Source organism: Cryptomeria japonica, chromosome 10, assembly GCF_030272615.1.
Source record: "Cryptomeria japonica chromosome 10, Sugi_1.0, whole genome shotgun sequence".
NCBI classification, from domain to species: Eukaryota; Viridiplantae; Streptophyta; class Pinopsida; order Cupressales; family Cupressaceae; genus Cryptomeria; species Cryptomeria japonica.
In genome coordinates, this window is record NC_081414.1 from 597035756 (window position 1) to 597179934 (window position 144179).

The 144179-nt window shown below is 36.3% G+C and overlaps 1 protein-coding gene across 3 annotated transcripts; it reads right to left on the reverse strand.

Annotated features, from left to right (window-relative positions):
• Positions 1 to 21310: 21310 nt before the first annotated feature.
• On the reverse strand, positions 21311 to 98192 carry LOC131049281 (magnesium transporter MRS2-3). 3 transcript variants are annotated; one of them, XM_057983333.2, is made up of 6 exons: positions 97794 to 98192; positions 63682 to 63912; positions 55160 to 55288; positions 41358 to 41527; positions 41007 to 41175; positions 21311 to 21870 (listed from the first exon to the last, which is right to left on the reverse strand). In XM_057983333.2, exons 2-6 carry the CDS (start codon positions 63892 to 63894, stop codon positions 21595 to 21597), a joined length of 957 nt encoding a protein of 318 aa, XP_057839316.2. In that variant the 5' UTR covers positions 63895 to 63912; positions 97794 to 98192; the 3' UTR covers positions 21311 to 21594. The 3 variants fall into 3 exon arrangements, with proteins under 3 accessions (XP_057839316.2, XP_057839317.2, XP_057839318.2); XM_057983334.2 differs by having other exon boundaries at positions 97845 to 98186; XM_057983335.2 differs by lacking the exon at positions 55160 to 55288 and having other exon boundaries at positions 97794 to 98186.
• Between the last annotated feature and the right edge of the window lie 45987 nt (positions 98193 to 144179).

Genomic DNA, 144179 nt, shown 5'->3' on the forward strand with positions numbered 1-144179 from the left:
AAATTGATGTGATTATTACTCTTAGGGGGAGCAATATAGGGCGTGTGATTTCCTAGTTGTAGGAAAGTGGTTGCAAATGGAGTATTGTAGTGATCAGAGTTATTCGGGCTGAAGAGAGAAAGAGAATCAAGCTAAAAGGGAGAGAGTTAAGTAAAGTAGTTGTTTGCAGTAGTGTGCTCTTTGTCTTTGGTGTCAAAGGGGGAGAGAGTTCAGTTGAGAGTTCCATCGAGGAAAGTGTTGTTTGTTGTTGGTGGTACAAGTGTTGTCATCATTGGCAAAGGGAGAGAATATTGGAAACTTAAGTTATGATGAGTTGCATTGTCATTAATTTCAACCTATTTGGTGTTGCCATTGATGTCATTGTGTCTTGTAGATGGTCTGAAAGTGTGTTTAGACGTTGTGTGGTTTGGTGGTGATGTTGAGTAAGTATGAGATGTTTCTGGAAGGTTGGTGTAGTGAAAGTTTTAATATCCGAATTTTGAAGATTGTGGCTTGTGATTCTAGAAATAATGTTTATGATTTGTGTATATTATAGTATCAATTTTTCAATTGGTAGAGTTGGTGGTAGTTGTTTCTCATAGTGAGGTTGTCTATCAGAACTAGTTTGAAGAATGCTTGGTGGTTCTCACATATGTGGATTCAAGTGTTGCGACTTGCAAGACATGTTCATTTGGATTTTGTAGTGTTTTAGTTTAGTTTTATAGTGCTAATTTGATTAGCAAGTGAAGTTACGTTGCTACGTGTTTGACATGTTCAATTGTGTTGACTTTTGGCCGACCCAATTGGTTTATCTTATTTGGATCATGCTCTTTCAATCTAGATATGCATTGGAGGTGGAGTTTGGATGTTGATATGGGTCTCACTGTGGCATGTATAGATCCACATTTATGTATTTTGCATTGGACAATGTTTTTGGGTTGATTGATTTGTGTGCTTTATTGATCATTTACACATTTCATTTGATGTTGACTTTGGAGGATGTGTTAGTATGTGTGATTCATTGGAGCCTAAAGAGATGTATTGTGATATGTTACGGTCCCCTTTATCTCTTGAGTGGCCCACATTATGTGTTATTGGTTCAGGTGGCCTAGTTTATGTAATATTTGTTGTATATTCCATCATGTACTCTCATATGATTTGTTAGGTTTTTTATTTGTTTTTACAAACTAGGAATATTTGTTATTTTGTTATGAATTAGTTGAACCCGTAGTTACAAATCGTTACACGGGAATCATCATATTTGCATGTATCTAATACAAGAGATAATCAATTGAGCTAAGTGCTTCTAATATGGTATTAGAGCAACCCGAGCAATCCTGTTCCTACGGTGCGATTCTAAATGTATGGGATCTAGGCGTCTGCTCTTCACGAAAGACTGTGAATTGGCAGTGAATATCAAGCCGTGAGATTTTCTCAGATTCTTTGCAGCGGTGGTCACAATTTACAAACATTCCAATGTTTGTGAAAGGGTTAGAAGACTATTTTGTTGACGCCCACTAATCGCTCCTTTCGTTCACGCAGTTTCATTGCAGCGTTGGACCATTGGAAAGGAGAGCGTGTACATTGCGTTAAGTATTATTTGACTTGGTTGGCTAGTCATATGCATGTGGGCCCATGATTCATCGGCTATCACTAGCTTCAACATCTTTTCTCTACATCGACATCACCATTCTAAGATGTCCTTTCCTTCCAAATCTCCAATTCGTGTTATTAGGTAATAGTGATTTATCGCCTTGTTGGTTGTGATATAGTCCACAAAGACTGTTGTGACGGGTGAAGTCTGACTCGATTCCACGACTGAGTGCTCTCTGTTGAAGCTGATATGATCCTACAACGTCAGGAGGTTGAATTTAGATTGTCTGATGTACATTGAGTGGACCTTTGATGGTAGAGACATTCGACTGAGCTTAATTGACATATGAAAGAGGTCAATTGCCATGGTGTATACACATCATGTGCCTATTCATGACCGAGATTGGTATCTTCATGTGTAACAATTGATCTCCAAATTGAAGGATGGCCTCATCATGGCGGCTGAGTGAAGTATCTCTGGTGCATCATTTTTTGGTTCGAGCACTCAAGGCAACTGTGTGAATTGGCAACTCCTTGTTGGAGGTGGCTTCTTTGAACATTGTTGTTGTAGCATTGGTGCCCACTATGGGGCCCAAATTTGTTCTTGATGGCATTGTCTTAATCTGATAGAGGTAAGGGGAGCAATTCTTCAACAAAATTAGATAAGAGAGGCTTACAAATAATACTTAATTCTATTGAGGTTTTCTATTAAAAAAAATTGTTTTTCACATAAAAATACCTCATGTTTCATAGTTTCTATGAACAATTATAACCTTCATTTTGAAACAAATTATGTAATTTTGAAAGGGTGTTATTTTTCAATTCCTATATTCTCCTCTCCTATGCAGCATATTGTTGACATAAGTGATGAGAAATAAGGAAACATAGCATGTTATCTGGCTATTAAAATGATAGAAGGTTTTCTAAAATTTCTTCTTCCTGACTTCAACTACTACACAGTAATAATTATTTCGCGTCAAAGACCAAAATCAAAAGTCAACTCAAGTTTGAGGAAGTTTGGGATGTGGTCAGTGGCACCACAACACGACATAAGACAAATGTTGATGAGCAGAAGAAATTTTATCAAGCCAATAAAAAGGCAAAATTGATCATTTTGTTTAGTGTGTTCGATGATGTTTATCCATTTATCCGTGACTCATCCACAGCTAAAGACGAGTGGGAAAATCTCAAGACGGTGTATAAGGCGAAGAATCAGAATCATATCCTAAATTTGCAAAGTCAACTACACAGTCTAAAGATGAAGAACGGAGAATAGTTAGAATCCTTTCTCAAAAGGATTGCAAAGTTGAGAGCTTCCTTACAAGCATTGGGAGAAAAGAGTGGGGATGCATTTTTTGTACCTATTGTTCTACGGGCATTGCCTCCCAGATATAAAGTCTTTGTGATGACTTTGAATGTCAGTGAGACAACACTCACCTTTGAGAAGATGGTGAATCCTCTCTAGAAAGAAGAGTTTATAAGCCAAGAACATGATCCAGATGATCATGCAATGACCACACAACATAAAGGAAAGAAGCCTATGAAGCAATCTAGTGCGCCTCCCAAATCTGGTAATTCCTCCAAACCTCAAAAGAAGTGTCCAATCTGTGATAGAGTTGGACATGATGTGAAGAATTGCTGGTACAACTCCTTCAATAAAGGATCATTCAACAAAACACATCCAAAAAAACCCTTTCAAGGTGGCAAACCACAATGGGGGCAGAAGAAACAAAGCAATGTAGCAGAAGCAGAAGATTCTCCTGATGAGGAATACGTGTTGTCAGCCCACACTTCGGAAGATGGTTCACAATCAACCTCAATATGGTATGTGGACTCTTGTTCGACAAAGCACATGACTGGACAAAAGGAGTGGTTTCTCACATTGAAACCCCATCATGGTATAGTCACCCTTGGAGATGATATCATCCATGAAATCAAAGGAATTAGTGAAATCTCTTTGAAGTTTGGCATTAATCGTTGTAGGATTACCAATATCTTGTATGTGTCAGACTTACCAAAAATCTCCTTTTTGTTATTCAATTTCTTGACCACAATCTTAGGATGGAATTTGGTAGCCATCGAGATACAAAGATTTGTCTTATCAAAGATAAGTCTAAAACTGAAAAGATTGTTGCCAATACTACTGAGATTGGAAAAATGTTTAGGCTTGATGCAGTTGCCAATAGTCAAGCCTTAGTGACTAAGGATGATGATCTTTCTCTTCTTTGGCATCGTAGATTTGGTCCCTTTAGCACTAGTTATCTGTTAAAGCTTTGTAAGAATAGCATGGTTAGAGCGCTTCCGTCACTTGAGAAGTCAAGTCTTGTTTGTTCTAGTTGTCTTGTTGGAAAACAACATAGAGCACCGTTCTATCTAGGTAAGCATCGTGCAAGACAACCTTTGCAACTAGTGCATACTGATCTGTATGGGCCCATACCACCTATTCACAATGGATATAGGTACTTTCATCTTTTTGTTGATGATCATACAAAAAAAATGTGGGTATATTGATTGCAACATAAAGATGAGGCTCTTCCCTATTTCAAAGAGTTTCGCACTCAGGTAGAGAAAGATATGAATCACTATATTCATGCCCTCCACTCAAATTGGGGGGGGGGAATACATCGGTGCAAAATTCTCCACATATTCGAAGGAAAATGGGATGTGGCATGAATTGGCTGCATCATACACACCTCAACAAAATGGTGTTGCAGAACGAAGAAATCACATCATTGTGGAAATGGTTTGTAGTATGTTGAAAGATTCTCAACTAGAGCATGCATATTGGGCTGAATTTGTTCACACCACAGTTTATCTTTTGAATCATGTACCAACCAAGGCTCTTGATGGCATAAAATTAGAAGAAACATGGACAAGGGTAAAGCCTTCTATCTCTCATCTTCGTGTATTTGGATGCACTGCCTATGTGCATATTCCTAAACAAAAGAGGAAGAAGCTAGATGAAAAATCACTGCAATGTATTCTTCTAGGATTTATTAATGAATCTGAGGCATATTGCCTTATGGATCCCAATACAAAGAAGATTTACATTAGTAGAAATGTAATTTTTTATGAGAAAAATGATGCAAGGTCTCCTGCCACGTCATCACCTCATGCAAATAGAGCTCCTATGTTCATCATGGATAGTAAAAATGATGGGAACGTACAATCAATCAAAACCCACCAATGTCACAAAACCATTACCGAAGTGGTACACTAGTACAATTCAAGATGCAAAGCTAGATGGAGTTCCAAACACTTCCACTTCAGGTCCAAGGACTTGCAGCATGGCTCGCAATGTGGTAAACTCGGCTCTAATTACTATAGTTGTTGAAACTTTTAAGCCATGTAATGTTCAAGAATCCCTGGTAAGAAAGCAATTGGATGTAAATGGATATTCAAAACTAAGTACAAAACAGATGATAGTATAGACAAATATAAGGCTAGACTTGTAGCCAAGGCTTATGCTCAAAAAGAAGGGATAGACTATGAGAAAACATTTGCTCCTAGTGCAAAAATTAAAACAATTAGATGGAATATTTTTGGTGATAATAGAATTCTATCTTGACGATCTTAGATGTATAATTGTTTGATCTTACCTTTCTTATTATCTTTGATGTGATTATGTGGTTGTGATCATTGATTGAATAGCATTGTCTTCGATGGAAACATATGATGTAGTTTATGATGTGATTATAAGATGTTGCTCATATATGATATTTCATTATTGGATTAGTTGATCTATGAGTTTCTTTATATTTATCGATGTATACTAACTTAATGTGCATTGTTTCCATATTTGATGTGCTTGGGTGAGGGAGAAAAGCGTCGCACTGCTCTCTATAGGAAAGCTACGTCGCTTTCATTCCCTACTTGCGATATGATATTTTGTGGTTCATATATATATGTTTGTTTGACATTTTGTTTATGCAGCTGCAGGTATCGAGCATCAACGCCACCTGAATTTTCAGGTCTGACCGTGCTCTCCAACCCAATGAAAAACTGGACATGATCTATTTGACTGGATGCAGGAGTACTTACCCCAGATTGAGTCTAGAGAGCGATTCCCTGTGACACAATAGTTATGAACATATTTGACTGCCGAGGACCACGACATGATCAAGGCGATGGGATTGAGACACATTATGTATATGCCTGAGATTTGGGCAAACACAAGACTGTTAATTGTTTTGGTGAAAAGATGGTCTTGCAGGGTCTGCAAGAGGGGACAAATGAGATGATCTAGGTTGTATCAGTTTTTGTATGATGATGTAGACACCTTTGGGTGATTTTGTACCCCTATGAGATTTTGACATGATACAATGATTTTTTCTTTAGCTGCCCAATTTGGTTGGAAATTATAGCAAATGGATGTAAAAAGTGACTTTCTTAATGAAAACCTTAAGGAAGAGGTCTATATGATCCAACCAAAGGGACATGTTGCAGCTGGAAAAGAAAAAAAGGTATGCAAACTTGTTAAATCCCTATATGGTCTCGAATAGGCTCCTAGAGCATGCTATATCAAAATTGATGAGCATTTGTTAAAACATGGTTTCACAGGCATCCATATGATCCAAATATCTACCTCAAGGATCAAGGGGGCGATATTGTGATAATTAATGTATATGTTGATGACTTGGTTATCACAGGTAGCTCAAAGGAAAAGGTTGAAACAACCAAAAATGATCTCAAGAAAGCTTTTGATATGATAGGTTTTAGACTACTGCACTAGTGTCTTGGCTTAGAGGCATGGAAAAAAATCACCATATATTTGCATATCAAAGAAAATATGTCAAGACATTGGTTGAGAAATTCAAAATGATGCATTCCAAACCCATGTCTACACCTATGGAATTAGGTGTGCAGTTATATGCATCTGATACATGTTCTTAGGTGAATGCAACTCTCTATCGTCAGATAATTGGAGGTTTGATTTACCTGACTTATACTAGACCAGACATTAGTTTTGTTGTTAATTATCTATCAAGATTCATGGAAGAACCAAAAATGTCTCATTCGAATGCAGCAAAAACAGTCTTAAGGTATATTCATGGTACAATGGATCATAGTTTGGAATATAAAAAGAATGGTCAATTCTTCTTGACAGGAGACACAAATGCAGATTATGCAAGTTTAGTTCATGATACGAAATCCACTTCTGGATTTGTTTTCTTCTTGGGTTTTGGTCCTATTTCATGGGGAAGTAAGTTGCCCACAGTTGTTCATTCCTCAACGAACGCAGATTATCATGTAGCAAGTGCAACAGTTTGTGAAGTAGTTTGGTTGCATCGCATATTAGAAAGATTGGGGGTACCTCAAAACCAACCTACAATCCTCTATCATCATAATCAAGTGTTCACAAACTTGTTCATAATCCAGTGTCTCACGAACGGACCAAGCATATTGAAGTTGGTTATCACTTAATTCAACAACATGTTCAGCAAAACAACATCTAGCTCCAATTTTGCTCAACTCAAGAACAATGTGCTAATATCTTCACAAAACCTCTTGCACGTGTGAAGTTTGAAACATTTCAAGATTCTCTCATTAGTACTTTAAAACAATGATGTAATAAGGGGGGAATGTTGGATATTTCATCATGTACTCTCATATGGTTTGTTAGGTTGTTTATTTGTTTTTACAAGCTAGGCATATTTGTTATTTTGATATGAATTAGTTGAATAGTTACAACTTGTTACACGGGAATCATCGTATTTGCATGTATAAATGTATAGCATCTAATACAAGAGATAATCAATTGAGCTAAGCACTTACGATAATATTGTATATTTTGTCTGTGGTTGACCCAATTGAGGTCTTTAGTGAATGATCTTGTATATATAGATTTGTGGTTGTATGAGTTGGTGTATGTAATGTGGGTCAATTGATCTGAAGTAGATGTGAATGATATATAAACAGATTTGGTGTAACCGAAGTGTGAAAGTTAGTTTGTGAAGAACTTTGATGGTAATATCTTCAATGTAAAAATGTTTTCAGACAACAGTTTATGTCAAATGTGTTTGCCATGATATTGGTTGCTTGACACAGTGGTTCAAGGACAATTTCATGATCAAAAGATCTTGTTCATTTCACTTCATTTATTTTTTGTACTTACCAGAAGGTTGCATTCCTTTTGGCAACTTGTGTAGTTCCTTGTATCTTGCCCTAAAGTTATGTGTCTTAGTCCTTGCAAGTCAAATTAGGTGCAATGAGCTCATTGTCCTTGAGCCTAAAACATTGTAATCAATTATTCATATTGCAAGTGATTCTCACTATGGTTTTTTTTTGTTTAGTGTTTCCATGTAAATCTAATGTCCATGTGTTTATTGTGCTTTGTGCTTTCATGTTTCACAATTCCAGTAATAAGTTGATTGTGGTTTGAAGTTTAAAAGATCAGAAGCAGAGCATCTTGAGGTCCGGAGTGGTTCACAACCACACCCCCCTTTTAGTCATGTTGTGTGTTCAACAACAATACCATTCATCACATGTCAATAGGGATGAGTACTTTTGAAGCATTATATGGGTATGAGCTGACACCATTTGGAGATTTAATTCTTAACAAAAGTTGTGTTCCAAGAGCTAGAGACTTGGCACAACAAAGTATAGAAATTCTAAACGCAATTAAAGACAACTTGCATCATGCACAAAATCAACGAAAGTTTTGTGTCACCCATCAAAGACTTGAAAGAACAATTGAAGTGGGAGATTTAGTTTTCCTAAGGTTGCAACCCTATAAACAATTATCTATAAAGGGGAGAGGAGTTGAGAAACTCAACCTACAATTCTATGGCCCATATAAGATCATGTGAAGGATTAGCAAAGTTGCTTACAAATTGGAGTTACCAACGGACAATCAAATTCAACCATCTTCCATTGTATCTCGCCGCAAGAAGGTAATGGGGCAACATATTACACCATGTTCAAAGTTACCTCAACTCGATGACAAAGGAAAGTTAATTTTGGAAAGTTGATTAATATGCAAAAGAAGAAGTTAAGAAATAAGATTATTCCAAAGTATCTCATTAAATGGAAAAATTTTCCTGTGAAAGATGCTACTTAGGAAGGAATAGAATCCTTTGATGACCCCCATTTAAAATAGTTTGCAGACAAGCAATCATGGGAAGGGAAAATTGTCATGCCCGAAAATGAGATCACAACCTCCACACATATCAAACTAAGGCAATAATAGTTCAAAGGCAACTAACCCATTCAAAAACTTACTAAATTAAACTAAGGCAATAATAGTAAAATTGAGGCTGGCCACATTCAAGAAAATGGTAGCATGTGTCAAAGCCAACTAGTGGGAAAAAATATTTATTAACGATTAAGGCATTCAAAAGCAGAAACTAATAAGGAGGGTATTTACCCTTTGAAAAGGGCATGATATTAGTGAAAGAATGACTCTTCCCCTCAAAATGAAGATTTAAAGCAAAAATTGATTCATTGGTGAACACATGAAGGCAAATCTGAAAAACGAAAAAAGAAAGCTGAGATACAGGACAAAAATTATTATTATCAACAACAATAATGGATCAAGACAAGTTTATGAATAGAAATTATAAATATATAGATGCAATAGTTATATTTTCTAGACATTAAATAATTGATCAAAGTAAGTAATTTAATTGCATTTTGATAAGTATTTAATAGTCAATTCATATAGCAAATCAAATTTGAATTCATTAGAAATGGATTGCAAACAAGAAGGATATCCGACTTTTCGAGTTCACGAGAGAAGTCCCAATCTATCCTTCATCAAGCACACCATCCTAAGATGGAGTGCTCATGGGTCCGGAGGCATATGAGAGCTACTGGACTTGGTGGGGAAGGCAATCTTCATGTTCTGATCAAGTATGCCACCTTGAGACATAGCACTCATGGTTTGGGAGGTGCATGAGTGCTCTTAGGGTTGATTGAGGATGGAGCACCTCCAAGCTAGACTGAGGGATGGAGTGGACCAAAACCCAACCATATTCATGTGTTGGGAGTTGAATGAGTGCTCTTGGTCTTGAGAGACCTTCAAGCATGCAACCCCGAAATGTAGTTGTAGTCACATAAATCTGTCCACTTAATTAAATGAATACTTAGTATTTATTTGATTATTTAACCATCAATTAATAATTAATTAAATTAATATTTAATTAATTCATCTTAACCCTCTTCTCCTATTAATTAAATAAATTATTCAATTTATTTGATTTAATTCACTTAACCAAATTCAGACCATTAATTAAATAAATAAATCATATTTATTTAATTAAATATTCTCTCACATTTAAATAAATTAATATTTATTTAAATCCCCCAAAATCCCACCTCTCACATTTAAATAAATTAACATTTATTTAAATCACCTTTATCCTCCACCCACTTGCATTTTCCTACAAATGCAAGTTGCACAATTATTTTAAATAAATAATTTATTTAAATCACCTTTATCCTCCACCCACTTGTATTTTCCTACAAAAACAAGTTGCACAACTATTTTAAATAAATTATTTATTTAAAATCCTATTTATCCTCACCCACTTGAAACCTTTAATGGTTTCCCTTAAAGTAGTCAAACTTGATGGCTTTAAAGTCTTCAAACTTGATGGCTTCCTTCTATAGTCTTCTTAAGACTTTAATGGTTTTCCTTAAAGTCTTCAAGCCTTTAATGGTTTCCCTCAAAGTCTTCAAGCATTTTAATGCTTTATCTTCATTTTCTCATTTAAATAAATTAATATTTATTTAAATATTTATCCAAATTCAACTTACACCATTTAATTGAAATAAATGATTTTATTTTAATTAAAAATACCAAAATTTCTCCCACTTGCATTTTCCTACAAAATCCACTTGTATGCCTAAACCCCTTCTAGATTCTTCTAAACCCTTCCTAATTAGCCTAAATCCATCCCTTAAATATTGTCACATTCCTAAGCAAATTGGAGTCACTTCTCAAAGACTCCAAAGTCTTTGAAAAGCAATTAATGCTTTGTGTGTTCAACAAATTAACCCTCAAAGTCTTGGATAACCTTTAAAGGCTTTCAACCTTCAACCACTAAATGGCTCAAAGTCTTTGATAACCATTGAAGGCTTCCAACCTTCAACCACTTAATCCCCAAAGTCTCCAATAACCATTAATGGTTAATTCAACCCTCCCACATGGTTAAAACATTTGTTTTGACTCAACCTCTACCCAACCCAAAGGTCTCATCAGGCCATTAATGCTTTGACCATGATTATCTCTTAAACATTTGCACAAAGGTTTATCCTTGGATTAACTCTTAATCCAGTGGGTAATCTTAATTTAGACTTGACCCTTACCTTCTAGATAACCATGAGGTCTTCTCAGGCCTTTAATGCCTCCAACCTCTTCTCTCAACCCAATCCTATGTTGAAACTTGTCACCATTTTATTGGTGCCAATTGTGCACATGGATCCCCAACTTTCAATCCTAACCCTTGTTAAGATTGCTCAATCTTAACCCTTCATTTCCCTATTTCTTCTATAAATAGAACCCTTCTCCTCAAGCAAAAGGAGAAGCATTTTAGAGTATTGTTGTTATACTGGCATTAGCATAGAGCTTTTTCATAGCATCACTATCTACTCTTGCATAGTATTTGCTTATCATATTCAACCATCTTGAATCTCCATATGGCATCCATGGCTAGTGCTAAAAGCTGAGAGCTACACTCATTTGGGACTTGGAGAGGAGAGGAACAAGGGAGGAGCAACTATGAGCATCTTGATTAGCTATTTCATTCTATGTTTATATGCTTTCTATTTCATGCTTAATATCTCTCTTGATATGCCTGTTTAGGATAATCTTTTGTTGCTAACACTAATGTTTGTTTCTTGTGCTCTTGTGTGTGTTGTCATCAAACAGATTTTCTAATCCTTTTTGCAGAGCATCATTTGGTGAACCCGACGTGAAAACCTGGCAAACAGGCGCCACTCGTAAAGGAAATGGCTCCAGTATCTTTCAGGCTCATTGAGATCACATTCATACATACACACATCCATCCATCTAACCATGGCTTGTTATTTGATCTGTCATCCAAGAAAGTACTTCATGCGTCTAGCATCCGGCTTTTTCATAAATCATGTCCAACTTGGGGGCAATGCCCTTACAATCTAGATGATGGAAGTGGATTCTACATTACTGGTGATTCATTGGCAAAAACATTCAAAAATGTCTCGCAAAATACAAAAACATTCAAAAATGTCTCGCAAAATATCAAAAACATTCAAAAATGACTCACAAAATCCACAAACATTCAAAAACTATTACACAAAATCCAAAAACATCGAAAAACCATCGAAAATCACCCAAAAAAACATGACAACACCTTGTACATATTTATCCGATCAGATACAAAATAAACATTGACAAAATACTCACACAATGACCATTTACCAATCAAACCACACAATCGACATTAACAAATGCAAACCTGTCTTTAAACAAGGATGCATCCTTCCTTACCAAAACAAAGACAAGATGACATTTTCTTTGACAAGAAAATTATGTTAAGCTATCAAATACTTGGTTGATTTGTGAGTACAATCGTTCGTTTATCTGTATCGGGATCTTTCAGCATTGTTTTGTATCATTTGCGCATTATTTCCGATGAAGTTCTGGGGCATGTACTAATGGTGTCTACGTGGGAAGTTCACTAGGCTATGTGATCTTATGCCAAATACAGTCATAGATCATTACGGCTTGATGACTACAGCGTATACCTTGACCATATGAGCATGAACCATTACCAAGGATCCATATTCTTTATTCTTTATGTATATACTGTTTGTTTACAGGTACACTGCTCATTCTTTGGTTCCTCCTCATCCAATTTGGATAAAGGTTTTTATTTCTTAGTACAGTATGCACTTGTCTCAGGATATGATCAGCCTAAGATCAAGGAGGACGATCCAAGTCATGCATGAACGGAGATAATCCTTGTCTGTTCTGCAAGCAATACTCTGGTCAACTTGATCCATTATATCAAGTTGCTTGTATTAACTTGCTATATCAAAATCCATGTAAGAAATGCTCTGGTCATCTTGAATCTTTATGTCAAGTTGCTTGTATTTTCTTACAACATTTGAAAGCTCAATGATGAAAAATAAAGCACCATGGATCATCATTCCATCTCATATGTATATATTGCATTTCGTTGCATTCCACCCATCCATACATTCATAAATAGCTGCATATCATTCATACATAATAATGACAATGGATACTCTATTTTCCTCTTCTTCCATAGGAATGTAATAGGTTCTCCATTTCTTCTATCTAACATCGAACCCCCCCCCCCTCACCCTCCCTATCTTGATCATCAACATCATCCTAATCCCTTCATCGCTTCCCATCCTCACTCATCCACAAAATTAAGCCAGTTACTCTATCTACACAGATACATCGACTCCCACACACCTAGACTATCAACAGATACTCTGATCAAGTATCTTCGGGTCTCAACAGGTAATCGATTATGGTAATCCTAGACTACATCAGGCATTTATCATAATGACCTAGTCTCAACGGGGCTGCCATGATTCCCCACAACCATCCATCACACACACATTATCAATTGATCAAACCAATCAAACACAATCCAACGGACAATTACATCAATTGTCTACGTCTCAACGAGTATTTTGCTTCATATACCTTGACTTCATCGGGCAATTACATCAATTGTCTAAGTCACCATCAGGTCACTTTGATTCACTTACTCAGACTTTATCATGTCCAAGTGACCAACTGACATCAACTGTCACGCTTTGACTTGACCGGGGCAATTAAACCGATTGCACCAGATTGTCCAACCAATTTTGATCAATTGTATAGCATCAATCCAAACCCCACACTACATCTGCTATGTATCTCTTGCATGACCTCAGGGTACTCGTTGGCTTGTTGTTTCTTCATATTCACTCCATTTTCTCCCATTCTTTCATCATTAGTTCTAATTTCTTCTATTCTACCTCCCCTCCACTTTGCATTCTTTTTCGAGAGATCGCCCGATTTTTCAAAACAAAATTTGGCCCATCCCTCGAGGGGGCATACCACCCATTAAATTTACATTTTATGGGGCATTTCTTCACACCTATTTTTCTTTCTTTGAAACGACGCGATAAACCGCACCGTCTCAAAGAGGGGCAAATGTAGTCACATAAATCTGTCCACTTAATTAAATGAATACTTAGTATTTATTTGATTATTTAACCATCAATTAATAATTAATTAAATTAATATTTAATTAATTCATCTTAACCCTATTCTCCTATTAATTAAATAAATTATTCAATTTATTTGATTTAATTCACTTAACCAAATTCAGACCATTAATTAAATAAATAAATCATATTTATTTAATTAAATCTTCTCTCACATTTAAATAAATTAATATTTATTTAAATCCCCCAAAATCCCACCTCTCACATTTAAATAAATAAATAATTTATTTAAATCACCTTTATCCTCCACCCACTTGCATTTTCCTACAAATGCAAATTGCACAATTATTTTAAATAAATAATTTATTTAAATCACCTTTATCCTCCACCCACTTGTATTTTCCTACAAAAGCAAGTTGCACAATTATTTTAAATAAATCATTTATTTAAATCACCTTTATCCTCCACCCACTTGTATTTTCCTACAAAAGCAAGTTGCACAACTATTTTAAATAAATTATTTATTTAAAATCCTATTTATCCTCACCCACTTGAAACCTTTAATGGTTTCCCTTAAAGTAGTCAAACTTGATGGCTTTAAAGTCTTCAAACTTGATGGCTTCCTTCTATAGTCTTCTTAAGACTTTAATGGTTTTCCTTAAAGTCTTCAAGCCTTTAATGGTTTCCCTCAAAGTCTTCAAGCATTTTAAATGCTTTATCTTCATTTTCTCATTTAAATAAATTAATATTTATTTAAATATTTATCCAAATTCAACTTACACCATTTAATTGAAATAAATGATTTTATTTTAATTGAAAATACCAAAATTTCTCCCACTTGCATTTTCCTACAAAATCCACTTGCATGCCTAAACCCCTTCTAAATTCTTCTAAACCCTTCCTAATTAGCCTAATCCATCCCCTAAATATTGTCACATTCCTAAGCAAATTGGAGTCACTTCTCAAAGACTCCAAAGTCTTTGAAAAGCAATTAATGCTTTGTGTGTTCAACAAATTAACCTTCAAAGTCTTGGATAACCTTTGAAAGCTTCCAACCTTCAACCACTAAATGGCTCAAAGTCTTGGATAACCTTTGAAAGCTTTCAACCTTCAACCACTTAATCCCCAAAGTCTCCAATAACCATTAATGGTTAATTCAACCCTCCCACATGGTTAAAACATTTGTTTTGACTCAACCTCTACCCAACCCAAAGGTCTCATCAGGCCATTAATGCTTTGACCATGATTATCTCTTAAACATTTGCACAAAGGTTTATCCTTGGATTAACTCTTAATCCAATGGGTAATCTTAATTTAGACTTGACCCTTACCTTCTAGATAACCATGAAGTCTTCTCAGGCCTTTAATGCCTCCAACCTCCTCTCTCAACCCAATCCTATGTTGAAACTTGTCACCATTTTATTGGTGCCAATTGTGCACATGGATCCCCAACTTTCAAACTTGGCCCTTGATTAAACCATTCAATCTTAACCCTTCATTTCCCTATTTCTTCTATAAATAGAACCCTTCTCCTCAAGCAAAAGGAGAAGCATTTTAGAGTATTGTTGTTATACTGGCATTAGCATAGAGCTTTTTCATAGCATCACTATCTACTCTAGCATAGTATTTAGCTTTTCATTTCATATTTGAAGCTTAGTATTAAATCTCAATCCTCCATAAGCATCCATAGTGCAAAAAGCTGCTAAGAGCTACACTCATTTGGGACTTGGAGAGGAGAGGAACAAGGGAGGAGCAACTATGAGCATCTTGATTAGCTATTTCATTTTATGTTTATATGCTTTCTATTTCATGCTTAATATCTCTCTTGATATGCCTGTTTAGGATAATCTTTTGTTGCTAACACTAATGTTTGTTTCTTGTGCTCTTGTGTGTGTTGTCATCAAACAGATTTTCTAATCCTTTTTGCAGAGCATCAGTAGTGTTTGTAGGCCAAGAGGTGTACGAATACTTTTGGGCTTGAGTCTTCTCAAGTGCATCACCCCAAGTCTGTTGGTCAAGGATTCACCCATGCTCTTGCAATAAAAGGACAGCCATCCTTAAGATTGCAATTTGCAAACATTTCTAACAAATCTCTAATACAATTACTATAGGAATATGCTTTGGAATAATAATTAATACTATTTTGGATTTAAACATAAATGATTTGCATATAGATGTATATGCCATTATGAAATCTTGATATTTTTTGTTAATGCTTTGTAATGTTAGATTTTATCATATGAAATGATTGTGAATATTGTTGGACCTAAACCAAGATTATTTTAAAATAATGTATTACATTTGACAATATTTTATTAAAATTATGCTTGTAAATGAATTACCTTCTTAAACTTAGGTAAAAATTGTTATTCTAGGGAGAAAAATGAGAAAGATCCCAAGAAGGGACATTACACATTTTAGTACCAGTGAGCACTAGCATTATTCCAAGATACTTCAAACAAACCATAAATTTTAATAGTCTTCTTCATCATTGTACCCATGCAAAGTACTCTAGAAAATAGTAAATGCTTTTGTAAAACTTAGTTTGTTGCATTATTATGTCGATAATATCATTCAAGTTCCTACTTAACCTTTACTAATCTGCTATAGAAAATAGTAAATGCTTTTGGAAAAATTAGTTTGTTGGATTATTAAGTCCATAATAACATTCAAGTTCCTACTTAAAATTTACTTGATGGTTAGTATATAATGGGCTCTTCTCTTGTTACGTCCCCTTGTGCTAATGTATGAAAAAGTTACATTCCATTTAGCAAATGAAATAACCAGAGATCTATACTCAATAGTTGTAACCTAAGTCACCAGGTTCGACCGAATTTGAACCTTGAAGTTCGAAATTCGGCGAACTTGAAAAACTATGCAAAAAATTGATTAAATTCGAAAAAAAAATTAGGGTTTGTGATAAAGTGTTTTTTATTTTTTTTGGTTTGCGTTTTAAGGTTTTGTCGCGGATTTTATAAAAGGGCGGCCGCAGGAGTTGCAATCACACCCACGCGAGTTGCTAACGGAGCCCACTCTGCCCGACCGCCACACAAGTTGCCAAAGGAGCCTTGTCTGCCCAGCCGCAGGAGTTGCTCGGCCGCCACCAGTCGGCGATGCCACCACCACCAGTCCGCGACGCCACCAGTCTGCGACACCACCTACAGTCCGCGACGCCACTGGCAAGAATCAACACGTCCGCGACCTGCATAGGTAGGCCGCCATTTTTTTTAAGTTTATTATTTATTTTTTTTGTTTATAATGTTAATGTTTAAAAATTTATGATTTTATATTAATAGTTTGTAATATTATATTATATATTTTTATATTTTTTTAATTTTTTTTAGGTTTAATATTTTTATAAACAATTTAATAATGTTTATTATAAATTTTATTATTATTTATTTAATAATGTTGTTTATTTAATATTTTTTAGGTTTATTATTTATTTATAATGTTTATAATGTTGTTTATTAAATGTTTATAAATTTATAATGTTGTTTATTTAATATTTTTTTAGGTTTATTATTATTTAATAATGTTGTTTATTTAATACTTTTTTAGGTTAATTAATATTTTATACTTTATAATGTTTATTTTTTATAATGTTGTTTAATATTATTATTATATAATTTATAATTTTATATTAATGGTTTTTTATTATATTGTTTAATATTATATATTTTTATTATATATTTTTAAAATGTTGAAATAAAAGTAGTGTGTTTTTCAATTTTTCTTTCCAAACATGCAGATTTTCATTTAATGGCTCCTCCCAAATCAACTTCTGAGGCATGGAAGCATGTGACCCAAAATGGAACTCACATCAAATGTAATATATGTCAGGCAAATACTATTGGAACTTTAACAAGGCTTAGGGACCACTTCCTTGCTAATACAGGGGGTCCAGGTGGAGGTGTTCAAGCATGCATAGGTGCGACTCCAGAACTTAAAGCTATTCTAGAGAAAGAGTTGGTTGCTTCAATGGTAGACAAAATGAAGAAGGCACAAAAGAAACAGAAAATTGAAGGAGATATATCTAGATTCACATCTGCCATGTCTTCCTCTTCTGTGCAATCCGAAGCAACGAGTGTACCAAAACAGAGTGGAACACTGAAAAACTTTTGGAAACCAGTAGAGAAACAACAAGTGGATGATGCAATTGCTGATTTTTTTTACACAAATGCTATTCCATTCAATGTTGCGAGAAATCCTCATTTCCGTAATGCAGTTCAGAAAATTGCAGAGTTTGGCAAAAGGTACACACCCCCAGGTTCAGAGGCTATCAGGACAACTCTTTTGCAGAGGTCAAAAGATAGAGTGACTGAAAAACTAGCTGATGTCAAAGCCACTTGGAAGGAAACAGGTTGCACTATATTGAGTGATGGATGGTCAGATATGTGTCAAAGGCCATTGATTAATGTTTTGGTGTCTTGTCCTGAAGGTGTTGTGTTTTTGAAAGTCATTGACACCATGAACCACAAAAAAACTTCAGAGTATATTTTTCAAATATTAGAGGAAGTCATTCTTGAAGTAGGGATGGAAAATGTGGTTCAAGTGGTAACTGATAGTGCAGCAAAATGTGTGGGAGCTGAGAGGCTGATTGTAGAGAAGTACCCACAGATATATTGGAGCCCATGTGCAGCCCATTGTCTCGATTTGTTGCTTCATGACTTGGCTAAATTCCCATGGGTAAATGAAGCTATTCATAGAGGGAGAGCAATTGCAAATTTCATACGAAATCATCATCTCACATTGAGTATTTATAGGCAGCATGCATCAAAGGAATTGTTGAGGCCTTGTGAAACAAGATTTGCTTCATATTATATCACTTTGAAAAGAGTGGTTGAAGAAAAAACAGCTTTTAGGTCTGTTATATGTTCCAATCAGTGGGAAAGTTCAATGCTTTCTAAAGGCCCCAAGGGGAAGAACATAGAGCAAATCATCCTAAACAGCAATTTCTGGGAAAGTGTAGCAAAAGTTTTGCTTGTATGTGAACCAATTGTTGACGTGCTTCGTATGGTTGATGGTGACACTCCTTGCCTTGGCTGTAATGGACAGCCCGGAATGCCCAAAAACCATACCAATTGCTGCTAGGAATTTTATCAAACAGTTTGCATCCAACTCCTTATTTCTCCGTTTAATGTTTTAAATTCCCTTATAGCTCCGGAAATGAAATGTTGGTTTGTTTTACATGGAATTGAAATCACAGAATATGGACAAGAATGAAACTACAATAATATGCAAACTGAAAATTGAACTACTGCTGATAATGTGTTATTTTCAGATTTTAAGAAAATCAAATACATGGCAGATTATCAACTTACTAATTATTCCAGCATTATTGACATAATACTCCAGCAATCATTTTCAATCTTGCTGCTACAATGACATGAATAGTACCCGCGTGAATAGTAACTGCGTGAATAGTACCCGCGTGAATAGTAACCGCATGAATAGTACCCACGTGAATAGTATTGCAGCAATATTTATTTGTCTTCAACAGGTCCAATATCTTCATAAAATCATCTCCTCAAAATGACATAAGCATCGGACAAGTAGGGAAGAAGATATGAACAAACATTAAATCTGCCTGTAGCTAGAAATGCATCCAATCTGCCTGATAATGAAGCTGATAGCAATGGATTCCAAAGGCCAAACCCCAAGGGAATGACATCTAGAATGTCACAAGAGAGGATAGACGTCCTCTAATGCCAAGAACGGATCTGCAACTCACACATACCAATTCTTCTCATATTCAACATGTCTAATGAAGCCACAAACGCTTTCTTTTATTCTTTTTCCAAGGATCCACTCAACTCTCATGGACAATGTGGAATAAAAGATGAGCAATATAAAACATATATTAAAATATTCACTTATGTCTCCCTTGGGTACAGATCCCCATAAAATAAATATTAGAGTAACACTTTAATATTTTACAATTAAATTAAATGTTACTTTAATAAAACTTCAGGCATTAAAATGTATTAGCAATCGAACTCTGAATAATGCGAGTGATAGCTCGTCGGAAAGCTCTCACCAAAGAGTATCAAATCCAAACACCAAAACTGGCCTCCACTATGTCCTGCTGACTTACTAAAAATAATAAGCATGCCTGAAACTGAATAAATCAACTTCGTTTTGGCCCAAACTGGAAATAACTAGGCCAAAACACTCCAGGATCCCCTTAAACCCTTCGTTAGCCCTCGGGACCATGTAGAACAAGGCTAACGCACACACACTTGATCAACTGCTAAAGTGGGGACATTACATTGGCATGCTTTATGAAAGCATGGTCCGGTGTAAGGAATCTATTCAAAAAGCACTAAATAATGAAGAAGCAAAATATATGCAGATATGGGAGACAGTTGATTGCAGATGGAAAATGATGCACACACCTTTACATGCAGCAGCTTGCTTTTTGGAGCCTAAGTTGTTTTTTATTGATAGAAGGGGTGATAATGAAATCATGGCAGGGCTTTACCAAGCCATTAGCAGGTATGTACCAAATCCAGAAATTGCGGCACTAATCAAAGATCAAAGTTGGCAATACAAGAGAGGAGAAGGGATGTTTGGAGGGGCAGAAGCCAAATATGACTCGCCACGTATGCCTGGATATAGATGGTGGATCTCTTATGGATCACCAGCTCCTGAACTACAAGAGTTCGCTATTCGAATTTTGAGTCAGGGAGCAAGTTCATCAGCTTGTGAGAGGAACTGGAGTTGCTTTGACCACATCCATTCCAAAAAGAGGAACAAATTGCTGACTGGAAAGTTGGGAGATCTTGTCTATGTTCGCAGCAATTTGAAATTGTTGATGAACAAATCAGCAAAGAACACTTCTTTACAACAAACTCTTTAAGGCATAGCAATGCCAGATGCAGATGAGCCTGACTTTGCAGATGATGAACTGAGTAGTGATACAAATGATGATGATTTGGCATCCCAGCCAAGTGCTCTTGATGACTTAGAGTTATTTTAAAGTTCTAAAGTTTTTTACTGTTATTGTACCTTTTTGACAAAAGAACATCTTTGCAATAGTGAAAGCATATGTTTCCTACGGTTTATATTTTATAAATGTGTCATCTTTTTGTAATGATTTCAAATCTATTTATCAATGTTAAACTATTTATGCAAATTTATAGATATATTACATATATTTATTAAAAAAAAATTTTAAAATTACATATGACGAATTTAATTCGAATTTTATACATTTTGAATTTTTTCCGCATCGAACTTCATTCGAATTTCAAAGCTGTCGAACTTCGAATTCGAATTCGAACCTGGTGACTTAGGCTGTAACAACTTGTCCACATAAAACAAGCAATCATCATTCCCCAAAATTAAATGAGTTATATCATTTCAGCAAGTTGCAAAAATTTACTGAATTAAATTCAAGTTATAATCAGGACCAAGGAAAGTTTCTTAAGCCGCATTTGAACTAAATCCTTCAACCTATACAAGTAAACTTTGCTTGCAAACCATTCATTTATAAAGATTTCACTGTCTTAAACATAGCTTTACAATTCAATATAGATGTTGATCCCTCAACAAAACATCAACGGGTTTAAACTTTGCTTGCAAACCATTCATTTATAAAGATTTTACTGTCTTAAACATAGCTTTACAATTCAATATAGATGTTGATCCCTCAACAAAACATCAACGGGTTTGCTTGTTAACTTCTCACAATTTAAGAGAAAACTGAAATAACGACTGATGAACAAGTACAATGCATTAGACTTATATAAGTAGTAAACTCTGAGCTTTGAGTAGAAAAATTTTAAATAATAATAATTACATGACGTCCTTGGAATAACAAGTAATTACAACATAAGCAGCCGCTGTTTACACTAATCGTTTATGTTTAAACCATGCAATTGCTACAATGTCAAGGAATATACAACTTATTGTACTACCAATAACAATCTGCAACCATTGTGGAAAGCCAGTATTAAATAACGAAATCCTGACGTTCATGCCCATTACTCCTGCTACAACAACAAATAAGCTGATAATAAGAGTAGTTGTTGTCAACACGACACCCATTTGAAGAAGATGATTTTGCTTGCCATCCAGCATAATATTGATGTAATCCTCCGTATCATCAACATACCCTCTCAGCTTTAAATATCAAGTTTAAGCAACAAAACATGAAAAACATCAGCAAAGTAAAATATTTTCAAATATATGCGAGTAAAAGACAATCCGAAGAAACGAATAAATATAAAAGTCAGAAATTCATAGTGAATGCATTTCCCTAAACAGAATCTGGTCAAATATAACCGAGTCTGGTTAAATATATTAAAGATAAATAAAACTCTATCAAAATTACTATGACTGAGTGCCTCTGTTCAAAAACTAATCAAATATTGCAGTCTACTAAACAAGTATTTCATGACGATACTGTAGTCCTACAAAGAATTAGAAAACCAACCTATTCATTTCAAGAGGAAAGTGAATAATTAAAACATACTAGTCCTACAAAAAAGAAAGTAAACAACAAATCCACTCATTTCAAGAGCTAAGTGATTTAATTAAACCACACATAAGGGGCTGGAAATAAAATGGACCCTAATTGTGGTTTTCAATATCTCCTCAGTAAGGCAGTGTCTGGGTCCAAAGCATATGCACCAATCTCAGATGAATATAGTTCATCATGAAAAAACCCTCTCAGAGACAATTGAACTACGGCCACCAATCAAGAAATGATGAACCCTTAACAGACACGCTGAAGAAAGAAAAGAAACAGTAAACAAAGAAGAGTATCATCTAATGAATCACTAGCATTCATAAGTCACATGGAAAAATTTCTAAAGAATCAATCTAAGCATGTTATCTTTTGAAATTGGTGACATCAATTTGGTCCTATGTGGATTAAGATCCATAGTATGAGATGTGAGCACAATCTTGGCTGCTCGTACACCAACCTTGATCTTGGAGATCATTGCAATGTAGATTGGATTGGTTTTTCCAGATCAGTACCCAAAGACTGGCTCTCAAAAATTGGTACCAACCCAAATGGCAATTCCCAGGTAGGCACTCAATCAGAAGGTTCCCAGCACATCTCATGTTAAGCACTAACTGAAATTTGTGAGAACAATTTTGGCCCATGGATATTAAGAGGAAAAAAGTATGATCCAAGCACCTCAGCAGCTTGTACACTAAACTCTCTTCAAGATTAGTATGATGCAACCCAAATCAATGCCACCTAGAATGGTTCTTACAGACCGTCACCAGCATCATTTGCTCTACCCAAGTGGCACTTTATCATAAGGTTTCCAGCACATAACTCGATCGCTAATTCCAGCTCAACCAAAGAGTTCCATTCCACTTGACACCTTCCTAGTCAACAATGCCTCAAAGAAACTATGCAATGTGTAAACCATATTTAATGAAGCTATGTAACTAATCTTGATTGTAGCAGGGTCTTCCTTAGTTATAAATGTAATTGTATTTGATCTCTAGAAGGGAGAATTGAGCAGTTTCTTTCCAGCAAGGCAAATCAGTTAAAATTCTCATCCGTAATATAATCACAAGAATTTTTATGACTTCTGGCTCATTGTAGCCACACATAATATTCTTATCCATGATGAATAGGTGCATTATACCGATATCTCATTGCCTAGTTCGATGTGTAATGGTCTATCTTGCTATAGTTTGTACAATATGCATTATAACACAAAAGGTTACAGGATAATTTCTTGTGTTTTCCTCCTCACTAATGTCTTGGGCTTACCAGATGTGGATTATTGGTATCAGGATATTCTTTAGTCTCCACACCAAATCCTTACCAATCCAGGGAATTGATATAAAAGCATACTACTCTCCTTCCATTCTCTTTCTAGTTTAGAGAATCAGCATAAAAGAAAATTTTGTAAATGCGTGTCAACACTTATGTACTAGAGAAGTAAAATCTGATTCTCTGTCAAACTAACCAGACAAGTGCTGCTACAAGGTTGAGATGGATGAATCACAGACAAAGGCTTCTGACATATCTAACGATGTCTAGCAACCCGTCAAGGATGCTCAAAAAGACTAGTGCACTTCTTTTTTGGGCAATTCTTCGAGGTCATAATGCAAATAAATCCCCAAGCATCAACCCCCGCATGCATGCATATTGTTTCAAAATCAAGGTTCTCTCAAGGTACAAGTCAATCTCAATATCCTACTTTTCTAAGGCAAGATTGATGTTGAGACAGTACATGATTGAAATTAACATCTACAGGCGTACTTCTCTTTCAATCAATTCACTAATGTAAAGATGATCAGCTTTGCCTCATTGAAGATGCTCACAGCAGTCATGCATGGGTGAGCTACCTAGAATGAGTAGGCATAGAATGTTGAGAGCAGACAGGACTAAAATCTTGTTGAATCTTTGGAGAAGTTTTTCATTACTGGTCATGAAGAATACTATCCTTTGATGCATTACAAGGATGAGTACATGAAACTCCAACAACTCTGCCAAAGGAAAAATAGATCCTTGTGTATCCACGAACAAATCTGTAATATTCCTGTTGGTGTCTGTTTTATCATCTAACAAACATTAGAATAGGATACCCGAAGGTAATCTATCCTCTCCTGAAAAATCACTACTGATTCCAAGGTCTATATGTGCAAACAAGCGACTTTAATGAAATAACTTCTTGGGTAGTGTATGCTGAAAATCTCAAAGGGGGACTTGCGTTAACAGATGTCTTTGAAATGTTGGACTTAGACGGATTTAGCAATTTTAGGCTCTTTCTTTTTTGGAGATTTTCCAGGATTTAGACTTTCAAAAAAGGAGAAAAGAGATAGGTTTAAGAAGGCTGATCTAATCCTACGAACTCCGGAGACGGTATCAACTGGGTGCTCTCGAGAAACCAAACTTTGCTTCGCCACACTAGGGACAACTACACAAAGCTGGTGCAATCTTCAATGGATTGTGCTTATGATTAAGATGTTGGGATGCACAGAGGATGGGTTCAGACTAACTTTGCACGGCGAAATGGAAATCATCCATTCACCAAAAGTATGAGCGGAGATACACCATCGATTGACACTTACCAAATCCTTCATTCAAATTAACAACAATGAAAGCAAATCTAAATTAACTTTAACTAAGTGTTGAGGAAATCGCACATGCAATATATTATCTGGAAATGACCTTACGCAACAATATGTCAAAAACCTCACACTCTCCAAATGAGAGGAGGTAGCCTTATATAGTTTTTCAAAAATAAATGAACGGGCGAGATCAAAACAGTGATCAAGGGCCCAAATTGAAAGCTACAAACCCTAATTAGGGTTTCCCAAAGCACTATCAGCTTGAATGAATAAGAAAGTGACATGTGGCACAACTGCTAATCTCACTGAGGTGAGTGTCCAATTTCCTCTTTCGCAGATTTGATGTACCTGGACACGATAAGCCTAACCTCCTCCATGGTGACATTTGGCAAGCTGCTAATTTGGAAGTCGATGATGTCCACATCATCGGTACATGTGGCGAGGATGCTCTCCCACTCAACTGCTTGGGCAAGAAAGTTCTCATTGATGAAGAGAAAATTTGCAATCCTCAAAAGATCGCCCTTGTCAATCATCCCTGAGTCCTTGAAGAAGTTGGACTGAATCCTGGCTCTCAGGTTCTCTGCCTACAAGTGCTTCTCCCTTATACTCTCTTGATTTGGATCTCTAATGCTACATGAAACACCTTGCTCAAGATCTCCCTGACACTCTCCTTTGTCTCAAAGCACTTAGTCTCACATTTCTTCAAAACTTCAATCCGGGTGACCAAGGCATAATACCAGGTGTTGAAGTCATACCTATCCCCGGCCTGTATGACACCTGCATCCACCAAGCTTCTCTTCGACAAGCCTCGAATAACCTTCAGATGCGGAAGTATTTCATCTTGAATTTCCTCCATGTCTTCCCAATTGGCAGCTAGGTCCTGGATACGGCTGACCAACGAAGAGGTTGACTCATGTGCTGACACTAAATTTTGCACCAGTATATCAGCATGTGCTGAAGCATCTAAAATCCACTCCTTGGCCTGTGTGAATGTGCCCTTCATATCCTCGTAATCCTTCATCGATTCCTGCTGAAGAGGTTGTGGAGGGGTGACCGGGATCTCATGGTTAAGTGGCCTGGTAAGATGGAAAACATACTTCCTCCATTGTTGGTTTTCTTCCTCAACCTTCTTTCTCTTCTCTCTCTCCTGAGCTAAACTTGCCTTGAGGGCGTTACAAGAGTCATCAAAGTACTGGACCTCTTGGTCTTGGGTGGGCTTACCCAGCTCTATAGTGGTGATCTTATAGTCCTTTGGAGCAACACTATCCCGAGTTTTCCCTTCCTTCAGCACAGCTATTTGAATTGTCTTGGGCGGTTTGGCTATGACTGGCTCATTCACCTTCTCCAGAAATGCTGTTGTGATCTCTTCAGAACAGGCTTCCTTAGGGACCTTAGCCCTTATCCTTTCCCTTAGCCAATCAGGGATAGTTGATTGCTCTACGGTATTCTGATCAAACCCATCATTTGTCCTTCCTGGATCAGTAGCTATACCATCCAAGAAGACTACTGGAGATGCAAGTGTTTCAATTTGCTCTCTGTCCGGGCTTTGGACGACTCCTTTCATTATTTCCTTGATCGAAGGAGAAGGCACTCTCACTTCATTATTAACCATACATATGTCCATCTCCTGCTCCTCAACGACATTCTGATCAGGTACGGCAGATGCGACACTCAGGGTGGAATGACCTTCGCTGGATTCCCGTCTCTCCCCTACAATCTTCTTTCCTATGGCCTTTCTAAAGCTGCCAACTAACTCCTTCCTCTTGGAGGACAAAGAGTCATCTACTCCCATCAAGTCATAGGTCAAGGCCACACCTTTAGACTTCAATTGTTTTGTCCTTTCAGATGTCCACCACTTAGAATACTCGACCACCGACTTCATGAGGTCTGCCAAATCTGATTTCTCTCCCTCTACCCAATCTATCAAGGCTAGTTGTTCATTCTTCATCTTTTCGAAGCCCGGCTGCTAAAGCTCAAGGCTGTCCTCTACTTGGTCAGCAACTCTAAACACCTTCGTCGCTCTTACCAGGCTCAAGGGAATCCTTGACCAAAATCTCTCTCTGATTTCGAAACTATTGGCTGCGTTAGCCCAATAATCTTCTAAATCAGCTTTGTGTTCAAATGTCATCCCTTCAACCCTTTTTATTTTGTGGAACGGATCAAAATTCTTCCTCGCCTTGTACTGATAAAAGGGATACCAAGCCAAATCCTTTTCAGCAGTGGTAGCAGCTTGTGATGACAGACATGTTTCCAATCCATTCCCGATCGTGAGAGAGGAGGTTCCCGAATTCTTCTGCTTATCTCTTTGAATTGCCATATACCCCTCCAATTGCCTCACAACCTCCAGTAACACAACTCGGTTGGTAGGGTAAGCTGGAAGCTTATAGGGAGACCCGATAAACCCTTGAATTCTAAGGTAAGTGAACTTCGGGTATTGGATATACCAATATCCAAATCTACTGATGAAGTCCATAGACTCTTGAGAGAGTCTCTGATGCAGTCCACCTTGCAACGTCCGTGTGATGTACATGAGAAATGTATCATTCACCCTTTTAAAAAGGAACTTTTCTTCCATGTGGAGCTGGGGATAACAATCATAGACTGGAAACTGGTTTTCCTTGTTTCCCACTTCCCCTCTGCAAGTGAGACCTCTATATTTGTAGGTTCTAACCAAGGAATAAAACAAGTGCGAACTCATGAAGAAGGTCCTATTTGCTTCCAGGTTCTTTAGCTGGCTATCCAAGTTGTCACTTATCATCTGAGCCCAGTCTATCATCTTCACTCCATTCATTATTTCATTAATAAAATAATACATCCAGGGCTCGAACGGAGCACCTTGAGGATTCCCCATTATCCTGTTCAGCAGAACGATCATATCTCCGATATCTTCCTTGAAGTATGCTCTCACCAAGCTCTTCCTCTGAAGTTTGGAGGCACCTTTCCTTGGCTTATCCAGCTAGGAATGATTGACAATGGCGTCATATTCCTCCAAGTGATCCCGATACATGCGATCAGCTTCATCCTTGGTCACGTACACAACATTATGATACTTTGGGATTCTGAAGGCTTCTCTGATGGCCTCATCACTGATGTTCACCAATATTCTCCCATCGGGTGCAACAATATCTCTACTGGCATCCTTGGTCACGTACACAGCATTATGATACTCTGGGATTTTGAAGGCTTCTCTGATGGCCTCATCACTGATGTTCGCCAATATTCTCCCATCGAGTGCAACAATATCTCTACTGGCGGGGTTGTAATGCATAGCACATTCAGCTACTAATTCAGTACATTGCATGGTGGGGAGAAAACCAACAGCATGCACGATGCCACTCTTCATCATCTTTCGTGCGGTTGTGGTAGGCACGAGGTTGTCCAAACCAAACATTCGCTTCTTGAATTCCCTCAAATTGATGTGCCCGAGGTTAGTGTCGCTTACATTCTTTCACTTTGAAGTCATCCTTGACTCAGGAGGAGCGTCTTTGTCCACTTGAAATTTCATAGTGCCTAGAATCTGCAATTAGACAATGAAGCTTAAGTTAGAAATTAATTCGTGAATTGAAGAAAATAGGGACTGTGAATGGCTAAGTGTTTGAAGATTTGATTTCATTTTCATACTTAGCCAAAAAAATGGATTTTCGTATATAAATTCTTCAATCCTAAGGATGACTGTGATCACAATCCAACACCAAGTGTTATAACTTCAAAAACTCTCTTTTACTTAGTCAATAAAATGATTTTCCTTCACTAAGAATTCAAATAAATTCACTAAAATCATTTTCAATGACTCTGAAAAACTCAGAAAATGCATAAATCTGCATCGTAAATTCAACTTCACCTTCGAATAGATTGAAATAAGGCTGGAAGTTTCTCAGAAAACTCAGAAAGAATGAACAATTATTCCTTATACCAGCTGGCTTCACTCAAAAATCTGTGAATCCTTTGTCAAGAAGCTTGTCCAACTGCAAGCAATATCGAAATTTTCTCCAGATGAACTCCAATCTGCAAACACTTCTTTATGCTCTCCTTAGCTAAAGAATTTTGAACTTCTTGGTGTAAGAATGAAGTTACAAATGGTGCATTTGTAATGAAGTTGAATTCCTAATTAGAAACACGCTAAATCATCCAACTCATGTTTCTAAATCTAACTCAAATCTTGGGAAAGTGTTGTCATCTTCTTTAGTTTGAAAATCCTTTACTTGTGCAAGTTTCTAAATTGTTTTTAGTCCATAAATTCGAACTAGGCTTACAATTTAGCATCTTCCAAAAAGTTTCTAATCTGGAACTCAGTCTGAAAATCGTTTTGATTTGCAAATATCTTCTTTCCAATTTTAATTTTGAGTTTCCATTTTGACTTTTCAACTCGATGATCTTTGAAAATCTCTTTTTCCAACTTTCTAATTTGATTAGGAGTTCAATTTTTTGGGAAGATTTGATGACATCACTCACATTCTTGTTGACTTTATTTGACTTACAAGAGTAGGGTGGAGTTTTGAATGTTCAACTTCATACTTGGGCGGACTTTTGGAAGGACTCCAACATGTTTATTTGCCTTCAATACCAAGCTTGGGCGGACTTTTAGAGGCTCTCTCCATGGGCAGCCTTTCTCCTTCTCACCATGCATGGCGGACTTTTATGACTCCACCATCTTCTTTATCAAACTTGGGTGGACTTTTCATTACCTTTTTAAGGCATAGGGCGGACTTTTGAAGGTCTCCAACATGATTAGCACCTTGGGCGGACTTTTGATGCATCTCCTTGGGTGGACTTTTGTGACCACTTTCTAAGGCGGAGTTTAGGAAAGACACCGAGGAGGTATAGGGCGGAGTTTTATGCTTCCTCTTCTTAGCTTCTTTAACATGGCGAACTTTTATCATGACTACCAAGGCGAAGTTTGAACATTCCCCTAGGGCGGACTTTTGGCTACCTCTACATAGCGGACTTTGGACATTCCCCATGATAGGACGGACTTTTGGCTACCTCTACATGGCGGACTTTGGACATTCCCCATGATAGGGCTGACTTTTGGGCTTACTCTTCAAGGCTGAGTTTAGGAAGCACTCCCACATGGCGGACTTTTGGAGGTCTTCAACATTGTATCTTCTTCCTTGGGCGGAGTTTAGGAAGGACACTAAGGAGGGCGGAGTTTTGAGACATGGCTACCTGTTGATGTGTATTTTGTACACGACCAAACACAGAATAAAATACCTAGAGGTATCTTATCCTCTCTTGAATAAAGTTTCCGAATGCTGAAGATATCGCAAAAAGGATCAATCGGAGAAACTTCAAGGTTCTGTTATGTAGGTTCTCTACTCGTGGATAAGCTCTTCATGGTATGATGTGATTTGCCGAAATCACAAGGGGACTTACACTCGATGACCTGAACGTCTGATTTGCTGGAATCACAAGTCCTATTTACTAACTGGAAGACAAACAAATGGTAAAAGATGCAAGGTTCAGGAAGTCTACTCTACTACCTAGAGTGCGAGAAGATGGATGAACGACTAGGTGGAGTCCTACTGGGTTGGGTCTCACCATTAGGCTTGAACAATCCGACACCAACTCAGTGCGATCTTCTAAGGGATGCTTCCAATACGTTCAAATCGTACACCATCAGACACTGATCACCATTCAAGATAATGTATGAACAATAGACGTGTAACGACTTAAGATTAAGCTCATTTTATGCCAGTTGACCACGCAGGGCGCACTTACAATCAGTAAGAGGCTAGTGGTATGGACTAGAAGGATTCCACACAGGTGCATTCAACAACTTCTTTCATTCAATTTAATTATCTATCATCTAAAATGAAGATTCAACAAGAGACCATGCATATTGCAACGAAACAACACACTTCACCATAACTTCAATGAAAATAGAGTTTGTTTACAATCACTGGCAACAATTTCTTGTCTTGTCCTCCTAATTTACTCTAATTGCTATTCTATCAGCTGACTATTCACCCACTATCAACTATTGACTAACTATTCGCCTTTACAAATGAGTAGCTAGGGCTTATATAGTGCTCTCAATACAATTCAATGGCTCAGATCAATTTGAGATCAATGGCCGAGATTTTACAATGAAAACCCTAATAAGGGTTTGTTACAACAAACTCAATTCTAGCCAATGAAATAATTGCATTATTTGGACACATGTCTTCTCTGGAATATTCAACCAATGGATAACCGGGGTAGGTACATCGAAGTTTGTGTCATCTTTGATGAGTCGGGTACATTGAATCTGGACACACTGAGGTGGACCGATCCAACTAGAGGAATGACGACTAGGACGCCACCTTGTCTGACACTTGTAACTTGGTTGATGTTTCAATTTGATGATGCTGAGAAGATAACTTTAATTAACTCTTTTGAAACTATTGGCTCCTCCAACGAACCCTTGCTTTAACCTCCTTTGTCTTTGATGTGCAGGATGGATGGTGTACCTTTCCTTGAAATGCTGGACTGGAAGAGGTCGTCCCTAATGATGCTGGACTGGAGAAGGTCGTCCTTGATGATGCTGGACTGGAGGAGGTCGTCCTTGATCTGGCCTGGTCTTCTTTCATCTGCAAGACAAACCATAAGATGATTAAGGACACATAATATATTTATTCTAACATAGCATTTTATACCTTAAATCATCAACAAGAAGACATCAAAATGAAGTTTGCTCAAGATTCTTTCCAGGGACAGGCTCCATAGGAATTTCACCCTGGACCCTTTGGAAGGGTCAAGAGCGAAATTCAAGTTTTAGGTCTCACTCTTCATTTCCTTCACTTCAATTTATCTTGCAGGGCAAAGCAACATCATTTCAACCTCAATCACGCCTTAGGATCAAAGTCTCGACTTGACACAAGGAGGAAATAGGTAGATAGAAGAATTTCGCTCTGGACCCTTTGGAAGGGTCAGGAGCAAATTTCTCTCTATGCTTGTTTTCCCTCACTCAACTCCATTTCTTTCACTTTCTATACTTGGAATCTCGTCCCATATTGAATCCACTTCTCAACTTGGCAACGATGGTTCGATCTTCACAAGGCCCAAAAAGGAGAATTCGTTCAAAAAACTAGCCAAGGACAGGACCTATCCAGAATTTCGCTCTGGACCCTTTGGAAGGGTCAGGAGCGAAATTCCAATTTTAGCTCAAAATTTGCATCTTTGGTGGATAAAACATCTTTCCAAGGCATTCCAAATAGCTTCTCTCGCCCTAGTCTAGGCCTAACTTAGCACAAAATTTGGAGAAAAGGATGGTTTTAGTGTTTTTCACTCTAGACCCTTTGGAAGGGTCAAGAGCGAATTTCTTGTTTTGAGCTCATTTCTTCATATTTGATGACTCTTGACAACTCAAGGACATGCCTAAGGATACCTCTAATCTTGACCCACACTAGACTTGGCATAAATTTGAGGGAAAAGATAGGTTTTGCACAATTTCGCCCTGGACCCTTTGGAAGGGTCGGAGCGAATTTCATGATTTGCTTGTTTATCCTCATTCAATTCCAGTCTTTTCACTTTGCTTACTTGGACTCTTATCCTTGGATCCCTCTCCCATGCTTGCAACATTTTGCTTGACCTCGAAGTGACTAGAAAAGAGAATTTCGCTAGAAATCATGGCCAGGGACGACCTATAATGAATTTCGCCCTAGACCCTTTGGAAGGGTCAGGAGCGAAATTCTTCCTCTAGCCCAAAATCATCATTTTTTTGAGACAAAAATCCATTCAAGGGCAATCTCAAGGGCTTTTATCATCTTTGTCTAGGCCTGACTTGGCACAAATGTGAAAGGAATAGGTGGATTTTAGGATTTTCGCTCTGGACCCTTTGGAAGGGTCAAGAGCGAAAATCTTGTTTTAAGCTTACTTCCTTCAATTTCAATGATTCCTAGCAACTTGAAGTTACTCCTAAGGACCTCTTCCATCCCAATTCACTTTAGTTTGCAATTGTCTTGACACAAAATTGGAAAAAAGGTGGTTTTGGTGAAATTTCGCCCTGGACCCTTTGGAAGGCTCAGGAGCGAATTTCACATTCTAGGCTTAATATTTCATCTTTTATTACTTTCCATCATTCCTCAAGGCAAGAACATGTCTATCCTTCCTCCAACATGCCTTGGACACTAAGAACTTTGCCTAACAAGGAAGACAATGAGGTCCATGAAGATTTTCGCTCTGGACCCTTTGGAAGGGTCAGGAGCGATAATCATGATTTGAGCTTGATTTTTCATTTCTCCAACTCCAAACCACCTCAAGAGGCAAAGACATACTATCCCACTTCCATCTATGACACAAAGAACCAAGGACTTGACCTCCTCCAATGGAAAAATAGGTGTTTTTAGGAATTTCGCTCTAGACCCTTTGGAAGGGTCAGGAGCGAAATTCACTATTTGGCTCAAAATCCTTCACTTTTCAATGCTTTCAAACATTTCCAATGGCAAAAGATGTCCATCCTTCCTTTCAAGATGCCTTGCAAATCAAAATTTGGTCAAACTAGGGAGGAAATGAGCCTTAGGAGGATTCTCTCTCTGGACCATTTGGAAGGGTCAAGAGCGAAAATCTTAGTTTAGGCTTGATCACTCACTTTTCAAACTTCAAACCACCTCAAGAAGCAAACTTAGATCATTTTCCACCTAAGGAACAAGGATTGATGCCCAAATCAAGTAGCAAATGAGGTTTATAGTGAATTTCGCTCTGGACCCTTTGGAAGGGTCAAGAGCGAAAATCACTCTTAGGCTAAAATCTTGATCTTCAAAATCATCCAACTCCCTCTCAAGGCAAGAATATACCAATTCATCCCCCATCATGTCAACGCCTAGCCAAAACAAGGAAGGAAACAAGAGATATAAGGATTTTTGCTCTGGACCCTTTGGAAGGGTCAGGAGCGAAAATCATGTTTTGAGCTTGATTCTTGACCTTTTCAACTCCAATCCTCTTTGGGAGGCAAACATAGATCCTTCCTCTTGCATTTCCACCAAGATCCTGACTTTAGCCAAGGAAAAAATGAGTGTTTTCAAGAATTTCGCTCTGGACTCTTTGGAAGGGTCAAGAGCGAAATTCATCTTTTGGGCTAGAATCCTTCATCTTTACTCACTCCCTAAGGCTAGAACATTCAAAAATACCTCCAAACATGCCTTAGAAACTAGGAAATTAGTCTTGACAAGTGAGAATTTGAGGTTTATAAGGATTTTCGCTCTGGACCCTTTGGAAGGGTCAGGAGCGAAATTCCTAATCTTGGCCAAAATCCTTCACATTTTCGCATCTCATCACCTCAAAACTAGAACGTTGGTCTAAACAAGGGAGAAAATGAGGTTTTCAAGAATTTCGCTCTGGACCCTCTGGAAGGGTCAAGAGCGAAATTCGCTTTGGACCCTTTGGAAGGGTCAGGAGCGAAATTTGACATTTTGGTCTCTCCGTCAGGATCATTTTATGGAATATAACATTTAAGTATAAGAATTCTTATACTAGTTATATTCCATATTTACTGTCAGGATGTTTGAGAGTGGTTTCGGACCTCCAGGAGTTATATTGCAAAATCTAGTTTTTGGAGGATTCTTCAGTTTTCCAGACTTAGTCAAATTTCAAGATCAGGACATTCCAGACTTAGCCAAATTTCAGGGCATTTGAAGATCAGGATGACATTCCAGACTTCATCACTCACCAACTCGACCTAACTCAGACCTTCAAGGATGATACTCACTCACCAAGCAAGACACAATTAGCAACAAGAGCAAAACCAGGCCCTAAGGAAGACTCTCAAAGAAACCCTAATTCTGGGGCCCCGTGGACTCACCCTGGCTCAAGCAGAGCCTGCCATCCTAGCGATCCCTCTGGCAACACTCAGCATGCAAAGGCTAATAGACAAAACCCTAAAAAACCTAGAAAAACAAACCCCAGAAAACAAAAAGGAGGGGTCCCCATTTATAATGGGGCGATGTGTGAATACGTCACAACACTACCAAGGCAAACTTTTCAAGCATCTCCTAGGGTGGACTTTTGAGTACCTCTGCATGGGCGGACTTTAGGAAGGTCTCCAACATGGCGGAGTTTGAACATCTCTCCAACATGGCGGATCATGCTTAGGCGGACTTTTGAACACCTGCCATAACACTCAACATCATCCATTAGCCAGACTTAGAAAAATTTTAGAAAATTTCATAATTTAACCAAATTTAACCAGATTAACTTGAAATTTGAAATCCATACTTAGGCAAATCATCTGAAGCATTATGACCCTTGAAATGTAGGAAACTGGCTTTTTAGGTCAAAACTTGGAAATTTTGGATCCCGATCGAAGCAGGTCAGTGGTATCAGTGCAAACCGCAGGTCCCCATTCCGAAAAAGCAAAAAGCAGACATACCTAAAAAATAGGGAAAACTTTCTAAAAATAGCCATACCGAGGATTGGGCTAAAAATGCCAAAAAAGAAACTTGCTAAAAAATAGGAAAAAGCATAAAAGCAGACTTTCTAAAAATAGAAAGTTGTTCAAATTCATCCAAATCAATTGCGATCTTCGTCCTTTGGCCTTTCTAGGCACTTTGACAGTGTCCTGACTCTAGAATCACTTGGCCTTTCTAGGACTCGAATTGTTCAAAACTGAGCAAGGCTTGACAAAACTGAAGCAGAAGACCACGGGACACTAACAAAAACCCTAGAAAGCAGGAAAAGAGAGGGCCCCCATTTGCAATGGGGCGATGTGTGAAAAAGATCACAACAATTCCCTACCAAGATATTTTGATCAAAATTGCAATATATTCCAATTTTTAGCTTACTGGCATTTTGCAATGTTCCACGGGCGTCGAGGACGAGGGGACGAGGGGACATGGGGACGCGTCTCCGGGACGGGGGGACCAAGGGTCTAAATTTGGGGACGGCGGGGGGACGGCGGCGGGGGGGGTGGCAGGGTGGTGGTGCTCATATACTTATACATATACATATAGTACTTGAAAAACTAGTTTTGAAAAGATGTATAACAATATAAGAATTAGATTTCAAATGAAACTATAGGAAATACCAAGATTACTTAGATTAGTGATACGTAACTAATTGCTAAAAGTAAATAAAATTTGACAAATGAAATTGTCAAATTGGAGATTTCTCATTTCTATCATATGAATATCGAAAAAGGAAAATGAAAATACGAATATCTGATGCCATTGCAAAGTCTATAATAATAAAGATGATTACATGATTCATCATTACAATGAGTAGCCAAATACAAATACGTATAGCAATAGCATTACAAAATAGACTAGAGTCAAATACAAAATGACAAAACTGAAAACTCAAACTGTAGCTAATGGAGGCCTCTAATCATTTGCGAACTCCTCCTCACTGGAACTGCTGGACTCCTGAGGATCAAGGTCCCTCAAGCTCACACCAACTAGCCCTGCATCTGAAGTGGTAGGATCATCCTCATCAATCTGTGAAGGCTCCTCTGGCTCTACATCCCATCGTGCCGCTGGACTCTCCTTGTACATGAGTGTCTTGCAGTCAATGAGACGCAAAGCACTGTGTATAGCCACAAGCTTCTCTGCTCTCTTAGAGGTAAGTCTGTTCCTCTTAAGAGAGTGGATGAAGCTATATGTAGACCAGTTCCTCTCAGCAACTGAAGAACTGGAAATCTGGGATAGCAGACGGATGGCTAGAGTGATGCTCAAAGATTTCGGGCCATGACAATTCCACCATAAAAGTGGGTCCTCCTGTGCCATGTTGTCTATATCCATCTTCGCTGCATTTGAATAACCTCTAAGAGTGGCAAATCTTCCCCACTCAGTGCGCATTGTGCCGGCATCTTTGGAATCAAACATCTTCTCTATGCACCTAAAGAAACCCGCCTTCACCTCATCATCCTGAATCGGTGTCAGTCTACCCGGTCTAGCCTTGTACCACTTAGGATTCAAGGCAAAGGCAGCCATATGCAAAGGAGTGTTCAACTTGTCCCATCTACGCTGAATGATAGGCTGGATTTGCTCATTGTAGAATGCTAAAGAGGGGTCCTTCACTCGCACAGCAGCCTTCATCTGGTCAAGCATAGAGTCAATGCACTCATACACCTCTCCAAGGTTAGGTGCATCCCCATCCCCATATTTGATCACCTGGAATACTGGAGAAATGATAGAGACAATGTATTTCGCATCAGTCCAAAACACATCACTCTTCACTATCTCCTTCACCCTTCTCCCTTGCTCTTTCTTGGCCTCAGCCCACCTATTCCACTCATTAGTCATAACCATGAGTTGCAATGCCTCTTGCAACTCAATCATTCTCTCCAAGAGAATGAAATAGGATGCATATCTAGTCTCAACTGGTTTCAAGAACTCCTTCGCGAAGGTCCTGAAGAGTGCATGTGAAGTGTGGTGGTTGCAGATAAACATCTGCACATCTCTCGCATCGGTGACCACTCCTCTAATCCAGTCTATCTTCCCCATGTCCTTGAGTGCATTGTTCATGGCATGTACACAACATGGGGTCCAACAAATGTGTCTATAGGCTGCCTCAATGAGTCTCCCTGCTGCTCTACACACATGGGCTGCATCTGTCACTACTTGGACCACATTTTGTGGCCCAACCTCCTCAATAGCCTCCCTGAGGACCTGAAACTGGAAATCAACATCTTTACAATGCCCTGTACAATCAACTGCTCTAAGGAAGTATGGGCCCTCTGCACATGTGACCATGACGTTGATGAGTGGACGATGGCTAATGTTCATCCACCCATCCATAACTATGCTGCACCCCGATGCCACCCAACATGCCTTCATCTTCTCCATCAAAATATTGATCTTGGAATAGCTTTTATCCAAGATCGAGGTCCTCATTTTCGTCTCCCTTGGTGGCACATAAGATGGTCCTTCCTTGGCCACCATAGCCATCATCTCCCTATAATAAGGAGACTGTGTAACATGAAATGGAATGCCATTGGCAAAGAAGAACTTGCCAATGGATTCATCTATCTCATCTCTCGGCTGCACATTAAACATATCAGTAATGGGGTTGCTCTGTGCTGTCTGCAACTTACATTTCCCAGCCCTGGCGGCAGTAGAAGTGGAAGTGGATGGAGATCCAAACATCATTCCTCCCGTCTGCGAAGCATGAGAAGTATGAAGTGCTGCCCTAGCAGACAAAGTAGTAGGCATTGAAATATTTGTGTCATCTGGAACCCCCCAAATCCAGTTAAACTCAATTCTGTATTGTACATTTTTGGCTTCCTCCAAAAACTTACAATGTTTCACGCCTTTTCCTCTCCAAAACAGAAAGTGTGCATTCACCCTACTAATGCTACCGAACCATTCTGTGTCACAAATATTGCACTTCCACTTCTTTGTTCCCCCACTTGAATGTGATGCAGTGCCTTGTACTGATATTCGTGAAGCAAACTGTTTTAGAGGAGACGTAGGATCAAAATGACCCCTAGCATATGGTGCCAACAACTCTGACGGGCAACCTGTACTAGCTGGTGCACTTGCCATAGAGCTAGATTGGGCTCCAGGATCAGCCCCATGGTCAACCCCCCTCATTTTCAGGTTCATATTCTGAATCATTCTCACTATGAGAATGGATTTCCATGTTATCTTCACTCATGCCTTGGGAGCTCATTGTGAAATTGACACTGCATTTCACAAAATAAAAAACTAAAATAAAAATAAAATCAGCCTAGTTTAACAATATATTTTTAAATTTTTTTCCTATTCATCTCAAAATGAGATTTGATGTTGAATCTTGAGGGCTCAAGATTCAACATCAAATCTCATTTTGAGTCTTGAGATGAATAGGGAAAAAAAATCCAAAAATGACATAGAACAATGAAAATCAGAAAATATTCAAAAAAAAACAAGAAAAAGTTGAAAAACCCTACCTTGTGCTTGAAAAATCTCTCCAAAATGTAGAAGAATCTTCTTCTTCCTCTTCTTCTTGCTTCTTCTAGCTCCTATCACACTTGCAATCAGCTTTTCTCACCCCTTCAATCAGTCTTCTTCAAGTTTTTCCTCCTCTTTAGCTTGCTGGAAAAAAAAATCAGTTTACCAAAATGAGAGTTAAATCTAAAAAAAACATGCTTTTGTGTTGTTTTGGGGGGTTGGGTGGGGCCCACGTCCAATTAGGGTTACCCCTTAATCCCCCCAAAAGGAACATGTTTTTTAAAATGTGGCTTTTTTAGTTTGTTTAGGCGTGGGGACGCGGGAGACACCTGGGCGTCTCCCCGTCCCTCGAGAAACGCCTTACCCCTTAATCCCCCCAAAAGGCACATGTTTTTTAAAATGTGGCTTTTTTAGTTTGTTTAGGCGTGGGGACGCGGGAGACACCTGGGCATCTCCCCGTCCCTCGAGAAACGCTTTTTTAAAATGTGGGTTTTTTAGTTTGTTTAGGCGTGGGGATGCGGGAGACGCCTGGGCGTCTCCCCGTCCCTCGAGAGATGCCTGGGCGTTTCTCGAGGGACGGGGAGATGCCTAGGTGTCTCCCAAGGAGACGCCCAGACGTCTCCACGTCCCGGCGGCGATTGGGTGGCGGTGGCGGGACGGCGGGGGACATCGCGTCCCCGTCCCCCTGTCCCCGAGACGTCCCTGACGGGGGGACGCGCCCAAAAAGGGGGGGGACGCGTCCCCGTGGAACGCTGGCATTTTGTCAAACTGTCTGTATGCACAGGAATATGTAGACTTTCTGTTTGCTATTGCTGGGAATGTTTTATTGGAAGATTTGAAGCATAGTTTTATCACCCAAATTCATTAAATCATTCATTGATTATAAAAGCATTTCATAGAACAGTTTCCATACATTTTATACACATGGAACTGATGAAATAAAATTATTGCAAACTGCTGTTTGATTATCAGAACACAGACATAAGTTCATATTTCATTCCAACCTCTTATACAAGCCAATGAATATGCCTTGAGCTGCTGTTACTTAGATGTACAAGTATACAATTTAGTGAGTCTAAACTTCATCGCCTAATTCACCCAATCGCTTGAAATTCTACAAGGTTTGCACCAGCTGCGAGTCTACAAGTATACTTAGATGTGCAAGTATACAATGTAGTGAGTCTAAACTTCATCACCTAATTCACCCAATCGCTTGAAATTCTACAAGGTTTGCATCAGCTGCAAGTGTAGCTCCAGATTACCATGCCTCCAGCCCAATTTTACTATAAATGTCTTGAAATCCCACACCAAAACCAAACAGGATCAGCGATCAACAATAATGCCCTTTATTCACCTCAAATCTGTTCCATGTAACCAGGCCTGGTAAGTAATCTTTGACACCCAGCAAGTTCAACCTCCACACCTAGCAATGGAAGAATCATTCTCCCAATCAAGGGTAAATGCAATGCCTAGCAAAGTATATTATTCTAATAGCAAAGCCAATATTGGCATCCAACCTTGGATAATATCCATGCCCCAATAATGGTTATTACTGATGCCAACAATAGTGGAAAAGCCCATGCCTAGCTGATATGAGATTGAGCATGTGAATATAAGTTAGGCCATTTTTTTAGCCAATTGTAGCCTATAAACCTGTTGCAAGTCCTAGTTGGCACAGCATGTGATATTGAGCATGTGAATACAAGTTAGGTCATTTTTTCAGCCAATTCTAGCCTATAAGGGCAGTCATTTTGAATTAAAAATGTAGTTGTGTCAACTCTACCCTTAGAGGTTTCTGCATGGTGCATGCGATTGTGAGTACAATTGTAGGCTGTCAGATAGGGTGGTCTTTCATTGGACCCCTTGCCTATACTGCATCACATCTGCCACAAATTTTCTTTAGAAATGACAATTATAAAAGGTGTCATTCTTGTATATTATGTTGGTGGATGCACGTTTAACATCTGTCACATACAAATTTCAATATAAATGATACTTATAAAATGCATCATTCATCTTACCATTTACAAGTGCTTAACTTTAAGAGCCAAACTTCAATCATCATGTTTTTCACAGAACGTAGAGTATAACATGATAGTACATCTTTACTTAATTGTATAATATTAGTTACCTCAATTCAATTGAGAGGATTTGCAACAAAACTAGCAAGCAACGTTTACTACTCCAATTGATAGCTGAAACTGATGGTACTTTTACTAAGATTCAAACATAATGTAGAAAAAGAAAATATACAATGTGCAAACAGTACCATATCTACTTACAGGGTATATTAAACATGTAAAAAAAATTAAAAATAAATATGCAGATGACTGAAACGTATAAAAATGACAATAGATTTGTACAACATACTACTGATAGCTTATTAAGGGTTCCGTCAATCTGGACAAAGTAAGCCTCCAAAAGCATCTCCAACTCCTCCACGTCAAGACCCTTAGTACCACTGTGGACTCTACTACTTGTGCTGCTCTCCTTATCTCCACCTAATGAATTGAATGTGCCATTCAAAACTTCAACACCACTGACAGAAGAGTTCAACACATTTTGTGCTTCAGTGTCTCGCTTAAAAAGCAATCTTTAATAGGATACTTATAATAAATGGATAGACATAGAAGGAGAGAACAACATTTATTTAGATTTGCATCATATATTACAAAAAGGTCATTCAACTTTAAAAAAATCCCAAAGGGGAAAATATCTCACCTTTCGTCCTCTGCATCAGAATGAGCCAGCTCATGCTCCTCTCTACCTCTAGCACCAGGAAAAGAGGTGGGAGAACAGACCCCATCCAGTTTTTGCATCAACTTAGCTGTTAAATACATCTCAGCCATATCCCCATCATCATCAAGCAAGTGCTCTAATTCATCTCTAACCTGTAAAAGAAAATGATATTAGCTTTGCTTGATAACGTTTATAATAAATGTATCTGTGCACAGAACTTCCAACTTTGCAAAATAGTGTACAAAACATATTAGTGAAGAAAACGTTAAAAAGAAAATAATGCCATATACAAAGCTGCATAGGAAATATGATTGGACCAATAGACAAAAAACCAGAAACAAACACTGCATTCCCCATTCATTATACAGCCAACCATCACAAGTGTGTGAGGTCAACCCATAATATAATTATGCAAGAGTGATTTGTAGCACTACACAAGGTGTAACAAGAACAACCTGGAAAACGAGCATTAAGAACTGTAAGGAAGTTGCCCTTTAATGATTATGGGTAGCGTATTCTATTTATTTATTTCCAAAGTCTTTCTTCCCTAGAGCATACACATATTGATTATTTTATGTTACAACAAAAGGAAATTAGCGATGAATCATCTCCTGCTATGTCCCCACATGGAAGTATTCATTATGAAGGTATATAAAATTTATATCTAATACCCTCCAGATCTGCAAATCTTGTTTACAAATTTGTAACTTCCAACAGTCTACTTGAATTTATGTGTAGTTACTACTAAAAACCCATATTCGCACACTTTTGAATGGTGCCAATTCTTCCCTCCTTATTATCCATCCTCTTCTTCTCATTCTTAATGCATTCTTATAAATTCCAGATACTTTTTCTTAGCTATTATTTCTACAATTGAGAACACAGAAACTGCAATAGCATAGCTCCAATTTGGCAACTACGAACACGCAAAAGAACAATTGAAGCTACATTTGTTTACCCTCGCTAATCTTTTACACATGTTTGTATTATGAATGCCTGATTTTAATGCAATACTGTTATTGCATAAAAAGGGATTAAATCATGTGAAAAATCATCCAAGCTCAAGGAAGATATTTTCTGCAGACAATAGAAAGAAAGAAATTATATTGAATTCCACAAATGACAAAATATGTCTTTGTACCTAAGAGATTATAACCAATTATTGTTGATAAGGACTAGCATATGAAAACCATAGAATATAAAAGTAACTAAACACAATAGTAAAGCAAACAGAAGCAAATCAATCAAGTAGGCAAACTGAAATGTGTTACATGCTTCTAGACCACAACATTGAATGAAGCGAGGTAAGGTCCCTTCCATGAAGCAATGAAACCAGAGTTATGCAGATATGACTATTTTTCAAGTCCCCCTAATATGGATACAGCTGTTTGCAACATTCATGAAAAATTCATATATATAATAATCTAATTGTTACCAGGAGACTCCTTGACCCTTGGCATTGTCCCCGATACTAGAAATGTGTCCCCATCTTGGAGAATATGTGGACGTCTTCAGACATTAGCAGACTTTAGATGAGATTTCTTTGTATGTCTATACATATTCTAGAAGCATCTATTGAAAGTTGGGAAACTTTCTATAGATGTTTTCCAAACATATCATTTTAAATTTTTAACTACATTAGGTTTTCTTAGAGTGCTAATATATGGTTCATTGCAATGTCCTTGGCAAGAAAATTAACCAAATTTCAACCCAAAAAATATTAGAAAAATTAGCCAACTGTTATGTCCCCTTTTTAGCTCGTTCCTGTACTTGATGGTTTAGCCTATTATTTTAGCCCTCGTAGGCTAATGTAGATGGATAGAGGATCTATGTGGTAGAAACTTGTTAATGGTTTCATTATTCTCCAAAGTTCAATATGGGTCAGGCTTCGCCTTTGCAGAGGTTTCAGGGTTCAGTTGTACACACTTACTATTTATAGTAAGTAATCCAGCCATAGCTACTATTTATTGCAGAGCACCTGAATAGGGTTGTTATTGGTAGTGTCAATTCCAGTTTCAGTTGGCATGGAGAAATAAGGAGAAATGCCTAAGTTATAATGTTTAATTATTATTAAAGGTGACTTTAATAATAATTAATGTTTTAGGTCATAAAATAATGTTATATTTGCACTTTAAGTTGAGGGTCAAGTTATCATTAAACGGGGGCCATATAATTAATTAATTATGGGGCCAATTTCAAGGAAATATTAAAAGATTTCCTAAGAGCAAATGATATATATAACATTTAATATGTTTTAAATGTGTTTTTTGAGGGAAATCGTACCTCTTGAAAAGAATATTATAAATTTACCTCAAGGAGGTCGAATTAGGCATTCATTGAGCAATTGTTAATTCTTAATTCATGAACTGTGGAGAAGCCGTGGGTTTCTGCAGTCTACACTGAAGGTCTTTGGGAACAGAAACTCCCATTGATATGCATAACTGAGGAATGAAATATCTTCTGAAAGGTTGCAGCAAATCGGAGGAGATAATTCAGTCTCTTCATTGTTACAAATTTAGTGGCCAAGTGCCAATTTGTGGAAGAAATAATAAGCAGATTATTGGAGGCATTGGTGGCACAAAATATTCATATTCACTGGGGAGGAAATCGTGGGTTTGAGAAACACACTGATAGCCATCGATTCCCATATCAAACTTCATTTATTTGCAGATTGGGAGCATAATATTCATCGATTACTCTTGCTACCTTGGGCGCTGCCTTCCTAAGGGTTAGGCGATCATATTTGATGCAAAATAGAAGGCATAAAGGCTGCAAATAATTCATTGTATGAAGCTTCAGGTCTGAAACAGGGGCATCTACCTTTGTGCATTAATTTAGCATCAAGGAGTCCTCATTGCATGAGTTAAGGCTGCCAGCTCTTCATCGATTGAGGAGGCTTCATAAACAGGTTCTTTCATAGTCACTTCATGCATTGTAGTGTTATTTCCTGAGAAATGAATTGTTATATCAGACCTTAAGGGGGCTGCTGTAGATGATCATTTTATATCAGACTTATGTAGCATTGGGAAGTCATTGTAAGGCCAATAGTCTTGGCTGCTCATATCAATACCAGAATTGTGATTGAATTGCACCTCAATAATGGAGGGACAAGTTGCATAGTAACTGTTTGATGTAATGTTCATATTGATATGCTTCAAGTTGCATTCCAGTTTACACACCAAGTGTTTGTCATAATTCCCAGTTGCTGTAATTGCATGATGGTTAACCAAAGGGCATGGAAAGTGTTTGACAATATGCCAACTAGGTGTACAAGTTAATTTCAATCACTTATATGCATGTGAAAGGTCAAGAACAGTTAGCACATCATTTCTATTACATTAATAATCCATCTTGCATCATTAGAAGCATTCAAAAAACAAACATCATTTGCAGCATACAAACTCATAGCAAGGTAAACCAAATCCCTAATCAGCAAGATCAGACATTGTGTGCAAAGTGTTTGATGATATTCCTTGAGCCTCTAATCAGCAAATTTGAATTAGAATTGGCAAGGGATATCACAGTGGTCTCAGAGCGGTTTCCTGCCATCCTTTGGGTTTAAATCAGATTGTTAATGCAACCAAGTGACAGGGAAAGAAGATATTATCAAAGCGAATACCATAAAACATGGCAACCACCGCAGGTACCTGTAAGAAAAACAGTATCTGGATTGATTGGTACCCATTGGGAGTCATTTCTAGGTATATTGGACAGGTTGCAAGTATGAGTGACAGAAGGGAGAATAGTCCACCACGGGATAAAGCCAGAGAAGTGAGAGAAACCTTGAGAGGTTTATAGGAGGGACAGCAGCATGTAGTTGATACATTACAGTAGCTTACCGCAGCCATACAGCAGTTGGCTAATCCCAGAAGGCAAAATCATGAGCAAGATGACAATAGGAGTGTCAATGGGACTCCCAGGGCACAGAGAGCACCTACTCGTACCACCAATAAGCCTACACGGCCTACCTTCTTGAGAAATGAACCAGAAGAAGGTGGTGTTTGGGATGAGGAAGATGTTTCATTTGCTGATAATGTCATGACAGTGCATGACGAATGGAATTTACTTCCCCTGGATGTAAAGGAACATTTAAACTTTGTCCGATTTATGAGTCAAAGGAGGGAGCACCACAAGAAAAGGCAAGATAGAAGGTCAACGAATCAAAACAAGGACCTAGAATATGCTAATAGTAAACTCACCTTACCAATGTTTGAGGGCAGCGGAAAGGTCATAGCACAATCATGGATTCATAAGCTGGACAATCACTTTAATCTTCAACCTATGACAGAAGGACATGCAATTAAGTTTACAACATTGCACTTGGATGGGGTGGCTCATGACCGCTGGCACAACAGGATGGTTACCTTGCAGCACAACCTCATTACTTCATATCAAAAGTTCACCGACGGGTTCATTGAACGCTTCGATAAGAAGGTTCTGGAATCATGTTTTAGAGATCTAGCTCAGCTTAAGCAAGTTGGGAGTCTGGAGAATTACATTGGTGACTTTCAGAGGCTATCAGTTATGGTTCCCAACATATCTGAAAGGAGGTTGGTCATGTTGTTTACAGAGGGCTTATCTGAACCATTGAGAGGATTGATCAAAGCTTTTGATCCCCCTTCACTTCAGGAAGCTATGAAAAAGGCTAGAAGCATGGAGTTTACAACCCCGAAAAGCAAGCCTACTCCTAAAGATGTTACTTCTTCCAGCAATGAGAGTCCTCAACAATTTGCTGACAAGAAAAAGAAATCAGCAACCATGGTTGATGAGGAGACACGTGAGGAGTTAAGGAAAAAGAAATTGTTTTTTTGGTGCAAGGAGCCTTACAACAAAGAGCACGACTGTCCTTTGCGGCCCGAGGGCAAGGCAAATCGTATAATGTGGGCGTATTATGGGGATTATGATTCTGAAATTTCAGATCGACAAGTTGCTTCAAGGGATGATTAGAGTGGAAAAGCCTCTGCAGAGTTTGGGCCTGATGGGAATCTATCTCCTATGGCATTATTTGCTAATGAAAAGGATAAGATTTCATTTTGGTTCAAGGCAACAGTCAATGGACAGTGTTGCATTGCTATGCTTAACACTAGAGCAATACACAACTTTATAATGAGGGATTTGTGGCCAGATGCAGACTTCAGACAAAGGACTTCAATGGATTTAAAGTCAGAGTTGTAGATGGATATACCCTCACATGCACCAGGCAGATAGGTAATCTCACCTTATTGTTGAATGATTATGAGCTACAAGCCAACTTCTATGTGGTCAACATGGGTGCGGTGAACATAGATTTGGGCATGAAATGGCTCCAAGACATTGCAGATTTACCCTCAACATACCTAAATTGGAAATGAAATTCGAATTGAATAACAGGAATTATGTGTTGAGGGGGATTGCAGATGGGAGCCTGCATTCTATTTCTCTCTGTAGAGAGAAGAGCAGGAAGATAAAGCATGAGGTGATTCAAGAGGAGTTAGCGTTCGCTCATGACTCCAGGGGTTTAGAGTTGTACGACTTGGATTAGCATGGAGGTGTTGTTCAGTTTGTGAACAATCCCTTGTTTGAGGCAGACGATACATGGACATAATAATCCTCTGTTCAAGTTAGATGTTGATCACTCTCTTGACCCTAGACTTGAGATGAGCGTTGGTTGTAGTGTTTGGGATCCTATTAGTACATCGAGATTTTAGACAGGGCTCATAGAAGAGGTTTCTGGTGAGTACATGGTACGGAGTGCATACAGTTTCACATTTGATCCTCATGTACATGATCTGTTTCTGATGCACAGTCCAGTTGCGCACGTGTTAGACAATGTGTATGACAGCTTACCTTGCGCAATCGTGGGAAGCAAACACTATTGGTATGCAGGGTTGCTTCCTTCTGAGGTTGATACTCCTATGAGACCTAATGTTGGGATTGATTTGGTTCGGCAAGTATTGTCAGTGCTATTGGTGTTGGTGTTACAGGAGTTGGTCTTCATCATGAACATAAAACATAAGCTTAGATTAAGGTGGCCAATTTTGTTAATGTTTGCGTAAGCCACAGAAGATATTATTTTTCTTTCTCTACCGTTTTTTATTTTGTTTGTGATATGGCAGCGTCCTTATTGTGCTCTGTCATATGATATCAGTTTCCTTATTACCGACACCAACCTGCATACTTGCTGGCAGCATTTTGTTTTCTCTTCCTATTTCTTCCGATGATAAGTTCGGTGATTCATTGCTCATGTTATTTCTTGATAACGGTTTATGTATCAAGTTGGCTTGTAACAGCTGCTTAGCTCATTAAGTATGGGCTCTTCGATTACCTTTCTCTTGATGTTTTTATATATAATTTGTCTATTTCTATGCTGGAGTTAGTGGATGTTATTGTGCTGGAGGTGTGAAGTTCTGAAGAGAGATTCTACTTATTATTGCATTTGTATTCATTCGTTGCAAGAGATTTGTTTTGGTATTAGCTTTAGTGTTCCTGTATCTTCTTTTGATAAACAATTGGTGTATATTTATCTGCATATTTTAGTAGGAGTTTGTGCTAATCACAGAAGCCTTCAGATCTCTGAGATATCATCGGCTTCTTCTCCTTGTATTCATTTATTGGTACTTTCAATAAAGGTTGATTTTTGGTGTGGCTGGGTTTTTCACCCTCAGGTGGAGGGTTTTCCCAGGATAAAATTATGTGTATCTTGTACTTGTGAGATTTTTCTAAGTTTCAGATTTCTGTGTCTTACCTTTCTGGTTCTAACATTAATAAATTTAAATCTGTCATAGAGGTGGACAACTTCAATAAAGAGAACCGTTGATTATATGCAGCAATAAATTTATGATAAGACAAAACAGATTTGTATGATCAAGTTAATGACCAACAAATTAACGAGTTGTCAACGCTGATTCTCCAAGCTAATTTGCAGCAATGATATATTAATGAATGGTTGAAAATCATAGTAAATGCAGCAACGGATGCACTTAAGTATGGAAAAGATAGTAAATGTTTCAATCACCAATTTTGGTTTATGAAGTTGGTGCTTCCTAAAGGAGAGATTGACGTCTCAAGCTAAGTTAGTGCTTGGGTTGGTGCCTACAAACTGAGGGGATTGGTGCCTACAAACTGGGGGGATTGGTGACTCTTGTGGGTTGGTGCCTACAAAGTTGTAAGAGATTTCTATATAGAACACAATATTTTGCCATGGTTTTCTCCCGTAAGGGTTTCCACGTAAATCTTGTGTCATTGTGTTGCATAATTGTTACATTTTATGTTGTTGTTATTGTGCACTTAATATGCTTATGGTATTAAATTTGAAAAAGCATAAGATTGTTGTTATACTTATTCAGCACCCCACCCCCCAGTATAACCTTGTGCTCATCAATTGGTATCAGAGTTGGTTCCTTCAAATTAGCCTACCCGCTAGAAAGTAGATTTTGGAGCACACATGGGAAGGAGAAAACAAAATAAGGGAAAAGGAAATGACAAGAAGAGTGTTGATAAACAAGCATCAAATGCAAGTGATAAGGTGATAGAAACAAAAGATGATATCTTCAAAAGGGAAAACCATCTTGTGAGTAAAAGAAAGGAAGAGATGAACTCAGAAGAGGTGTCCAAAGAATGTGATGAGAATGTCAATATGAATAGTGAAGATGATTATGAAGAAAGTTTTGAGGAAGAAATATATCATCCATGAGATTGAGAGACTTAGGAAGAAGAATTCAAAGTACAAGCTGCTATTTCAAGAAGAGTGTGAATAAAAGGCCAAAATACAACAAGACTCTGAAAAGGTGGTCATTTATTTGAAAGATCAAATAACGGAAGCATAGCAAACAATTATCAATTTGTTTCAGACTTCTATCTCCTTGGTGCTGAATATGAAATGAAGGAATCTGTCCTGGTATGGAGAGAAAAGAAGTTATTATCTTTGCTGCTGTCTATAATCTCCGCATTCTGATCTAAAAGAGAATCACTCCAAATAAGGTGCATTATATCTATATTTTATGCAGCAAATGTATTGTCTTTGCTTGAATTTTATTAATAAATAAAGAGATCGCAAACCAGTTTTATTACTGAGATTCCTATTACAATTTGCTACCATCTGATTTATTTGAATGTGCTCTTAGAAAGTTTTATGTCCTGTCTGAAATGATATTGCATGGTTGGCCAATAGGTTTCATGCAAACTGTTTGTCAAAATTACTTATAAACATATTTCAACAAATTTGGTAAAACTCAGCAAGGTCTCTTACACCCAAGACCCCAGACCAGGTTCAAACCTGACCAAGTCCCGGGTCTTTTTGCAAGTAAATCGGTATCATAGTATTTTTGTTAAATAAGCTCGAATAAGCACCCAAGGGCCAGAAAAGGCAATAACGCCAAATGCTAGAAACAAAATGTTTACAAAATCCACAATGACAAGTTGTCAGCTAATCATTTTATAACCGAATTATGTGTAAGTAACCTGGAATTAAAAAAAAATTAAGAATCATGACATGAAGAGATATCTCTTGGTGTTTGGTGTTTTGTAGATGCGTGTATTTAAGATATTTTTTATTATTTGGACTTGTAAATAACTGCCAAACTTAAGCTAAAAGCTAAGAGATGCTCATGCCAGTACACTCCACCCCTTGCTGCCACTATAGAACACCTCTCGACATAAAAATCCCATATTATGAATAGAAGCAGCGGCAAGACTAGACTCTAGATGCAAAAAAGTGAGAATAGAACCATAAATGCATGCTTGATAGAAAATGAAAAGAGGCAGCAACAGTAGGGAAGCAGATAGAAGAACAGGACAGCAGACACATTAAAGATAAAAACAAAAGCAATATTACCCTACCTCTACTACACCTCTGTTGTCACTGTTCGTGCCAACACTTGTGACTCGGATTGAAAAATCAGGGTTTTTATTTTGAGCTTAATATTTTTTATATTTAGGACTTTATTAGGATAAGGGGCACCGATAACAAGTTTACCATCCATTCATATTGGCATGACTAAAAATTTTCAGTCATTTTGGGAACAGCCAGAGCCATAAACAGTCCATACCATATCCATATTTGGAAGAGCAGTACACCAACCCAGGATGTGCATAAGGTATATCATACAACACTGAATGAAACATGAAGATATACAAGATCAAAACTTGAGTAAATAATGTGTTTCAATAACAAGGATAAATAATATGCATTTCAAAGCTATATTTATATAGCAGATTTTATACATATTAGTGTTGCATAAACTGAAATTACCGTATATATTAAAGATAAACTATCCAACGTCCATGAGTGTATTCTGCTCTATTTCTTAGTGCACACAAGGATAGTAAATGATAATATATATAGATATCTATCATTAATTCATATACTAGCATGGGCAGTGCAGTTGCATGACTCGTTCGTTGACAAATTCCAGGAGGTTCCATTCACCCATGTTCCCAGAGAACACAATAAAGTAGCAGATGAGCTAGCCAATTGGGCTCTTGACAGCTACAGCCTTATTTGTTATTGTTTGCACCATCAGTGATTGTTGACCAACTTTCAACAGGATTTGAGAAAGATTCTAGATTTTGTTTGCCCAATGAATTCTAATATGTATCATTTTCTCTATATTGCCCAAGCTTGGACTAATAGATTTGAAGACTGGTGTAGTCAAATATGTAAACTTTGATTTGTATCTAATATAATGAGGTTCTTGTAAAAAATTATAATAATATTTGTGCTTCTGAGTTTATATTGCCTGCACCTCAGATCTCTTCTATGTATAAATGGCAAACATTTATTTCCAGGTAAGTTTTATGCATCAGCATTAGAAGTAGAATGATTGGATAGAACAACAAATACCTCACAAAAAACTAAAACATTTATAGCTAGTCATGCCTTTTGATGTATTAAGATGGTTTTGAGAAGTAATTAGTGACAATATTACCAAATTCAGAAATCAAAATTCGTATAGGAGGGAAAAGAATTCCAAAAATCAAAATTAGACTGGTCGTGTGTGTGTGTGAGTACTTGTAAAATTTTAATTGTTGTGCTGAGCATTGCAAATTGAGCGAAATCTCCAAGAGGTTGAGCTGAATTGGTTAAATTGTTGGGTTCAGATTGTGGAGACCCAAGTAAAAATCCAGAAAGGGGCACATAATGTGGAATTCTAAGTTGTGACTCTTGGTCTCCCATCGTTGGCTTCTAATGTAGATGTAATATCTAATGTAGGTTTGTAAGTTGTGACTCTTGGTCTTACATTGTTGGCTTCTAGTGTAGATGTAATATCTAATATAGGTTTCCAAGTTGTGACTCTTAGTATTCCATTGCTGACTTCTAGTATGGATATCTAAATTGTTATCTAATATTAAAACTCGGAAGGGGCTAAGTTGTAATATCCCCTACTCTAATTGACTCAAATTAAACCCTACAAACGGAAATTCAGGAGATTAGGGTTAAGGGAATTACTTGTAATAATTATCTTTCCAACAACTTCTTGACTTTTAAGCCCCGCAATCATCACATATAAAACACAAGTGCATATATATATACAAATTAAGCTGTTAAAGCTGTCAATTAGAACATGTAAATGAATATTCTGCTTAACTATAATCATATTAGACCTATTCTAGGTTTGGGATAGGACATGATAAGAGTGACCCAGCCAAACCTTACTAAGCCCAAGAGCGGAACATTGACCCTCTTGGCCTTGGTGGCAGATCTTAGGCCCCATCCAAGGTGGCCTACTTAGCAGGATGCTGATCTTACTTTCCTATCCATGCCTTATCTTGTGTGTTGCTACCAACTTATCAAGGTAGGTCAGGTAGGGGGGACTATAGTGGAATTCTCAGCTTAACCGAACTATGCCCAAGAGCGGAACATTGACCCTCTTGGTCTTGATGGCAGAACTTAAGCATCCAACAAGGTGACTTACTTAGTTAGCAGCATTAACCCTCTTCCTACATCCCTCATCGTTCCCGCCATGATGAGTTTGAATATGCAATATCCAGCCACTAATATTAAATCAGAATGGGCACTAGATTCTATTCATATGAAACTGATATCCACAATACATCGTAAGTGAGAAAATACATGAAAGGCCAATATAATATTTTCAATATATTTACATCAATGACTAATGCTGATCATATACAAATACACTGTTAGAATGCTGAAATTATAACAGATTGATCCTTTCTCTGTAACCTTATTATTTGTATTTATTCCTTCTTTACGGAAGACTATGGGTGTACTTGTGATTGATTCTAATTATTAAATTGTTTGAATGAGAGATTCGATATATTTCAGAGTCATAAAATATTGAGAGCAGATTAAATCATACCAGTCCCTAAATAACTTCATTGCCTTTTCTTGATTTCTGAGTGCCATGTTAATCTCCAGCCCATTCCTTTCTTTTTCTTAATCCACATGGATACCACCAAGAACAAGGATGTTACTGCCTGTAACTTAATCAGTTCTGATCTGATCTGATCTGATCAATGGTGCTATCACCAGATGCTTTTGATTCCTTTCCTATATATCTCTCAATGTGAGGGAAAGGACACATGGTGCAGGGCACCAAGGTGTTTGTGGGTAAAGCTGCTAAATGTTGGTATTTTGGTCTAGTTGAGTCATTTTGCATGTAATAAGGTCTTATTAGACCATTTCTTGTTAATAGACACCTAGGTTGGCTCATTTAGTCATGGGGATGCAATAATGTGCAAAATTGCCAAAGTTGCTAAAATTGTCAACTTGATGTAATTGAGGTCTAATGTTAGTATTTTCATGTTGAGTCATGTTTTTGGGTTGGGATAAGGTCTATGTAGACAATTTGTAATGTTTTAAGTCCTGTAGGGTCGGTTATGAGTCATGTTGTTAAGTTTTGCAAAAGTTGCAAAAGTTAAATGAGCAACTTTATAATTTTTGGTGCATATGGGAAGTTGAACGGTTCGGGATTCAAAAGGCAGTTAGCCAACGGTTGTTTTGGCTTGAAAATGTTTAAATATAACTGATTTTGGTCGAAGAAGGTGGTTGGCAGTGTTTGGAAGATCAATTAATAAAAAAATACTCTGTTTTCCTGTGTTTTTACTGGTTTCTTTGCTGTTGCAGCAATTTGTACAGATTTGTACGGGCTGGGAATGAAATAAAACTCATTGGGTTTGATGGTACTCTGAATCTACTTTCATTTGCTTCTGGTTTGGTCCATTTTCATTGAGATTTGTGAAAGTTAGAGCCATTTTACCAAAAACAGTCAGAAACCCTAGGTTTAAGGGTTTGAGAGGAGAAAATTTATGTTTGAAGCCCATTCCACCGTTGCAAAATTCTGAAACTCATTAGAATGACGGTATTTAAGGTGTAATTTAAGATTTTGAAGGTTACAGGAGCAGAGCAGAGTGTTTGGGGCGAGTTTGAGGCAGCCCTAGCCCAATATCCCTATGAATTAGGCTTAAATTGATAGGTAGGAGGGTTTTGTAATTTGATGGTTGGAAGATTGTTCCCATTGTTGAAAGTTGAATATATAGACCCTATGTGACATGTCTAAGACTCAGATAAAGTTGAGTGGTTTGGAAAAAGGATTTATTGGTGTTGCAATGTAAAAGTGGCCTAATTAGGCTTAATTTCGAGTGTAGCAGTCAAAATTGAGGTCTTTGTTCCAAAGTAACCCCATCTACAAATTAGATATGTTAAATAAGGGCCAAATGGGTGTTTGAATCAAATTTTCTTTCTTGGAGATCAGTTTTGGTTTGAAAGTTATGACCAAAATACACGAGTTGTTCTACTTCAAGGCCTCGAAAATAGGACAGTCAATTTTTGGCTTTGTTGTTCCAAAACAACCATACCTAAGTTTGGGATATGTTAAACAAGGCCGAAGTGGGTACTCAAAAATGCTTTTATATTCTGGGTATGAGGTCTGCACAGGAAGTTATGACAGAAAAACCAGTTAGGGAGTACTACTAGGAGATGGAGGCCTAATAAATAAAAACCCACCATTTGAATGTTTAGAGATTGAAAGTTTGCTTGTTTGAGGATTCTTTGGAGTTGTTCACCCCTGCTCTGCATCATCAGACCTCTTCATCATGTATGCCCTTTGGCAAGAGACACACCCATTCACCATTAGCACCCTTTGAAAGAGTGCAACTCTTCATTATTTCTACCCTTTGAAAGGGACACAGCCTTTCATAATCAGATCTGCACATCTTATTTAAATCATATCTGCATTTCTAATTTCCAAATTATCCCCCTCTCAAATGAGGTTCTCTTGTCCCTTTTATATCTCATTGTTGAGGGAGTCACAACTTTTCCTTTCATGTCTTTTGACTTTTCATTAACTTAATTAATTTTTAATTAATCATATTTAATTAGATTATTATATATTTTAATTTAATTTTTAATATTTTAATTTTATTATTATCATTTATTATTAAATTCTATTTCAAAGTGGGGACATTACATAAGTATCAGTCTTATCAGTGCTCGTACGGAGCTTAATGTTAGACCTATTATAATTCTTGGTCTCGTTTGTAATCAGTTACTCACATGAGCCATATTTGTAAACTTCAATAAATAAATAAATTAAAAACGACTGAAATGTAAATTTGTAGGCAATCAAAATGATAACACTTAAAAAGTGAAAAGAGAAAAATATCTCAATCAGATCAGACCAATTCAGCAAGTATAAAAAATTAAGATTCAGCAGGACTCAGGCAAGACCCAGCAATATTTGGACAGCCATTAAAGACAGTTCCTCAGCAATCATCTTCATCCTAGATTCTCATCACATTTCATATATTTCAAGAATCACAATATAGCATAAGAATGAACAAACCTTTTGAACACGACCAGATATTGCAACCAAACGGCTTTTGATCTGTCTGATTCTTTCAAGCTTGAGAGTACTGATTTTAGATGTCAACTCATCTAATGCTGGATATGCCTCTCCTTCTAGAGCTACAGTCTGAGAGATAAAAGTTAAAACTATAGACATAAGCATATGATAAATCCTAAAAGCATATTATAAACAATAATCTGGCAATTGAATGCAACAATAGGACACTTTTTTACATTTAATATGAAGTTGTCGAATTGGATACGGGGATGGGTACGGGGACATGGGTACGAAACACCAATACAACAGAAATTTTTTTTAGGGGTTGGCTACATTCATACAAAAATAAAATAATATATAATATATGTGTGTGTGTGTATACATACATACATACATATACAAACATAAGTATATATATATATATATATATATATACCCATGTCCTCGTACCCATCCCTATATCCGATTCAGCAACTTCATATTAGAAAATTTTATGTTGATTAATTAATTAATTTGTTTTTCAAGATTCTCTTTACAAATTTTCAGGTGTTATAAAAATTTACCATGGCAACTAGTTCTAATTCCATGTGCAGTCCTCCATTCATTGCATGTACATACATACATACATACAAACACACACACACACACAGTGAATGGAGAACTGCACATGGAATTAGAACTAGTTGCCATGGTAAATTTTTATAACACCTGAAAATTTGTAAAGAGAAGCTTGAAAAACAAATTAATTAATTAATGAACATAAAATTTGAACAAAAACTTCATATATTTAGTCTTGATATTTTGATATTTAAATATATTATTTAATAAATTTATTAAAATATTTTAATATAATTATAATATAATATATTTTTAAAAATTATCTATGCTGATATTCATATATAATTATATTTTAATAATCTAATTTATTATTTAATGATATTAATAATATTTATATAAATAAACTATTGATATTTAATATTTGAATTTAATAAGATTTATCACTATAATTACATTTAATAAATTATTAATATAAAATATAATATTTAAATTTTACTACAACAAAACAATGAAATAAATTAGTTTCAGATTTATCAGTTAAATTTAAAGTTTGAAATAATAGTTTCATTTATCATTTAATAATTTAAAATTCCTAATAAAAAGTATTTAATAAATTAATAACAATACCATAGTCATTTGAATGGAAAAAACAAAATGAAAATCTATAAACAAAATAAATTATTCAGGGTTCGTAGAATAAAAAGTAAACACTTCGCAGGCAAAGAAACTGTGAGAGATTATGCCACTGAATTCCAAAAACTTTCAATCATGGTACCAAAGGTTTCTCAACGTAGACTCACGTACCTATTTCTAGAAAGGTTAAAAGAATCAATTAGAGGCATGGTAAGTACCCTTAATCCTACCAGACTTGAAGATGCAATTCAAAGGCCAACAAGGTTGGAAATCACATCATCAAAAGACAAGCCCTACACTAAGAATCATACATCAAACACACATACCAAACACCCCTATAAGGAAAATTGGCATAAAAAGGAATTTCCTCCTAGAAATGGCCTAAAGAACATCAAAAAAGAAAACCATGTTTCCATTGTAAAGAAAAATGGGAGCATAGGCATATTTGTAATTGAGAAGACCTTAAAAGGCAACAAAAGAACTTAAAGAAAGAAAAATTTGTGCTTCAAATGTAAGGAAAAATGGGGGCCAAGACACATTTGTGCAATATGATGCCAAGCATGTGATATAGAGGCAATGTCTGATGAAGAATAAAATGAAAATCAAAGCAAGAAAATTAGGTACAATGAAGAAGAACAAGAAACCCTAGCAGCCATCTCTACAATCTCCAAGCATCACCCTTTCCGAATCAAAAGTATTATAAAAGGACAAAAATTAATTGCCCTTGTGGATAGTGGGGAAACCCACAACTTTATCGACAAAAATTTGGTTGCAAAAATGAAATTGGAGGTAAAAGATTTCAAGGGCTTTAAAGTAGCCTTGGCTGATGCATCCACTTCCCCATGTACTGGAAAAATTCCACAACTTAACATAACCTTGGGGAAGCATCCAATCAAAGAAGATATCTACATAGTAATTTTGGGGGATACTGATGTAACCTTGGCTACCCCATGGATACACTATTTGGGGCATTTTTTACCTAGACCTTCCAAAGTTGGAGCTTCTCTATAAACAAAATGGGCAAGAAGTCCTTTTATGAGGGCTATCCAATGGATAACCAAGAGCAATTTCATCGAAGAAGATGGAAAGAAAAGGGGAATGGTCTGCCCAATGATACTTGACAAATCATCTTCCCAAGGCAATTCTATACACATTGTTATCCAACCAATCTTAAGGAAACACAAGAAGGTGTTTGACAACATTCTTCGGGGTTTCCTCCAAAGAGAGGCTTCGAGCACACTATTGAATTCGAGGAAGGAGAAAAATTGGTTATTACCACACCTTATCATCATCCACAAAGATATAAAAAAGAAATTAAGAAATCCGAAAAGGAGCTGTTGGAAACAAGGCATATCCTACCTAGATCTAGTCCTTTTGCCTCCTCTATTGTACTAGAAAAAAAGAAAGATGGCACCATGAGAATGTGCATTGACTATAGGGCACTTAATAAATAGACCATCAAAAACTGATACCTCATCCCTAGGGTCGATGAACTAATTGACGAACTTCATGGAGTAGTATATTTCCCAAAATCGACCTATGTTCAAGGAATCATCAAATAAGGGTAAGAGAGGAAGATGTTCCTAAAACAGATTTTAGATGCCATTTTGGACACTTTGAAATTCTTGTCTTGCCTTTTCACCTAATAAAAATCCCTGCCACCTTCCATTTGTGCATGAACCACATCTTTAGAAAACAAATAAGGAGATTTCTCATAGTCTTCTTTGATGATATTCTAATCGATAGCCGAACTTGGGAGGAACATTTAAGACACATAGATGAAGTGTTGCAAATACTCGAACAGCAATCCTTATTTGCCAAGTTATCCAAATGTCAATTTGGATTAGAGGAAATTTTGTAGTTAGTACACAAAACCAGTGCTCAAGGTGTCAGTGTTAATGAAGAGAAGATTGAAGCCATAAGGAGTTGGCCAAAATAAAGGACCTTAACAGACCTAAGAGGATTTTTGGGACTTTGCAGCTACTACATGTTGATGTGTTTTTAGGACACCTCTAATACAATAAAATACTAAGTATTCAATCCTCTCTTGAACAAAGAATCCTCATATGCTAATGAATATGATCAAATGAGATGACTCTGAGGTTTATAATGCAAACAATCAACAATATGCTCGAGATAGACTCAATGAGTTAGATGTGATCTTGTTGGTAATCACAAAGGGACTTACGCTTTGAACACAACTGGATCGTGGAATCTTACTCAACATGGAAAAATAATAACAAAAGAGATGAAAGGGTTAGGAAATCTAATCTAATCCTAAGAATGTAGGAAATGATTGTTGACTCGATGCAACCAAACCAAGCTTTGCTTCACCATGAGGAAACAACTACACAAAGATGGTGCGATCTCCTAAGGATATGCAAATGATTTTCAAATCACCTATGCACGCCAACAATACGAACAATGATCATATAGCAATTGAAGTTAAGCTTTAATCAAGTTCAGGTGTAACCATGCACTGAATTTGCTATCAACAGACTCCAAGTTGTATGTACATTAGGCTTCACCATTCATCAACAGTAAGATATTCCTTCCAACTAACACATCTAAACTACAAGAAGTAGAGACCATGCAACATGTTGAAATAGCACACAAAATCCACAATCACTTCAATGAAAATAGTATGTTTATTACAACAAGCCTTGGCAACAATCTCTTTTACTCCTACTCTACTACTACTAACTATCATCTATTGATCAACTATTAACTATTAACCCTTACAAATGAGAAGGCAATGCCTTATATAGACATCCCAATTACAATTCAAAGGCAAGGATTGATTCAAGATCAACGCCCGAGATTACATGACAAAACCCTAATTAGGGTTAGTTACAACTAACTTCTTCTAGACAATGAAATAATTACATCTTGATGAACACATGTCCTTCCTTGAATGATGACCAATAAGAAAATACATTAGGTATGTGAAACAATATTTGATGAATCGCCATGTGTCACTCGCTCCCTTTATGAGATGAATCAAGTTCAATGAACTTGGACAAGTTGATGGGGAATATCTTGATTGGTTGATAATGAATAGGATGCCACCTTAGCATGCTTCTCTTGTAGATCAATACAAAGAAGTGTTTGTGATTGAGCAATATCTCTTGATTCTCAACATTATCCAATTGCCCTTAACGAATGTAATGAAGATGGGGCATATTCCCAAATTGTATCATCTTTGGGTGATCAAGTCTTCTAACTTTGCTTAACTATCCTGAAATTATCTGCCTCCTTGATCACATTCACTCTTCTTTCCTCATTAACTTGGGAAGTTTGACCTTGTGATGTATTCCACCTTGAACATCCTACCTCCTGGTAGTCCTTGGTCTCGATATGTCTACACATTGTTGATGCTTGATCCCAACCTTCCTTGCCTTTGACCTGAATGCCTTCACTTGTTGTAAGGGTATCTCCATGGCGTACCAATCTTGAATACTTTGATGTCGCTTGATCCACCTCCTTGTGTTGCATCTCCACCTTGGTGATTATTTGATGTAGACTTTGTGATACTGGCATTGAATCGAGATTAGCTCCATAGTTGACCCTAATTCTTGGATTTCCAAAGGAAATTCAATATATTTGCAACATATCCTCATCTCACCATCATGTCTTGAAGCCTTTGATTTTGTCAATCCTCATATAATGATCGAAATCCTTGTAATTATGATGCTTGAATCCTTCTGAGGTTTAAATGTCTTGAACCCTTGAGGTTGTGATAATCCTCGAGTACTTGAATACCTAATGTTGTCCCTCCATATTGCAATGTTGATCTCCTCCTTACATGTGTAAGTGTAATTTCTCTCTTTCATGCCTTGAGGTCTTTTCCATAATATTGACTTGCCTCCTTTTGCACTCTTGAATTTGCTGATGAAGTCCCTCTTATATCTTGAAAATCCTGATTATCATCCTTATCCTGGAGTTTTTTGACATTCATCTCATTAGTCTTGATGCTATGATGTTTCTCCATCATGCCTCCTTTTACATGAATATCCCGAATCTTGATGTTGATCTTTTCACAAAGTAAAGAGATCCCTCATGTCCTGAAAGCTCTACCACAGCTGAATTTCTTCACCTCCTCTTGAGCTCCTTGTATCAAAACCCGAAAAAATACACTATGAATCAAGAACATGGTGATAATAAAGGGAATTTTAATCCTATATATCCTTAACTCATGAATGAAGACATAATCAAATATCAAATCCCCTTTAAGTTTCTAAATAACCCTTCTAGGTCTGAAATGATAATAGTGCTGATCAAACTATAAACAATATTAACCCTAGCTCGAAGATTTGCCCTATTACATGTGCAATGTGATGGAGGATAATGAAATTCACATCTAAATAAACTTAATTAATTTTCCCTTAGGCTGTAAAATTTGACTCCTCCAAGGTGTGCTTCAAATCAGGTCTGATAAATGATGCAGATGTCCCTTAATTCACAGAAAATCAGGCCCTGAAAACTCACTTTAATGCTTGATCAGACCCCCACCTTGTGAGCTGATGAAATCCTCATGTGCTGATGAAGTTCACCTTTAATGTCTTGCTTCTTGTGTGAATCTGCTCATGAAGTCAACTCTAATCTGCTACTTGAATTTGTTCTGCTCCTCAATTCACACTTTTCTGCTCTGTATATTAAATCCACATTGAAGGATATAAAAAGAAACACTCCAGTGGAAGGAAAGCATCAACCAGGCAATCGAAGAAGAGCAGAAATACTCATACATTGAACAAGATCAAGGAAAGCAATCAGAACAGAAAACATTATATGTAATCTGCACTCATCTAAAAGGAAATAGTGAGATCAAATCCTCGACGATCATATACAGTAATCTGGCATCCTAATCAAATTTGTGGTATGCAGCATGATAATGTTTTTATGCATAATTCCTCACACATCAATATAGGCAATAATATGTAACCAACATGATAATATATTCGATACATAACCTCTCACATATTAGAGATAGGCAATAAAGTGTAATATCTAGATTCCTAGTCTATTGTTGTAATCAATCATGACAAGGTTAGTAAGGGAGTGTAAGGAGGGTGAGAAGAGACGGAACCTCCTTCTAAGTAGGCCACCCCATGTTGGATGTCCAAAGCGCCTGCCACTTGTGGCCAAGGGGTGTAAAGTCATGCTCTTGGGCTTTAGATGAGATGTTTTGGACACCCTGTTGCGGCTTCCTCTCCAACCTCTACGATGATTGATTGTGGGGACACACTTGATTGTGGCCAACACATTTTTGTATTGGTGTCTCCCTTTGTATTATCAAAAATATAATGAAACAAATAATTAGAATACTCTTGGCAAACTTCCTTATCGGCGCCCAAGTCAAGATATTTAAATCTGCTTTAATCCCTCAAGTCAATATAACATTCAGGAACACCAATTACTAATTAATAGTGATTCATAGAGAGCAGCGATTAACATACAATAATAATGAGCAGTGATTAAGGTGAGACAAAAGGCAGCGGTTGAGATTATGATTGCAGTGATCAAGCATTAAATAATCTTAACCAAAAGACATGCACGTTGGGAAGGAATGGCTCACTTCATAAAATCATACCCTTTCACCAAGTGGCATAAACATATAAAAGAAGAATAAGAAATTTGAAGAAAAGGAGTGTAGATTGTTGAAAATAAATCATATACACCAGCAAAGATGTGAGATTATACAGACAGATTTAAAATAAGTATATTCAGATCTACAGCAGTCTGGATTAGAATTTTTGTGGTGGAATAAAAGAATCTCTTTGAAACACAATTTAGAAGATAACATGAGAAATCAGTCCATGTGAGAGCAGAATTTGTCTTGGGTATAACAGCAAATCCAAGAAGAATATGAGCAGATTTGACAAAGGACTTTTATACAAATTTGAGAAGAAAAAGTGTATGAAAATGTCACAACAAATATACGAAGATTTAAGGCAGACTTATAAGCAAATGTCAGGCAGATTTAAGGTAGAATTATAAGGAGATGTGAGGGAGATTTACAAGTAGTTTTAAGGCTGAACTACATGCAGATTTGTGAAGAGAATATATGCAAATATGTGAAGGAAATATAATCATATTTGTGAAGAGAAATATGTTCATCATCCATTGAAAAAGCAATATGCCGAAGGTGATATTTTGTGGAAGAGATTGGTGTCTCTTGCTGAGTAGGTGCTCAGTTGTGGAGGAATTCATGTCTCTAGTGGGTTGGTTCCTACAAATTCTATAAGTGGGATTTGATGCCTCCAATAGGTTGGAGCCTACAAATTGTGGAAATTGGTGTCTCCAGTACGCTAGTGCCTACAAAATTTGGAAAAGAGTTTTATATAAGCACTATTTTGTTGTAGCTTTCTCCCAAAAGGATTCACACATAAATCTTGTTTTCTTCGTGTGTGCTTATGTGAATGATGATGTGCAATTGATATTATTGTGGTTGTTACTTCAAAAAAGTAAAAGTTTGTCTTAAACTGATTCAACCCCCTCCCCCCCTCCCCACTCTTAGTATAAGCGTGAGCTCAACATTTTTCAGTTTTGAGCAAATATTTAAAACCTAAAAAATCAATCTCAGACAGATTGATCCTGATCGCTAGCAACACTACTCTAGAATCTATCATATTTAAAGAGGGTGGGCATGTTGTAAACCTGATCAATCTTGATTAGTTATCAAGGGTTATGTTGTAATGCAACAATCTTCTGAATAGTCCATATGGTGCTAATGGTTAACATGCCCCACACATGCTTCTTTAATCATATATAGTCCTATTTGCCTATTCCTTCTTTCATGGTTCATAAATTTCAATATTCTAATTATTATTTATATTAAGTAAAAATTTGCTTTAACTCTTCTATATATTGGCTTTGTAATCGAAATAATCTCAATACTATTATAATTGGCTAATTTTATTATGCTTCTGATGATGTAATTTTATGTTATGAATATTCTCTACTTCCCTTACAAAACTTGAAAGTGTAACATAAAAAAAATGTTTAGATTGAATCATGATCACCTCGAGATGCAGGGTTAAGGGAATAAAGGTATGGCTATACTGTCTATAAATAAACATAGTCACCAAACATGTGGATAAAGGAATACAGGCAGGGTACTTGACCCAACACTGTAGTCATATGCTGACTATAACACTCTAAATCTATGTCTCTTGATGCTGCAAAGAGTTCTAATTAGCACTCAGACAGAATAGTTCATTTAAAACTCACTTACAATGGCATTACCTAAACCTGTACTACCAAGATAATAAAAGGTTCAAAATTATTCATAATTTAGTCTTACAGTAAAGGTTAAAAGAAACATAGAATACCTCAGACTCCAGGGAGCTACATGCAGCTTCAAGACAGGCTTCCAATGCTCTAAATTCAAATGGCAAAACTTTTGGACCATTGTTGAAGGCATTCATCTCAACCTTCAAATCATCAATTTTTGTATCAGGACATTCTGGAAAGGAGTTTTCATCTACAAATTGTCGAATTTCTCCATCATTAGCCCGGTCTAATTTTGAAAGCTCCATATCCATGTCGATATTTCCGCATTCCTTTATGCAGCAAAATGAATCCAGGCAAAAGTAAATTAATATCATAGGAAACAGAAGTAATCTGGCAAACCAGTAAAGTTCTTGCAGTCTATATCATAAGTTAAGGATTTTACACTAACAGTGCTTATGCTGTGCTTCCATTTCAAGGTCTTCAATAATATTTTTGTCTTTTAACAATTTATCAGAAGGTTCTAACCTCATTACCTTATAGTTTATACAATTAGATTAGTTTCTTAGTGGACAGTGTTGATTCATATACAGAAAGGTCAGGCTAAATGACAGAGAGAGGAGAACATAAATACTAGTATTTTCTAGCATTTGAGAAACATTCAACTATATTCCTTCAATTGTCAGTCACCGCCATCCTTCCTCTCATATTACCCTCTACTTGTGACAAGACTGGAGCAAGGAAGCATTTGATGATTCAAATAATAGAACACGAGTCCCTACAACATATTTCAGAAGCTTTTCCCTCCTTTAAGCAAATTGATAAGATAAAAGATTCCAAAATTAAGTTTTCTCTATCTCTATATCCAAAGCTTTTTAACAGCACAATTATTTTTGATACAATGTATATCTTAAAAATAACAATCTTATGTTCTTTTAGTCCCATTGAAACTTATTGAAAAAAAGACATAAGCATGTTCATAAGTTCTGTATTCATCTGACACTTCTCATCCAGGACCATTACCTGATATCATTTTGCTTTGATTGTCATCATATTCATTCCACAAATCATCTTTTCTGCCAGGTAAATTTTTTGTTTTACTGGCTATGAATTTATGTCTTTGATACAATGGTCATGTAAGAACGTTTCTTTTCTAGGAGAATTCAAGGTATTTTAATAGCAGCAAATAAAAATTGATATACAGTGTAATGTCCCCAAATTTTGATATAGTGACTTAATTAATTTGTCCAAAAACTAATCTTATTTCATAAGGGATGACTTAAATCGGTTAATTTAAATAGAAAATAAAATGAAAATAATAAAATAACAAAATGGTCACTTTATTAATTATAGTTCTCCAATTGTGACAAATATTAAATGAGTGTTCGATGACTGTTGAAGAACGAGAAAGACGAGGCTCTGCAACTTCCCCAAGAGAATCTCAAGGAGGGCAAACGTGGAAGCAAGTGGAGGAGGTCGTTGTAAGAACCCCTGCAAGGTTCTAACTCCACCCAAGTGCAAACTGATGTAGGTTTGGTTTTGGTTTGCAAATATATACTTCCTATGGCATTTTTCCCAATATATGAAATGCAAGGACAATGCATAAAATAAATTCTGAAGGTAACTAATTGTTTGCAACTTAAATCTAAATGCAAGAAGCTGGAAATTATTCGAAAGCAGCAACACATTAAACTTTATTGATTTTTACAAGTTACCACATTACAATATCATTTCTTGCAAACACTGGGAATAACCAGCAATTAAAAGAACCTGGTAGTGGAGGTTGCTGCTCCAATAGTGAAGACTACACTCAAAATGCTATGCAGGATGTCTATGCTTCCCAAGGTGCCCAGCATGGAAGAGAAACATGCATCAAATGGAAAGCAAAATGAGGACCACGTCCTTGGCTGGGTGATCCCTATTGACTGTAGCAGCAAATAAAGCTTGATTTCTGAGTGATAATGGCTGCCAAAGATGGAGCTACAGATCTGCAACTAATTATGCTTCAATAATCTTCAAACCCTAGATGAAATTCCTTCTCTTTGAGCACAATTAGAACTTCGGGATGAAGTCCTCCACAAGCAATGATTCAGCTGATCTCACACGACCTCAAAATTGCATAGACACTGAAGAGTTTTTGTTCTCCAATGCTGGAAATGACTGAAACCCTTGTGTATTTCTACACACAGCTCTCATATCAAAAAGCACAAGTTTATAATCTTCAAGAATGAAAAAGCATTTGCTTTTTGAGTGCTTTTATAACCTCAATCTCCTTAATAGCATTTAAATCCACTTTCAAATCCACTTTAGGGTTTGCATACTAACTTTATTTAATATCCTCATAAGTGAGCGCCCAAGACTTGAATTATTAGATGCACAGTAATATCATTTAAAATGATATTTTATATTTATCTTTTGACTTTATCAAATGCATCAATAAATAGGCCTCAAATATTAAAAATGATTAATTGCACTTTAAGTCACTTAATTAAGGGTCATGGCCCCATTGCACATAAAGTGATTTTTAATTATAATTATAATTGCACTTTATTAATAAAGTAATCACTTTATCAATAATTTAATAACATAACTCCACAGATAATCATTATTTCTCAATTCCGTTTGAACCTGGGAGTTAACCATTGTTTCCACTGTGCATCCAACTACCTTACTAAAAATAGTAAGGGTCCCTCTCTAACAACCAATGACTTACTATAAATAGTGAGTTCCTTAAAACCGAACCAAAGACCTCTGAATATCAATGCAACAGAACAAATGAAGGATCTGGAGAAATAAACACTTACAATTGCCACCTGAAGAGCTCCATAATGCCCAAACTAGACCTTCTAATCCACCACAGTAGACTACGAGGGTCAAATGATAGGCTAATCCTTCAAACTTTGATGCTCACGAAAATGGGGATATTATAGTCGAGCCTCTTCCACAAGGTAGGGTATACGTGGTTAAGTGTCCCCTCTAACCCATCAATCTTTCTCATCACTTTTTGCCTTTGTGTGCATTGGGTTTGGTTGTTTGGAAATCTTGGTTGGTTTTCTAGTTGCATTTATGCAATGGTACATTGACAATTGATGGCCATGAGCGAAAGTATGGACGAGGGTATGACCACCCCCATTGACTCTACAAACAAGCAAAATGGGGATAAGGTGGTTCAAAACACACCTAAGACATTCAAAGACGTGGTATCTGGCAAACATCTACAAATTTCTTTGACGGCAAGGTTTTGTGTCTACAACTCTAGCAAAAATATATAAAGAGAAGCGGATTGCAGAGGATAAGATAAGTGTCGCTCCGCTAACCTTTGAGTTCTCTCCATTTCACAAAATCAAGAAATGGAATTTGCTATTAAAAAAGAAACAGTTAACTTAAAGACTATTGTTGTATTCTTGGCAGTTGTAGACCCTAATAAATTACCCTCACGCAAATATATGGATGAATGGGTCATGAATGTCTAGACAAAACGTTTAGGCATTCGTGCCTCATTCTGCAAGATGGTGCAAAAAGGATTTTTTTTTTCTTTCAAAGTCATGAAATGCAAAAAACAGTAGTGGATAAGCAATACTGGGCGATTGGGAAATGCATTTTCAAAGACCTAACTTGGGTCTCTGAAAACCATTAACGATGAAACCCTTGCATTATCTAGCCCTAGATGGCTTACCGTTAAGAGTGTGCCTCCTTTTTTGTGGGCTTTTCTACCACAAATGCTTATTTTGGTCGACAATGTTATTAGAATTGATGAGGCAAGAACCTCGCTTCCACACATGGATGCAAGCATGTTGATGTCTCTTTCACCAAGCATCGAAATACCTGAGATATTAGAAATCAAACTTGGTAAATCCTCTCACCACTATAATATTGAGGTGTTGGATGGCATCAATGCATGTTATCTCTGTAGAAAAGAAGGCAACATTCGGAGAAACTACCCTCTAATTACCAGCAGAAAGACTACACACTTGGACAAGAAAGATAAGTTGACCTCTAGCACCAAAAGTCAGGAAAAAGATGATAGCTTGGAAACCCATAATGGTGTTGAGAGTCCTAATAGAGAAACTGATCATATCTCAGTCAACCCCTTCGATAATTAGGTATCTAATCATAACAGAAACCCTATGGATGTTACGCCCCCTGATGGTGGGTCGCAACATGTTACCCCTTTTAATGGCATACCTAAGTCCTCCTTCCTCTGCACCTAAATGTTGTCAATGAAGCCCTCATCTGGCTCCAATTCTGCACTCTCCCAAATGTGAAAACCTCTAACTCCTTTAGTATCCTATTTGATGTTAGCCCTTGCCCCAACCTGACTTCAGAAGCTAATGTAGCAAATACCACCCTAATTCCCCTGAACCCCTCTCTTCTCTCAAGTGTTGACATTGCTGCCCCCAATGCCACCCAGACCTCAGAAGGTGCTAAGAATGCTCAACAAATTGTTTTAGACAAAATCAGGAATAACATTGCCCAGAACAAGAACATGGATAAAAATGACAACTTTGACGATTATAATGAAGATGTGACAAATTACAATATTAAGGGTTTCAATAACAAAAACAAGGATAACAACATTGGATATGATAATGCAAAAGATCCTAGTCAATACAATAACAGCAAAAACCTATCTATTTTCAAAAATATTGTTTCTGTTTTTTAATCTAAAATGTTAAGTATCTCTAAAATTCATGACAGAAATAGGGTGGGTGATACTAAACCCTCTTGTGCAGTAGATGATCCTACCTCAATTACACTACCAGTGCCTCCTAGGCAATTTAAGAATGATAATATTAAACAGAATAGTGTTGATATCATAGATAAGGGCATACACTACAGACAAGATCCAAAAGGAGGAGTGGACAACCAATCTACTGCTGCCCTGAACTTCACTAATACCAGTTTTAGATATCATTAATTGCAGAGCTAGTCTATGCTTATACTCAACCCTGGTGACAGAAAGGAACAGGAGCTGAATGTAGGCATAGAAGGAGCAGAAACTCACACCCCTACTGCATGTATAACAGGGGTATCTCAAAAAGATATTAATCATAGAGTGGAAGAAGATAAAGTTAACAATCACACTAGGGATCGTACAGTAAGAACTACCTGAAGAGCACTCAAATAAATTGAGAGGGGCGGGGGAGAGAGAGGGGGGTGAATCAGTTTATTAAAGACTCTTTAATTCTTTTCAAAATGATATCAAACTATGCTGCTACTTAAATAATCATACACATTGCAAGCAACACAAGAAACACAATTTTTTCTCATGGAAACCCAAATAGGGAGAAAACCATGGTAGATGAATGTTTAAACAAATTTCTTTACAATATTTGTAGAGGCACCAACCCCTAGTTTTATTTGTAAGCACCAACTCCCCAAACGGATATGTGAGCACCAACCCACAGGAAGCACCAACTCCCTAACTTCGTAAGCACCAACTTACAAGAGGCACCAACACCTTCAAATGAAGCACCAACTTCAATTCAGAATCTGCTGAGAAACAACAATAATGCTGCCCCTATGACTGATACAACAATCACAGCATACTGGCACATATATCCCACATGAATTCTTCCTTATAACATATTTCTTTTCACAAGATCTGCCTCTTCATATACAGATCTTTTATCTCTGTGATAATTTTCTTTATAACCACATAATATACACAGTCAATCTGAAAATAATTTTAGAATTATAATCCACACCCTTATCCTCAACACTTACAAAAAGATTTTGATTTGCCTTATGTATCTTTCATATACATTCAAAGGACATACCTTTACAACTTAGACACCTTTAAGAGACATCTTCTATTTAATAGTCACCTCTTTACAAGAAAGACACATCTCTCCGAAATTGATTACTTTCCTACGTGAAGAGTCACACCTTTATGAAGAAGAGTTATGACTAATAATTTAGTCAAATTAACAATTCACTTACCAGCCATGTAATCCATCTCCATTTAGAAATACGACCACCTTCTTTATTACTGCCACTTTTTATTACCAAATAATTATCGGTTAGGCTAAAACTGATGTGTTAAACATAGTTTGAAGATTATGAGTATCGGTCCATTAATTATCTTCGATACTTGTAATAGTTATAAGTATTTGCAATATATTATCATTAGCTTGGTTTGTTTTCTTTGCAACTTAGCATAAACATTTGCCGTGTTTTATTTGACCCCGATTATCTGCCTGTGTCATGTGACTTGAAACAATACAGCATAAACATTATGATCATATCAATTTACAGTAGCAATATTAAAGTCTTCACCGCAGATGAGGATCTTCACTGAATATTGCATTACTTCATCGTTTGACCAAATACGTGGTCTCTTTAATGTCTTCTGTGTGATGATAAGAATGATAAAGGCGGTGTGCTATTTTTATTATCTCATTTTACTTCTTTATTCAGTCTCTATTGATGACAATAAGGATGTCTGCAACATCTATGCATTATGTCACATAAATCGGACTGGGTTGTATGATATGATCAGGTTGTAACCAAAGTACATATACCTGTTCAGATTTATATGATCATGCTGTGAGTTCTCTATCACCAACTACTAAAACTGGAACAAGAACCAGATTTGGCAACTTTCACTGAGCATATAGGATTAGACTGTGAACTTATATAATCAGACTGTGAGCTGTCATTAAATCTGGAACAGGAACATATAAGTGATCAGATTTAGGACAATATGAATCAACTAATTCAGTAAGCCTAATTCAATATGTTCATGAAGAACAAACTCTTTTGACATCAATGACAATTTTTCCATCACTACAACACTTGCTAAAGAGGTGAGCACAGATAGGTAGTTGTCTCCTAAGGTCTGCTCCCCTCCTGCCATTAAAACATCAAATGAAAGAAAAGGAAAAAGCATTCCCTCTAGCAAGTGAAAGTTTTATGGGCTGCGATAGTTATGTGAATGGAGGCTAAACATAATACAACTTCATTCCATATTCCCTTAAGTACTTTGTGGACGGTGTCAGTTTTGTATGTCTGGTGATTTTAATTTAAGTAATTTCATTTCTATCCTCCTTCTACAACGGCAAGAGCTTTAAATAGCAGATTTGTAACATTTTTTTTAAGAGACGTGACTTTATTCTGTCGTCTTTGTAATGTGTTTCTAACTTATGCACCAAATGCTGTTTTTATGTGTATATGTGGTATTGTGGACTGTGGTGCCCGCAGTTATCATCGTGTTTTTTAGTGTGATGGCTCCTGTCACATATGTGTGGGGTGGCTTAAGCCCAAAATTAAGAAAGGCTGATATATTATATGGATGAAGGAATTTAAATTCAATCTATGAGAATTAAAGTGTGAAGATTTGATGGAGACTTTTTTTCGAAGACTCTTCACTCGAAATCGCTGCAATTACAGAGGTAGTGTAATTGCGGGAGCTCCATTCAACAAAGCGGTTGCTGTGGGAAGACCATTCCATCTATGCGGGTTATCTTGAAGCTGTTCTAAGATGATTGCCAAGAGTATGACTACCTCCAACCGCAGCGTTACAGTTAGCACAAGAAGCTTATTGAGCTTGGTGCATTCAATCTTTATTTGTTCTGAGTATTATCCTGGAGTTGCTTGGAGTTGAGCAACATGGGAAGGATTGAATCTACATATATTATCAGCAGCAACCCTTGATTTCTTGTGTGAGTCGTATGGTGCAAATTCAGGTTTGTTGCGGCTGATTAAGGATGTGAATGATATTATAGGCAGATGCCAGATCGAAATCGAAGGCTTCACAGATAGTTACAATAAAACAAACACATTTTCATCTATTGCATCTTGGAGTTTATGCTTAGCATGCATGGAGGTGTTACTATGCAGCAGGTATGACATGGTTTTTATCGAAGACTCTGCTTTATCTGATATCTATTATAAAAAGCTAAACAAAGTTGGTGCTTCGAGGAGAGTTGGTGCTCTCAATGAGTTGATGCTCACTTATGTAATCAGAGTTGGTGCTCTCAATGAGTTGGTGCTCACTTTTGTATTTCTGAGTTGGTGCTAATTTAATAATTGAAAGCTATTGATGTGCTGTGGTTTTTTACCCAAAAGGGTTTTCCATGTAAAATTGTGTGTTTGCATCTTGATGTTTCCTCTCTCTATGTTTTTTGTGGTTTCTTGTTTTTAAAGTTCAAAATACTGATTCACCACCCCCTCTCAATATTTTTTGTGTGCTTTTCAATTGGTATCAAAAAAGGGTTATGTTGTCATTTTATGACACCCTTGGTCCATCAGTGAGAACCGATCAGAGATACGATCCATGCACCGGCGCTGCCACAGTTGATCAAGGAGAAAAGTAGTGGATTTATGAAGTTCCTTAGTCCTCAACCCCAGAACTCCGAAACCCCGAGGTTCCGAAGTTCCTTTCCTTAGCCTTCCCTTTCTTTTCTCCGGAACTCCAGAACCCCGAGGTTCCGAAGTTCCTTCCCTTGGTGGCCTTCTCTTCTCTTCTTCGGAACTCTAGAACCCCGAGGTTCCAGAGTTCCTTTCCTTAGTCTTCTCCTCTCTTCCCCAGAACTCCGAAACCTCGAGGTTCCAAAGTTCCTTTCCTTAGTCTTCTTCTCTCTTCCCCGGAACTCCGGAACCCCAAGGTTCCGAAGTTCCTTCCTTAGCCTCTCTTCTCTCTTCCCTGGAACTCCGAAACCCTGAAGTTCCAAAGTTCCTTTGCTAAGTCTCCTTCCCCTTCCTCGGAACTCCGAAACCCCAAGGTTCTGAAGTTCCTTTCCTTTGCCTCTTTTCCCCTTCCCCGGAACTCTGAAACCCCGAGGTTCCCAAGTTCCTTTCCTTAGCCTTCCCTTTCTTTTCTCCGGAACTCCGGAACCCTGAGGTTCTGAAGTTCCTTCCCTTGGTGGCCTTCTCTTCTCTTCTTCGGAACTGCAGAACCCCGAGGTTCCGAAGTCCTTTCCTTAGTCTTTTTTCTCTTCTCCGGAACCTCGAGGTCCGGAGTTCTTTCCTTAGTCTTCCCCACTTTGGGAACCCGAGTTTCTGAAGTCTTCCGACTTCCTTCCGACTTGCAACACTTCTGGATGGCGTGATCAACACTCAAAGCTCTAAATGCTCCGACGACTCTTGTGACTAGTGCACCTTCTTTTGTGGAGCTACAGGGGTGCATTTAATGATTTTTGCAAGATTTCCATCAAGAGAGGTATTGGGCCATGCTTATTGTGGTTACTTGTGTCATGCCTACATGCTCTAACTTTGGAATGTCAGTCAATCCAACTTCTAGAAGTACCTTTCTTCTTAGGATTGCATTTTCAGGGTATGGCCAGGTTGCTTGCATGTACACAATGTCAGGTGCATACACTTCCCTGCATTCTTTGATTGACATTTCCCTGCACACACAAGGGTCAAGGCTTCTCTTCCTTGACCAATGGTCTCTCCTTTGCGACCAGTTTTCTATATAAAGGTTGTTAAGCCTCATTGTAAAGGGTTCTCTCCCTATTGGCTTGAGCTATTCTATGCTCTTTCACTTCTCTTAAAGACTTGTATATTTTTTGCATTTCTGCAACTGTAAGTTTGGCCATTGGCCTTTGAATAAATTGAAATCATCATTCTTGCCTTACTTCAACTTATGAATGTTGTGTATGTGTTCTTACCTTCAGTATAAGTGTATATTTGTGGCTTTCTTTCACATATATGTTGTGTTAACCTATTTCTGGGTGTGACTTGTGGGAAACCTTCTCCCCTCTTGACATTCAGCGAATTCTAACCTCCATACATGCATTGGGGTCATTCATACAACTGAAGTTTGTGCATCTCCTGGGAATTTCAGTTGATTCTTTGTGTCATTTCGGGTAGGGAGAGAAACAATCTCTTATCTTGGTGTATCACCTCCTTTCATTTTAAGCATTTCCCTCTCCCCTTTTTCCTCTGCAATGTTGGTGTTGGAAATAAGCCACACCCGAACCGACGATGGACTGGTCCAAGAGGGGCCAGTAGCTCAGTGGTAGAGCACTCTAGTAGCGTATGGAAGGTTCTAGGTTCGAGTCCTAGCTGGTCCATGTCTCAACATGGTATCAGAGCCAGGTCCAGGCTAGGAGCCCCAAGCACACGAGAGGTGTGGCTTAAGGGGGGTTGTTGGTGTTGGAAATAAGCCACACCCGGACCGACGATGGACTGGTCCAAGAGGGGCCAGTAGCTCAGTGGTAGAGCACTCCAGCAGCATATGGAAGGTCCTAGGTTCGAGTCCTAGCTGGTCCATGTCTCAACATGCAAGATGTTAGGATAAGCTTAGAAGTAAGTTTTGAAGTGTTGAGTTGGATCAACACCTACACCTGGATTGAGAAGGAAGTCGGCCTTCTCCGAAAATTCAACCCCCTTGTGCAAGGTCCCACACTTCGGGGTTGTTTCCATGTTTCACGAGGTTGTTGAGTTGATAGCTCAACAAGGGTGCAAGCTTTTGTGATAACAGATTCCTTCAAAAATAGAGCTTAAACGCTTGGAGGTTGATCCTAATTGCACACATGGGTTCTATTGAAGGTCTTTCTATGAATAGAGCACCTTTATTTGATGGCTCAAACTATGCATTATGGAGTATTCAAATGCATATTTATCTAATGTCTCTTGGTTTTGGTGTTTGGAAAAGTGTGATGTCTAGTTACACAATTCCTCCAACGGATGCTAATGGGAAGAAGGATTTTGAAAACAATGCAAAAGCCATGAATGCAATCTTATTTGGTTTATCTGAGACTGAGTTTGTGAAAGTTATGCATTCTGATATAGATCATGATATTCGGGAGACACTTCAAAAAGCTTATGAAGAAGATGACAAGGTTAAGAAAGCAAAACTTCAGACTCTGAAGAATTTTTCAAAGTCTCAAGATGCAAGAAGAGGAAAATGTTGTTGCTTATTTTCTACAGGTAGATGAAGTTGTTAACTCTATTAAGCATTTAGGAGAAAAAGTTGAGGAGTCCATTGTAGTTCAGAAAATTTTAAGGTTTCTTCTTTTGCAATTTGATGCAAAGGTTTCAATGATTAAGGAGATGGCGGAACTTGATAAGTTGACTGTTAATAAGCTTCATGGCATTCTAACACCTTATGAGATGAGAACAAACTCTAATTCTTCATCCAAAAGGGAGGCAGCCTTCAAAGCTTCGAAGAAAGGAAAAGACAAGGAGTATGTATCTAGGGAAAGTTTTGATGAAGAATCTAATTTTGAAAAAAAGCACATTTCTTGAGGAAGTTGAAGAAAGGGTCTAGTAAATATAAAGGCAAGTTGTCTTTCAAGAGCTTTAATTGTGGCAAGGTAGGGCATTTTGCAGCTAAATGTCCATATACACAAAGTGAGGATAGTAACTATAAAAAGATGTAATGTCCCCATTTTTTCTAGCCTCTTATGAAGTTTTAGCCTTTTGGCTAAGTGGAGAAATAAGGAGAAATTAATTAATTAATTTCTTATAAAGTCATGAAATAAATTAAAAATTTAAAGGGTGACTTTATATTTAATTAATTAATTAATTAGTGACTTAAAATAAAAACAATTAATTCATTAAAATGAAATAATATTATTTCTAGAATCCTCTAGAAGTTTATGAGACGTATGGAGAAAAAAGATAAATAGAGGTTGAACCTCATTGTATGATCATTGGAGATTTGGATTCTGGATTTGATGAACTGACTGATGCTTTGAGGACACAAACCTTCAACAGATAGATAGAAGAGCTAGACGAAACCCTAGTTCTTCATCTTGGGAGTGGATTCATGACGGAATCTACATCAGCGCCTAATTTGTGAAGTCTTCTTTCAAAGACAAATTTGTAGCTGAGAGGAAGATATTCCAGTCTTCCTATTTGAGCTTAATTTGTGGCCAAGGGCCAACTTTGCTTAGGTTCGATTTTTGAGAAGGGGTTGAAGATTGTGTAGATGTTTGAGGATTTCATCGATCCTCTCAAGAAGTTGTTAGCACCTGTTCATATCTGACATTTAATTGCAAGCATCTTCAAACTGCCATCAATTAGGAAAAAGTCACGATCTTGGAAAATACATCAGCTATTGGTTATTTTGACATCCAAGTGTGCATCGATTGTTAAAGGAAGCAAGGCGAACTCTATAGGAGCATATTGAAGGGGATATAATGAGAGTTCGGCATTCATTCAGATCTGAGACAAACCGGGTTTCTCCATCAAAACCCATGATTCCATATTTATTCCATCATTGGAGCATCAATCACACAAAGGAGGGCAGCACTAATGTTGCCAATAAAGGGTGATTCCCTTGGGAGTATTTTGAAGGGGTTTTAAGGAAGGAATCAAACCCAAATTCAATTCTGAAGATAAATTGATCAGACTGCTGGGACACATGAAATTGCTCCTAGGCATCCATATTGGTATCGAATTTGGCTCTTGTCACTAGCATCTTGATTTGAGGGAGTGAGCAATCATTCTTGGTGAAAAAGGGAAGAATTAGAAGCTGTCAAATTGTTAATTCTAAGACCTCCATTGCAGCAACAGGGGCGATTTTGGTAAAGGCTTCATTTTGGCACCAAGGAGGCACAAAGACCATCGATATTGCATGTTTCTTCATCTACACAGCAGGGCGCTACATTTAGGTTCTCTTTGGCCTTTGTTACAATGAGTTTTTAGTAATACATATGTGAATTCTTGCTGCTATTAATACTCAGAAAATTCTGAGTCATGTTCTTTTGTAAACCAATGTTGGCTATGATTTTGACATTGTAAGCAGTCTATTGTAAGGATAATAAGGTCTGAAATTAAGTCTGAAACATATTGTAACAGACCTGGTTATTAAATTGTAAGTCTAAAGTATGTATGACATGTTTGACGAAATGTCAATGATCTAGCAAAGTCTGATTTCAAGTATTTTCCTTGTGTATTTTGAAGATTGAATTCATCTTGTTCATTTGCTTTAAGCAATTGTGAGTTTCAGCGTGTTTGCCAACTGTTTGACAATATTCCTTGAGACCAAAATCTATTATTTCATTGCACCATCAGCAAGGGATATTACAAAAGAAGCCCATATTCAACAATAAGAAGTATAAGGGAAAAGAGAAGAAGTCTCACAAATTCAAACAGAGTCTCTATTCAAAAGAAGAAAGTTTTTCATCTAATGTTAGTGATGAAGAGTCCTTACGTGAAGAAATATTGTTCATGGCCATAGAAGAAATACATGCTGAAAATCAAGAAGATGAAGATCATGTTGATGAAGAAGGAGAGGTGGATTTTGAAGAAGAGCTAATAAGTGCTCTAAGTGATATGAAGAGACTTAGAAAGAAAAATTCAAACTTGAAGTTGCTACCAAAAGAAGAGAATGAAACAAAAGCCAAGACATCTCATGCTTTTGAAGCAAAAAAATTGATAGTTGATTTGAAGGTTCAGATTGAATAAGCAAAAAGAAGAGAGGAAGAAATGAGCAATCAGCTTAAGCTCAAGGAAGAAAACAGTGAGAGACTTGAAGCTGAAATTGTTTCACTCAAAAAGTTAGATAAATCTTTGACACAACTGAATCATGAGAAGATAAATCAGAAAAATTTCATATCCTTGGATAATGTCATTGGCTCACAAAAATAGTCTATTAATAAAGGAGGCGTTGATCATGAAGAAGGTCAAAGTTCTAAGTCTACAAAAGAAGAATAGCAAAAGATCAACATGGACAGCATAATGGATTCACCATCAAAAATCAGAAATAATGCTTTCAAAAGGCCTCTTATCTCAAGGCAAGCACATATGACTAGGTTTAACAATTCTTTCTTTTATGGTTATTGTTTCTCTTGCAATTATTTTAGGCACAAGGTGATCAACTATAGTGTTCACAAGAAATGATTTCAGATTTATGAGTAGGAACTCTTTTGCTCCTCCAAGGAATTACAATGTTATATATTATAAATGTAATAACTTTGGTCACACTACAAAAGTTTGTAAAAGTGGTATGGCTGATTTCTCTAAGCAAAACAAAAAGGTTGAAAAAGAGGACAAAGCAAAGGAGGTTACTAAGGTTTGGAGGAAGAAGGAAAAAGAAGTTTTAGTAGAATCCTTATTGTGCAAACAACCTTTCTTGCACAAAATGAAAAAAACATATGGTATATTGACAGTGGATGTTCTAGACATATGATTGCACACAAGAGCAAGTTTCTCACTCTCAAAAGCACTAATGGGGGAAAGGTAAGATTTGGCGATAATTCATCTGCAAAAATCAAAGGTAAAGGTACACTTGTTTTGGATGATGGCAAGACCAAAGTTGAGAATGTTTTATATGTAGAAGGTTTCAAACACAATCTACCAAGTGTAAGTCAATTGTGTGATCAAGGACACAGTTTGCAATTAGTAAAAAGGTGGTAAACATATTGCTGATGCAAGTAGGGTTGCTAACAATTTATACATTCTTGATGATATCAAAAGTCTGAAGTGTTGTTTGAATCAAGTGGATAAAAGTTGGCTATGGCATAGAAGGATGGGACAAATGAACTTTGATAGTCTTGTTCAAATTAGCAAAAAGAAAGTTGTCAGAAACATGCCAAAGCTCACTATACATTCAGACATTGTTTTCTTGATGATATCAAAAGTCTGAAGTGTTGTTTGAATCAAGTGGATGAAAGTTGGCTATGGCATAGAAGGATGGGACAAATGAACGTTGATAGTCTTGTTCAAATTAGCAAAAAGAAAGTTGTTAGGAACATGCCAAAGCTCACTATACATTCAGACATTGTTTGCAGAGAGTGTTAGCTGGGAAAGCAAACAAGGAATAGTTTTCAATCAAAAGAGTATTCTAGCACAAAGCCTCTTGAGTTGATCCATACTAATTTGTGTGGTCCTACGAGAACTAGGAGTATGCAAGGTGAGAAGTATTTTATGCTTTTGATTGATAATTTTTCAAGAATAACCCAGGTTACATTTTTGAAGTTAAAATCAGAGGCACTTGAGAAGTTTAAGGCCTTTAACGCCTTAGTGGAAAATAAGAAGGGTCTAAAAATTAAATGCTTACATTCAAACAATAGGGGAGACTTCACATCAAATGAGTTTGTAAATTTCTATGAAAATCATGGTATAAAAAGACAATACTCAACTACAAGGATACCACAACAAAATGGTGTTGTTGAGAAAAAGAACAAATCAGTCCGAGAAATGGCTCGTAGTGTGATGAATGAGTCTAAAGTAAATGATTCCTTTTGGAGAGAGGTGATCCATACTTCGGTTTACATTCAGAATAGGGGGCTGATTAGAGCAAAGAACAACAAAACTCCATATGAACTTTGGAAAGGTAAGGCTGCTTCAATTAAATATTTCAAAAAATTTGGTAGTCCTTGTTATATTAAGAGGGATGAAGACAATCTTCGAAAATTTGATCCTAGGGCTGATTAACGGATTTTCTTAGGATACTCTTTTAAAAGTAAAGCTTAGAGATGTTTTAACAAAAGATTACAAAAGATTGTTGAAAGTGCTAATGTGAAGGTTCATAAAAATGCTAACATTTATGACAATGTGCAAGATGATAATGGTAGTTGTCAAATAGATGAAAAAGAAAGTGTTGTTCAGCAAACACCTTCAAACGTACAACATGGGACAGCAGATGCAAATTCTGGAAATACACCTTAAAATATACAACATGGGACAACAAATGTAAATTATGAAAATGCATCTTCAAGCATTCAACTTGGGACAGCAGATGCAACTACAGAAAATGCACCTACAAATAACAAAGGTGAGAACACATTTAGGACCTTTTTGAGGACTTCATCAAAGTTTGTTCAAAGAAATCATCCTATTCATCAGATTTTGCAAGAAGATAGACTAAGAGCCACAAGAAGAAGTGTTAACTATTCTGAAAATGAAGATATCTTCTTGCTATCCATGATTGAGCGTAAAATTTTTAAGGAGGCAGCAGAAGATAAACATTGGGTGGCAGCCATGGAAGAAGAGCTTGATCGGATTCAGAAAAGTAAAACTTGGGAACTTGTCCCAAGGCCCAAAGACAAGAACATGATTGGCAAAAAGTGGGTGTACAAAAATAAGTTAAATGAAGATGGCAAATTGGTGAGGAACAAGGCAAAACTTGTGTGCAAAGGTTATGCACAAGTTGAAGGTATTGACTTTGAAAAAACTTTTGCTCATGTTGCACGTTTAGAAACTATTAGAATGTTCTTAGCCTTTGCTTCTTTTAAAGGTTTTAAAAATTTTCAGATGGATGTTAATTTTTATTTTTTTTGAATGGTAATCTGTATAAAGAAGTTTATATAGGGCACCCTAATGGGTTTGTTATATCAGAAAATTAGAACTATGTGTGCAACTTAAAAAAGACATTTTATGATCTTAAACAAGCCCCATGTGCTTGGTATGCAAAACTAGATAGTTCTTTGCGGCAACTGGGATTCAAACGAGGGATAGCGAACACCAATTTGTATGTTAAAGAAGAAGGTAATCATATGTTGATTGTTGTAGTTTATGTTGATCTGATTTATGGTAGTGATTGTGAAGAGACGTGTCAAGTTTTTGCTGCTAATATGAAGGAGGCTTTCAAAATGTCCATGTTGGGTGAGTTGTCCTTCCTTCTTCGTTTGCAAATTCATCAATCAAATAAAAGCATTTTTATTTCTCAAACAAAGTATACTAGAGAGATGTTGAAAAGGTTTAGAATGGATGATTGCAATCCTATGAGCAATCCAATGGTGATATGATATAAGTTACGTAAAATGATGAATATCCAGATGCTAATCAAACTTTGTACAAGTCTATGATAAGAAGATTATTATATGTTACAGCTACTAAACCTGACATTATGCAAGTAATTGGTTATGTTGCTAGATTTCGGGCTATTCCTAAACATAATCATGTTCATACAGTTAAGAGGATCTTTAAGTATTTTAAGGGTAATATGGAATATGGGTTATGGTATCCTAACAATAATGATTTTACACTTACAGCTTATACAGATGCAGATTGGGGTGGTTTTGTTGATGATAGAAAGAGCACAAGTGGAGGTGCATTCTTTCTAGGTGGTTGTCTTGTATATTGGTTGAGAAAAAAGAAAATTTCTCCTTGATTATCTACAGCTGAAGATGAGTACATTGCAGCGATGTCTTGTTGCACACAAGTTCTATGGATGAAGCAAATGTTGAAGGACATTAAGATAGAGTATGATCATCCTATATCTATCTTTTGTGACAACGCGAGTGCTATTAATATCTCTAAGAATCCTATTATGCACTCTAGGACTAAACATATTCCTATTAAGTGTCACTTTATGAGAGAACAAGTTAGTAATCAGCAAGTTAAGTTGGAATATGTGTCTACTAAGAGCAGATTGCAGATTTGTTTACTAGGCCACTACCAAAGGAAACTTTTGAATTCTTGCGAGAAAAGTTGGGAGTGAATTCACTCCATCTTTGATTTTTTGTTATGACTTAGGGGGAGTTTTTATTGTCATATTCTATGCCCCATTTCAGCTATGCAAGATGATATATGTCAAAGGGGAAGTAGTAAGCTAGGGGGAGCAACATTTTTTCAAAACAATTTTAGTTTCAGGTTGGTTGCAGATGGAGTTGCCATCAATGACAAAGGGGGAGTTTGTTGATTATTTTGTCATTGATGTCAAAGGTTTGTTGAAAAGATAATTGGAATGAAATACTAGTCAAGCTACTGATTATTCATCAGATTTTCATCAGCTACTTGATTTTGTACTCTAGCTACTTGGTTGTGCGCTTGAGCTACTTGGCTACCTGATTAAGCTACTTGGTTGTGTGCTCGAGCTACTTGGTTGCCTAGTTGAGCTACTTGGTTCTATGTATGAGCTGCTTGGGTGTCTACTAAAGCTGGTTGCTTGTCCACTTCACCTCCCTACTTGTCTATTTCCTTCTACTTCTTCAATGTATCTGCCACGTCACCTTTTTAAAGGTTGACTCTTCAAACAGTCGATAGAAAATAGAGAGGCATGTTTTATGGGCTGCAACAGTTTTGTGAGTGGTGGCTAAACGTGATACGCCTTCATTCCATATTCCCTTAAGTGCTATGTGAACGACATCAAAAATGTATGTCTGGCAACTTTAATTTAAATAATTTCATTTCTATTCCTGCGACGGCAAGAGTTTTTTTAAGAGAAGCGACTTTATTCTGTCGTCTTTGTAACGTGTTTCTAACTTATGAACCAAATGATGTTTTTCCGTGTATACGTGGTATTGTGGACTGTGGTGTTTGTGGTTTTCATCATGTTTTTTAGTGCAACGACTCCTGTCACATGTGTGTAGAGTGCCTTAAGCCCATTTTTAAGAAAGGCAGTTATACTTTATAGATGATGGGTTTTAAATTCAATCTATGAGAATTAAAGTGCAAAGATTTGATGGAGACTTCTTTTGGGAGACTCTTCACTCGCCATTGCTACAAATACAGAGGTGGTGTAATTGCGGAAGCTTGATTCAAGAAAGCAGTTGTTGTGAGAAGACCATTACATCTATGTGCAAGGTTATCTTGAGGCTGTTTTAAGATCATTATTGAGAGTACCACTAGCTCCAACCGCAACGTCATAATTAGTGCGGGAAGCTTATTGAGCTTAGTGCATTCAATCTTTATTTATTCTGAGTATTATCATGGAGTTGCCTGCAGTCGAGCAACATCGGAAGGATTTAATCTACATATTATCAACGATAAAGCTGGATTTCTGGTGTGAGTTGTATGGTGCGATTTTAGGTATGTTGCAGCTAATTAAGGATGCGAATGACATTATGGTCAGATGCCAAATCAAAATCAAAGGCTTTACAGAGAGTTACAGTAAAAAAAAAACATGTTTTTATCTATTGCATATTGAAGTTTATGCTGAGAACACATGAGGTGTTACTATGCAGTGGGTATGACATTGTTTTTATCAAAGACTCTACTCTTTTTAATCTAATATCTATTATATTAGATATTTGAAAGATATTGATATGCCATGGTTTTTTACCTGAAAGGGTTTTCAACATGAAATTCGATGTTTGGATCTTGATGTTTGCTATCTCTATGTTTTATGTGGTTTCTTGTTTTTAAAAGTTCAAAATACTGATTCAACCACCCCCCCCCCCCCCACTCTCAGTATTTTTTGCATGCTTTTCATGTATGTTATGAAGTCAAGAATTGTTTTCAGGGGGATGTGTGTAATTTTTGTATGGTTTCATTGCATGTGAGTTGGTGCTCACTTATGTAATCAGAGTTGGTGCTCTCAATGAATCGGTTCTCACTTATGTATTTTTTAGTTGGTGCTCACTTATGTATTTCTAGGTTGGTGCTCATTTGGTAATTGAAAGTTATTGATCTACTGTGGCTTTTACCCGAAAGGGTTTTCCACATGAAATTTGGTGTTCTCCTTGTTGATGTTTGCTCTCTCTATTCTATATCTTTGTTTTATGTGGTTTCGTGCATTTAAAATTTTAAAATACTGATTCACCTCCCCCTCTCAGTATTTTTTGTGTGCTCTTCAAACACTTGGCAAGCATACGAGTACTCATTTACAATATATGGGAGATGAATCTAATGAGGATGCAACATGGGAAGAAAAGGAGATTCTTAAGCATCCTAGTTTACAAATGCTTGGGGACAAGCATTCATTAGGAGAGGAGGACTATAATATCCCCAACTGAAGCCATGAGGCTTAACAATGCATTGGCTGTCCTTTCATTAATTTACCCAAGAGAAAGAGGACTTAGAGAATTATCGGGTAAGTGTGGAGTCTTTGGCTTGTATTCTATTCTATTCTTAAGTCATGGGCACATCTTTTTATGCAACCTAAGTGATTTTAAGTTGTGGGCACATCTTTTTAGGCAACTTAAGTGACTCCTAGCCAAAAGACTTAAGTTGTCCCCTATTTATGTACTTCAAGCTAAGTTGTCGGTACAGGTTCGAGTTCAAATTCAGGTTGGAGAACCTAGTTAGCCAGTTCGGTAAAATTTGAAAATGGGTTTTGGGTTCGTTAGTACAAAAACAATGTAAAATTATATACATATATATATATCCATACAATCTAGAAGCATGAATTAAGATTAGAATATCACATAGCATCATATAGACAACAAAACCACCATAAACCAGTAATCATAGCATCATATACTTCAAGTTCACTATCAAAAGAATAATATTGAACCAAAACCAGACTAGAACTAGAATCGGGTTTGAACCGAAGCAATACCCAGCCTACCAAGGGGAGAACCCTACAACATAGACTTTAAGTGACTTTAAAAAGCATGTGACAAGAAGGCAAAGGGTGTGTGGGTTTTCATGGAGCCTATTGGCTCATTTTTTAGGGTTTTAATGTGGAGGATTGGATTAAGACGTGGATGATCAAGGGTTGAAATTAATTTATCTCTTTGGGAATAATTATATAACTCTCTCGGATTCTTTTAGAGATCATTAAGATGAAGATTTATGTTTATTGCTATTGCATCTTGGCTTGAGGATCGAAACCCTTAAGTATCCCTAGTGTCAATGAGACATACAGACTCTCCCTAGTCGAAAGAGTGTGTATCGATGGAAGAATTCCAATTTGTTAAACCCTAGTGCATTATTATTTCTAGGTTGTAAGCATTCCTCAGGTTTTGGAGACCAAATCAGAGGAGAATCTCAATGCTGAAGACTCAGATCTGGAATCATCTACAACTGCAAACCATCAATTTCTGAGCACACAAAACAAACCTAGCATTGACCATTTTGGGAGCCTAGAGCCACTTTGAGGGTTGGTTAGGATTTAGAAACCATTCTAAACCAGTCTGAGGTAGTTTTGGTATTGAAATCTGCATATTTATCTCTGTTTCTTTGACATAAATTTAAAGGAAGACATTGAACTATTTATCTCTGTTTCTTTCATAGAAATTTAAAGGAAGACATTGTATTTCAGTTCTGAAAATTGTAGGCAGTAATAAGGGTTTTTGTTGTATTTTCCTAAGCACACAAATAAATTATATCTATATCTTTTAACTGCACAAATCAGATCTAAAATCTGATCAGAATTCTAGGTTTGAAATGAAAATATTTATATGCAAATAAATTTCCAGATTTTGTGCCCTAGTTTGCTGAATTTTTTTGTTTTTTTAGCACTCATATTTGGGGATATACACTATTGGCTGCAATATGGAAGAAGAAGATATAATGGTGGTAATTACGTTGAAAAGCTTACCATGGACATAAGAGCATTTCATAGAAACACTCAACATTACATCTACCAATGTTGACCTAAAGTTCAACAATTTGTGCAACACCCTCTTGCAATAGGACAAATGGAAGAAGCAGTTTGGTAGCAACAGTAAAACATCGAGTGTGTAACAAGTCTTTGCAGCCAAGGACAAGGGCATAGACCAGTGGTGGTGAAAACCAAAATCACAAACTATCAAACATGTACATTGAGCAGAAAATAAGAGAGACTACATTGATATCTCCTTTTGTACGTGACTTCTCTTCCCCCTTTTCGAGGCTGAAATATTGCCTCATTTTATACATGACAATAAACTAAATTAAGCCTCCAACAGATCTGATTAGGATCCCATTATTTAGAAAACAGTTCCAACCTCCTATAATATTGTTAAAACAAATTTTATTCGGAGGTTTTACAACCTCTCATTTATCAATCAAGACTAAAACAGAATAATAATCTGATGCACCTGCATCAGACTCCCAAGGAACAAAAACTTGTTCATGGACTCCTGTCCATAAGGTTCTCAATACTAACACCATACTTGAATAGATCAGAAACTATCATCCATGTGGAATCTTCAGGTGGGTGCCCCTTCCATTTGACTAAGTATTGCAGATGTTCTTTACCTCTTGTTTTCATGACAACTTTCGTGTCCAAGATTAGCTCAGGTTGCTTTGGTGTTGCTTTGGGCAACTATTGTTCCCATTTGATGACCCGATCTTCGCCTATTGCACAGACTTGGACTATTTGCTCCTTACCCTTATAAGGGTATAGATCTGCAACATTGAAGATAGGAGAAATCCCAATGCCTGGTGGAAGTTCTATTTCATATGCATTGCTAGAGAACCTCCGTAGAACCCTACAAGGACTAATTTTCTTTGCTTTCAACTTATTGTATTCCGGTTCCCCTCTTGGAAATCTTTCTTTTCTGAGATGAGCTAGAACTAGATCTCCAACATGAAAATTGATTTCTTTCCTTTTTTGATCAGCTCTTTTCTTGTACTTGATAATGCTTTCCTCCAGCTTTATTTTCACCTGGTCATGCAAATCTTGCATTGCACTGGCAAAATCTTCACCATCAACACTTTCCATCTTACGCAGATTTCGTAGCTCGTACACTCCTCTAAGATGCATATCATACATGATCTGAAAAGGACTCATACCTGTACTTCTATTAGGGGAATCATTATATGCGGACTCAGCTTGTGCAAGCACCAAGTCCCACTGTTTTGGATGCATATTCACTAAGCTTCGCAGAATGTTTCCAAGGCTTTTGTTGACTACTTATGTTTGACCATCAGTTTGAGGATGATACGCTGGGTTAAAACTCAAATTAGAACCCAATTTCCTCCATAGTCATCCAAAAGTGTCCTACAAATTTAGTGTCTCGATCAGAGACAATACTCCTAGGAAGTCCATGTAATCTAACTATCTCCTTGAAGAATAAATTAGCAATGTTAATAGCATCGATTGTTTTTGTACACGGAATGAAATGAGCCATCTGAGAAAATTGGTCAACTACCACAAATATTGAATCATGTCCTTTCTAAGTTCTTGGTAGACCAAGTACAAAGTTCATACTTATTGAATCCCATGGTCTATTTGGAATTGGTAACGGCTAATACAAAACTGCATTTTGACTGCACCCTTTGGAATGTTGGCATACTTTACACCTCTCTACAAACTTCTTAACATCATTGCCCATACCTGGCCAATAATAGTGTGAACTCAACTGAGCTAGTGTCATGTTTTGTCCAAAATGTCCTACTAAGTTGCCACTGTGTTTCTCCTTCAATAGGTTCTCTCGAAATGCAAAGTTGGTTGCCCTTGAATAGTAGACCCTCCTGTATCATGTACACCATCCAAGGACTCTTGTCCCTACTAAGAGGATTTAAACATGCTTCATATGCCTCTTTGAAGTCCTTGTCTTCCTTGTACATCTCCTTCAGGTCATCAAATCCCAATATGCTCACTTGAGATTCCTGCATGATCAAACTCCTAGTTAAAGCATCTGAAAACTTTGTTAGATTGACCACTCTTATGCTTGATGACAAAAGTAAAACTTTGCAAAAATTCAACCCATCTGACATGTCTTTAGCTCAACTTAGGTTGACTACTAATAAACTTCAAAGCATGATTATCATTGAACAAAACAAACTCCTTGGGCATGAGATAATGCTTCCATTTCTTCAAATAATGCACGATGGCATAGAACTCCTGATCATATGTTGAATATCTCATTTTTGCATCAATAAACTTTTCACTGAAGTAAGCAATAGGCTTTAAATCTTGACTCAGGACAGCACCTATAGCGGTCCCACTGGCATCACATTCAACTTAAAAAAGCTTAGTAAAATCAGGTATGAACAATATAAGCTCTTCTATAATTTTCTTCTTAAGCATCTAGAAACTTCTATCAATCAACAGCTTCAATCCAATGAAATGTCCTTTTATCTCCCATAATTGTATCCAAAATTGGAGAACAAATCCCACTAAAATTCCTTATGAATTTTCTATAGAAGCTAGCCAAACCATGAAAGCTTCTTACCTCAAAGATACTCGTTGGAGTAGGCCACTCAATGATTGCTTTTATCTTCTCCTTGTCCATCTTCAATCCTTCCTATAAGATCACAAATCCCAAGTAAACCAATTTTGTCTTCAAGAAGGTACACTTCTTGAGATTGATTGGTAGCTTCTCTTCATGTAGTTTGTCCAACACCATTCTTAAATGCATCAGATGTTCTTCCTTTGACTGACTATACACTAGGATGTCATCCAAGTATACCATCACAAACTTGTGAAATCTTTAAGCACCACATTAATAAGCCTCATGAAGGTAATTGGGGCATTTGTTAACCCAAATGGCATCACCAGCCATTCATAAAGCCCATCATTTTTCTTGAAGGTTGTTTTCCATTCATCACTCTCTCTGATTCTTATCTGGTGATATCCATTTTTTAAATCTCTCTTAGAAAAATATCTTGCACCACTTAGACAATCCATCAAATCATCAATTCGAGGCAAAGGAAATCTATACCTGATTGTGATTTTGTTGATCGCTCTTGAATCTATACACATTCTCTAACTTCCATCCTTCTTTGGACTCAACACTGTTGGAACAGCACAAGGACTCAAACTTTCTCTTATTAGTCATTTGTCCAACAACTCTTCTACCTAATTCTTGATTTCTTCGTTCTCCTTTGGAGTCATCCTATAGGCTGCCTTGTTTGGAAGATTTGCTCTTGGAATCAAGTCTATGCGATGGTTGATACTTCTCAATGGAGGTAATGCATTAGGAAGATCATCCACTATTATGTCTACATACTCTTTCAACATGTCTTGAATTTCTTCAGGTAAATCAATTAGCTTTGTGCTAGTGACTACACTTTTAAGCTTTCCTATTAAAGCAAAGTTTACCTCTTCCTTCTTCATTTGGTATAAAAATTCCTTCCCTCCCATCAACATTACTTTGGAACTAGATTCAACAACAACTTGTTCTTCCTTCAAGGATGTAAGAATGTGTTTCTTCCCATCTTTCTCAAAAGTGTAAGTATTGTACCTCCCATCATGTATAGCTTTTTAGTCATATTGCCAGGGTCTTCCAAACAGAATCTGGCAAACATCCATGGGCATAACATCACACACTATTTGATCTTTATAAGTTCCTATTTGGAAATCCACTTTGCATTGTTCATAAACCAAAAGCTAATGTACTTTTTGCAACCATGACATTTTATAGGGAGTAGGATGCATTACCTTTTTCAATCCTAATTTCTCCACCATCTCCATTGAAACTAGATTGTCTATGCTCCCGCTATCTATGATGACTTTGCAGCATTTTCCTCCACTCTTGCACGTTGTCTTGAACAAATTCTTTCTTTGAGGTGGTTCTACTAACTCCGTGTTGGGTTTAAGTAACACCCTCTTCATCAAGAGTGATTCACAAACTTCAGGTGCATCTTTATAAGCAACAGGTTCCTCTGTAGCTTCCTCCTCTTCACCGTAAGCAATATGGGCACTTCTCTGGCTAGTAGCAGGATTCTCTAGACACTCGTAAGATCTATGTCCATTGTTATTGCATTTAAAACATTTACCCAAAAATCCTCTACCTCTACCTCTTGAATAAGGCCTTCTTCCCCTAAAAGAATCATTACCTCAGAACGATTGTCCTTGGTGATATGAACTACTGGCCTCTTTTGTTTGAGCTTGCCACTAACCTCTTCCACTTTGTGATCCTCTTCCTGTAAAGCTTTGATCTTTTCCTCTAGAGCTTTGTGTTTGTTTCCTGGTGAGTTTCTCTTTTGCTTTGAGAGCATATTGGCATGCTTCTTCCACTGTTCTAGGGTACAAAAGGTTAATTTCATCTTGGATATTGTATCTCAATCCACTGAGATATCTAGCCGCTTTTTTAGGATCATCCTCAATGTGACCAACTCTATTGATCAATTCCTCGGCATCCAAGCTACCTTCATACATAGGCACCTCCATCTTTGGTTTGGAACCTGCTCCTAGAATCACTCTAACGATTCTTGTTTCAAATCCTTCTTCCTCAAGCTCTACCGCTTCTTCTAGAGGTTCTTCCTCTCTGTCACTGACATCTCCTCTATCAGCTCCCCTTCTTTGTGCAAGTTCCATTGCTTGCAATTGTGCTTGAATCTGTATCATCTCTTCTAACAGTCTTCATTCGCAGCTTGTCTTCCTCGACCTAGTCCTCTTCCTCAAACTCTGAGTGCCCTCTCTTGGCAAAGAAGGTCTTGTCTCACACTGACTGGGACTTCTTCATTTTCACGTACTAATAATGGTAGAGGGCTGAAGAATAATCTTCTTCTCATACAAATTTTGATTCTTACTAAGACCAAAATGCTCTCTTCTTCACTTTGTATGATAGATCATTTAGAAAATAAATTTCAAATAGGCAAACAACATTAAATCTAAATTCATAAAACTTACACATATTGCAATAAAAACCTGTCACCTTCTGATTAAAACTGCTCATACTCTAAAATGAATTCTTCAAAATGATTTCTGGGTTTGATGCTCCTTGCTCCTAGCTTTCCAGAACATTTTGAATTTCTCAATTTCGTTGAGAAACAAGAAAGTTATGGGCATTTTACTAAAACTGGTTTTCACAGTTACGGCTCCAGACAATCGCTCTATTCACTAAGCGACTTCGATCTTTTTGTTACTTGCGTGCTTTCACCATTTAAACAACCAGCATCTTGCAATTTGTATTGACTCCTGCATTACACAATCATGGCACCCAGCTTGTGTGTTAAGCAGCGGCATCACCTTCAACTGCAGCGGCATCACCTAACTTGACTTCCAAAAACAACAGTAGCCACTTTCAAAGGTGGCAGCAGCAGATTTCAGAGATGATGTTCTATTACAGGGCACCGACTGGTGATTTCCTCTGTATTTCAACCTCTTAATAGCAGTGAACTGCACATTCAAAATCCTGACACTCCTTTGTTTGATCACACACTACTAACAGACACATCCACATAACAGAGCAATGGATAGATGCACATGCAATGACATGTCTCTAAAACCTCTCAAACTTTCATCACCCAGCTTTAGCAATTCCAAACGTTCTCCAACAACTCTGTGATCCTTTCAATTGTGTTGACTCAATATGTCAATCTTCTTATGACAAACTCAACAACGAACAAAATGCACTCATAAACCTGCAATGGAACACGAGATCACACGTGACCTCTACAGCAATACAATATCTATTTAGATCCTCCTATTGAGAAGGGTCAGGGGCTAATAAGCATTGAAGAACTTTGCACAATGGAAGTAAGCGTAGGAGTTGGCTCTAATATCAAAATGGTGAAAACCAAAATCACAAACTCTCAAACACATATATTTAGCTGAAAATAAGAGAGACTACATTGATATCTCCTTTTGTACGTGACTTCTCTTCCCCCTTTTCGAGGCTGAAATATTTCCTCATTTTATAAATGACAATAAACTAAATTAAGCCTCAACGGATCTGATTAGGATCCCATTATTTAAAAAGTTTCAACCTCTTGTAATATTGTTAAAACATTTTTTTTTCGGAGGTTTTACAACCTCTCATTTATCAACCAAGACTAAAACAGAATAACAATCTAATGCACCTGCATCAAGTAGCCTCAAAAGAAAGGTCAAGGAAATTTTGATGGTACTTCAAAAAATTTGAACAGTATCACATGTCACTATTGTGGTAAACTTGGTCATTTGAAGAAGCACTATAGAAAGAGGTTGGCTAATCAAAAATCCAATTAAGGAGAGCCTCCACAAAAGGCTCATGCAGTAGAGCATTTTGAGTAGAAAGAGTCAACCTTCTATGATTTCAAGGTCAAACAACTGATAGATCAAGCAATGTCTTTTGAGTGGTACATAGATTCTGGAGCATCTTGACATTTTACTCACAAGAAGGATTGATTCAATGAGTAAACAACTTGCTCAAATTTAGTGATCTTTGTTGGTGGTGAAGAGTACACAATTATCAGCAAAAGCAATGTGCAAATATCTTCTGGAGGGAAAAATCTCATTTTCTTCAATGTGTACTATGTTTTGAGCATGGGGCTCAATTTGCTCTCTCTAAGTCAAATTATGCACCATTATTCCAAGTTGGATGTCATTTTTAGCACACAAGTGCTATATTTTTGCCAAGGAGTACAAAAATACCATCACAGTTGGCATAGAAGACCATGGGTTGTATCAAATGGTTAATACTAAAAAGGTTCTGGAATGCACTTTGGCAACTAGGAGTGCATCAGATATCTCTACACTATAGCATCAATATTATTGGCATCTCAACCTATCTTATCTCTCTCAGTTGACTCGAGAAAATATGGTAGAAGTGATCAGAAGAAAATTTGAAATAGTTGAAAAAATATTTTCATATTTTTTTAGTTTTTCTAGACATTAGTAAATGGTATTTTTTAAGGCCTTCAGGGCATTTTTAGCCCTTGAAAGTGGCGAAAGAACATGCCAAGGATTTCACCTACAACTCTTGGAGACCTTTCCAACGAGTTAAACGGCTCGTAATTTCGAGTCCTGTGCAGAAAGTTATGCCTAGTTAAAGTTAGGACAAATTTTATATAGTTTCTTTGAAAAATTACATAGTTTTAGATTTTATTATGTAAATAAACCTGATATGACTGTTGGTTTTTTCAATTCTCAAGGAGTTGTTGGTGACCCTTTGAATCCCTTGGACTACTATATGTTGGATTTTCGAATTGAATACAATAGTTTTTGGCTTGCTTCAATTCTAAGCTCTCCTGTTCATGTAACAGAATTTACAATACCGCAGGTTCTCACCCAGGTGTTGTCATCCGAATCCATAATTCGGATCAGTGGTATCAGAGCAAGTTCGCTCTTGTATGTCATATCACACGCGATCAACATATCAAAGATTGGGGTTGGAAACAAGGAATCCTTCAAACTACCTTCCTTTGAGACGCACACGATCGCAGATGGCTAAGTTGCAGACCGATGAAGACATTAAAGCATTGGTTGCAGATGCACTAACAAAACAACGTGAAGAAATGATGGAGCAGTTCAAGCAAATGCTGGAAAGTCGTGGGTCACAAGCAAACCCACCATTCACAAGGTATACGCCATTCAAGGTGCAAGTGAATTTCGATATACCCACATTTCAAGGAAAGATCGACGCAAATGTTGTTGATGATTGGGTTTCAAAACTAGAAAGGTATTTCTCTGTCAATCAGTTCTCAGATGAAGAGAAGATAACTTTCGCTCTCCTCAAAGCTGAAAATCATGTGAAAGATTCATGGGAAGCGAAGTTAACATCCAAGGCAGCAAAAAATGGCAGTACTTTTATCTTTGATCAAAAATCCACACGGGGAGAATTCATGGAGCACATAAAGGAAGAATATTTTCCTATTGATAAATATGAAAAGAAATATATGCAGTGGCAATTGCTTAGACAAAAAAAGGATCAAACTATTCAAGAATATACTAATATGTTTCATGCCTTAGCAGCAAAGCTTGGCATCAAAGATTGTGAGAAGCACCGAGTTTTGAAATATCAGAGTGGACTCCACAGGTATATCCAAACCGAAATGGAATTCCTGAACATAGAGACTTTACCTAGTGCATATAAATTTGCTACCAAAATTGAGGAGAAATTGAAACAGAAAGGAAGGAGGGATAACTTCGCAAACAACAGATGGAAGGGTGAAAGTGGCAAAACTACATGGAAACAAACCTCAAAGGAACCCTCTCCCAATTCACCAACAAAAAAGACGTGGAGTATGAAGAAGACAAGAGAACGGTATGTGGTGTGAATTCCATAAGAGTCCCTCTCATAATACAAAAGATTGCAGAACCATAAAAAGCTTAATGATGGAGATGCATGAGGACAAGGCAGAATCTAAGGTGGCAGAAACTTGCACAGAAGAAAGCCCTGAACAGGTCATTGAGGCTGACCCATATGCAACGGTAGCTACTACAAAGATATTGCCCCGGGAGGATGAGGAGAGATTGTTCCATTCACAGATGTGGGTCAGAGGAAAAGCCCTGCACTTTATCATTGATAGTGGAAGTCAAAAGAACCTAATATCAGTAGAAACTGTGAAGAGACTGAATCTGAAAGCAACAACCCACCCGCAACCCTATTCAATGGGATGGGTAAGTCAAGGGAGAGATATCCAGGTGCACCAGCAGTGTCGCCTTTCATACTCCATAAAGCCTTTCAAAGATGAGGTAGTCTGTGGTGTGGCTCCTTTAGATGTTTGTGATGTTCTGTTGGGACAACCATATATGTACCAGTGACATGGTGTTTAAGAGTCCAGGCCTTGCAGCGTGACAATCAGATTAGGTGAGCAGAAATACCAAATACCAGAGGTAAGCCCTGCATACACTACCTCTTTGATTAGTGCCAAGCAATGTAAGAGGTTGGTTGCCAAAACGGGAACATTCATATTATTGATGATGCGTTCTGAAGAAGAAAGGAAATCAGTTTATAATTCCCATGCCATCACAAACACCACAACACTGCAGCAAAGATCAATGGATCAAATTTTGAGGAAATATGAAAATCTGTTTAAGTTACCAACTGGGGTACCTACACACTGCCAAGTGAGACACACTATTGATTTGATACCGGGAACTCCATTACCTAATGAGCCAGTCTATCGTAGGTCAATATTAGAGAATAATGAGATCAAGAGGCAAATACAAGAATTGGTTGATAAGGGACATATTCGTCCAAGTGCATCACCCTGTGGCAGCCCCATTGTTCTAGCAAAGAAAAAGGATGGAACCTGGAGACTTTGTATTGACTATAGGGCCTTGAATAAAATTTCAGTCAAAAATAGATATCCACTTCCCCAAATAGATGACCTCTTGGACCAGCTTAGAGAGGCCCGATTCTTCACAAAAATTGATTTGAAATCAGGATACCATCAAGTACCAATTGAATCAGCCGATGTGTGGAAGACAGTTTTCAAATCTAAAGAGGGCTTGTTTGAATGGCTAGTGATGCCTTTCGGTCTAACAAATGCTCCAGCGACATTCATGAGAATGATGAATGATATACTTAGACCATTCACTAATTCCTTCGTGGTGGTATATCTTGATGACATACTCATCTCCAGCAAAACTTGGGAGGAACATTTGCAACATGTGGAAAAAATTCTCTCAACCTTACAAGATCATGGGCTCTATGCAAACAAAGAAAAGTGCTCCTTCGGTATGTAGAGTATCAGATACTTAGGATATGTTAATGACAGTGAAGGTGTCCATGTTGATCCGGAGAAGATACAAGTGATTAAGGATTGGCCGTCTCCTAGAAATCTCACGGAGTTACGAAGTTTCCTCGGGTTGGCAAACTTTTATCGCAGATTTGTGTTGGGATTCTCCCATTTGTCTTGGCCTCTAAATCAGTCCTTGCGGGGGGGGCACAAGCCAAGTTTAAATGGACAAGTGCTCAACAAGAAGCATTCGAGGGGCTAAAACGAAGGTTATGTTCTGCACCAGTTTTATCTCTTCCTGACCTGCAAAAGTCATTTGAAATACAAACAGATGCATCAAAATATGCTCTAGGGGCAGTCCTCATGCAACATGGTCATCCAGTTGCATATCACAGTCAGACTTTTTCTGATACAGTGTGTCGGTATGCCACTTACAACAAGGAGCTGTATGCTATTGTTCAAGCCTGTAAGCAGTGGAAACATTACATTTTGGGTAAGGAGACCGTCATCCACACAGATCACAAACCTCTTCAATTTTTGCAAACACAAGGGAAGTTGCAGAATGATCGACATCAACGATGGTCAGCTTATCTTCAACAATTTCACCTCAACATTCGCCACAAGAAGGGAAGCACTAACAGAGTAGCAGACTGCTTGAGCAGACCCCCAATTGCAGCCATAAGTATGGTTTTGAACTCATGTGGTCATCAAACTGAAGCCTGGGCTTGCTTGTATGAGAACGATGTTCAATTTGCAGATGTTTATAATCAATTGGCAAAGGGACATCAAGTGAATGACTTCTATTTGCAGGATGGAATGCTTTGTCACCTTGGCCAAATCTGTGTGCCCAATGCAGAATGCAAAAAGTTGATATGGGAAGCTCACTACAGTAAGGTTGTTGGTCATTTTGGTATAGGTAAGACTACTATACTTCAGAGGTATTTCTATTGGCCAAAGTCACGAAATGATGTTATTTCATATATTCAAGCTTGTACCGCATGTGCTATTGCTAAGCCTGCCAATCGTAAACTTGGGTTGTATTCACCACTTCTTGTTCCTGAAAAACCTTGGCTTTCAATTTCTATGGACTTTATGTCTGGTCTTCCCACCACAAAAAGAGGTCATGATTGTGTGTATGTTGTTGTAGATAGGTTCTCAAAAATGGCAGTAATAGTGACATGTAAAAAAACAATTTCTGCAGAGGACACTGCAAAGCTCTTCTTTGAATACATCTGGGTTCATTTTGGTCTGCCGAATACCATTATCTCGGATAGGGACAGCAGGTTTCTTAGTAAGTTCTGGTCTACACTATGGGAAAAGATGGACACAAAATTAACAAAGTCTACTGCTTTCCACCCTCAAACAGATGGCCAAACAAAGGTAGTAAATCGGATGATCATACACATCCTACGAATGTACCACTCAAAACATCCCCGCACATGGAATGAAAGTCTTCCATATGTTCAGCATAGCTACAACACGGCAATTCATAGTTCAACTGGTCACAGCCCATTTGAGGTTTGTCTTGGTTATCAGCCACTTGCACCCATGGATGTTGCCATACCACTTATTCAACCTGATTTGGTTCCACGTGTTGGTAAGGAGGAAGATAAGGCAGCCCGGTTCATTGATAGAATTCATCATCTGCAACAAGTTCATGAAATCTTGGAACACACCAATAAGAAATATAAGGACAGACATGATGAGCATCGCAGTCCTCATAATTTTCAAGTCAGGGACAAGGTATGGTTGCATATCCAGAAGGAACGATTGCAGGGTGCCAATAGGAAGCTTTGTCCTCTGCGTTACGGGCCATACACAATCATCAAGCAAGTTGGTGATAATGCTTTCGAGCTTAATTTACCTCCATTTTTGGGTCTTCATCCAGTCTTCAATGTGGAACTCTTGAAGCCATATTTTCCTCCACTATTAGATGTTGTAGATGTGGCAGAAAGAATCTCCACTACAGAATTGAATCCAAATGTAGCTACCCCATTCCAATGCGATCAGATTGTGGACACCATGGTGAAAACACTCAAACAGCAGCAGATTTACTTGTACAAAGTGGTTCGAGCACGGCAGATTGCTCAACAAGGAAAGTGGTTTACCAGAGAGCAGCTTCAAGAACGTTTTTCTCATCTCATTCAGAGTGTTGGTGCAATGGGGCCCATTGCTTTTCAAGGGGGAAGTAATGATCAGAAGAAAATTTGAAATAGTTGAAAAAATATTTTCATAATTTTTTAGTTTTTCTAGACATTAGTAAATGGCATTTTTGAAGGCCTTCAGGGCATTTTTAGCCCTTGGATTTCGTCTACAACTCTTGGAGACCTTTCCAACGAGTTAAACGGCTCGTAATTTCGAGTCCTGTGCAGAAAGTTATGCCTAGTTAAAGTTAAGACAAATTTTATATAGTTGTTTTGAAAAATTACATAGTTTTAGATTTTATTATGTAAATAAACCTGATATGACTGTTGGTTTTTCGATTCTCAAGGAGTTGTTGGTGACCCTTGGAATCCCTTGGACTACTATATGTTGGATTTTCGAATTGAATACAATACTTTTTGGCTTGCTTCAATTCTAAGCTCTCCTGTTCATGTAACAGAATTTACAATACCGCAGGTTCTCACCCAGGTGTTGTCATCCGAATCCATAATTCGGATCAAGAAGGTTTACCTGAAATCCAGCAGCAGATACATTTGTGGAGCTTGCCAAGCGAGGAAATAGCAAAAAACTTCATTTTCAGATGGACAAACTTGGAGGGACTCGAGAGTTCTACAGCTGGTTCATGCAGATGTTTGTGGACATTGGTCACTGGTATAGGTATTTAGTCTTCTTTGTTGATGATATCAATGGAAAATGTGGGTGTCTTTCCTAAAAACAAAATCAGAAGTGTTTTAAGGAATTCCAAAAGTTCAAAGCAATCTGGTTGCTCAATAATATGTTATACTAAATGAACAGAAGTGAGCAAGCCGTTTCAAACTTTTCTACAGTGAAATCAAAGAATTTTGAAAACAACTGTCAGGACCAGTTTCTATATAAATTTTCGGCAAAATTAAAACACCGTCATATGATTTCACATTGTTTCCAGACATTTTTTCCTCCTTTAGGCTGAAACATGTTCTCAAACACCGCAAAAAATAAAATACAGAAACATTCACCAGAGATTTCAAAAATTTCTAGGTCTAAGACGAGGGGTTTTAAACCCTGGTCATAAAGGACCATTTTCTTTATAAGCTTCGCCAAAACAATTCTTATATCAGGCTTAGAAATAAAAAATTATCAGATGTTTTTCATGTTTTCGAGATGCATTTTTTCGAGCTATCATTAATTAAGTTATTCCAAAATCTCGGGAAAAAATTTAAAAAAATAAAAATAGGCCTCCTACCGACTGCACGGGGGTATTACCCCATGTCAGATAGTAGCCATAAACTCACACCTATGCCCTTCTTCTTCACCCCTAGACCGCTGCCGCGTGTGCCGCACTCCACCTCTTCACTTCCGTCACTAATGGGCGCCTTAGTTGCGGTTGCCCTTGGTCACATTATTTTCGAATTTTTTGTGACATTGTCTTCGAATTTTTTTCTAGGACTCGAAAGAAATCAATCCCGGCAATCGCAATGGTTACATTTCCTAGCGGGAAGCTGTCAGGATGTCTATCCATTTTCTTTAATCTTTTTAAATCCTTGCAATGAAAGTTTTCCAACACAAAAAATCTGCGGCATAAACTGATGAATTTACTAAATAGCAGCCCACACGACTGCCTCTGCCTCTGAATTTTCCTCAGATCCATCGGCGGTTGTTTCCAGGCTTATTTTAAATTCTGCCTCTGACATTTAAAATAAAAAATACGTGGCATTTTCGTAATTGGTATTACTAGCAATTGCACTTTGGTGTGCAATGGGTAGGCCGAGGAGGTTTGGAATGTCAATTAGGGAAACTTTTGGTCTATTTATTGCTTACATTTTTGTAATAGATGATGTCAATGGATAGGCCATTTAAAAGTTGATGTAGTTTGTTCAAAAAAGGTCACAATAAAAAAGTGATAGCTTGAAATCAATTATGCATCCATTTATAGGGTTCCAAACATCACAAGAGAAAACTCTGAGGTTTGGAATGTCAATTAGGGAAACTTTTGGTCTATTTATTGCTTACATTTTTGTAATAGATGATGTCAATGGATAGGCCATTTAAAAGTTGATGTAGTTTGTTCAAAAAAGGTCACAATAAAAAAGTGATAGCTTGAAATCAATTATGCATCCATTTATAGGGTTCCAAACATCACAAGAGAAAACTCTGAATCAGGAAGATAATTAGGATCCATTACCAACAATCTCATGTTATGTTTGTATGTGTGAGAGAGAGAGAGGGAGAGATGCAAAGACATATAGATATAGAGGTCTAGGAAAGTGAGAGAAATGGATGGTTAGAGAGAGGGAGAGATATCTACACATAAAGGGGAAGAGAAGAAAGATAGAGGTAGAGATGAAGAAAAAGCAAGAAAGGAAGCTAGAGACAAATATATAGATAGATAGAGGTAGAGGGAGATATATATATATATATATATATATAGAGAGAGAGAGAGAGAGATGGGGTGAGAGTGAGAGATAAAGTCGATGATAGGGACAAGTAGTAAAGAGGGGGGGAGAGATCTATATAGAATGGGGGGTGAGATAATGATGGAGATAGGGAGGGAGAAACAAGGTGTGTGTGTGAGAGAGAGAGTGAAACAACTAGGGTGTGTGTGTGTGTGTGTGTGTGTGTGTGTGTGTGTGTGTGTGAGAGAGAGAGAGAGAGAGATATTGAGAAAGAGTTATGGAGAGAGAGAGAGAGAGAGAGAGAGAGAGAGAGAGGGGAAGCTAGAGACAAATATATAAATAGAGAGGGGAAGCTAGAGACAAATATATAAATAGAGAGAGAGAGAGAGAGGAGGAGAAATAAGGTGTGTGTGTGTGTGTGTGTGTGAGAGAGAGAGAGAGAGAGATTATTTTATTATATAAATTTAAATAAAATTTCACAATAAAAAAATTCAAGAAGACAAAAGTTAACAAAAGCTAGACATTTTTATAAATACTCTCTTTAAAAAATTAGTATTAAAAAATAGACTATATTAATTACAAAACAAAAAAATATATCTTTTTGAAATTTATGTAGTTAAATTAATCAAATTCACTAACACATGCGATGAGTTTTGAGGAAAGTCTAACACATACGATAAGTTTTGAGAAAAGTCTCTCTATATACTAGTGAAAAAATTGTATGCAAACATGTACACTATAATAATCGCATTCCATGATATGTCATCTCATTCTTTTTTCATATGATCAAATGATTTAGAGTGTCCACCAAACTTTTACCCCTTGGCATACATGTAAACAAGGTTTATTTTAATGTTTTATTATTTTCACCCTCATGATTATAATTTGTTCACTTTGTTATGATAAAAGATAGACTAATTGAATAAACAAAATATCTGTCAAAACAATAATTAATATATAATAATCTTAATAGATATTAATATTTAATATATATTAACATTTAACATTTAAATATGTTTAATATATAACATTAAAATTAAAGAAATATTAATTATTTCCTCAAAAACAAGTATTTTCTACTCTACTCAATGGAGCGGAGGAGGAGGAGACTAGGGCTTCAACTGAGGGAGTTTCAGGGATTTCGACCACAGGAAGATGGCTTTCGAGGCCGAAGATTTGCAGATTGGGGAACACGACAGAACTTTGCACAGCCACGACCTGGAAAAAGACCTTGGCAAAAGCCGAGCAAGGCTTGGGAGGATCAGGATAGGTTTTTTCATTCTCATAAGCAATGGGGGGAGGCAGTGTCAGCGCGAGACTCCAAATATTTGAGAAAAGAGAATCTCAGAACCCAAGGGCATCGCAATAAGGAGTATGGCCCAAAAACAATATGGCAACATTGCCAAGAGAAATAATGGCGACCGAGAAGAAATGCCCAGAAGCCGAGGAAGTCCCCGGAACGAAAAGAGGGTATGAGAACGGAGAAAGCGTCTTTGATGATAGATAACAAAAGTTGGAACGACTTAGTGACCTTTTTCCGGGAAAGGGGATTATTGGTAAAATGTTTTGGGGATTGGCCTTCAGTGGGAAAGATGAAAGGTTGGTGTATTGAAAATTGGAAATGCAAAATCGAACTCAAAACCCTTCCAAATGGGTTCTTCTTGGTAATCACAGAAGACAACGGGGATAAGAAAGGAATTTTAAATAATTGACCCTTTTTCATGGGAGGAAGGGGTTTGTATGTTAGGGGTTGGGAGCCCAACTTCAACCTAGTGTAGGCTCCAAATGAAGAGATATCTATTTGGCTCAGATTATATAACCTACCCAGAGAATACTGGAATGAAGAGTTCTTTCAAACTTTAGGTAACAAACTGGGTTTCTACATCAAAGTGGATGAGGCTATTGAGTCCAAAGACTTTAGCATGTATGCACGAATATGTATTGGATGGAAACCCCATCACCCACTTCTAGAACAAGTAGAGATCATAACGAATGCAGGACAGTGGCTCCAAAAAATTGAGGTGGAAGCATCTAACGAAATATGTAAGCATTGTAAAAAAGAAGGACATTCGGAGGAAACTTGCTTAATAGGCCCCAAAGGGAAAACAATGGAGACAACAATAGAAGATGAGGTGACCTATTATGCGAACAAGGATAGTACAAGAAAGGAGATGAGGTCCAATGAGGATGTGATTCAAGCCATGCAAAACCCTTTTGTGCAGGGGGAGGTCTCGACGGCTTTCAAGAATACCACCTAGGAGGTGGAAGAGACTATAACAGAAGTTGCTCTTATCAACAAATATAGAGAGGCCACAGGTTGGGTAGAAGATGCCATCGCAAGAGTTGAGAAAGCAGTCGATATTCTGGATGAGGTTAACACCAGGGCTTTTCCTCTTGTGGAAACAGGAGTTAGTTTGGAGACTCTACAACACTCGGAGAAGGACAATGAATCGAGATCTGATAAGGAGGAAACCAAAGACAATAGAGAATCTGATGGAGTTGATGAGGAAGATGAATGGGGATGGATGGATGAGGAAGACATTATGGAAACCAGAATAATAGAGCAAACGGAGCCTGTATGTACCAAGGTACGGATAGGGGAAAAGAGATCGAGAGGTAGAAAGTCAAATCAGTTCAAGATTGCAATTGTTGGTAGTGCCAAAGGCCAATGTAAATTGACAGTAGGGAAGGGCGCCACCCTTCCTGAAGGACAATGAAAATCATAACCTAGAATGTCAGGGGTTGTAATGCCCCTGACAAACGTCGATTGATCAAACGAGGTTTGGATCAATTAAGGCCATATGTAGTTTTCTTACAAGAGACAAAGATGAACAAAGTGGAAGCAAAGACACTCATGGGATCATGGAAGCAATGGACGGGGGTCTTTGAGAATTTGGAGGGAGCTTTGGGAGGACTGGATATCCTCTGGAATGCAAATAATCACAAGGTGGAGGAAGTTTCTGCCTCCAATATGTGGCAGGTATGTAAGGTTCACTCCTACCCTCTAAATGTTGATTTTACATTAATTAGTGCCTATGGACCATCAAAATCCAACTTTCAAAGAATTTTTTGGAGATCACTGTCCTCCCTCATTCGAGACCTAGATGGGAGTGTTTTGATTATTGGGGATGATTTCAATGCTATATTGGAACTGAGTGATAAATCGGGGGGCAAGGGAGAACTCTCTGCAAACCAAGTAAACTTTCAAATTTTTGTGGCGGACAATGGACTCAGGGAAATCAAATCTAAGGAAGGACAATTTACATGGTTTAATCAAAGGATCTTAGGACAGCATGTCGCAGAGAAGCTGGACCGTTTTTTCTTGGGTGGGCCCTGGGCGAAAACCAACCTCCTTTTCACCTCAAACATCCATCAAATGGCTGCTTCAAATCACCTACGAGTTGAGCTCACTATAGCCTTTGATGGCCCCCCCATCAGATGCCCTTTCAAATTTGAAAAAATATGGTTGAGGGATAAAAGTCTGAGGTATTTAATCAATGAATGGTGGTCAGGGGCTCCAGAGATGTGTGGAACTAAGGCCTTCGTTTTTGTTAAGAAGCTGCAGTTTATTAAGTCAAAAATTAAAGAGTGGAACTGAATCAAGTTTGGCAATATATTTGCTAATAAAAGAGATCTGGAGGACAGGCTAGCAATCTTGCAAGAAGATATAATACAAAAGGGGATGACATTTGAGATGTTCCGACAGGAGCGAGAACTCAAAGAACAATATAGCGAAGTGTTAGCTAGAGAGGAGATTTACTGGAGACAAAAGTCGAGAGAGTGTTGGCTACAGGAAGGGGACAAAAATACAAAGTTTTTTCATAACTCAGTTAAGGTGAGAAGATCCAGGAACAAAATCACAACCATATACAACAGTGAGAATGTCTTATTAGACAATGTGGAGGATATTAATAAAGAGGCGGTTGAATTCTTTCAGGCACTACTATCCAAGGATAACGGATACAATCTTGAGCACCAACAAAATGGGTTAAGTGTTATCCCGGAGCTGATAACAGCGACGCAAAATTAGGCATTGATGAAACCTATTCAATTTGAGGAGGTTCGAAGTGCGGTCTTCAGTATGGAGGGTGATAAAGCACCAAGGTCAGATGGTTTCCCGACCTTTTTCTACCAAACTTTTTGGGAGATTGTAGGAAATGAGGTTTGGGCGGTAGTGGAGGAATCTCGAGACAGGGTGAGTGTTGCAAAGGAGCTTAACTGCACACTTATTGCCCTTATACCCAAGGTGGAGCACCCTACTAATTTTAATGAAATCAGGCTAATTTCTTTGTGCAACACCATTTACAAAGTGATAACTAAAGTGATCTCAAATAGAATAAAACCTTTGCTGAGTCTTATTATCTCAAAAGAACAGAGCGACTTTGTCCCAGGCAGATCGATCGTGGAAGGAATAATAATTGCCCATGAGGCCATCCACACAGTCTGCCAAGTGAAAGTGGATCGAATGATGATTAAATTAGATATTAGAAAAGCTTATGACATGGTAGATAGGGAATTTCTTTCTAGGTCTTGCAGAGATTTGGCTTCTCCAAAGAATGGATTAGCTGGATACAGGCTTGTATAGGGGGGGGTTTGGACTTCTATATTGGTCAATGGTAGCCCACAAGGCTTCTTTCAAACCACACGGGGTCTTCGACAAGGTGACCCTTTGTCGCCTTTCCTATTCATTATATTAGCAGAAGTCTTGGGAAGACTAATTCGATCACAAAAACAACGAGGAAGATGGAAAGGGATTAAAATTGCGGAAGGGATGGAGCCAGTTACTCATCAGCAATTTGCGGACGATACCCTATTGTGTGGACAACCTACACTTCAAGAGGCCCGAGTGATTAGAAAGACTATAGATGTTTTCTGCAGAGCAAGTGGTCAGTAGGTTAACTAGACCAAATCGGAAGCTATTTTCTTTAACACAGAGGTTGACAGACAACAAGTAATTTCCAATATCCTAGGGGTCAGAATGGGTACCCTTCCTGGAAAGTTTTTGGGTACCCCCTTATTTGGGGGGAAGAACGGCCCTACCCTGTGGAACAACCTTATTGATGCTTGTGCAAACCGCCTTGAAGGTTGGAAGAGTAAATGGCTGACTCTCTCTGGGCGGATCATGCTACTCAAAGCAATCCTCTTTGCACTTCCCATATTCTCAATGACAACCCTAAAGATTCTGGAGAAGGTGATAAATTGTATAAACAGGGGGATGAGAAAATTTTTGTGGAATGGCAAAGAAACAAATGACAAAATTCCTTTGGTTGTGTGGGACAAAGTCTGCCAAGACAAACTGGCAGGGGGAGTTGGACTGAGAAACTAGAAACTTCTAAATGAAGCAACGGGGGCAAAAGTGATTTGGCGGATCTACGCCCAGCCGAACCAGAAATGGGTACAAATTTTAAAACACAAGTATCTAGATCAGATGAGTAGGGAATGAATATTCACAATTACCACATTACCAAAAGGCTCAGCCATATGGAATTTTATAACCTCATGCAGGCATGTCATCACTGAACACATCACTTGGGAAATAGGTAATGGGACAAAGGCCAAATTTTGGACAGATTCATGGGAAGGAAGACCAGTTCTTTCAGATAGACGAGATATTGAGAATATCAAACAGGTAACCATAATTCATTGGGGAGAAAAGGTAGGAGATTTTCTCTTGAAAAGCAGGATCCAGGGGGTAGATATGTGCAAATGGAAAGATGTGGGAAACCTACCATTACCAGCAAATCAAAAAGAGTTGTTAAAGGGGATCATGCAGGAGTACACCCCTATGTTGTCTGCAAAAGAAGACACTATGAGATGGTGTGGTTCAAAATCGGGGCAGTACGGTGAAGATTGGTTACAGCATTCTTGACAGAATGGAAGAAAGAAAGGAATGGCCAACAAAACTAATGTGGAGCTCCCCAATTCTACCAAAAGCAGGAGTCTTCACATGGCTGACTTTGAAAAAGCACACTCTGACAGGGGAAAGACTACGCAGACTGGGCTTCTTGGGCCCTTTCAGATGCATAATGTGCAAGAAGGCAGAGGAATCCCTGGATCACTTGCTTCTACAATGTGAGGAAGTGCAAACGGTTTGGAACTTCCTTTTAGGGAAGCCAGGATGGATGGCTCCTCTACCTAATACAGTCCTTGACCTTTTCTCTACCTGGAATATACCGAGCCGTAGATCAATCTTTTCCAGTCTATGGATAGTGGCGCTATCACTGGTAATATGGGAGATTTGGAAGGAAAGAAACAGAAGAATATTCCAAGAGAAAGAAGAGTCAAGGGAGAGTTTTCTATTAAGAGTTGAACGAGCGATAGTTGAATCAGTCTCAGCGGTAGCCAAAAACCATAACTTGGCAAAACACCCCTATACTAGTGAGGACAGAATGATTCAAGTCAATTGGCCATTGGTGAATTGTCAACCCGTTAATGGGTCTATGAGGGTTAACCCCCCTTTAGAAAAAGAAGAGGCTAAATGGGAACCGCCAACTAAGGAGTGGATAAAAATAAACTTTGATGGAGTGTCTAGAGGAAATTCGGGAGCCTTAGAAGTGGGAGTAGTCGCAAGAAACGATAAAGGGGTCATTTTTTTCAAGGGTGCAAGACGATTGTAGGATGGAACAAACAACGAAGCAGAGGCACAGGCGGCACTAATGGCCACTAAATTGGCCATAAATATGAAAATCCCAAAGTTGCACCTGGAAGGTGATTCCCAAGTGATTATTAACGCAATAGCGAAGGGTAACACCCCTTCATGGAAATTATCCCATTGGGTGGAGATCATTCGAGAAAAACTCAAATCCTCTGAGGAATTTCGAGTATCTCATGTCAGATGAGGCGCCAATGTAGTGGCAGACCTCCTCTCAAACATCAGATGTGACATGACAAGCCAAATGGCCAAGTGGTGGAAGGGAGATGACAGCTTGTGGAAGTGGAATTAATGCAGTCCGAGAAGAATGAAAAATCAATAAACACGCAAGACACCCCGAAAGGACAAGTACGCTTTTTCAAAGGCACTGCAATTAATGAGGCAGTTACAGAACACAAAGTATCTGATCGAGACAATGGCGGAGGACAGTAAATCTGCTGTGAAATCCTTTTCCATTTATATCATTGATTATGCATTTATGACCCATCGCAAACGACGACGAAGGAATTACTATTTTAGTTAATGAGCAATGTATCATCAAAGAATCGGATTAATGAGGAATTTTGTGTCTTTTGCAGTATAGTGTGTGAAGCTAACAGTTTTTGAGCAGGTTCAATGGAGGCGAATTTTACCCTAAGAACAAAGAAGAAACTAGTTCCTTTTCTGGGAACGGTGTCGAACAAACAAATGCAAGGACTCTTCAAATACAAGGAAGAGAAATTGTGGAGTGCAGTGCGTCTAATGCTGGGGGAGGAGTTGGTGCACATCCACTTCAGGTACAAGACAAATATGGAGATTTATTCCTTGATTATGGCCTGGGCCTGTGAATTTGAACCTGAGGTGGAAAAAATTAAGCTCACACTGACAAAGCTAATTAAAGGGGACTATTTGATCAACCTTGACTCCATTTTAGAGTGGGTGATCCCTCAGACTGGAATCCGCATTCGGGAAGGAGATGTCGAGGAGGAGATATTACCTTTTGTTCGAGGGCCGGAGAATCGCATAAAGGAGCAATGCAGAGAGCGAGCTCGCATAGGCTGGGAAGCCATGAAGCTCTGCGTCAAGTGAATAAGAATAGATGAGGTTTTGAAAGCCTTTAAGGTGGTGGCGTGCATGGAGGTGGGGAGAGAACTGCGAGACCGATTTGAGGAAGGGCGTGTGGTCCAGTTCTTAGCAAGTCTAGAGGGAGACCCATACTTTGGAAATTTGGATTGCATTCTGAAGATGAAGACCGAAGCAGCCAAAGGGAAAGCTCTAGCAGACATTGCAGATGAGGAGGAGAAGCAGACAAACCAGAGTGACACCGACTGAGTGGATATGGTGCTAAAAATCCTTTTTGTTTTTCTGCTATTTCCTGGTCTTTTAAAAAAACAATATTTATGGATGACTGTAATATCCAGTGCAGAATTGCATAGTACTGGTTTTATATCCTTTTTAGTTTGAACGCCCTACATAGTAGGCTAGGACTGTTAGTTTTTGGGCCGATGTTGAAATCTGTATGGCCTCGGATTATTGTAGCCTTTTTCTTGGAAATCAATATATAACAAAAATTACCGACCCAAAAAAATAAAAAATTAAAGAAATATTATACACATAATAATATTTATTTATTCTTGAATTTAATTTTAAATTCACAATACATATTAATATATTATATATTTATATTATTATAACTAAATCTTTTAACTCTTAGTTTCAGCATATTGCAACAACCTCTTTTTTAAACAGTAGGTAAAGGTAGTTTTGAATTTTGTACATGTCTTAATTTAATTCACATGCTCTAATTTTGTAATGAATTTACCATAAAGTTCTATGAAATATGGTAAATGAAATTTCAACGACAATATATATAAGTATTCATTGAATGTATGGTCAAGAACATGATTTTTTAACGGTGAAAGATGTGTGTTTCCTGATGACTAATAAAGTGCAGCAATGCAATTAATGTGAGAGAACGACGGAGGACACAATGACATACACCAACCACGTACACATTAAAATTATAGAAAAATGAGTGGGTTGCATATACATGCACGGGCAACAAAAAAATGAGCGAGCAAGATATACGTGTAGTTAATGTGACTGAACCGGAAACGAAAAAATGGTGAACCGAACATTATGTAGCAACAAGAATGGAAAAATGATAACTAATGAAAAATCAATAAAAAATCATAAAATTGACGGAAAAAATCAACAGTTGACAATGATTCAATCGTCTTGCATTGTTTTCAGTAGATGTACACCATTGATCTTTAGAGTTAACTCAATTCTTTCAAATAGGGTACGTCTTCGGTGGCAGGAGAGTTCCTCACTGAATGTCTCAAGATAATGATTGATTTCTAAACTAGAATGTTAAAGTTTTACAAAACTTAATCCAATTACAGATTTAAATCCCGATCGCAACAGTAATGCGTGGTTATGTATTTTAACCGTTGAGATTACTGAAATTGAGTTATGCTTCTTAAACACTTTAAATATAATATTTGTAATAACATTCACAAGAGAACATAAAACTAAAAGAAATGAGAAAACAAGAAAGAGATAGAAGAGAGACGCAAACCGTTTAATAACGGAGTTCATCCTTGAGGACTACGTCTCTGGATCCGTATCTCATTTCAGGGACCGCTTTATTAATGTTGCTAGGCAAAAACACGCCTTGTTACAACATCCAAGCTTTCAACCTTGTTCACAGCCTCTTATTGCACATGAAGACGTTCCACAATGTCTTTGTGCTCACAAAAGTCTCTCTCACAATTTCTTCTTTGCTTCAAAATTTTCTCTCCACTTTGGGATCAAATTGGAATGCCTTCAAATAAGCCTTCTACCCCTTTAAATACAAAAAGTTGGCTATAAATGGTTTAAAACCATATAAGCCTTATAAGGGATAAATAATTTACATTTGTTATAAAACAAAATATATGCCCATTTTTTTTTTTTTTTGATGGAGGTCCAGACCTGCGAGCACGACAGCCCAGCAAGGGCATGAAGCCCGTGAGTTGTCAGCCCAGCGAGGGCCTTCACAAAGTAATTTTTGCCACTCGATACAGGGGCACGAGTCAATAGGCTGAACCTTTTCGGCTAAGAGCCAAGGACTGAGGGGTATCCATTATGACAAATTCATCTAGGGCACGATCCCCGCCTCATCCCTTATGATGTCGGAGCCTTCCACTCAGCAAGACTTGATCCCTTGTGGGCTCATTTGGAGCCATTCAACTTCACCAGTAGACCAAGGGCCCATTGACAAATTTAACAAACAAATAATGTTTGTTTTCCATATTTTTGGGCTTCAATGTTTAACAAATAACAACATTTGTTTAATATAAATGGAGGGCTCAACCAAATCGAGCTCCCTCATTTTCTTGACCTTACCCACGATTGATATTTGTTTAGATAAATTTTGTTTGTTTGTGACGTGTTGGTTAAGAGGAGGTACGGTGAGGTGGGGGTTGGGGATTTGACCCCTACCAACATCATTTTGTTTTATCAACTCAAAGTACATAATAAAAACCAAAAATGTTGCCAATTGTATTAACAAACAGGTTGACGGTGTAACGGTAGAGGATAAGGTTGTTATGAGGGAGGTTGGGATTTTGAGTCCCACAATAATTATGGCACTGCCACCGAGGTGCCATGTGACTGGTCTAGATCCACCTGGATCAATGATGTAAGTGTGTTGTTAGCAATTGTATTTTAATTTAAATTTGGCAATCATTTACATTGCCAAATTATTAATATTAAATATAAATACAATATTAGAAGTAATTAATTCATTTAAAATATATATTTTATAAAAAAATTCTTTTTAAAAATAAGTTAATAAATTTTTTAAAATTTAAATATAAAAAGGTAGATATATTTAATTATTTTTTAAAATTAGAATTAAAAATTTGTATTGGGGAAGAAAAAATTATAAAAAAATAATGTTAACCTAAATAAAATAGCTTTAATTGATATCTTTCGACATTTTTTAGATAGATGTATTTAAGATATCTATATTAGTTTAAATTTATATATTCTTTTTGTTTACATTTATTTTATTTTTTTGTATAAGTTTTTTATTATAAAGCAGCCAAAACTTATTTTTTTGTATAAGTCGATTATAAATATTATTTATCATTTAAAATGTTATTATTTTAATTATAGAATTATAATTAATTTTATTTTTTAAGGTAGATTTATTTTAAAACAAGGGACACAATGTGTCAAGTCCTCACAATAATGTAGTTAGTTTAGAATAAGTCAAAAAATAAAGACAGAGATGGGAATTGACATATGGAGATAGGTAGAGAGAAATATAGAGGTAGTGAGAGATGTAGAGACAAATGCGAGTACTTATCATTTTAATGATACATTGTAAAGTAGTATAAAACAATAAAAGGAAGTAAGAGATTAATTAAAAAAGTATGCATAAAACCTTGTTTCTAATATAACCATAATCTTAAGGGTAACTTTAATTGAACCCTTATAAAATTGTATCCTAAATTGTAACCCTAACATAAATTGAACTTAATTATACAACAAATCTAACTATAACCTCAACCCTAATGTTGACCAAAATCTTAATCTTAAAATAATAAGCCTAACCTAACAATTTAACTCTTGATTGGAAAGACAAAGTACATATTGACATATCTTTTACATTAATAAATTTAAATCTTTTGTAAAATATAGTAAAATCACTACATAGAAAGGTTAAAAATTTAGCATCTTTGACTTTTTTTAACTGAACATAGTAATTTATGATGAACAAAGTAATTTATACTGAATAGAGTTACCAATAGATATCTAGTTATATGGCATTGCATATCATTAAGTGAATAGTTGATTAATAATAAATGAAGATTTATTAAAATATATATTTAGTAAAATTATTTATATAAAAGATATTATAAATATATATTTTTAATTAAAGTTAGACTTGTATAGTGTAGTATGTAAGCATTAGATGTGAAATTGAAATAAATATTGTATAGGGAAAAGAAAAAACTATTCCCTATAACAGTGGGCCAAAATATGATTTTTTACTTTTGCATTTTTAATAAACTTTTTTGACTTGCATGCCATTAATTTTTAGAATGAAATTGTACAAATGTAATTGAATCAATCAATAACATAAAATGATTAATTAACTATCAATTCATTAAGTGATTGAAGTTTGTGAAAAATTATTTGTTAGAATATTAAATTGAAAAGAAATAGTTAAAGTTAAGATATTATATTATATTATTATCTTTTCTAGTATTATATTATTTTTATATAATGTTTAATTAAATATTTTTCATTATATTTAAGAAAATTATATTACTAAATTACATAAGGATTTTTTTTATCGGTAATATGTTGATTTTTATTATTAGAAAATTAAAAGCACTACAGTAGGAGAAAGTCATTTGACAAACAACTACCCAAAACCACCCACTGAAACCCCAAACCACCCACCATAAACTGTAATAGAAAACAAAAAACCACCATCCACCCCATCAGCCCAACAACCCACACTGAGTAACAGTTATCGAGCACAAAAAAGCTCATCACAATATTGCCATTACAAAATTTCGTTGGTAATTCAAAAATATCAGACTAAGTATAATAGTTATTAACTAATAACTAAACTATGCATGAGTTAAACAAAAAACAGGGGTACCCAAGCCTCCTCTTGGTCATTAGCGAGCATCCTCATCTTCCTTCACCATCACTGCATGCAAATCTCCACCCAAACCATCTGTCGCCACTCCACCATTACTCGGAATCATTGTCGAAGGTACATTTCTCGTTGCCATAGCCTCAAACAAACGCCTAGTTCTCGACCTCAACCCTCGTCCATACTTCTCTGCATCCTCTGTTTCCCCTCTTACATGTCGGATGATCTCTTCCAATTCTAGGATTTGGACAAACAAATTCACTGCCTCCCATCCTCGTGTCACAGTCTCTCAAAATCAAGCCTTCACTTCTTCCCTCCTCCGAAGGAAGGGGATGTTCCTACCCCTATTTTTGAGTTTAGCCTGCTCACCTGAAATTCCTTCAAACACATCAAATCTTTGCCCTGACACCGCCCACTCAAGTAGCCAGTCCATATTCTGAAGATAATCCTCTGGCACAATTTCCCACATAACTTTTCCAACTTCCTCACACGGAGTGCCCAATTCTACCCCCCACACCATAATAAGTGAATAAACATCCACCCTTGAGCGAAATATATGGTTGATAACTGCCACCTCCTCTCCTAGCACTAGATGCACAATTTTCATAAACAAGGGATCCTTTGACTTGAACATAGTCTGCAATCTTCTCTTTGGGATCGACGCCCAAAAAGTCAACATCAATTTGTTGGATTTGAGCATGAAATTGGCCTCCATAACAGTCGCCACCAACAAAACCGCCTTCCTCTATCACAAACCGCTCTCTCAACCTCCAACAGTCATAAATCATCCATACTAACTAAGCATTCATTCTCATACTTTCCATAAATGCATCCCCCGTAGCCACTGCAAAATTCATCGACATTAATTACCAACGTCAGAGAAATTTGCTTAGGCTCGCATGCAGGGGATGGGAAATCAATTTCGCACGCATCAGCTAGACGGCTATAATAACCAAGAACTGTCTTTTAAATCATGCCAATGAATAATGCCATCATCCTTGTCCCACCACTTCGTCGTGCCTTTTTCCAGCTCACATGCCACATTGCATAGAGCGTCTGCTAACACATTGCCACCTCTTCTGATACAAGTAATGCAAAAATCTTGAAATTTTCGTAATTTCACCGCAATCAAGGTTATGAGTTTATTTAATCTTCAGCTCGATGTTACCCCTTTCATCATTGCATTCACTATAACCTATGAATCTCCTTCAAGATGAACCTTCAAGATCTTCATGTTAACTGCCAACTCCACTACTAACTAAGCGGCCTGCGCTTCAGCCTCATTATTGGTTCCATATTGAAGTCTCTTCGCACCCTTAAAAAGGAGAATTCCACAATCATCATGAGAAACACAACCCGCCCCTAAGATGCCCAGATTTCCCTTAGAGGCCCCATCAAAATTTATTTTAACCCACCCTTGCTTCGGCTTACTCCACAATTCCTCCTCCTTTCTCTGATCTTCAACAGAAGGATGAACCCTTAGAAACCCATGAACGGGTACTAAACTACATAAGGATTACCCCAATTTAGCTTTTATATTTTTAATGTTGTATATATTATATATTAGTTTTTAAAAAGTTTGAAAAAAGTTTTGTTTAAATATAAATTCTTTAAATTTAATATAGTTTTTAAAAGTTTTAAAATTTGTTAAAAATTTGTTTGGTGGATGTGTAAAATAAATTTGATAAGAAAATTTAAACATGCTAAATATTATTTTAATGTGCCTAAAAAAATTCATTCAGAGAGTGGATCCCGAAAATCCGATAATAAGATGTAAATTTTTCAAGCCAATTAGATTGGAGAAAAATATTTTTTATAATTTAGAAACTTAAAAATCATGCATCTTCACTTTATAAAAATTAATAAACATAGATCAAAACAAAAATACATTGTTCTAATTGGTGGAGAAACAATTGAATAATAATGAGTTGACAAAAAAATAATGCAATTGATTCCAATAGTACTAGCCTAACACAAGTACTAATAAGGAACTTTATTATCCATTCAACAATAATTTACTTTGAGGTAAAATATTGGAAGAGATTAAATATTGTATTTTGCAAACAATTATCAAGTAGAAAAAATTAATAATATATTGTAAACAGTAGTATACCCCAATAAAAGGAAGTAATAATACATAGTAATAATTTATTTTGAGGTAAAATATTGGAAGAGATTAAATATTGTATTTTGCAAACAGTTATCAAGTAGAAGAGAGTAATAATACATTGTAAACAATATATAACACAATAAAAGTAAGTAATAATACATTGCAAACAAATATCTAATAATTTATTTTGAGGTAAAATATTGGAAGAGATTAAATATTGTATTTTGCAAACAATTATCATGTGGATTTGAATAATGAAGTTGAAAAAATATTAAAGCCACAAGTGTTGTGCATAAACAAATTGAAACTATGTAAAGTTTGAGAAACATGTTTAACGAAATTTTATTTTTAGAAATGATGTTTAATAAATATAAAAATAAATAAAAATTTAAATTATTATATTATTATCAATATAGTATAAATATAGTATAATATTATTGTATAAATTTTTTTATATTTATTATTATTATATTGTTATTTATAATGTTATTGTTATAAATATGAGTACTATATTATTAATAACATCATTTTATTATCAAACTTTTATATTATTGAATTGCACGAGGATAACTAAAATAGTATTATTAATTTATATTTTTAATATTATATATATGTTTATTTATTTATATAAATCTTAGAAGATTTTGATATAGATTCTAAATAATTTGTTAAAAATTTGTTTATTGGATGTGTAAAATAAATTAAAAAAAATAAAATAAAACATAGTAAATATTATCTTAATGTACCTAAAAATTTGTCTATAAAAATTCATTTGGATAAGTAGATCTGTGAAATCTGGCAATAAGATATAAATTTTTTGAGCCAATTAGATTGGAGAAAAATACTTTCTGTAATTTGGAAACTTAAAAATTATGCATCTTAATTTTTTAAATATTAAAAAAAAAATCAAAAGAAAAAACTCATAGTTCTAATTGGTGGGAAAACAATTGAATAATAGCGAGTTAACCAAAATTGATTACAATCGATTGTGATAGTACTAGCCTAACGACGAGTACTAATAATAAGATAGAGACATGAGAAGAGATTAAAGAAGAAATATGGGAGGATGGAAATGGAGGGGCAAAGAGATGTAGATATAGGGGTCTAGGAAGAGGGAGAGGGAAAGTGAGAGGGAGAAGGAGTGATGGATTGATAAATAGAGTGTGTTGTGTCTAGAGATAGAGGGGGAGAGAGAAAGATGGAGGTAGAGAGGAAGATGCAAAGAAATAGATAGTAGACACCACAGGAAGAGGGAGTGATATAGATTGGAGAGATATAGAGAGATAGTGGGGGTGATAAATATAGAGGGGGGAGTTGGAGAGATAGATAGAGATATAGAAAGTGATATATAGAGAGATAGCAAGAGGGATATTTAGATAGAGAGGGAGCTCGTGAAAGATGAGAAGATAGTGAGAGATAAAGGGGGTGATATTATACTAAGAAATATTTAAATGTAATATATTTTATATTTTATTCAAACTATAATCATTTATAAAAAACACAATCATTTAAGCAAGCATAATCTGCTCAACTTAAATATTAAATTGTGTAATGGTAAAAAATTAATGTGAATTTTATATTTTACTCGGGTTTACAAGTAATGAAACATATCAATTTTATAGAGCTATAGTGAAAGGTAATTGAATAATTTATTAAAATTAAATATAAATTAAAAATTAAAATAGAATTAATTAAATGCATACTTGGAATATATCAAAATTTAAATAATAATTTTAAAAAATAATGACATGTATTAAACTTATTATCTTGATTAATAGCTAAATAAAAATTTAAACACAATTCTTTAATTAATTAGAATTAAAATATTAAGGAAATATATACTTAAAAAATATAATTATTATATTACCAAAAATATTAAGAAAGATAAACTCAATTTTAGAAATAGAAAAATATTATAAAAAATAAATTAAGTTTCAAAAAGTAAAACCATATTTCAAATAAACTATTAAAAATATTGATAAATTATACAAAAAAATGTTAGTTAAAAATAATATAATTTTTTTTAAAAAAGGTATTTTTTTATTTTGATTGTGTAATTTGTTTGTCATCTTTTGATATCGTAGACTTGAAATTGTCATGTTTTTAATGTGAAAGAGTTTTAAAGTTGATTTAAAAAAATATATGTTAAAGGGAAAGTTTAAAATTAAAATACTAATAATGAATAAATTTTAAAATATTATAATAATAATGAATATTTTTAATGTTAATGTAATTAATAAAAAAATAAGTTATTAAAAAAATACATATTGAATATTTTGAAGATAAGTTAACCATGTCGTTGCTCTCATGCCCTACAACTAGGGCTTTAGTGTTTTCTGGTAGAGGTGGACTTGATCGACAGGGACAACTTTTGCCTAGGGGGTCAAAGTTTTTTGGTTGGGCTCCATGCGGCTTTGGTGATTGGAGTTATGCTTCAACGATGCATGCAAATGGAGAAAGGTCCAAAATGATGTATGGGGGTGGAGTAGGCAATGGTCTCCCAAGTAGAGGCAACAGGGATAGGACAGATGGGCTTTCAGTGGGGTTTGTGATAGTAGATAAGCAACAATATTTTGAGAGGTATGCAGGAGATGGTGTGTCCAATGAGGGCAATATCTCTAGGGCCCCTAAGGGATTGAGGTGGAATGGTGAGGTCAGGAGATTGGAGCGATAGGGCATTGTTTTTGGGATGCCAGATGCCTCCCTTCCATTTAGTAGTATGTTTGAAGTTTGAGATGACAGTAAGGGTAAGTATCCTTCAAAAAATGGTATGAAGAATGACTTTATTGGAAATAATGGTAGTGAAGATAGGGTTTCAAGATGGATGGAGTCGTTGGTAGACAATCCTACTATGTGTTTACACAAAGAGATTAAAAGCGAGGTGAGAGCAAAGGAGAGGCATTTTAGGACTTTGGGCATGACAAGAAGATTCAAGGGCTTTTGGTCAAGTCTTAGTGCATTGCATGAGTGGATATTAGAACTTTGGAGCCCCATTTTTGAAGGGGACGTGGAAATTTTCATGGGGCTAAAGGTTTCTTTATGATAGTTTTTGATAATGAACAAGACAGAATGAAGGTCTTGTGTGATTTTCAATGGAGTTGGGAGGACAAATATATGTTATTGTTGAAGCCATGGCATCCTGCATTTAATACTATCACTGAATCCTTCAATAATATTCATTTGTGTAAGAATCCCTAATATTCCATTACAATATTGGTTTGTTTCTTGTTTTAAATCTATTGATAATACTCTAGCCAAATTTTTGGGGGTGGATGAGGGAACTTTAGATTTTGTTCATACAACCTATGCATAGATTTTGGTTGAGATGGACATGTCAAAAGCACCGCCAACAAAATTATATCTTAAATTAGCAAATGGTTACTGGATGCAACCTACAAACTTTTAAGGAATGCCATTCAAATATAGAAGTTGTTTTCACCTAGAACAAAGAAAGAAGTTGAAACATCAAAGGTTACAAAGGAAAAAGATACTATTGAGGTCCAGAAGGTTTTGGAACCAAAAATGTCTATGACTTTAGGAGGAGGTGAGACCATTTTAGGAAAAAATAGTGTTATTGTAGATTTAAGCTTTGCGAGGGTGAAAGAGGCAAAATAGGTTGACTTGCAGAGCATGGATGTAGGAGAGGGGTCAACCGAGGGAGTACCAATATTTCCATACAGGGAGTGGAATGTCAATGGGGGAGAAGGGAAGTAGTGACGAGGAAGAGGGACAATAGAGCTAAGGAAGAGGGTATTTTCAATATGCATCTTTGTTCACATGACGAGTAAATTTAAATAGAAAAAATGAGTTATAAACCTATTGATGGTTTTTGGTATTTTGGTGCTTTGTCTTTACAGGGAAGTGGTTCCCTGAATGTAGCCCCAATTGGCTTGAGCCAAGCTTAAATTCTAATATATCAATAAAATTTATCAATCTATTAACGACCAAAATTTTTAAAAAAAATAAAAAATGTTATAAATATAAATAATCATGAAAATTGTCTCACCATTATAAATAATGTATTTACATGTTTGAAAATAATTTTAATTGGGGAATTTCACTTTGCAACCAAAAGGTGACGAACAAGGGTTTCACCCAAAGAACATGGTTCTGTTGCGAGGATATGGAAGGGGTCATATGATCTCCTCCACTAAGGTAAGTTGCCTCCCTCGTTCTTGTTTTCTCTCTGCATTTAATTTGATTTGTATTGGTTGTCTTCCCTTTATTTGCAAGGGTTGGCGTGATTAATACACTCATATGGATGAGGCTCCTTGTAACGAGGGCATTAATTCGACTCCTCGAGGCAATAATAAAGAAGATGCCCCTGCTAATGAAAAAAATTTCAAAATTGCCTTAATCAATACCCCTTTCAGTGATTGATTCTACAAAATTTGATTCTAATCTCGTCTCCCTTTCCATAAGCAATGGTGACCCAGGAGGAGGAACAGTAAGCAGGTTGTCCTACCTATGTCTATTCTTGTTATTTCTCCTAATTCTGATATGATTAATGCTTTAAATAATGAAAAATTGTGTTTGAAAAATGTTGTTGTGTTTCTCTCAGTTGTGGATACTTCTAAGTGCTTGACCCAAAAAATATTTAGATCAATGGTTTAAAAATATTTGGATTAAAATATTAGGGTATCATGTGTCTTTCTGCAGAATGATTCAAAAGGGGATTTTAAAATTTTTTTTTAGTGCCCTAAAACTCAGACGACAATGGTTTAAAAACAATTTTGGTCTATTGGAAATTACACATTTAGGGCTCTCAAATGGACTCCCAATGTTGTTTCTAATGAGATTCTAGCTTTATCCTACCCTAAGTGGATTGTAGTTAAAAACCTCCCCTTGCTGCTTTGGAATTTCGTACCCCAATTATTGGAATCCATTGGCAATGTTCTTAGGGTGGATAACACCTAATCTTTGGTTCCTCATATGTACGCTAGGATTTTAATCTCTATTAATCCTGGGAAAGATCTCTCTAGATTCCTTGAAATAAAAATGGATGATGACCCCTCGGTTTGCATAATTGAGACCCGTGGGCGAATTAACATTTATTTTCTCTAGAGAAGAGAAGGATGCATTCAAAGGAATTGTCTGGTTTTAACCAAACAAAATTCTCATGTTAAACCTAGGGGGCCCCCTCAAAACAAGATGATAGTGAATTGGCTATTCAATTCAAGCCCCCTCCTAAGGGTTTTGCAAGTGATGTTCAACTACCATTGTTGGAATGCCTCAATTATTTAAAGGAGGCAGTAAGGGCTACCGTTACTGCTCCTCCCATTTTTATGGGCTCCTTAAAATTGGGGAATTTAATATTGATCGTTTTCCCCATTCCGCCATTGATGTTTTGTTATCATAAATTAGAGATAGTAAGAAGGAAACACATGATCAATTTATTCACCCCAAGGGTCACAAGTTTAGGTATAAAAATGCTCAACAACTTTCCATTGAGAAGCTTAAAAATAATAAAGTTTTTTCAATGGAAATCGCTCAATCCTTTGTTGAACCCCTTCCCGCTGAGCCTATTTTGATTCCAATGGATTATGATTCTCAATCACTGTTAGTGACAACTAGAGTGACTGAAAGGAATAAGTGTTGTGTTGTCAAAACCATGGTTAGGGATATCGAAGAAAGGAGGTTGTCCTCTGGGATGATGGCTGAGACAATTGATTTGCCTATCCCTAATGGGAATGTGTCTCTAGTGAAACTCTGAAATAATTTCAGCAATCTTATGGACTCTCATATTGAGACCCCACAAGATGCTGGAATTGTTAATGATTCCCCTCCCCTTGGGGATATGCAGGCTATTCCTCATATCAACTTCATAGAGAACTAAATCCTTCTAGTGATAAACATAACACTAGTAGTGACAAGGATGATGTTTTTTTGACATCATTATTGTTGATCCTCTTATGGGGAATGAGGCTTTTTCCATTAACCAAGGCTTGGCCATTGTCCTGTATGATAAAACCAAGGGGAGCCTTTGAATGGGATGTACACTGAAGCTCCCTCATTAGAATCTGACCTAGAAACTAGATCAATATTCAGTGAGTCGATTTATAAGGAGGAGCACATGTAATATCTATCCTCTAGGAACAAGAAGGATGAAAATGAGGTATTGAGTCCCATAGGAAATGGTCACTTTATTAAAGCCATGAGGAAGAGGGGGAGACCTAAAGGAAAGAAATCTCCTCTGCCTAAGAAGAAGGATACTTATAAGGAACTTCCTAAGTGTTTTGACAGCTTTAAGGCTGTCATGGACATCACTCAATAATGTTTCTCACAAATTTAAGTTGCATTTCTTGGAATGTTATTGGGCTTGAGACCCTCGACAAAAAAACATGTTGTTAAGAGGTTCTTCATGCAACATAAGTATACTGATATTTTGATGTTGCAAGAAGTGGAATCCATTAATTTCATGTTGGATGTGAACCTATAGTATATCTAGAAAGATGCTACCCCCTTCTTTACCAATCATGATAGAGGTAAGGGGGGAGAAACCATTTTGATAGGATGCAAGTGAAGAAATAAGGTTGTGGGTAATGGTTAATCTCCCTGCAATAGGGTTGTGTGGGTCATTGTTAGTGAGCAAGATACTAAGTTCAGGGTATATTCCCTCTATGCATCTAATGACTATAGAGAGAGGACTGGTCTTGGAAATGGATGGGAATGCTCTCGAATGTCCCTTAGATTATAGGAGGAGGCTTCAACATGATTAAGAACTAGGAAATAAATTAGGGGGCCTGGAGATGGAGTGGAAAAGTGGGGAGAAACTCTATTGGGCTAGGATGAAGAATAAGATTAGGTTATTTGATCCCATTGAAGGAAAGAAAGGTGAATATAGGTCCATTTGGTACACATGGTGTAACTTTCAACAAGGTAGAAGAAGAATCTACTATAGACTAGATAGGTTCTATTCCAATTAAGATTTATTATCCTTTCAACAAGAGGATGATGGTTTCAGTGTTAGGGTATACCCCTACACCCTATCAGATCATCATCCAATCAAAGATTAGATTGCATTTAATGCAAATGTTGGCCTTCCTATTATGAGAGAAGATAATTTTTTCCTCAAAACTAGTCTTCTTAAAGAGGAGGATGTTAGATGTGCTATATATATGATTCAACAAATAAATAAGTGGGGCGGCCATTTTGGTTCAGCCATTGATAAATAGAATAAAAATGTGAATAGTCGGAGGACTCTAATGGAGACAGCAGGCAATAAAAAGGCTAAGGATGATAGGGAACTTCAAAGGGGCTTGGTTGATAACCTTATGTTGCTAGAAGCTCAAGCCCAAAGGGACCCCACCAATCAAGATTTGGTGCTTTTGCTTTCTCAGAACAGAAACTCTCTTAGGGGCATTCAAAATCATAAGGTCTGGGGTATCAAGATAAGGGCCATAATCAATTGGTTAGAACAAGGAGATAAGGGTTCCAAATTTTTTTAACCTCCTTAGGCGAAAGGAATTTAAAGAAAGGATTGATAGAGTGTGGTAAGAAGGCAAAGAACTGGTGGACAACAGTGACATTAAAGATGCATTCTTTCTCTAATACAAGAGATTATTTTCATTTGAGGGGAACTCTCTGGCTAGTTATCTTGCAAGGGACAGATGCAACTTTACTTACTCTAAAGAAAATTTCAAATAAGGAGGCTGGTTTTCTCAAGAATCCAATCTCAATTAATGAGATTCTCAAGGCCATTGCCACTCTCAACAATAGCAAAGCACTGGGCCTAGATGGTTTGCCTATTGAATTCTTCATTAAAAATTGGAGACCTATTACTCTACTAAATGTCTTGTATATAAAATATTAGCCAAAATCATTGTTCTCAGATTAGTGGATATCCTACCAAATTTTGTGATCAACACTAAAATTGGATTTATCAAAGGTAGGTATATACTCAAAAATATTATTACCAACTAGGAGGCTATGAACTGGGCCAATTACACCAACCAAAAAGTGGCTATGTTCCTCATTGATTTTGAAAAGGCTTATAACAAAATTGAATGGATTTTTCTTCTCATGACTTTGGAATCACTTGGATTCCCTAAATAATTCTATCAGATGGTTCAAGTCTTACTCAATGATGCATCTACTCAAGTGGAGATTAATGGTTCCCGTACTATACCCCTCACTTTAGAGAGATCAATTTTGTAGGGGTGTCCATTAGCCCCTGCCCTCTTTGTTATTGTAGATGATGCTATTATTTACCTCCTTAGAGATTTTCCCATCTTCCTAAGAGTTAATGGCATCACTTTGCCTAATAAGGAGGACTTGATCAATATTCAGTTTTTGGATGACACAACTCTCTTTTTAGAGCTTGATGAGGACAATATGGACTCCTTAATGGTGAAATTGAAACTATTTTGTGATGACTCAAGGGCCAAGATATCTGATACCAAATCCATCCTGCTTGGATGAGAAGAACCAACCCCTGGCTAGTTCAGTAAGTATAACTACCAATGGTGGGGTCCATCGAAATAGGTTAGGTATCTGGGTATACTATTTGTACTTAACCCATGTTTAAAGAATATGTGGATTTATCTAAAAGGGAAGATTGTGAATAAGTTGGCCAGGTGGAATAAGCATTACCTTTTCATGGTTGGAAGGATACAGGTATGCCAAAAAATCCTCTCCTCCTATAGTCTCTACTATGCTTTTGTGTGGATGTTCAACACTTATCAGATTAATGTTATCCAAAAGGCAATCAGAAAATTCCTTTGGTCTGATGGAAGAGGTTACAAGAAAGTGCACTCTGTCAATTGGAATTGGTGTTTCTTAAGCAAGTAGTTGGGTGGCTTAGGATTGAAGGATCTCAGGATGTAGGGCACTGTACTAGTCGTCAAATGGATCCTTCACACCATTGAAAGCAATGAACCCTGGAAAGTATTGATTAGGAATAATGTTGGGCTTGTTGTTCCTAAGTAGACCAAGACATGGAAGTTGCTCCTCTTAGTGACTTTCTAACTGGTAATTTTCCAATTTCCCCAACTAGCTCTAATGTATTCAAAGTGATATGGAAGGCTTGGGAATATATTAGAAGCCTTGTTTCCCATAATCCTTAGTAATGACAATTCCTTATGCGTGAAAAGATCTCTCTGGTGTAATTTAGTCCACAAGGGTAGACCACTTGCCTTGTTCCAAGGATGTTCTACTAAAAGTTGGAATGCTAAAGGTATATGTTGTTTAAAAGATATTATTATTGATGGTCAACTAATTTCTTGGAATGTTGTCAGCATTAAATATCAATCATCTCAATCTCACTAGAGGACCTACACTGTGTTGTGGAAAGCCTGTAGCAACCTTCATCTACCCAAATCATGTTTGTTGGTAGATGACAAGCTCTCATCCTTCACACATATGGATGAACACCAAGGTTAAAGCAGTTTATAATGCTCTTTGTTGTAATAGTGACCTAATTAATCATGTTAATTCATTCTGGAATTTAAATTTTAGCAATAGTGATTGGCAAAAAGTCTTTAACAAGTTATGGGGTAGTTGTATCATTCCCAAGAAAAAAGATTTTAAATGGTTATTTATTTTGGAAAGGTTGCCCATCAGGAATGTGCAACAATCTAATGATATCTACAATATCTGCTAAGTCTCTAAATCTATTAAGCATATTTTCTTTGAATATATTGTAGCTAAGGAAATCTAGAATCTCTTTGGTATTAACTTTTATAAGAAAAAATTCTTATTATGATGCTATGTTTGGATTTATTACTAGTGTCGAGAAGGATAGTAATTATTTTTGGTCTATTTTAACATGTGAAATACTTTGGATTATTTTGTCTCTCAGGAATGAGGAGAAATTTTAGGGAAAAGGCAAACTACTTACTAAGTCTTTATGAAGACTCACTATTTACAATGTTGCATTGTAGGTCACAATTGTGATGAGGCTATTAGTGAATAAGTTTGAGTGATTCATCGAAGATGGCATAACCAAGGTCTTCCTTTCTAAGTTCAAGGTGGAAAGGTCTCCATTTGCCAATGCTTTAGAAGCATTTATGCATGAAATCAATGAAGTCAAGTGAGTGGAAAGGGAGTACTAGGCCGAAAAGCTAGAGACAATAGGTGTTCTTAATTGGAACAAGAATATCATTAGGATGGAAGGCCCCTTGGGGTGGACTACTTGGATTGATGACTAGACTAGATGGTGTCTTATGAGTCATATGTTGATCCCTTTTGTATGGTCTTGTATTTCATGTTTAATCAATGTAAGAGACATATGTATATGGATAGGGTAAGTTGCAGTCAATGTATAGGCCCATTTTCAGCATAAGCCTATATAGGTCTGCTAAGATAGTGCATATTGTTTTTGAGTTTATTATATGATATGGTGATATCCATCATATGATATTGTGCTTACAATCTTTTATTGTACAAAGTTTTCCTTCTATATTTAATATATTAAAAAAATTAAATACTACCAATTTAATATGAAAACCCTAAACAATATTTTATTAAAATTGAAAATTAAATATAAGTTCTTTAATTTATTTTTGTTTTACCTTTAATTTTTATCAAATATCTTAATTACCCAAAGGCGTAAGATAATGGTCACAAAGTAAAGAGTTAATATATGTAAATACACCAATGATAAGTAAATGATGAACATTTAACAACTCAAGCTTTCTTACTACCATGATACTTTAAAATTTATAAAACTAAACTAATTTAACCAATCATTAATAAATGGCCTTTACAAAAATGAAAAGTCCCTATTTTCCTACTCAAGAAATATTTATAGCTTATAATTGTTTTGAAACTATTTATCATGAATATGATTCACTAAATTTTTTAGGTGCTAAGGGAAAATTTGCAAGAATGATATTTTTAAAAGGATTTTCTTGGTATTTTTTGGATATTATTAAAAATTGTTTGAAATATTTTTAAAAGTTTCATAAACAAATTGATTTTTCTATATAGATAGATAAATTTTATTTGTGTATGATGTATATATATTTTACAATTTTGATGTTTTTGTATTTAAAAAATAAGTGTTTATTTTTATTTATTTAATTTTATTTATGTATTTATAATATAATACTTTCTTTTTTGATAAGTAATGGGCAAAAGCCGATAAGGTGTACATACCCTACCCCCTTTGTGGGATTTGAACTTGTGACTTCTATCTCAAGAGTACAAGTTCTCCACCATTAGGCCAACTCAGGTTGTACTATTTATAATATAATACTTATCTTCAAGGAACATTTTGACATATTTACACATTTAATGGTAATAATTATTTTAAATTTTTTTGGTTAGTATGAGATATAATAATACTATTTTAAATTAGTGAATAAAAATGATAACAATTTTATTCAAAAATAATTATTATTATACTTTTCACTATAAAGATTAAGCTAGAAATATAAATATAAATTTATAAAGATTAAATTGTCTATATTTCAATTATGTTATTGAATATGTTTTTTTACAATAGTAAAAAACAAACACTCATCACAATATGACACATGTTATGAAACAAATCTAACATATTAAAATTTAAAATTTCAATATTTTTTTACCACACTACCTAAATGGAAATCCCTACATATATGTGACAAAAAGTTATATATAAAAAATAAATATATTCGAATAAGGTTATCTCAAAAATAAGAGACTGCATTTAAAGTTTATAAATATACATTGCAATTTCATTCCAACATACATGGTACATGTCTATGTTTCTTGTTTTCAAGGGATTAGCAAACAATGGAGTATCTATGGGGAACATAGTTAAAAGATAGGTAGTCATGCAATACTGATATCAGGAAGTCTGATGATGCAATAAATTAAGTTTTTTTTTTTTTTTTAATTTGAATTTTATGCTTGTATAGACCAATAAGAATAAAGGAAAATACTATTTTATAATCATATAAAATAAAAATTAAATTTATAGTATTGGATTTTTGTTGAAATGTTTTAATTCTATGAATTCATTGGTTAAAACTAATTAAAGAAAAAATTCAATGAATGCAATAATATCCCGCCTTTTGTAGAAGCTAAAAATGGTGAATATGAATTCATATACATAATATAATCTTTCATTTTTAAAATTTCAATTAATCGCTCTCAAAACTAACAATATTAAAAATTGATCATTGTTTATCAATATGTGTGTTAAAACATTTTAAATCAAGTGCCTAAATCTTTCAATAAAGACAAGCCCTAGATCATTAATAATCATAAATATGAGTTATCATTGTATAGACCACCTAAATTATATTATCAAGTAGTGGCATCATAAATTACATCATCATTAACATGTACTACCTTAGCATATAAATATTCTACATCGCTACATCTCATGTCTTCAATCTTGTGAAATTGTAAAACTAGATTTATCTCAAAGCAAATGAAGTTTCATACTTCAATTCTCTCATAGAATATCTTCATAACGTTTTTTATTATCCCATTTATTTAGAAAGTACATCTAGGTGAGGCATACATGTTTCAAATATATGTAGACACGTGTAATCTTGCAAATAAGGCATTGTGGTATGAGTTAGATAGCATCAATGGTATGGTTTCATCCCAAACATAAAAAATACAAGGATTAGTTTATCTCTACGATTGGCACATGATTTTAATATAAAATCTAAACTTGGTCACTCCTATCATAGCCTAAATAATAAACGGAGTTTGAAATAGCCAAACAATATATTATCCCTTTTATTTTACATTTCAAACATACATTTATATCTCCACTAATTTATTAATTTAAGATTTAATTCTATATATGTATCATCCATGTGGGTTTTTGTCCTAGTTATCCTTGTTTTTTCATTTTTTAGATCTAATTTTCTAAATCTGTTTATCTTTGAGTTAGATCTTAGCTTTCTATGAATATGTCTTTAGCTTCATTCATGGTGGATAGGCAAATTATAATTGATGATGTTATTCCTTCTTTGCACTCCATCTACTATGAGTCTTATTTCCACCAAATCATGAAAACTCTCATGAGTTGGTCGGTAATGATTGTGTATCTATAATATTTTTGCTTCTTGATTTATTTTCCCTCCCATCGTTGGGTGTTTTCAATAAAAAAAGACACTGAAAATATCCACATTCTAGCTATTGGAGTTAACGATCGTTTTTCAAAAATTCATGGCAAAACTTGCATTAAAAGTTGTGTGTTATGGTACAAAATATCACTCATAAGTAATTAATAGAAATGTAATAAAAAATTATTGAAATCTAATAGAAAAATACAAATTATTTTTTATAGATTCAATAAAATATACACATTGATTTTACATTATAGAACAAATTCACAATAATTTACATCATCCTTAAATTCTTGACAATTTGTTTGGTTTAATTCATGAAATGTGTCGAATACTAAAAAAATATTGATTTTGGTGGCTTAATATATTGAAAAATAGGACAAAATATTATGTTTTCACCCTTTACCATTGGCCCTAGACCATATTTTACTCTTTATTTTCAATCATCCCCTTCTAGTGGCCCATCTTTAATATCACATTAACTTTTGTAGACATCATTTTGAGATACCACTTATTAATGAGGACCCTCCTTTCAACCCATTTTTGCTTTCACACAACATATCTTTGAGTACTTGTGGAATGCCTCCTCCTACATCCCATTATGCACATGTTTTAGACATACATAAGGATGAAGAGTAACATGAAGATCTTTTACAATTTTTACTTAATATATGTGAGGATAAGGTGTAGTTAGTAGATCTGATATATCTTTCACACCCTCCATCACTATTACATATGACACGAGGCATACACATGTGAATATGAGACATGTTAAGCATGATATTTCACTTTATGTGAACTATTTCATTACTACGATCAACAATTTAGAATGATATGTTAATGTTTATGCGTTAAGAGTTCAATCACAAGATGACACTACCAAAGTCACAATCCTCATTTTTATATTAAAGATAGTTTATAAACTTGCAAACCATTGAGTATGAAAGAGTTTAGGCAATCTATGATGGTTCACCAAAAAGGATAAAAAAATAGATGTCATAGCCTCGCAGGGCATTAATACTAATCAAATCCTATCTAATGAATATATAAAAGTCTTATATAGTTCAAATACAGTTTGTATATATAATTATAAAGTCTTAACTAGTTCCTACTCTCATTATATTGATCCAAATATCGCCATCTAATGGGGGGGTCTATGTGTGATATTTCTTCATTGGAATTAACTACCTCCATGGCTAAACATTCCCCTATATTCATGTGGTATCTAGATCCTCCTTTCTTAGCTCCACTTTTTGCTTCTATAGGCTCCTTTCCTTTGGATTTTTTTATTAGTATGTTTTTCTTCATTATATTATTTCACGAACTCATATAGCCCTCTCACAAATGGCTTACAGTCTTCTTTGATATAAGCCCAAGTATGCACATATAAGACCTCGAAGGAGTTAACTGTCAATGTGCCATCCTCCAACAACTTTTCACACTTGATTATACAAAATAAGCCAAAATAGATTTAATTCCTTATTCATAATAGTAATAAAACCAAACATAATTTCATATTAGACAATGTCATCATTCCATCCTTTTAAATTAGAATAGAAGTGTTTCAATATTTCTTTGACATCAAAACATTCAAGAAATACATGCTTGATATTCTTTGGTTTCCTACAAACTGTATACAAATCATTATCATTATTGAAATATTTATAGGCAACCTCTGCAATAAAAACAAACATTTGAAACAAGCCTTTTTAGGCTCTATGCTATTATTACATGTTATTGATAAAATGTCACATTGTTCCTTATTCTTAAGGTTTACCTACCATATGTTGTTAAGATGCTCAAAATGATCAATATTTCTACACAGAGAGTTATAAATCAATTTAACATTAGTCTTCACTAAGGCATTACCATCAGACCACTTATAGTGCATGTATCTCTTGTCATCCCAAGAACAAACCCTCAGAAGGAAAAGATGGGTGTAGGATTCCCTAAGGGTAGAGTAGGTTCTCTAGTTTGAGACAGGGAGGTCAAATTGCCGACTCAAGGAAGCCCAAGATTTTAATTGACCATCAAGAGAATATCCTTAAACCATTTGATACCCTCAAAGTACCACTTCCTAGTAGAGAAACCTTGAAGGAAGGCAATAGGCTTGTCCTTATGGGTAAGATTCCACCAAATGGATGTCTCACGACAAATGCTTCTATCATCAACAATGATCCCATTATGCATAATGAGACCCCTAACACTTTCCCAAGCTTTCCATATTGTTTTAAACATTGTGGATCCTACAAGAGCAATAGGAAAACTACTAGCTAAGAGGTCATTAAGAGGAAGAAGTTTCCATGTCTTGGCTTGCTTAGGAGTAAAAAGACTAATATTATTTCTAATAAGTATTTTATAGGGTTCATCCCCTTCTAGAGCTTTGAAGATCCATTTTAGTGCACGAGTAATACCTTTTACTTTAAGATCTTTTAGTCCTAGACCGCACTTCTTATCCAAGTAACACTATTTCTATTTAACAAAATGAGCCTTCATTTTTCCTTTGCCATCAAACCAAATAAACTTTCATATTTTCTTTTGAATATCATTAACTTGATAACTACTAAACAACAAAATTGAAGAGTAATATATATTGTAGGAAGATAGGATTTTTTGGCACACCTGCATTCTGCCAACAAGAGAGAGGAACTATTTATTCCATTTGTTCAACTTGTTATCAATTTTGCCTTTAATCCATAGCCACATATCTTTCAAATAAGGATTGATGACAAACAAGATTCTAAGGTACCTCACTTGTTTAGTGGGGCCACCCTACTGAAAACTGTATTTGGCAAACCAAGGAGGGATCTTACACCCAACCTCACATTATAGATTTAGAGTTAGATATTTTAGCACCAGATGCATCACAAAATAAATCAAGATTCTTTATAAGTGAATCCATATTACCCTCATTCAGTTCAATAAACAATGTAGTGTCATCCACAAATTTGATGTTCAAGAGATCCTCTCTATTGGGTAGGGTTATTCATTTGCCCTTAGGAGAGATGAATGATTCTCTAAGTAGGTAGTAAATGGCATTTGAAGCAATAAAAAATAAGGTTGGGGCTAGGGGACATCTCTGCATAACAAATCTATCCAAAAGGGACCTCTCAGTCAATGATCCATTGATGTCTATTTGAGAAAATGCATCTTTCATAAGCGTTCAAACCAAATGACAAAAAGTGCTTGGGAATCCAAAAGCTTCCAACATCATTAACAAGAATGACCATTCAACCTTGTCATATGCTTTCTCAAAATCCAATAAGAACATTGTTACATTTTGATTGGAGACTTTAGACCAATTCATTTCTTCCCAGCTTGTCAATAATTTTTCTAGAATATATCTTCCTTTAATGAAGCCAATTTATGTATTACTTACAACCTTGGAAAGTATGTCAACTAATCTTAATGCAATGATCTTAGCTAGAATCATATATGATACATTTAGTAGAGTGGTTGATCTCCAAATTTTTATAAGGGTTTTATCCCCATCCTTTGGAAATAGTTTGATGACCCCTTTGTTAATCTCTATCCCTAGAGTACCTTTATCAATGGCTTCATTATACACCTGTAGTAGGTCTTCACATATCCATTTGATATTTATCTTATAGAATTCAATGGGCAGTCCATTCTTCTCTTAACATTTAGAAGAAAAACTTGGAACCTTTGTCCTCATTCTACATTGAATTCATTGTGGCTCTAATTCTCAAGCCTTCAATTCTTCTAGTATGAATTTTTCTTAAGAGAATTTTGAACCATGGCTAATTTATCATTGATATCCTTATTATGGGGGTTATCTTGCAATTGGGTCTCAAAGAGTAGAAGCTCATCATTCAAGTCATCCTCAACCCATCTATTATCTTTATCCTTCTTACCAATAGTTTGGAACAAGACTTTCCAACTAATGATATTTTTTTCCCATTTGTCAATAGTAGTCTAATCATGTATATGGCACAATTGCAGTCCTCATCTTTTAGCAAAATGATATCAAGAAAAAAATTGTAGTCTCTATTACGCAAAGTTCCCATAAAATTGTTGTGTACTATCTCAGCTTGGATGGGATGATGATTTGATAGGGTATAGGGGATGACTTTGACACTGTTTCCAAGCTCATCTTTGTTGAAATTAAACATCTCTCTATTGACAAATATTCTATCAAGTCTACAAAAGATTCTCTTTCTTCCCTATTGATAATTACATCATGTGTACCAAATAATTTTGTGTTCTTGTCTCGTACCTTCCAATGGGTCAAACACTTTTAATTTGTCCTTCATCTTGGTCCAGTAGTGTTTTTCATTACCCTTCCAATCAAACTTGCTACTGTTGTAGACACCTAAAACTTGCACAATGAATTAAGTGAATTTTATTCATTTAATTATCCCCAATTCTTCCAATTAATTAAATTAAGATTTAATTAATATCCCTATTCTTCCAATTGACCTTTTAATCAAATTAAAGATTTGATTAAATCTCCTTCTTCTAGCCTAACCTATTAATTAAACTAAGGTTTGATTAAGTACCCTTAGCCATTTGATTAAATAAATCTTATTTATTTGATTAAAATCCCCTTTCCCCTTTTAATTAAATTCACATTTAATTAAAAATCCCCTTTGCAAATAAATAAATCATTATTTATTTGTGAATAGTCTTCCCCACTTGCAAAATCCTACATTTTCCATTATTCCCCTAATCATCCTTCTAGAACCTATCTAATCCCTTCATTATCCTAATTAATCCACTTGGGCTTCCCAAGGTTGCTCACACATGTGTGAGAACATATCCCCCTTCTCCCAAGGTGGGACCACATTGACTTTTCACCCTCTCCCCCCTTGCAAATCCAGGGTGGGACCACATTGATCCTCACCCTCTCCCCTTTGTGACATTTGTCACAAGGCTAAGCCTTTCAACTTGGGACCACATTCCTCCTTCAATCTTGACCCTTGATTAATAATCAATCTTGGCCATCCATTTCTAAGCCTTCAACTCTATAAGATGAGCCTTTGTCTCATGTCAAAAGGTCCCAAGTCCATTGTCCATGATAAGATCCCAATCTTGTGCATCCAAATTATAGTTTTTTTGTACGTTATCAAGGAGCTCATTGGTCACCTTCAAGAATCTAAGTCTTCTATCATTAGCATCATAGCATTTAACTTAATTACATTAGGTTTTAGATCATTTAGTCTAAATTGCATATCAATTACATACTTTTTCATCTTCATCTAACTTAATTAGCTCATCATAATCTTCAATTTAGAATTAACAAAGCCTCATATCGCCTCCACCATCTTGATCATAACTAGCTTTTCATCTTGCATCCTTAGCTTTCATTCATATCATCATCTTAGCATTCACTAGGATCTTAGTTGCATTCATTTTGATCCTAGAATCATCAAAATTTTTTTTTCTCTAGGTTGTCATCCAAGAGATCAAGTGCTCTTCCAAGTGAGGGCCACCTTGAATCTTAAGGATCTTTAGGGATAGAGGAGCATGGAACGATTTTGAGAGTTTTTGGTTCACTAACATGTTTTTGTGATTAATAACTCTAATGCAATATTTCAATTGTTACCCATCCCAATGTGGCTAGGGTTAAGGTTCAGTATTTCAATCAAGCTTGTGCCTTCAACTGATGAGAGGCCCTTAGAGGCATTTGGCTTATCTTTGGCATTGGATTTTCTAGGTCAGTTAGAGATTATAGAGAAACTTCTTCGAATATGTCCTTCCTTATGACAAAGATAACATGCATTTATGCCTCCAAGAATTTCAATTTCACATGAGAAGGGTTCATTCTCAATATTAAACTCAATAGAGCCGAGTATTTTGATTCTTGAGTTAAGGTAAATCAACACTCTCGTATCTAGGTGAGGGAGGGTAACCCTCACATCATCCCGCCTCACGATTTTTTCCAATGATGCAAGCATTTGTGAAAGAAGAGCTAGAGAAATGGTGGGGAATTTTTAATAGTAATCCACCTAAGGAAAGATAAAACCATAACTTCATTGTTAATAACATCGGGCATTACTTTTAGGGCCCTAAAAGTACAATTTCCAATATTCCAATATTGGTTGTTAGTTATAGACTATTGCATTTTATTATCCTTAAAAAAACAAAAACTTTATGAGTCATGCGACAAAAAGAAATCTGTATTCCCATTTTATTAATCCATACACTTTTAAACCATTCGTCTAAGAATTTTCTAGCTAACACTTTGGAAATATCCACTACGGCTAAACATATTGCAATGTTCTTTAATATCTTCTTTCTTGGTTAAGAAATTCAAACATTTTTGGAGTGGGAGAAATGACCAATTTTTTAGGGTTACGGTCAGGGTGCTTGCCTCATCCTCCCTTTATGCTACCTACCATTCTCATATGGAATAGACACAATACTAGCCACAAAACTATCACTTTCTGAAAACACCTTAGGGTTTTCAACAAGAGCATCTTGAAATGATTTAATTCCCTTGTTATTAATCTTTAATGCCTCTTGGATTTAGGTGGATAGATTTCCATCCATTGGGTGCATGGTACACCGCTAGCCCAGTACTCATCAAGGCCACCGCCATAGGCCATAAGCAAGTACCAAATACCATAAATGAGTAATAATACTACTATCTGCCAACAATAAATGAGCACAATGAAGAATGAAAGCAACATAGGGCAAGGACTCTTATAGAAGGTAAGTGTGAAACCTGGGTGGAGGACATTGGCCTCCTCCACAAACCCTACACGTTCTTGTCCTCCTTGGGATCCGCTCCAATTCCAATTCAAACTCTAAGTTTAAATCACCTATTCCGCAATCCTTCAACATATGAAAATTTGAAACATCCTTCACCAATCTAGATTTGTAACACGTTGTTTTAAATAATATGATAGCAAAAGCCCTCTAGTATAATATGCACAGTAATTCCAAGTTATGCTCCTTTCCTAATTTCATTAGGATCAATTACTCACCAATGTGTTCCCATGAAGCTTGAGTGATCATGCATTCCTAATTTCATTAGGATCATTACTCATCAATGTGTTCCCATGAAGCTTGAGTGATCATGCAGTTACATGCTCTTATCACATTCTTAAAGGATTTGGCTAGAGTTTTCATGACGTATTTTCTTCATAATATCAAGCTCAAGACACTTATCACTCAAATCACATAATGCAAACAAAATTAACAAGATCTAATTAAGGATTAAATTTTTAGATTTCAAGTTTTGGCTAATAATATGTTGTCTCTTTTATGTGATAACAATCTATTCAACATGTGTATGGATTTTTTATTTACAATCTTTGAAAACCAAGTGTTTTCAATTGTTCATTATGTTGGGACTTAAATTTGTAGTGCCATTTTTGTTGATGTTCCTTCTATTTTGCGTGTCTTATCCATATTTGACCCATTGTTTATAACTAATACGAAACATTCTAAAAGGGTGAAAAAATCCACAAGAAATCTAAGTCTAGGCTATTTTTGGTGTTTTTCTTGGTGTTGTGTGTGTTTGTTGGCTTTTCAGACTTTCAAGGTTATCCATATTTGTATACCCTCCCTATCGATCTTGACAACTTACTTAAATCCTTGTTAAAAAATTATTTAAGCGTTATCTCATCTAAGTTTCAAGGTTTAATATTTTCTCATCCTAGCATCCCTGTTAGACTTTTCATCCTTGGTATGCCTTCCTCAAAATCCCATTCTTTCCTCTATAAGCCTCCTTATCAAAGTTTCCTATTTCCCAATACCATTTCTTTGGTATTCCCAAGCCTTAAAGTCTCAGAGTCTATTAAAATCCTAAGTCCTTTGCATCCACTAGAATTTTGGACTTCCTTTCACCCATCCCTTGGTATCCATTACCCTTCATCTCCACTCTTGAACATCGATATCTTGCACTCCAAAAAATTTACCAAGTCTATTGAAGTCACTTTTGGGTTGCTTGAGTAATCAAGTACCTCTTTTCATCAAACCTTGAAAGTTTGAAATTGTACTAATTTCTCTATACGACTTATCAAAGCTGTACTTTCAACCTTCCCTTATTTGGATATCTTTTTTCATCAACCTTTGAAAGTCTAAAACTTTGTTGATAACTCTATACAACTTATCAAAGTCAAAATTTCAGCCTTCAACTCAGTACCAAGTTAAAAGCTCCATCCTAACTTCCCGATCCTAACATCCCAAAATACTTTCTTTATTAGATTTCTCCTTTCAACCTTCCCCCATCTCCCATCTCCTCTAGCATGACTTCCTTGTCACTCATAATTCCTTAATGCAATGATCCTTGGTATGTAGTATGAGTTCCCTCAAACCCCAAACAATATGAAACCCGCCATTTTTTTATGCATCTCCCACCTACCCTCCTAGAAAATTGATAAACATCATTTGCATTTCAATGTCCTACAACCAGTATATCAAATCGTTCTTTATGTAGGTTGGCAAGAATTCAAAGAAGATCAATGCTTAGCCCATGCCATAATTTTTTACAACAATTGAGATCATTGAGCTTGAGAGTTCACGCCTTGTCCCAAGTTAATTTTTTTAGATTTTTATGGATCTTGGTTCAGGGAACATGTCATTTGCAACAAATTTCATGGATCTTTCCTTGAATAAATATGTTCAAGAGTTATTTGTCCACTCAAATTTGGTCACCTAAAAAGGGTTCTATAAATATGTGTTCATTTGGCATATTAATGCTCGAGTGGTTTTTTTTTTGAGAGATGGGCATTATAATGAGAAAATATATTGAACATGTTATAATTTCTTTTCTAAAGAAAATAAAGATTACTATATTATGAATACATGTATACATGTTGCATCAAATTTTCTCTGTAATATGAATATGAATACATGCTTATAAATTTGATTTTGTCTTACAATACATCACATGTTCTTTGAGAGTAGCAAGGTTTCAGGGAAGGAAAAAAATCTATGCTTGCATATTTGATGTAGGAGTTACTATTTGATTAGGTTATCTTCACAAAGGGTGATATTCCTTTTTAGATAATGATTATGATGTGCAATGTTTGTGGAGTATTAGTAAGTAGAGTTTCATTTTGCAAGTCAATAACATGGATTTCATATTATTGTAAAGCAATGATAAATTATTATCAAACCCCAAAGATGAAATGTTGGTTTAATATCATATTGGTATAAGTTTCAAAATCTATTATCCCAAGGATTATACATTGATCTTGTACATTAATTTAGGTATTTCTAATATTCTCATTCTTGTCCATTAAAGGTACAAGAAAGTTAATAATGCAAAATTGTCAAGTTAAACCCTTGTCATATTTGCATGAACCATACATCTACCTTTGTGACTATGATAAATCCATTATTATACAAATATTTAATTACTAGAGTCATATGTCTTTGATTTGTTGGTCTAGCATCTTAATTGTTTTGATCACATAGATTTTCAACCCCTTAGAAATAAGCAAAAATGGGTTGGAGAACCAACACATTATTTATTTAAAAATTAATGTGCTACTATATATAAATATGAGTGTGCCTTATCACAAGGGATAAAATTATAAAGCCATGTCACACATATGTATGTATGTTATAAATATGTATATATACATATATATGTATGTATATAAAAGTATATATGTATGTATGTTATATATATGTATATATACATATATTATATATATGTATATATACATACATATATATAACATACGTACATACATACATATATATAACATACGTACATACATACATACATACATATCTATGCATGTATGTGTGTATATACACATACATATATAAATATATATACATGCATACATATACATATATGCATACATTCACACACACACACACCCCTAGATACATACATATATTTTTTGTGACATCCTATCAAACTCTCTTATTTAAAAAAAAAAGAATTAAAATGTTTCTCTTAAATTTATAAAAAAAATATATCCAACTAATTTAAAAAAAATAAAAAAATTATACACATAGACTACATTAATAATTCTACATTTCATAACTTTACATCATTTTAAAATTCAAAATATAAATATCACTAGTAGGCAATCTAGTTGAAAAACTATAATTGTGTTAACCATTTCTTTATGAAAGTGTGTCACGGTTTTGAATTTTACCTTAAGATCCCCTTTAATCTCAACATATTTAGAATACTTCCCCCTTTTTCATACATTATTATTACATTTACAATAGGTCAACAATAAAGATGCACCTAATGATGATCATCACACATACTTCCAATCAAATAAATTTAAAAAATATAATACATTAGAAAAGCTTCCACACGTGGTATTATAACAACTCTTAATAATTTATTACCTTACCCTTGATTACACCACACACAATAATTTTGTTCTTATCATCACATATATGATCATTCTATATATAGATGCATTGCATTTGGAAATAAATTTCATGATCTCATATATATATATAAGGGACATAAGAGTTTGTCATACTAATTCTATGTATAAGGGACCTTTACAACATAACACATCATATGTTGAGGTTAAACATGAAACAAAAGAGAAGACACCTAATATGCAAGCAATTACTTATCAACATATATATATATATATATATATATATATATATATATATATATATATATAAGGGACATAAGAGTTTGTCATACTCATTCTATGTATAAGGGACCTTTACAACACAACACATCATATGTTGAGGTTAAACATGAAACAAAAGAGAAGACACCTAATATGCAAGCAATTACTTATCAACAAGATGTGAGTGAAAATAAAAGGCAAGTAAATAGAAGAAGCATGTAGCCATGAAGACAAATTTTACCATTTCTATTGAGATGATGATAACATGTTAGATAAATATTAATCATGATCATTTAAATAAAAGGATGGAAACATCCAATTTTACTTGGCAATACATTAACTACTTGTTAGGATGAGGTGACATGACATTAAACCTTACATTCACATGTCATTCATGTGTCTCCGTGTTCCTTAGAATGCGTTCTTGAGGGCATGGAATAAAAAAACATAATTGAATTTTTGTATTATTTGACAAATTGTAATTGTATTTTCAAGAAAACACGAGTCTGTGATGGAGATAAGACAAAATGGGAAACAATACCTCATTGGCATCCACTTTAGGGAATGTGAAGGGTCTTTCTTTGGGCACCCAATTTTGGATGGAGAAAGGTTGTTTGTTGGATGATTTGAAGAGTTATTGGGGAGTTACAGAGCATCCATGAAATAAAAGAGTTAAGTGGCTATGGGTTAGGTGCCTATTGTGGATTCATTTAAATTATATTATTTTATTTTCATGATTGTTGGCTATCAATTATCCTACCCATGGGTATTTGCAAGTGGTTTCTTGCCTCTTGTTTTAAGATACCACAATAGTTTTCCCTCACATTTTTCAATAAATTAAAGCCATGAGATGGTATTGTTATGATGTTGGGTTATTGCAAGTAATAGGATGCTGCTGAGGAGGAGAGAAGTGAAGTGTATTGTTGTATGTCTCATTGTGAAGATTATAATATACTTTCCCTCTTTCTAGTGTAGAGTTTTTTTTTTTCAAAAAGGGTTTCTCCACCTAAATTCAATGTCTGTATGGTTTTTTATTTTTCAAATTGAATTGAATGTAGAATCACCTACATATTTTAGATTTGGTAATCTTCATTTTAGATTTGCTATCACATATATAAGTTAGTATTTCAATCTTTCTTCTTTTAAACATTTGGTATCAAATCTAATAGTTATATTGAGAGGGGGACATATTTCAAGTGAGGAGTGCAAATTTGCAGCAATCGAATCACTTGGCAGAGCTTTTAATAAAAATAAGTAAAACAATCGCCACTGTTGCTTCTTGAATTTGGTTTGTGGAATTTGAATTGAATTGATCAATAGGGTAATAGAATTTGTTGAGTAGAAAAGATACAAACCCTAGCTAAAACAATGGCTCCGAAGAGGAAGATTGCAATTGAGCCAACTGTAAACAAGAATCATCAATAGGGTGAGAGCTTAAAACTGAAAAGAAGGAAAGCTGCCACCCCAAAATCTACTAAATCTCCAAAACCTATAGAAACCCCACAACCCGTAGAGAACCCACTTGTTGTAGCTGTAAGTGAAGAAACCCTAGACCAACAAGTTACAAAGAAGTTGGCAAAAATTGAAAGCAAGAAGAAAGAAATTAGGGGTTTACACCAGGACTTGTTCAAATTTTTCAAGGGTTCCACCATGAAAGACTCATTGAAGAAGGTCTTTAATGATAAATGCAACAAATGTGGAGATGTTGTAACTGAAGAGAGGGGGTGGGACATTTTTTGGTTCTTCTATGTCAATAGTGACAAGGATATAACAATGCCAAATCCTTCGAATCTAGACCTAGGCAAATTGGTAGTGCCTAATGTTTTTGTGGAGCCTAAATTGATAAGGTTCATAGCAAGAAAATATCATCTCGAGTCTATGATAGTCAAAACTATAGAAGGAAACATCATGCTACGTGCGAGCAAAGAAGCTATAGTATCATATTTTGATTTGAATAGAGAATCTTTGAGAGAGATCAACCTAGCCAAATTTAAGGATGAATATAACAAGAAGAAGTTGATTATGAGGAGAGATGCAGTGCCAAGGTACAAAAAGAAGATGTACCAAGCAACAAAGAATTATTTATTATAATCAGAAAAGAGCCATTTGAACTGATTACCTTTGAGCACTATTTTGTTAGGACATATTATGCAGTGTCAGATTTTGGGAGTTGATGCACAAACGAAAAAAATGCCCGCAAGTCTAATGGTTATGGCAATGAGAATCCAACATTCTCATTCAGAAGAGTTATATGATTTTTCTACATATATTCAAGATCAATTGTATGAGGGATTGATGAGGATACATGGTAACCAAATTGTGGTGGGTTTCAATCATTACTCCCTCTTGTGTCACCTCTTCCTTTCTTATAATAGGGCAGCATGGAGCCCAAGCCTCAAGCTTGTTATGAGAGATTCTAAAGGCGAGAAATAGCCAGTATAGAGATGGACTTAGATTTGGGATAAAGGGTCCAAAAGGTTTGACTATGTAGCATTTTTTTATCATCTTGTTATGAAATTTTTGAGATGGTATGGCCTAGAATGTCAAAGGTTGCCATAAACCATTGGGAGGGCCTTGAGAGTTGAGGATAAGAGACCAACAAAAGGGAAATTGCCAGAGAATGCCTTCTCCCACAATTTTGGTGATTTTTTCTTCTTTGTTGAATATTCAATGATGAGAATATATGGGTGCCTTCAAGCACCACATTGGCTACCAATTGTTGTTCCCCCAAGGTTGGCATTCATGGAATTATTGTGGCAATTGATGTGGATGGAGAAAAAATGGGTGGAACCAAAGAGGAAGGGACCTCATCTCCCTCGGTATATCCTATGCAATGATTTTGTTGCAGGTTGTGAAACTTTGGAGAAAGTCCAAGAATTCATAAGGGAGAACTACCACCTGCAAAGTGGGAAAATCAGTAGTTATGATCTAGAAAGATATATGAGCCACTTGAGAGTAAACAAAATTAGAAGAAAAGAGATTCCCATGAACCTTTTGAATTTGAAGATTTGGCATGGAATTGCACCCCTGAACAAGCTTTAAACAATAGAAGAAAATGGAATATTTTGGAGAAACTTGAAAGGGAGAAAAGACAGAGAGATCTTGGGTTCATTGGTTTTTGTTCAAATGTAGAAAATGAAACTTTGAGAATGCAACTAAAGTTGCAAAGTTTTAAACAATTATATATTGAAGCTCAAGGGGATCCATCTAGGTTTGGAGAGGAAAGGCCCACATACCAACCAACAATGCCCTTGGTGTATGCAAGCAAAGGAAAATAGATCATGGGCCAAGAGAAACATGAAATTCAGCTTGGTCGTCAAATAGATCAACCCCAAGGAAGGGCTAGGGCAAAACAAATTGATATTATAGATATTTAGGATGGTGAAGAAGAAATTGACCATCCTTCCCTTTCTCCTCCACATGACATGTTCCATGATGAATAACATGTAGAAGATCCCATGGATGCTGATAGGGCTATTATGCCAAATGTCATTCCAGTGAAAGATGTAGAGGATGAAAGAATGATTGCCTCTTTACAATTTATTTCTGATGATAATTTCATCAAAACTCACGAATTCAAAAGTTTTTGGCTACAAGAAAAATTGATAGAGTATTTTGAGGAAGAGGCAACAAATTTTGACCAAGAAAACATTGATATTACTCTAGATGAGGCCAAAAGGATGGTTGATGAGAGTGGAATGCTACTAGTCCCAAATTGTGACCTAAATGAAATTTTTATGCGTGACCAGCAGGAAGATCCTACATTTGTAAAGGAATTTGATACTGGTGAGGGCATTAGAGGGATGAGGTATAACTCCAACATCAAGGCATTGGCTCAATGGTACAAGGCCCCCATAACCAATAAGCCCAAGTTATTCATAGGTGTAGAAAAACATGTAGAGGGTGTAATAGTAAGGACACTAAAATACACCTTTGCTTTAGAGGCAACTAGAGTTGCAACCTACTTATCTTTATTTGCATAAGTTGCAACTGAAGAAGAAGAGAAAATACACGAGGCATTGAAAAGAAGACATGCTGCCTTAAATGTGTCCTTCAATGAATTGTACATGGAAAACATCAATTTGAAGAAGTAACTAGGAAAGAAGGAATCAGAAGCATCTACTTCCACCTTGGTAATTGAGCACCAACCTCCTCCCCAAAATCAAAGAGACCAAACATAATTTTTTTCCAAGGATGAGGTTGTTCCCATATCCCTATATAAAATTTGAAAAGCTCAAAGATGAAAATAAGGCATTGGTGAAAATAATTAAGAAGAGGGAAAGGATATTGTCTGAGGCAAAGTTGAGAGAAAAAGAAAAATCTTTTAGTGTGATGGTTGGAACCATTTTACATTTGTTGCAAATAGTTTTGAATAAATTAGATGATGCTCATAATACATATCAAACATTGCTCTAGGTTTTGAAGCAATGTAAATAATTTATTGCATTTTTGAAGCCCTTAAGTAATGTGTGGCAACCACAAGACGTAACTTTGAGAGAATTATATATGGCTATTAAAAGTCTCTCAATAGCCCCATTAATCATTAATGCCACATTGAAGATGCTAAATATTTTAACCAAAGAATTGTAGTATATCAAGGGCAAGGAGTTGGCTGTGAGTGAAAAGATAGATTCTTTTAAAACACTCCAACACTGGACCATTCCAAATATTTTGGATGAAATTGGTGAAGTAAAGAGCTTGGACATATGGAAGAAAGATTTTGAAAAAACCATACAAGTGACCATAAATAAAATTGATGAAGGGGATCAACCCCAAATATCTACTTATCATTTGATAATTGATAAAGTAATTGAAAAAAATGCCTTGTATGGAAAACTCATAGAAAATGTAAAAAATGTGGGTGGATAATAAATGCAGGGAAACTCATGGCAAAGTGGCAAAAATTTAGAATTTCAAATGGCCAATAATTGTAACCAAGTTGCACAATGGCATCAAGAGCATTGTACACTCGAAGAGGAGTAAGCATAAAACACATAGTGATAGAAGGGAAAGACTATGTTTCTCACATAATTTAGCTACATACATAGGAGACTCGCCAAATCATGTAGATCACAGATATCCTATGAAGATTTAGAGCAACTAATTATGTTGGAAGCATAGATATTTCGGTCATATATTCTTTGATGCCTTGGTCAGCTTACACGACATGTTTTCAATTGTTATTTGTTTAAATTTCTTTTTCAACTTCATCATTAGCAACAACATCAGCAACAAGTTGAAAAAAAACATGGGCGACAAGAGGAAAACCAGGCGATGGAGGGAAGGCCGAGGGTTTCAGAGACAGTTTCAGCATGGCGAAAAATCTAACATGAACTGTTGGAGAGAACCTTTGAGTCCTGGTAATACTGGTAAAAAGGAAGTGCCATTAGAGGCGGAAGCGGAAGATGTGGAAATTGACATCACAAGCGAAGTTGAAGAAGATTTGGATTTGTGGATAAAACACGCAGTCATCGGCAAATTCATTAGACTCAAATTCAACATAAATCAAATTAAAGATTAGGTGTATAGCAATTGGGATTCCAAAGTGGTTATCAAATTCATGCCTAAAGGATTTTTCAATGTCATCTTCACGGATGAAGAAGTGAGAAATAAAATTTTGACTCAACAGAATTGGTTCGTGGAGGAGTGCCCGTTATATTTGCAGCCTTGGTAACCTAATTTTAATCCATTACCCTTGGCGGTATACAATCATCCTGTATGGATTTGTTTGTACAATCTTCCTTTAGAATATTGGAATGATTCATGCCTTGAAAAAATTGGAAGATCATTGGGCACACTGATTGATATTGATAATGAAATTATGGAAAGTGATTCATACTTGTATGCAAGGCTGAAGATCGCAGCTGTGAAAAAGATTCCTTCTAAACTATCACTTTTATTAGGGGACAATGTTTGGATGCAACATGTGGAAGTTGAAGCATATCAACCGACTTGTGGGAGATGCGGTTTAAAGAAACATCAAAGTGTAGATTGCAGAGTCTTTGTCAAACCTACAAGAAATGCCAAGAAGTGGGTCAAGAAGTTGAACAATCAGTTAACGGTTACAAATGCAAACAAAGGTGATGTCGTTCCCAAAACTCCAATTCTGGCATCTAAACCGCCATCCCCTAAGCAAAATTGCTCTGGTGCACGATCGGAAAATGTAAAAGAGGATGATGTTAGATTGTCCCCATCCAGACCGGATCCTATCAATGACAAAGGCCTTTCAGATAATGAAATCAACTATGATTTGGATTCGGAAGATGAGTTTCATTTGGATGACGAATTGGACAACATCGATCCCAGAAGTATTAGTCAATCCGCAAACATTTTGTTGGGAAAGGCTAAAGGTGTCAAAGGTAGGAAAAGCAACCGCCAGAAGAGAGAAGACATGGCCAAAGAGAAAGGGATTATTAGTGTGTTGGATTTCTTGAAAAAAGCCAAGGGAGATGGATTCTCCCTTGGTGCGAAATGAAGATAACTACTTGGAATGTCAAGGGACTTTTGGCCCCTGACAAAATTCGCTTGGTCAAACACGCTTTGGCTAGAATATCAAGTGAAGTTATTTTGCTGCAGGAGACCAAGCTAAATATGGACAAAGCTTCAAGTTTTTTTTTTCATGCAAAAATTGGGATGGTTTTTTTTAGGAAGCCAATGGCTCTGCAGGTGGATTGGCAACCTTATGGGACCCTGATAAAGTTTTAATTATATTGATTCAGAAATCTGAGAATTGGATTTACTCCTGGGTTAAATTTTTAAAAGAAGACCTCGAGTTTCCATTGTTTAATGTGTATGGGCCTACCAAAATAGAGGACAAACTCAAAGTATGGAATGAAATTACGGAGCAAATCAAAACCACAGTTTGGGAGAAAGCAATGGTGGCGGGGGATTTCAATGCATTGCTTGATATTGATGAAAAGAAGGGAGGTTTAAGAATGTCCAAGCGAGTTATGCAAGACTTCAGAGACTTTGTTTCCAACAATCATGTTTTTGATGTGGTACCGAAAAATGAATGTTTTACTTGGACCAATAGAAGAGCAAAGTTTGCAAGCATTTCGGAGAGGCTTGATAGACTTTTTGTAGGACCATTCTGGATTGAATCCTCTTTTAACTTGGAATTAAGTATCTTGCCTATTTCCCTCTTAGATCACTTCCTGGTTCAAACTTGCTTCAACGCTTCTCAAGCAAAGGTCAAAGGGAATTTCAAGTTCTTAAGTATATGGTGGAGGGATCCTAATTTTCACAAAAATATGGAGACGTGGTGGCTAGATAGTAATATTTTTGT

Bases quoted from the DNA above. Each gene is read 5' to 3' on its own strand.
- LOC131049281 (XM_057983333.2), bottom strand. From the start codon at position 63,894: ATGGATATGGAGCTTTCAAAATTAGACCGGGCTAATGATGGAGAAATT. The intron at 55,289-63,681 runs GTATTCTATGTT...TTTATCTCTCAG, and splicing joins GTAGCTCCCTGGAGTCTGAG to ACTGTAGCTCTAGAAGGAGA. The intron at 41,176-41,357 runs GTGAGATATTTT...CTCTTCTGTCAG, and splicing joins TCTGATGCAGAGGACGAAAG to TGGTGTTGAAGTTTTGAATG.